The sequence below is a fragment of the Cupressus sempervirens genome, chromosome 2 (assembly GCF_028749045.1).
Source record: "Cupressus sempervirens isolate cs-2001-9-10 chromosome 2, ASM2874904v1, whole genome shotgun sequence".
NCBI classification, from domain to species: Eukaryota; Viridiplantae; Streptophyta; class Pinopsida; order Cupressales; family Cupressaceae; genus Cupressus; species Cupressus sempervirens.
In genome coordinates this window covers 106,534,871-106,679,049 of record NC_143119.1, presented here as the reverse complement: position 1 = coordinate 106,679,049, position 144,179 = coordinate 106,534,871, and positions in this window count along the sequence as shown.

Sequence of the window (144,179 nt, the reverse complement as noted above, 5' to 3'; positions counted from 1 at the left end):
AACCCATGTCTAGCCTAATAGAGCCATCGCTTGATGACTTCCCAGGCCTTCCAAACGCTCTTAGCAATGAAGGTACCCTAGATTTGCGCTGGCTCATAGTGACCATAAGGTTTTAAAAGTCAATCCCCTTCCAAATAGGCTGATTGACTAGGAAGCCTAAAGAAATGCAATTCCATGAAAGAATTTTCCAAGCCTCATTGCCAGTGAGAGCACAAATGACCAACTTGGCACAAAGGAAAATACCCTTCTTTTGGGTAGAAAGAAAGCCTTACCCGCCTGACTACTTAGGAAGAAATTAAAAGTCCCATGCCACCCTATGGAAGCCATAATGAGAGGCATCTAAAACCCAAATAAAGTCACATAACAAATGCTCAAGCTTTAGATAGGAAGCCTTTGAAGGTGCCCAATAGGTGGAATAGTACACATGAGTGGCAACCAACACTTTGGAAAAAATCTTAAATTTGATAGCTAAGGAAAAATATTTGGTAATCCAGTATTCCAACTTCTGCTCAATCTTGGGTAGGATTGCATTCCAAATCTCCACAAGGGAAGCTGGAAAGCAAAGGGTAAGCCAAGAAAGTGAAACACATCTCTATGATGAATCCATTTCCATTAGTATTGGGCAAGCCAAGGTGGGATATTTTTTATCTTTATTTTTTATGTCTTCTTATATTGGATGTGGGTCAAGAGTTTGATTATCAACAAGAATTTTCATAGTTAATGTTTTTGAGTATGTTGTGTGATTTAGCATTTTCCATTTCTTTGAATTCTCTTTCATTCTTGACAAGAAAAAAATTGAGAAAAATCCCTCTATAAAATCATATTAGAAACTTGTATAAAATATTGACATAGACTGTAGAAATATAATAAGAGTGATTTTCTTTAATAGTTTTGACTTACAAACATACACATATTCATAACTAAGATTATCTAAATTAAATTTGAAAATTTATATGTATGTATGTGTGTGTGCATTTATAGCTTAGATCATAAAGTTTTAGTTTGTTGTGGGCATAATGATGATGTTTGAGGTGTTCATAGTTATCAAAATGGATGGATCGTCATTTTAATATTGTCATTGTTGGCAACAATATGTTTTACAATTGATGGATCACCCATACTGGTAGAAGAAGTGATCAGACACTTAACTTTTTGAAGTATACAATATACTGGTAAATAAAGAGTGAGATGCAACATTTTCAATGTTTTTTGACCCAAAAGTCTACACCCCTACTTGAGGTGTGACCCTTGAGTGACCTTGTGTAACATGGAAACAACCTCCAAGTGTGGGACTTGCTCTCTAAGGCTAAATCTCTAGAGAAGGTCAACTTCCTTACTATTAGGGTGCAACTAAACTACAACTTAAGATGAAAAGGGAGAAGGAGAACTAGAATTAAATATGCATAAGGGGAAAGGGAGGTGATGCACCAAGATAGAACATGGTTACAATCTCTTCCTACATATACAAAATACATGGATGAAATGACCAAAATACACTAGTCTTGACTCTACTATATTTCTCAATGAATCACATATAGGTTTGGAATTGATTGAAGTGCTAAATGGGACAATATTTCACTATGCAGCAATTGCTAGTAGACTTAACACAACATCTAAATCAAGAAAAGTAGAAAAGAAACATTCACCACAAGGCACATACATACACTAGATAGAAAAATGGAAAGAGAAGGTAAGGAACAAAGATTTCATTAATGGAAAGGCAAAAGTTATAAATCATAATGCTACTGCAAAAAATACAAGTAGAGAAGAACCTGAAAAATATATTTACAACTGCATTTTAAAAATTTCAGCCATAATTCTGATTTGACTTGAAGTTCAAATCCCAACTAAGATGGAGTTGAGTTGTAGAGGAGGTGATAACTGAGAATCAAAATGAAATATGATCATGAAGTGCAATCTACTCATGAAGTGATAGAAAGAAACCCAAATCAATGCACCCAACAATAAAATAGGTCTAATAACCAAAGATTTGATCATTTCATGCATTAAAGAGGCATGGAGTGTATCGGAATCATGCAAACAAGGCCTGAGAAGTCGCTCAACATTGAAGAATAGGCCATGTTAGTGTGTCATGGTCATAAGAAGATGATTGAACTGCAAAATGTAGGGTTGACCATGGGGGGAGGAATCTGATTTCCCCAAAATTGAATGTTGGTCATCAATATAGATCCTCCATTGAAATGAACAACCCAAATGTGGCAATAATATCCCTGAATGACAGATTAAGTAACCATCGCTGATGTGGATCCTCCCTTTGAGATGGATGACCAAGATGCGAGAGAATCTCCCTTATCAAGAGATTAAAACACAGTTGTCGATCAAGATGAGCTAGATCCAATGGTTGTCACACAATTTCAGGCTATAGAGCCTCGTAGTGACTCTGTAGCATGAAGAAATGCTAGAATAGTGACAATTGGTAGCATCTCGCACTTTCGTGAGATTAGAAGACCATCTCACAAAAACATGCAGGTCATTGATGTGATTTGTTGTTTGATAGAACAAATGATGATCTTTTAATCTTTCATTGAATCTTCATCATCGATCTACACATGTTGGGCTAACTTAAGTGCTGGAGATGGGACCCTCTACCATATGGCATGCCAAACTTTGGAGCCTTGTAGAGACTCCACAATGTGAAGAAATGCTAGAATGGTGACATGTGATAGCATCTTGTCTACATGCATATGAAACTCTGAAGTGGAGATGCATGACAACATAACATTGGAAGCATGTGGACCTATCACAAACAACAAAACTCTACCACCCGTGGACCCACAAAATTTGAGCTAGCTCATGTGGATGAATCAACATTGATAAAACTCTGCTAGGTGTGGACCCACAGAGCCAACTCATTTGGAGCACTTATCATACGTGTTACAATCTCTCATTTTTGTGAGGATGAGCAAGTATATTGTGAAAACACAAGTTATTGATCCTTTGCCATGTGGCACAATTCTAGGTCTCGGAGCCTCAAGAAAGCTTCACAACATGAGGAAATGTCAGAATGATGATGCATGGAAGCATCTCACACTTTCAAGAAGATGAGAAGATAGCTTGCAAAACTACGAGAGCCATTGAATCTCGTCTACATGAGTCAACCTGACTATGAATAAACTAAGCCATCTCAGTCAATGAAGAAACTATAGCTCAATTAAAGAACAAACCGAGTCAACTCGATCAATGAAGGGGTTGAGCTAACATGAATTTTTAGAAGCCAACTTTAGTGTGATGTTAACCCAAAACAAAGAATCTAGCCCATTGAAAGTTTCTTTGATCAGATATTAGTGATGGGTTGAATGGGGGGCAAAAATGACCAACAATATCCAGTAATTAAATTTATGTTTTTAAGGATGTAGTTGATAGGGAACATTCATCATAGGTATACACACACACACACACACACACACACACACACACCTATTTTGAGAGTTTCATATACCAAAGTGATGCATAGATGAAGATGTGATGAGTTAAATCGATCACATTATAGTGAGTAGAGAAACTAGTGAAATGTTTTTGTCTAGGTTCAATAATCTTGTAATGAAAAAGTCAAAGGATGGATTAGTTACCTGGTAAATTGTGTCAAGTCAACATCGTGGCGTAAAATTCTAGACATTGATGCTCGCTCATGAAATTTGGATTGCTCAAGGATTTGACTCATGATAAACCATTTTAGGGTTTTTCCACTACCTTATAGCACATATAAAAGGAGATGAAAGATAAGATGTGTAGTAACTGAACTACTATGATTATTGATGTTGTGGTGATAGTTTAGTACTATAGAGGTGCGAAAGTGTGTTAAAAAGTTTCATAGTAGAGTATTGATCAAAGCTACATTAGATATGTCATGCATTGAGTGAGATTATCATATCACTCTTTACTTTTTGATTTTAAAATATTAGCAAGAAAAGTCCCTAACTAGGTCATTCCTAACATGGTGAGTAGGATCCTACTAGGTCTAAAGCCCAAATCTTCTAAAAGGTGACTCTTAGGCATTTGAAATCCCTTGACCAAGTAGATCCTAACTAGTTTTTCTAATATATCTTAATTAGGCTAAAATACTATTAATTGGGTAGATGTAATTTGTCATAACAAGGAAAACTTATTACTACAATAGTGAGAGTTGTGGGTACTAATTCTCACCATGGATTTTCCCTCTAACTAAGGGTTTCCATGTAAAAGAATATTTGTGTCACTTTGTCACTTGTGTGGATGCTTAATTTACTTTACTTCTATGCATTACTTTTCATTTCATGTTGGATACTATGGAAAATAATAGTAAAAATATTTGAATTTTTGGTTGCACTGATTTTCCTCCACCCCTTGAGTGTCATCTAGCATTAGCAATTGGTATAAGAGCCAAGTTACCTTGAAGAAGCCTAACAACTTGGGGAAGAAGTTGAACATTGGTTGGAATTATTATTATAAGGGATGTTGACATTTAGGTAATGAGCAGGAAATAGGTCTTTTGTAGTAGAGAGGATACATAACATAGACATGGGGAACACTAGTGAGATACATGATTAGTTTGAATTTTGTAACTTTGGGAAAGAAAAAGAAAATGACATTCAAAACTCTATTGTGGAAAAGGAGGTAGCATGTAAACTTATGGAGGATGAAGTAGATATGCCCAAGGATAGTGAGAGAATTGAAGAAGAAAAGAAAATAATATTTGGACTATGTATACATAATGAGTTGATTAATGAACTCATGGCACAATTTTTGTAGGAATTTTTTTATGATGAAGAACGAAAATGGATGAGGTAGAAAAAATTGTGGTAGAATTAAATAATAGAAATAAGGATAAGATAAGATGGTATTCTTGGTATTTCATTAATCAAGGATGGTAAGGAAATGCTAAAATGTGTTAAAGTTGTTAAGAAAAGAGGTAGAAAATGTAATCTTGAACAGAGATCTAAATATGGGGAACTTAAAAGATAGACTAAGTTGATAATTGTATTTCATGTAAGGAATGGTAAGGTCATTCCCAAAGAGCCATGAGGCTCCTACATTGCAATGTTAGAGGAATGAATACCCATAGCAAGTAGTGAATCATCAAATAATGCATATCTACTACTAAATCATATATACTATTGTAGGAAACAAAGTTGAGCACAAAAGAAAATGAAAATTTTGAGAAAAAGTTGGGTATTAATGAAATAGTTGGTCACTTGGTACATGGAGACTCAAGAGGATTAGTACTTATTTAGGATCCTATAATGGTTCTATTTAAAAGAAATAGGTGTCATGATAATCAAATGAGTGAGATAGTAGAAAATGTTAAAAATAACATGCAATTACTCTTGGTAGATACATATGGCCCTATACAAAATAGGGATAAAAAATAAAACATGCATTATGGGTGGGAACTTCAATGCAATTTTGAAAGAAAATGAGTAGAGAATGAATTCAAAGGTTGGGTCCATAAGAGTAATCAAATGGAAATAAAAATAACCAATGATACATTCACATGGAATAATAGAAGGTTGGGATTTAGATATATAACTAAAAACTTGGACAAGTTTCTTAAAGGAAGCATGGAAAACCTACTTAGCACCTTATTAGATGAGATTCTTCCTTTATTAGGCTCAAACCATTATCCAATATAGTTGAACTACATAGATGGCACTAAGCCTAGTAATTGTCCTTTCAAGTTTGAACTACGTGGTCGAAAGATGAAAAAGGTTATGGATCTTATTAAGTGATGGTGGAGACAAACTAAGTTTATAGAGTCCAAGCTATTCAAAATTGTTAGAAAATTAAAGGTAATAAAGAATAACCTTTTAATATGGAACATAAATCACTATAGAAATATCTTTGAGGAAAAGGAAAAAAATAGAAGAGGAGATGGAAGTAATCAATAAAGTGGTTATTAAGGAGGGTATGGATTCAACTCTTTACCATAGAGAGAAAATGTTTCTTACTAAATATGAGGACATCCTAGAAAAGAAAGAGATCTATTGGTAGTAGGAATCAAGAGAAATATGGCATGAAGTAGGTGATAAAAATACACATTCTTCCATAATAGCACTAAGAAGAGAATGATGGTTAATATAATTATAAAAATAAAAATAATGATGCTAGCTATATCCAATGTGTAAGAATTTGGTATAACTCTGATACCATGTAAGAATTTTCCTTAGAGGAAGGAATTCACCCAAGATCAAGGAGCACAAGCACAAGCACATAGTAGGCCAAAGAGTATGATAAATATGATAATGATCACAATTATCAAAAGCATATAAGCATTTACATACACACTAGGAGGGCCTATATATAAAGGCCTCAAAGATGCATCTAGAATGTGTCTAGAAAGAACTAGGAGATAAGCATGACAACTAAGCACATATCCTCCACAATAAGAGGATAAGCACGATGAGGTTTCTAGAATGTTGTAGACACCATGTGCTCAAATAATGTGCTAACTCCTAAGTATAGACAACATGTGTATAATTAGAGTGCAAACTCCTGTGTTGTCAATATGACAACTCACAAGAGTATGCATACTCTTAGGTGACTAATAAATAAATAATAAAATATATGCATTAACCTAAGTAAACTTAAGTAAGTGTAAATAGTAAATACTTATTTACACCAACACCCCCCTTTAAGTGCAATTTAGAGGAATGTCCTTAAGCTTACATAATCTAGGATATAATGCATGATGGGTCTCGGCTACTAGGCCATGTTAGGTACCCATGTACATAATGATATGCAATCTCTCATAAAGTAGAGAAAGAGGGAAAACTTCATGGGAAAAACCCTCCCCCAAAAAGAAAGATGAAAAACACACATGATATATGGATGGATGGATGGAGTAATCAAGACCCCCCCATTACGACATACATCAAATATATTAGGAGAAGAACAAAACCCTAAAGAGGAAAAAATCTCCCCCAAAAAAGGAGAAGGAGGCAAGGTAGTCTCCCCCCTAAAGGTAGTGTGCTGATCAATGAGAAATGCTCTAATGTAGAAGTTGATCCATGACCATTGTATAATTTTCCTCCCCTTTGGAAGAAACAATGGCAAAGGTATAGGTGAGATGCTTCCCCTATGTGTGGAAAGAATCTCGATTATGAAAGGTACCTCTAAAACCTGTTCAAGTGTCCCTTTGTCAATGTTGATGGTTGCTCCCTCTAAGACTACTGAAAATAACATGTGCACATCAAGCAAGGATCCATGTAGAACCTATCTCAAAGAACCAAGTCTCCTGAAATGATAAAGAGACCTCCTACAACTGCTATACATAAGTATCCATAATCATATCAGCCTGTAAAGATTGACCATGTAGAGAATGGACATGAGGGTCAGAGTGGGCCCTTGCAAAAATTGTAGAAGGATCATCCTTATCAAAAAGAAGCTAAATATCATCAAGGAAGTCCTCCAAATCTACTATGTGTCACTCGATGAATAAACCTAAAATGTCAGTCAAGAAGTCATCACCTGCGGCTAGAATTGGAAGACATAGTGTACCCTATTGTGTTGAAGTACATGAATCTATCACTACGGAAATAGATGAAGAATTTGCCTCAAAGAGAAGATGAATATCATCAATAGTGTCTCCCACATCTTCAATGTGAGACTCCACGAACAAGCCTACAAGGGCGAGAATGAAGTCGTCGCATGAATGTAAAGTAGGAAGACATGAAGAGTCCTACTGCACTGGATCCAAAGCATTTGTGGCTGGAACTAAACTAGTAGAATCAAGAGGTGAGATCTCAACTAGAGTTGAAGGTACCATAACTGAAGTGACTGGATGTAGAATGTCCTCTGGAAATGGAGGAACACATGGATCTCCATATGCTTCCCAAAGAGCCATCCAAACATCATGAGGAAAACTTGCCATAAGAAGAGGAGCAAAGGATTCCTTACTCATACTGTCATACATAAAGCCAAGAAGTTTAGAAAGATATTTGAATGAAGGTGGCATCTTCGAGCAAAGAGAAGGAATCACTTCTTGATGTTCTCTTAGATGATCAAGTAAGTGCAATAGCCACATGCCAATTTAGGGCCTATTTCTGAAAGCAATATTTCTGTCCACAGAGCCTATAATCTAGTTACAGATTTGGAAAGTAGACAAAAAAATATGCACTTTAAAAAAAATAGAACCTGTTTTGGAGTCCAGATAAGCTCATACCAAGCATTTGAAGTGGCAAAAATTGGGATTTTCAAGTTGCCAAAAAATTTAGGAACAAAGATCTCAAACCACTTGCACCAATGTGTAGATCACAAAATTCTACCCCAAAACAAAAAAAAATTGCTCGAAAAAGGAGTCTGTATGAGGAAGATATTGTTGTTTGAAAATTGTTGCTATTATTATTTTTCATGAATCATTGTCGTGCCACCAAAAATCAAATGGCTCTGGATGCCTCAAATGTCTGATTTGGATGAAACAAAATCCGATTTGGAGGTTTTTTGACCTTTTGAATGTGATGCAAATATCTAATTTGCACAAGCAAGCTTCAATCTTCACCTGCAAAATATCTCTTCTATAGGCTTGATGGCCAATTTTTCCAGAAAATAATGTAGATCCAAAAAAATTACAGACAGGTAGATGAAAAAAATGCAGATCTAAAAATTAAATGTATAGATCTAAAATGATCATACCAATTTTGTAAATCAGGCCTTTGGGTTGCCGGTTTGCAAAATTTTTTTTGCCTCAATTTTGACTATTGCCCAACATAGGTGAATTTATAGTCAATTCACTGAATTAACACACCAGACATAGTGGTGAGGTTCACTTTGGCTCTAGAAGCTCCCAATTTTTGCAAATTCTCTAGATCATTGGATTAAAGGTGCTAAAGCAACGATGGTCTTGAACAGCTAGTGACGAGAATCTCCCCAAGCTCTAATACCATGTAAGAATTTGGTATAGCTCTAATACCATGTAAGAATTTTCCTTAGAGCAAAATTCACCCAAGATCAAGGAGCACAAGCATAAGCACATAGTAGTGCAAAGAGTATGAACAATATGATAATGCTCACAATTATCAAAGGAATATAAGCATGTACATACACACTAGGAGAGCCTATATATAAAGGCCTCTAAGATGCATCTAGAATGTGTCTAGAAAGAACTAGGAGATAAGCATGACAACTAGGCACATATTCTCCACAATAAGAGGATAAGCATGATGAGGTGTCTAGAATGTTGTAGACATCATGTGCTCAAATAATGTGCTACCTCCTAAGTGTAGACAACATGTGCATAATTAGAGTGCAAAATCCTATGTTGTCAACATGACAACTCACAAGAGTATGCATACTCCTAGGTGACTAATAAATAAATAATAAAATATATGCATTAACCTAAGTAAAATTAAGTAAGTGTAAATAGTAAATACTTATTTACACCAACACAACATCCAAAGTAAATAACATTTGAAATAATAAAATTTTAGGAGAAGATCCTTAACAATTGGGGAGGATCCAATTTATGCAGATGAGACCTGATAGAGTACCAAGCCTTGATGGGTTCCCTACTACATTTTTTCTTATGTGTTTGTATTTATAGGAGATGAGGTAATAGAGGCTTTAGAGAGGGTAAGAAATTATTGAAGTATTCTTAAGGAAATTAACAACACTTTCCTTGCCCTTATTCCAAATAGAGATAAAACTAAAAATTATGATGATTATATATGTATAGTGTTGTGTAATACTGTTTACAAATTGCTCACTAAAAATGTTGAAGTTGATGAAAGGTCAACCCCATAGCTCCCAAGAATCACCTGCATGCAAACACTTGTCACAGAAGAGAGAAGCAAAAAACTTATGGAGGCAAGAATTGCTAGATCCATAGATGAGACATTCTTGATGAGCAAAAAATAGGTTGTTATTATCAACAATGAATTAATATCAGTTCTCAATTGTTTATATGAGAGATCATCCTTATAAAGGTGTTTGAAACCCTAAAAAGGTCTAACCTAGGTTGCATAATAATAATTAATAAAATAAATTAATTATTAGATGCCTAAATTTTAGCTTAAGTATACTCTAGAGTTAATTAGAAAATATCTAATTACTCTAACACCCCCCTAATGCAAACAAGGGTGAGGTGACAGGCAACTGGAAAAGTGGACCAAAAGAACTACAAGTCAAGGAACCATGATCAAGATGCACAAAAGAGTACATATGTGTGTACTAAGGTGATCAATCTCAGACGTGTCATGAGGCTAATGGTATAGAATTGACACGCTTCTTGAGGCAATTTTGTACTATTGGATTCACTTTTCAAGACATTTTGGCACAAATCTCGAGGCACTAAAAAATTTAATAAGTAGTGCATGTACAATAATAAACATTACATAATGAATACCAAGAATACAATAATCCAGTGCATGAGTGTCCTTAGATGACATTGCTCGAATCAAAAGGAAAAATAAGGTAACTAATTGAAATGAAAATACAAATGCAGTATGATAGCATTTGCAGCTTCATGCTTTAGTGGTGTTCTTCATGATAATTTTTTTTCCAATCTTTTGGAATTTTCTTTCCATCTCTTTTTGGAGTAGGGTTTTTCACATGTGGTTTTCTCTATTTCTCCTCTTTTCAAAGATTTGGTTGTGCTTGGGTACCTCATCAGGCCTTGTTGCTGAGACCCAATTTCCTTTTAGTAGTAGTTTCTAAAATTTTAGCTACTCCCTAAGTTTATCTTAAGTGGGGTTGTTAGAGTAATAAGATATTGCCTTATTAATTAAATCATTTTGATTTAATTATTAAGTCACTTATTATCTCTAGTTTACTTAAGCTAAACTGTAGGCATATAATAATTAATTATTATCATGCAATCTAGGTTTTACCCTGTTAGGGTTTTGATCTCCTTTTATAAGGATTGGTCTCTTTGTAATTTATTCATTCAATTTTGATAATAGAAATCTCTTTTTTCGCTCATCAAGAATGTCCCATTTATGGATTTGGGATTTCTAGCCTCCATAGATTTTTGCATCTCTCTTCTGTGACAAGTGTTTGCATGCAGGTGATTCTTGGGAGCTATGGGGTTGATCTTTCATCAACTTCTACATGGTATCAAAACTCTAGATCTTCATGCCCCTATTCTATTCTTGAGAGATTTGGCATCAGTTTTTAGATTTGAGCTTTAAACATTTTTTTTATTGGATCTGGAGGGTCACTAATTTTTGAAGCACTGTGAGCAAAAATGAACATCATTTTTTAGCTCAGAGCTCTCAAAAACCCCCATTTCCATATAAAATATGTCTAGTTTCGATGCTAATGAAATATGTGGCAAATTCTTTTTGCACCCAGACCATATTTACTTGGACACACAAATTGAGGCAATGGTTTTTTGATTTTTTAATCAAAAATTATTTAGAAAAAAAATTTATTTGTTTTTACAAAGGGTTTGCATGTTATTTTTATTAAAACATTCAAAAAGGCATTTTTTGGTTTGGATGTATGCAAGCTTTCTTTTTTGGGTGCTCAAAAATCCTTTTGTACATGAGGACACATGCTCACCTTTCACATCATCTACAGAGTTGGCATGTCTAGGGAGCTTTTTGAAAACTACAAGTACCTACATGCTGAGACTTTGGCTCTCACGTGCCAATGATTTTGGCACCCTTTTTCTTCCTTGCATTCTATATGCAAGAAGTGTTTCAATTGGGTGGCTCAAGTTTTTTGGATATTGGCATTAGTTTAGAAGGTATTAGTGGGGATTTTTATCCTACCCCATGGTAAAACATTCAAAAAGGCATTTTTTGGTTTGGAGGTATGCAAGCTTTCTTTTTTGGGTGCTCAAAACTCTTTTTGTACATGAGGACACATGCTCACCTTTCACATCATCTATAGAGCTAGCATGTCTAGGGAGCTCTTTGAAAACTACAAGTACCTACATGTTGAGACTTTGGCTCTCACGTGCCAATGATTTTGGCACCCTTTTTCTTCCTTGGACTCTATATGCAAGAAGTGTTTCAATTGGGTCGCTCAAGTTTTTTGGATATTGGCATCAGTTTAGAAGGTATTAGTGGGGATATTGGTCCAACTTAGTAGGATTTCATGCATGGCTCAAGCTCCAATTTATATTCAATACGAGCTTGATGCCCCTCTTTGGAATTTTTAAGATGGGAGGTGTCAATTTTGGAAGCTAACTTGCGGTTGGAGGGAGTGGTAGTCTTTCTATAGTCACCTTTATTGGAGTCATTAACGGGCCACATGTTTGGGCCCAATGCTGATGGCATCCCATCTAGGCATGCATGTATTCATTCATGTGCTCCTCTATCCATGCTTTGGGATTGTCCCACATTAGCCAAGTCAAAGTCATCTGTGCACTAGTCTTGGTGTCCTCTTTCTGCACATAGATTCACTTGTTTTGCATTAGATCGATGGTACCATGATTTGTTTGGGTGTTTAGGAAGCAAGATGGAATGATGAGGTATTTAGGAGAATTGAGGAAGCAGAGGACATAAAAGGATTATTCTTTTGGAGAGAACTAGTGTACTTTTGGGGGTTCACTGAAGTAAAAGGCATGTTTTTGCCTTTATCTCAGTCAATATTTGTGCCTAATTCAAAGGATTTCCTCAATGTCTTTGGCCATGTTAGTTAGTCATGGGCTCAATTAGTGATAGATTTTTTGGGAGAGCACACGTTCAACATTTTTTTTTGAGCTATTTTTTTCACTGTGCGGACCCTTCTTCCGCCTCCCCTCCTTTGCCTTTGACTGATGACTTTCTTGTGTGTTAGTAGTTTGCAAACACGTCAACACTCTTTAAAGTGATTTGAGGTGTTTCTTTGAAGATTTTCCACCTCCCCTCAGGCCCCATCCCTTGTTACTGGGGAAGACTTGGTGGTTTCTATTTTTTTTGCATTGGTTTGCCACTACCTTTTATGCTTTTCTCTCCATACGCAGGCAATATTCTCTATGGGTGGTGGATTTTGGTGGAGCTTGTTTTGTTTAGTTGCAACCGAATATTTGTTTGTACAGGATATCACAAGAGATACCACATCTCCAAGGGAATCGACAAATTGTGTTGTCTCATCGCCACTAAAAAGATCCGACCCAACCTTCATATTGACCTTCTCCATTTTGGACGAAAGTCTTTTTTTGTAGGTTGCTTGGAATCCACTTACCACCCATGATTTCCTTTGTGGGCATTTGCTGACTTTGGCAGTGTGTGGGAGAGTTTAGTTTTTTGAAATTCCATGATAATATTTTCCAAGGTTTTGTGGATGATGGTTTTTTGGACTACATGTTGCCATGTCTACTTATTCTACATGGTTTTGTTCATTGCACCATTGGTTTTTTCAACCTCTAAACTTGCATGTTGATCTCGTCTCTTGTGAGCCCCTTTATTTTGGGAATTTTTTGACTATTGTAATGGTGGTCTTTGTGGGCTCTACTCACTGTTTGGTTGTTTGGTCAAGCTCAATGGTTTTTTAAGCTTATATTGGGTGGCTTCAACCATTGTAATGTGGATTGGGGACCCCTATGTGATTTCTTGGGTGTGTTTGCTTTTGCTACATTATTTATTGTATAGTCAATGGGTTCCTACCTCTGATGACCTGTTGCCATGTCTTGGGTGGATTTTCTTGGTTTGAATCATTGCAATCAAATTTCTATTTATTGGCCCCCACTTGTGATTAAAGCACATCTTGATTTGATTTTTTTGGCCACCGATTTTTAATCCAGCGTTGACCCTTTGTTTTCTATGAAATTGTTTTTCCAACATACTGGATGTGCTATTTTTTGACATCAGGGGTCATTTTATGGCATTTCCCCCCCTTGAGATCCATTTGACCATCAAATTTAGGCTCGTCACTTGCTGACATCAGCACTGCATTAGCATATCCTATCACCTCCTCATCCTCTATTTGGACCTACCTTTACATTTTTGCTCATATCTCAAGCATACAAAGTCCATTTTCTGAAATGAGATATCCTTAGAGAGCTAGTTCCAAGCCTGTCATAGTGGTGTAGTTGATTTTTAGTTTTGCTGCATTTTTTATGGCTTTTTCTACTATCAAAGTTAGGAGTTTAGTTTTGCACTCTGGGAGGCATATCTTAAGCGTTAGATCTTTGATTTGAGAATTCTTTATATCATTGGAAAGTTCTTTCCGAGCTCTTTCTAATGATGCTAGTTGTTTTTCCAGATTCTACTCCGATACCATGTTGAAGTTGATGAAAGGTCAGCCCCATAGCTCCCAAGAATCAGTTGCATGCAAACACCTGTCACAGAAGATAGAAGCAAAAAGCTATGGAGGCTGGAAATCGTAGATCCATAGATGATACATTCTTGATGAGAAAAAAAAGAGATTACTATTATCAAAAGTGAATGAACAAATTATAAAGAGACCAATCCTTATAAAAGGAGATCAAAACCCTAATAGGATAAAACCTTGGTTGCATGATAATAATTAACTATTATATGCCTAAAGTTTAGCTTAAGTAAACTATAAAGAATAAGCGACTTGATAATTAAATCGAAATGATTTAATTAATAAGGCAATATCTTAGTAGTCTAACAAAAAATATCAAAAGTAAGACTATAGACACAAGTACCCTTCTTAATAAGTGAGAAAAAATGGGTCAAGGAGGGTGAATCTATGATGGTGCTCCATAGCCGAGGAGGCTGTTTGCTCTATTTAGCACAATAAAGAACCCAATATGCTCATAAATCTTAATATCAAGAAGGCCTATGACAAGGTGGACTCATACTTTCTTTACAAGTGTCTAGAAGCTTTTGGCTTTTCCAAATGGTGGATGAACTTCATTTATGAATGTATATCTTCTCCCAATATTTCCATTTTAGTTAATGGAACCCCTATAAGATTTTGTTTAGTATTTGTAGAGGGCTTAGATAAGTGGGTCTAATATTCCCATTCCTAATTATTATTATGGTAGAATCATTAGGAAGATCCATAACTAAGACAAGAGGAGTCAACACCCTCAAAGCCATTAAAATTACCAATGAACTTGAACCAACAATACACCAATAATTTGTAGATGATGCAATGGTATATGGTCAAGAAAATAAACAAGAAGCCAATGCCTTATGAGCTTATTGGACTCTGATTCTAGTGCCTCGGTACAAGAAATAAATAAATAAAAATCTAAAATCATTTTTTAAACACTAATAAGGATATGTAAAATGCATTATGTAGCATCTTGAAACTTTAGAAAAGGTAAATTATCTCACAAATACCTTGGGAGGCCTTTGGATAAAGGTAGTATATTTTATAAACTTTTAAATTAGATGATATCAAAACCATAAAATAAAACCAAAACATGGAAAGAGAACTCTCTTTAGCTAGTAGAGTAGATATAATTAAATTTGTTCTATTTTCATGCCTATATATCATTTGGAATGCATAGATCTCCTAGTAGTCATTATTAAGCAGTCATTTTTCACGATGATAAAAACAAAAATTCTTACGAAGTTCTCTCTTGAAAATTTGATGAAATTAACCAACTCCAATGTTTCATATGGTTGTCTTTCAACATACAAGGTAGCTTAATTGAAGATAAATGTGTATGCTCATAAGGAGACATCTTCTGGTATCCGTAGATCATGCAAAATTTTGAAAAAGTGTAACCACAAACCATTTTTTTTTTTGTTTTGTTTTCAGATTGTGATGAATGCAAGTTTCCAACAATGTGACTATATGAATTCCTATTCTAACCATGTGTTCAAAAGAAAATTACTGAGATAGGTAACAAGAAATTAGAGAAATTTGCTGAAAATGATATTCCAAATTGACATAGGTCATAGAAATAATGCGTCTACGAATTAATTTTTTAAAAGGATCTAGAGGGAAACCAATGAAATTAGAAGTAGTGTTTCCTCAACTCCACCAATGAAATAATTGAAGGAAATAATGAAAACTGAATGATATTTCATGGTACATCAAAGCGTGTAGTCATAGAAAGTGCATGCACACAAGACAAAATGCTATGCAAAAACTAGAAGGTGATCGTTTCTCCAATTTGTCACAACAGAGGAATTTTTTTTTGTAACAAATGTGAAAAACAATAGAACTAATTGATTGCACATGCATTAAAACATAGTAAGAAAATTATCTCCATCGCTATAAAATTCATAAAGGAAACACACATTCTAGCAAGAAATAGTACACATAGAATGAGAGCGCCAAAAACATACTTTATTGCATCAAAATACTAACCATGAATACATGTTACATTCTTGTATTTATAAGAAAACCAATCTTTCATGCCATTTTCGGGTCTAGGGCTCTATCCTTACAAAAATCATGCTAAAAACACTAATTTTAAGAAAATTATGTACAAATAGACTTCTAACTGGGTGCTAAGTAGGCATGCACTCTTTATTTTATTAATAACATGGTGCATGGACCTTTACATGACTTTAAAACTATCATAGAAGAGATAAGAAGAAAGAAGACTTAAGATGGAACTAGAGCTTCTAAAAATAAGAACATGACCACCTCCATGTGTTTCTACTAGATTAACTACCATCAAAAGTACAAAAATGTGTTTACAGTTCATGAGAATGCCTCAAATCTAGAATTAGCAGTTAACTGTCAATGCAACTAGAAATGTTTGAAAATTGTCACACCTACACACACACCCTTGGAAGCAATATTTACTCTTCCACCATAACTTCAAAATGTGCACCTATGCACCTTCAAGGTTGACAAGACCAAAATTAACAGGATTTTTCTAAGTCCACAATCTTCAATTTATAGCAAGTAGGTCTTGTTCACCCTCCACCAAAATGATATCTGAATGTGTCACTTTGAACTTTTGGATGGTGGAAGCAATCTCTTGAGATGCCAAAAAATCAAAGGCTTGATATTTGCTGCATGCTTCTCTGTGCAAATCATAGACCTAATGTCGCACTTCTACAGACTCATCCAATTTTGATTCCATTTCCTTCACTATCTCCTCGGCCTTGAATATTCACTGAAAATCATCCTTACAGGATATTGCTTCAAAATATTCTCAAAATTTTTGCACCACTATTTCCATCAAGCATAAATGTGTTCTGGAGTCATCTTCAAAAATCTCTAGAAGAGCTTCTCTGTAATAGTTATCAACTTCCAAATATTGGGCTTGAGTTTTGCCCCATATTTCTTGGATATCCTCATATAGAGCTAACATGAACCTATTCCCTAATTGTATCATTTAAATCCAATCTTCAATCTTATCCAACTCCTCTCCAACATAAAATTTTAATAACATCCAATAGCTTTTGCCTTTTATTGTTTGTAGTGCTTCTAGGTCATTAGTCCAGGTGGGCTCTTTGTATTCTTTTATATGTTGTATAATAGATGCATATTGGCCTCTATTATCTCCACTTCTTTCTCTTCAAAATTATGGTTCCATTGCTTGCATGCATCCAAAAATGTATCGATTAGTTATAGGGCCGAAGCTCATTTCTTAAGGGTAGTTGATAGAGCAATCTTAGGGTAGTTAGGGTTAATGAGACCTGCTTTCTCTTTTACAAACTCTTTCAAAATATTATTCTACTTCCTCAAAAAAATTAGCTCTTCTTCTCCTTGGTATAAATGGTTTAATACCTATTTTAGACTCATTTTCATCAAAACTTTGGTTCTATCTTTAGTGGCCTTCCCTAGAATGACCTCTTGCACATAGTAATCTTGTGTGGTGATGGTATATATATTTGCATGTTGAGGAGGAATGACTATTTGGGCCACCAAATATTTTTTTAGGTTCTTTGAAATGGAAGCCAACTATTTTGGATCCTCCCAAATCGACATCATTAACATAATTAATTATGACAAAACTACCATACCCTCCTCAAGAGTCTTTGTGTACCTCCTTTGATGGGTATCTACTGTTGGAAGTTTGGCAAGATTGGAAGATTGGTTTGTTGATGATATGTTACATTCATGACTGATTTTATCATTGATGTGAACATAGCATGTTTGATGTCTTCTATGGTATCTGATAGAAGAAGAACATAAAGATTAAGTTGGTATCGATGGCTAGTTGAGCATGATAACCACCCAAGGTTATAGGAGATACTTTTGAGTATCTGGTATATGTAGTTAACATCATAAGTAGAAAGGACAAGTCTAGAAGAAGTTATGTAAGTTTTGGTGATGTCTATTCAGAGATAGAGTTTACAGAGGCATGTTCTAGTAAAAATGCAATATCTCCTAGCAGAGTTGATATCTTGAGGATTGAGGTTGAGGACATGAAGAAGAAATGTTGAGGATGATGTGGCTAAGCTTTCTCATCATAATATTGCGTGTACAAAAATTTGTTAAAATCTAGAAAGTGGAAGATTAAGGTTATCGTTGAGTGTAATGTGTTCTTAGTGAGGTCATATAATAGTTAATTGTGAAGGACTAACAACTAACTTAGGGAATTGTTTTATGGACTCGGTATAAAGGAAGGACATTTTCCTTTATCATGTGATGTGTTGATATGATTAAATGATCGATGACAAGTAGTAGAGAATGCGAAGTTGAGTAGAGTAGTGTAGAAGTGAAGGAAACTTCATTGCCAAGGTTTTTCTAAGTGATTCGAGGTTTGATATTTGGATCCAAGGTTTGTGGCCTAGTCTACAAGGTTTGCCAGTGATTGGTCTGGTTGGCAGGATAGAGGAAAGAACAGAGAAAAGAAGAAGATATTAGTAAATTTCTTGTTTGAGCAGCAACTCTTCTTGTAGTTGAAATTGCATGTTTGGGCAGTGGGCTCTTCTTGCATACATTGTACCACAACTCCTAATAGGGTTGGAATCTCTTAACATGGATTCATAGTCTCCTAATAGGTACTCATTGTACTAAATGTTGTAACAGATTCCTAATAGGGTCTATCCTTTAACAAGGAATATTTATATTAGTACATCATCTTGTGGGCATCATTCCCACTGGGGTTTTCCCTCTGATCAAGGGTTTCCCTAGTCAACATATATGGTGTAATTATTTATGTGCATCTTTATATGGTTACTGTTTACTTTGGTTAAATGGTTAAGTTTTCTTAAAGAAGATAAGTATTTTAATTATTGGATAACTACTTCAACCCCCCCCCCCCCCCCTAGTTATGTTGGTGGACTATTATTTCTAACAATTGGTATCAGAGCTTTAGGTCTTTGAAGAAAAAGTTTAACAACTTTGGGAGATCCATGGTGAACATGTTCAGGAAAGATATTCTGAAGTTTGATGGAACAAACTATGACAGCTGGAAGGAAAGATGAAGACATATTTGTTGTGTATGGGTCCAGGATATTGGATCTTGACAAAATCAACAAAAACAATCATCGAAGAAAATGAGTTGGAAATTTGCTCTGAAGAAGAAAGAGATCTTTTCATGTGTGACATGAGAGCTAGGGAAGCACTATTTACTGCACTTCCTGAGATTGAGTGCAATTAGATGATGTTGCAATTACAAGGGGAAAGAGTAAACTTCTAGGGGGGGTGGGGGGGTCGGGGGGGAGGGTGAATCTATAATTTAATCTTGGACCCATAAAAATGTCACCATTCATTCATTACATGCTTTAACAAGTAAGCTGAAATAACATGTAAAGCATATGCATCTAAAAGATATAACCATGCAAGAATTCACATACATAACACCATATATGATTACCTAGAAACCCTTCTAGTAAGATCACTACTATAGTAATAAAGTGTATCGAATGAAGGTTACAATGTTTTGACCATGAAACATGATCTACCCTGTGAAAGGTTTACAAAGACTATTAGTTCTCACCTTGTTAGAAGTGTGCCTTGTTAGAGGACTTCAACTTACAACTAAGTAAGCACCCTGTTAAAAGATTTCATACAGCTTGTTAGGACTACTTTGTTAAGAGGTTTAACTAAAATCACTTGTTAAAATGTCTCAGCATAGATCCTTTGATTGACACTTTCTTTCTTGATAATAGATAACCTTTACACAATATCTTATTGATCCTTCACGATCAGATGTATCAATGTTGTATCATTTGATCTATCCTCTTTTCTTCTCTAACTGATTCTGCAATTCACTCTTTCATCATAACTTCTAAGTCATCTTGAATGCTCTACATGCAAACTATCTTGTTCACTCCTTCAATTCCTTCCACATTCACTCTCCTCTATTATAAAGAGTTTAGGGCTTCATCCTCCTTAAGAAGACTTAAGTGGCTTAGGTTTAGGTATGAAACTATGACTGATATTCATCCATTTACCACTTAAACCTTCCCTTTTTCTGATTGGTTGCATGTAACTACATAGGGAATCCAAATATAGATTTATCCTTATTTACATAATATCAAAATATGATCTTAAGTCGGCTCAAAAATGGTTTACATAGTTGTTTGTGCCATTACAAACAAATATGTCAAAATTGTGTTACTCAGCATATGAAGTCTTTGATGCTCAACATGCACTATTTTGTATACTATGACTCAACACCTGCATTACTCGGCATCCACTATTTACTTGGCTCTTGAATCACTTAGCATGGTCTATTTGTTGGGCACTTGAGTGACTCGACACATGAGTGACTAGGTACTCATTGCAACTTAGCATGGACTAAATAAATGGCTTAAGTGTGTTGACACTTACTTGTCAATACCAATCTAAGATCAAAAATACCCCCCTTTGATAAGAGTGTCAAAAAAACTTAAATGTACAATATTATCCTTAATTTCTCAAGCATAACATATCCATGACTTGACTTATATACAAAACTTCAAAATTTCAAAATTATGCACTAGCTTGTATACCTCAAAATTTTATAACTCCCCTTGAGTTAATCTGTTTGATTTGTTTCCAAAATCTATGCTCCCTTTGAATTCAATACGCTATATCTAATACTCTTTCATCTGACATGCTCTCCTTTAGTTGATATCTATATCTATTTGTTTCTTTCTCTCCAAAAATGTATATCACCCTAATGATATAACTATTGCTATGCTCCCCCTTTCTTATTTATCTCTCTTTTATTCATACTCCATCATATTATGTCTTCCCCATTGTATATTTATCCTCCATATTATATCTCCCCCTTTTTTGACACTTATGTCAAATGGGTTATACACATATGGTGTGTTTGTCCAAAAAAGATTTATGGACATTCATTATTACCCTTAGAGCTACATCCCAATTATCACATGAAAAATTCAATGACTTAATTGGGATTTCAAGCTTGATAGCAAGGTGTACTAGACCATCTAAAGTAGAAAGATTGGGGTCTTTCTTCATTAGAGTTTCAACATAGCCTAGCTCCTTGTGCATTATCTCCATATGTGGGGTGAGGGTAGCCTAAATACTTGTCGATTTGGCTCTAATATTAGCCTCATCTATTGTTAAGATAACTAACTAACTTTGTGTCTAAAGTAATGTTTTGAAATGCTTCTCACTCTGAGCTAGATTTCTAGGTAGGCTTGCACTTGATGCATATGTTTTTCTCTCTAGACTTAGAATGTGACTTCTGGTCTCTTGGGTGAAGAGTTGACATAGTGCAAGGCAGGAGAATCCCCAAAGGAGATGTCCTAGCCACCAAAAAATAACCATGCAGTGGAAACACAACAAGAAGCAATAACACAAGATCTGATACCAAATTACAATTTTTGATTCATAGATATATAATTGATTACATGTAATATGCCTAGCTGTAAGGCCTTCTGGGTTATGGCCAAATACAAATAGAAAATTACAAAATCAGTTCTTCAAGATCCAACTTACAACCAATCTTAGCTTGTCCAGATACACAACTAGATAAGAACACCAAGAAGTATCCACACTTGTACTCACAGGTCCATAAAGAGATCCTCTAGTTCCTAAGCCATAGCTCTAGCTCTGCAAATTTGCATCTATACTTCCTTCTATCCTAACTCCATAATGACTAAAAGACTCCACAAGACCCCTAATTATACCAATCTAAGCCACAAGTTGGCCCAAAACACAAATTAAATACAAATACATAAATTAAATGCCACAAGTAGGCCTACAACAACAATTAAATGTCCAAAAATCAATATCTAAGTAAAATGGTTATATCTCCTAGCTCCGATTGAATTAGAACTTGTACTTTGAACCATAGGTAGAAATCTAGGTCCTCTTCAATCTCTAAAGTTTCTATTCTCTAAATCATTTTAGAAAAATAATTATACGGCCTACAACAGGAACCAAAATAATATATCTCCAGAAGCAAGGTAAAACGACTCAAACTTCAACTCAATCCATCCAATCTCTATGCAATCATGAGGAAAGGTTCTCCAATGTGTCTCCAACATATTCATAACCATGAAAAGAATAACTCCACCATAATCCAAGATCAATGCCCCTACATTAGACTCCCTAAGTAAATAGAATAATATGTCCCATACTTTGATGCCCAAAGAAATCTACAATCAACTTCATCTTCACCAAAGGCTTCCACTCCAATAGGGACAAGAAAACCAATCTACTCATCATCTACATTTGCATCGCTCTATCAAATACCAGAATCTCAACCACCCAATTAACATGCTTGCTCTTAGGAAAAAATTGAACATAATGCTTCATCAGTAAACCTTCATCCACATTAGCAACTAATGATGCTATACCAGTAGCAACAAACCCCACACTAGCAGCAACAAATTCCACAAAAAAATATGCCAAGATCTCAACACCAACCATCTCATTGCTCACAAAAAGATGCTCTGCAATGCACAACTCATCAACAACAACAACCACATCATCCATGACCAAGTGCTCTACAATTTCCATGTCAGATCTAACCAATTGATCATGAAAACCAGTCTATGTCCCAACATCAACAAGGTTAGGAATATCTTCAGCAAAAACCTCTAGCTACTTTACAAGTTCTATAGCAGACTTCAAAATTTGATCAACAAAACCAACCTCTTCCACCTCGACCTTGGTATGCCATCTTCTTTCACAAACAAGTCTCTTAACCAGCCAAACAACTCTCTTCCACATCCAAGCTAGCTTCAAACTGAGTAGACATCTCAGAAAAATTCTTCTCCACCACATCATAGAGATTTGCAATCATCTTAGGGTCCAATCCTCTTGGAGTCATCTCCCAAGATCTTCATAAAACCTCTACAACAAATCTTTCACATGCTCCTTGTGACAAAACTAAATTTTTTTCAAGTTAGATCACAACTTGCCACCTAGCATTAACAATTAGGAACTACATCACAAGTCTAGGATCATAGATTCACAATCCACAAACTCTCTATGATCATGCCTCAACAAGATCAAACTTCCATCTTCACATCCATTGATCCATTTGCAAGTCCTCTGTAATTGCAAGTTAGAGGCATGATCTGCCACCTCACAACCAAGAGATATAGGACTCCAGAAAGAAAATCCACCAATAGATCAAGATCAAATTAGATCTACTTCTCCACCCAAGTCCTGGTGTAAACTGCCTCAGCTTTAGTGTTCTGTCAACACACTCAAGAACAACCTTCACTCTAATACCACCTGATATGGTGCAAGGTAGGAGAATCCCCAAAGGAGAAGAGGAGATAGCTAAAGAGTGAGTTTTCCTGAGTTTGTGAATAGAGCATTGAATGTGAGGTAGTGTACAACAGGATTGTGATGGAATTGTGAATGTGTGGACATAGCACCAAATGTGAGGCAGTTTACACTTGGATCTTGGATGAAGTTGGAGCAGAGCTAGTAGCTACCACTTGGAAGGCAAGGAGATTGCTTGGTGGGCTTGTGAGCACAAGTTGAGATCTTCCTTGGAGGTTTCTATCAGAGTGTAAAACTAGACTAGCTAGTGTTTGGATTAGATCTTGAGGGATCTTGTAGAACTATTACTTGCTTTGTATTTGGCCATAACCAAGAAGGCCTTATAGCCCAACACATTGCATGTAATTAGTTATATTTTATGAATATATTATTGTAATTTGGTATCAGATCTTGTGCTATTGCTTCTTGCTATTGTGTTTTTGTTGTGTGGTTATATTATATTATTGGGGGCTAGGACATCTCCTTTAGGGATTCTCCTACCTTGCACTGCATCAAGAGTGTAGGATTACATAGTTTTGTGTACAATGAGAATATATTCTCAAGTACCTTCTCCACATCCTCAACCTTGGTTTCCAGTGCAACTTGTTGTAGTGCTATCTCACTAGATATTTTCTCATTTACTTTTCTTTGAAACTTATTTTTAGACCATTCCAATAGTTTTACATTTGTATCAAGATCTTCATTACTAACCTTCTCCACTATATCTATCAATTGTTCTATTAGTGGCTTGGTCTCATCAGGAGTTGGAAGGCTAAATACATCTAAAAAGATGTCCTTTATATCTTGAAGTGCTTGCTTCTGCCTGTGTTCTCTCCTAAGAATTTCTTGATGATTTTTCCTTTCTAAGGCTTGTTGTAAAATGCCTATTCACTCCAATGTCATAGTATCATAGTCATACTTTGGAATGAAAATGTCTTTGTCAAGGCTTATATCTCCATAATGTATTACCTTTTCCACCTTTGATGAGCTTGGGCTTGGCACTAAGATCTACAATGGGGTAGCATCTATACTTGACCTTTGAAGAATTCGGGTAGGAGTGTCAGATGCTGGTAAAGCTACTAGTTCTTGGATGGCCACTTGTTCCTTCACCTTTGGTTCTATCTCTTTAGGCTTGCCTTGGTCTATTACTATGACTTGGCTAATACCTTGTTCTTATGTTGTAGGTACAGATGAATCTATCTATCATGTTTCCTTTTGTTGTCATGTAGTTGTGTCCTACTCTTCCAATTTCTTCTTAGTTGTATCGACCTTAGTAGATGTATCTATTTTCATTTGGATTAAAGGATGTACAAGTGTAACTTAAGGGATGATGGAAGGTGGTTCTTGTGGATTCACCTTCTCCCTTGTTACACTAGTTACTGCCTTTTGTAATTTTTCTCACCGACCAAAATAGGATTACCACATAATTTGGCTTGTAATGTAGATTGATCCAAAATCTTCTTTAAATCTTCTACGATAAGAGGATTTATCTTTTTAAACTGATGGATTAGAGACATCCTTAATAGTTATAGTTTTAATGGTTTTGGTTGTGTCATGGGGAGGACTGATACTCGACACTTGTGTGTCATGCACCCTCTATTCTTCTTGCTGCTCCTTAGCTATTGCCTTTTCATCATCTTGCTTTTCTATCTCTCCACCAACTGTATTGTCTTCCTTTTCATCATCTTCCTTGTCATTATCTTTATCATCATTTTTACCCTCTAAAGGTTTAGCTTCTCCTTTCTTGACAGTGGTCAACCCATAAACGAGTTTCCATATTTGAGTTGATTTCTTAACAACATCTTCAATATTATTTTGGAGAATGTTGAAAGCTCTGTATCTAGGTGTAAACCTAACCACATATTTCTTGATAGCCTTAGCAATTTTTCCCTTTGTCAACTTTGGCATTACTTGAGCTAATGTTGTTTCCCTAATTTGTCTTTCCATATTCAAGCAATGATGCCATTTTTTGTCAACAATATCATATAGGTTTTTAGGTATTGAGTTGGGAAATTCTAGTGGAGTGTTCTTAAACTTTGACATCATGGCATATAATGCCTCTTCCACTTGGTTTTTCTCTTCTCTTCCCAGTTTATCAAAATTAATATGTCTCAAACCAGATAAATCAGCATTGCTCTTGACATTTTCACATAAGTTCTCAAGATTAGAGAGAGGATTGTGACTTACCACCTTGAATTGACTATTATCATCTGATTCTATCTTCTCTTCATCAGAATCTAGTTGAGCCAAATACTTCCTTCTCTATATTTTCTTTTCTTTTCCTCCTTGCTCAGTTTTCTTTGACTTTTCCTTGGCCTTTTGGGTAGTTTCTCATGTGGTGGCCCTTATAGTAGGTATAGTAGGCTTTGGCTAACTTGGTTTTGTAATTTTCTTTGCCTTTACCACTGGTTGTGCCTTTGCTTTCCTCTTCTTTGACTTGACAATAGTTGGTGCTTCCTCAACTTCTTCTCCCTCAGCACTTATAGTCTCCTCCTCTTCTTTGTCTTCTCCTATGCCTTGAGTTAATAGTAGAGGTCCATGAGCTTGTGCTTGTTCTTCCTCTTTATCCTCTTCTTCTTCTTCCTCTTTCTCCTTAGCTACATCTCCAAATTTTTCTTTTAACTTCTTTACTGACTTGTCCTTTTTCTTGATTGTGGAGGTAGTCTTTAATTCCATGACAATCTTTGATTTCACCATCTCATAATTTCCAAAAACTTGACCAGTCTAATCTACTTCCTCTATAAGTAGGGCTATTATGGCTACTGAGGCTTCATCTACATTTACCTCATAACCTAAGGGTCTTAACCATCTTACCCTTGGTGTGTCAGCTTGCAAAAATGTGTAAACATCATCAACAAGAAAACATACATCATTATAATGTTTCTTGACTAAGGAACTAGTATTCTAAGTCTTTATTTAATTGACTTCTTGAAGTATTCAAAGTAACTAGTCATTATGGATTCAAAGTTTTCTCCCAATTGCTCAATGTATTCACCTATCTATACTACAACTGACCTTGTAATGCCCCACCCAGAGATCCTTGGAAACAAGGATGAAAAACAAGCTAGATTTTTTTTTAAAACAAGTGTAAGTGCACATGACAGCAACATACACGGATCACAAAGATTGCAACGAAAGACTTAACCACCATCCTGGCAACCAACAAATCTCCAAACACCACTACTAACCAAAATGATTGACAATGAAGGACACATAACTGAATTAAAATCGAACACATTTTGAATTCAAAATGTGACACCAAAGGATTGAAGAATGCCTAAGAGGGTACCCCAAATGATTCCCAAAAAGTTTGAATCAAACAAAAAATTGTCCATTGCCCGCTCGTACAGGTTTTTACAAAATTGAGGTGATACTTTAAATCAACACTGGGTGATACTTTTAAGTATCGTGTGACATTTCTCAAGAAGAAGGGTGACACTTTCAAGGACTGGGTGATACTTCTCTCAAGGGCGTGTGATACTTTAAGGGTATCATACAATATTTCTTCAAAGGGGGTGCAATACTTTCCAATATCTCATGATATTTCTCCAAAAGGCATGCGATACAAATAAGGATTGCATGATACAATCTCAATGGGTGTGCGATACTTTACTGTGTTGCACCATGCTGACACATGGTCACCTAGGAAAGCAAGAAAACTACTCTAAGTGTCAAAACAATGAATGAAATGGGAAAGCAAACCTCCACACCAGGGAGTACTAGATCCACATAGATCGAGGAGTGAACACTTGAGTACATATACAACAAGATACCATGAAATAGGAAAGAGGAACATCTATCCATCTAAACCAAAGTAGTAAAGAATGTATTGGAAGCAACATTATAGTGAACATAAATAACATCACAATAGCTAAACAACCAAACTAAGTATGCAGTTCCTCCCAACCGTCAATAGCATCATAATAAAATTGTGGGTCTTAGGCATCCCCCGTGTGTAACATCCCAAGCCACCGATTAGATCGTCGGTACTATTGTAATAGGGACATCACTACTAAAACATTCTACAATAAAAGCACAAGGAAATCTAACGTACTAGTAGTAAAGCATAAGATAATCCTACAAGTAGATAGCATCACCTATCACTTGCTAAACATCAATAAGCAATAGATATACCAACAATGCAATTCACATCATCTAAACATATGCTAAACATCATAATATAGGAATGTGTCAAATAAACTAACATCATCTAAACATGATATCCAAGCATTCCAATGAAAGCATAAATCACAAGAAAGCCTACTCCAGAACCTGAAGTATCAAGTGAAAACATCCAGCAACGGTCGCACTAGGACAAAAGACTATCTTTGTACACTAGTCCCTAGCAGTGGTAGAGGTAGCTACACCTCCCAACCATGTGGCACCCATAGGTCCACACCCACCATGTTGATGGAGATAATGATCCAACCACAAACACACAAAAGAACATCCATGGCTAACACTCACGCTAGACAGTATGATGGTTGTAACCAAGAACCAAAGATAATGCAAGGAGTATAGGTCCTAGTCAGACACTCAATAGGCTAATAAGTAGGGGCTGACATCATGGAGAGTCACTTGGCATCAAAAAGCCCAATCTCAGACTTGTGCAAATTCACCATCTGTCAATGGAAAGGCTTTAGCACCCCAAATTTTTATTATCTTAAGTTTTATTACCACTTACACATTTTATTTAGTTATCACTTATTTAAAACTTCCTTCGCCAACCCTCTAGCCATAATGATCACCAAGTAGTGGGATAGAAGCCCCCTCCATATGCTACCTTACTCTACCCATGCTTATCCTATGATAAGTGCTCGTGGGCATGCATACTCCCATCCCAACCCTAATGATCATAACTTTTGGAATACCACAAAGGATCATGCCTCGCAAGTCACCTGAAAAATGTACATGCACATACTCGTGTGTGGCACACCACCATCACAAAGATCAATACATAAGGACTAGATGAGAACATAATGCAAAACAAAACACCTGATTGAAAGCAACTCGGGAGGACAAATTTTACATGAATCCCAAAGCTAATAAAACCATACATCATGAAATCACTCAACCGACCTCAATCTGGGAGTATGGATTCTGCAGGAATCCCAATGATGCAATAAGACCCAACATCATGAACTCACTCAGCCAGCCTCAATTCGGGAGTATGAATTCTACATAAATCCTAGTGTCCATGAAACAAAAGCAAAGGTCAAAAAGAAACCATAACAACAAGTATAAAATCACTCAACCAAACACAACATCAGGAGTATAGATGTGACACACATCCCAATGCAAACACAAGAGTGCAACAAAGGTCTGACTGATATCCAAATGGATAATCCAAGTCCACAACCCAACTCATGCCAAGAAAACCTAATAAAATAGGGTGGCACATAAAATGAGGTAAAAACTCCCAATTTTGGAATACTTCAAAATTAAAACCCATTTGGCCTTTGGGTGCAAAAACCCAAAAAATCAAAAAATAACTAAGTTCAGATACCGTATGCAAAAACTTCTAGCATAATGGTGTAGAACCCCAAACTCTCATCCCAAAGAGCAGGAAAATGTTTGTACCCACCCAACCGGGTAGAACTAACATACAGAAATGGAGGGGAACACTAGTTCTCATCCTCCAAACAAATGACTACCAAAAATAGAAGTAGAAACACAACCAAAACCATAAAATAGGAAAGCCCTACCTCATACCCAAAAGGGAAAAATAGGAATCTAAACGATAAAATAAATAGTTCACAAAAGCAGCTGAAACTCATGGCAATCCAAGGTTTCCCTGAGTTGGATCCAACAAGATCAACCTCATGACAATCCCATACCCGTAGCTCCTAGAACGAACAAAATAATATTTCCTCATGAAGAGGATTTTGGGTTTTAGTCTCCAACTTTCTAATTCAAAAGTGAGAAGTGAGGAATTAAATTCCTTTTTAGATATTTATTCACTTTTTCAGTGAATAACCGATTAGGGAAAATAACTAGCCAGCCTAGTTAAAACCCGAATCGACCCAAATGAAAATAGGCTATTCCTATAAATAGGAATTCATCTATGGAAAAGCTGCCAGAAACTAAAATAAATCAATTAAAAAGCTCAAAAACCCAAAAACACATAAATCTCCTTAACAACTTTTGCTACAAAGTGAACCTCTAAATGCACAGACACACTTACTGGTCTAATCACATAATGCAAATGAGTTCGGATTTAATAATCACCAAATGTTTGAATTTAAAATTTTAAAAATAAGGATACATCAACCATACAGGGATGACATTGGTAAAATATGAATAACTGAATCATTAACTCCATGTGCCACTGCCAAGGATATAAATCCTACACACTAAACAACAAGATCAAGTGCAATTGCATATAATAACATAGCTGAAGCAATAAATGCATTAAATCACCTAATTTAACCATTTATTTAATTATATCAAAATAATCTATTTACATCACTCACAATTGTATAAAGTATAACAACATAGGAATGAAGCAAATAACAATAGCATTAAATCCATCACCTAACATAATCAGTTATACGTCCAAATATCAGATAACCAGATATCATCATAAAACACACTATCATCTCAAAATGGTATCGTCATGCAAATATGATCAAATGAACAGCATAGTAGTCTAAAATATATGATACTAAAATCAAAGTATAACATCTAACCCTTAGGTCCTCTCAAATGTAAAACATAACATAAGTAACAAATATCTCTTAGATCAAAATAAAACAAGGTAAATGTCTGTTAGTACCCGATATGGCCACAGTTTTAAAGCTTTCAGTTTTAGATGTTGAACCTCTTTAAAACACTTCAAACTGAAGTTCAAAGTAGTTCAAAGTAGTTCAGAATGGTTTAGTGGTCCAAATCACCCATCCTACAGGTTCAATACAATCGAAGTAAAACTTTAAGTTTAGAGTTTTTGAACCACTTCAAACTGAAGTTTGAAGTAGTTCAAAGTAGTTTGATGGTTTAGAAGCACAAGTTGGTTCACTGGTTCATCTTGTAGATTCAAGTCCTGGCTCAAAATTGTCAAGTTCAATGATTCAATATAGTAATTTAGAGATTCGATGATCTGTTTTGAGAAGCTCACATGTATGGTTTAATGGCAGTTTTACTTTCGTTGACAACAGTTCTACATCAGGGTTCACAACTAGGTTCAGTAAATTTCTGTTGTTGACTATATATTCTCCATAGGATTTGAGTTATGGTCATTTGAATAAAACTTCACTGGTGAACTGGATAACTATTTTGTGAGTCCTATTTATATATCATCTGGCCACTCTTTCTTTCTACTGGTCTGGATTATTGACCACCAACTAGAGGATGGAATCAGTGTCAAAAAGCAAAATGTTGAACCACTATGCCAAATTAGTTCTCAAATGAAGGAGGGTGATTTGATTGATTGGCTTATTCCACCTATGAAGAGGCTTGCTATTGGTGAATGATTCATGGATGATGAAGCAGAAGTGCATATTGTGGCTACAAGAAAGGTGACAAAGTTTTGTAGAATTTTAGATCCTCAGCATGCTATTCAACACATTCTTCCCTGTGTGAAGAACTCGATAGCCAATTCTTCTCAATGTGCTAATCAATGGAAATGGTAGAAAACTCTTTGATAGAATGTACAATAGAGCCTATGTCTGCAAGCATTAATAAAGACAAGTTTCGGTGCTCCCATGACAACAAGCCTGAAACACCATGTACACATAAAACATGCAAACACAGATTCTTTGATGACAAAAAAATAGTCATATTTCAGAGGTCATAAATCCCAATCTAACTGTTGGATATGGCTGAATTTTAGATATTTCTTGGAAAACCTAGCTCTCTAAATCTTCTCCAAAGATTTTTATGAGATTAAGTATGGGTCAAGAGTTATGGGTTTCTGTTCACACCTCTATCGGCTCAACAATTAACAATTATAGAATGCAGACAATCAAATTGGGTCTCAGTGTAGGGCCCATAACTTCCAATAAAACTATTGGATTTGGCTCAATTTTAGATATGTTTCTAAGAAACACGTTATGCATGATTTGACCAAAGAATTTTCAAAATCATTCTTGGTTAATGAGTTACGACTGATTGAGTGGGACACTGTCAAAACTGTCAATGGCAGTTATAAAACCATGATAGAACATCATCACCAGCAAGTGCCACTTGTCAACATGAGTATGTCATAGGGGCCATGAATTTGAAAAGATATAAAATTGAATATTATATCCAAGGAAATGTAATCCAAAGATGAAAAATCATTAATTGACACTTGTCAATTAGTTATGTACACTTGTCCAAAGCAAATACAACCACATGAAGATGCTAGAACTTTGGTTAATAATCTTTGGAGACTCTCACATAGGGAAATATTGTAAAACTGAAAGGTCACCAAAATAACTTTGAAAAGGATTATTATTGATGAGAATAAACTTTCATAAAGTTTATGAAAGTAAGCTGATGAGGGAAAATGAAAAACTTCCTGGGAATGTGTAAAGAAACAGGTGGCAAGAAGCAGTTATAGAAACTGAAAGGGGGATTCATGCAAAATTCTATTTAATTGAGAAGGTAAGATATAGAAAGGGTTCCAATTCTTTTTACTAGTTTCTTCCAAGCTGCAGACTTTGGGCTTCAGGCAGGGAGGAGATCTTGCAAAATCATTTTTATTTCCTTGGGAGATAGGGAGAGGCAGAGTAGGAGAGATTTTCTTTCTTTTCAGAACTGTGTGTTTGAAATGAAGATTAAATTTTGGTGTTTAATGTAATATTATAGGGAAAGTTTCTATTTTCTTTGAATAATGATCAGATTGTAATGTGTGAAAGAGGCTTTTTAATCTTTTATAGTCAGGGAAGGGAGGCTGAAGGTTAAACATATTAGACTTTGATGGTAATGTATTTTTCCTTCCACTAAATTTGGAATTTGAGTCATTTCCAGTTTTCTCTGAAATTACAGTCTGTTCTTAGTGTTCCTTTATTACATTGACATTTCAAACTACCCTGCAAGGCTTTGATTTTGATCTTCTTAGGGAGATGAATGATATAGTTTTGTCCTCATTACATAATGCAGTGTTTAGCAAATGAACTTTGTGTCATCTGCTATTCTTTAGTTTCCTTTCATGCTTTAGTATAGATTTTTGCATCTACACTGTATTTATGGGTAGATGTTTGATATCCTTTCGTGCTTTTTGGTAAAAGCACCCACATTTAGTTCATTGAACATCTTGTATGGGGAGTTGTACCCAATAAAAATTCAGAGGAAGGTTATCAACCCCATGATAACCTCTCCAACTGTTGGTGTTAGTTTGTCCTTTCATTTGGGCATTCAGGGTTAGATTTGCACACATTTCCTCGAAGGACAATCTGTTCACTAACAATGTTTGCAACACATAACCAAATAATCCAAAATAGACAATCCATTTCTAATTATTTATGCATTTAATAATGGTTTTTTAAACAACATGAAAAGGCACTTAAAACACATAAGCAAACATAGTCATAAACATGACTAACCATTGCTACAAGAACCTAGTCCAGTGTAGCATGGTAATAGTACACAGTGCAATCTCTGCACACATCTCAAGGTAATCATAGAATAACCTCATGATACCACATCAATCCTGGTAACCACTAGCACAAACCTCATTAAACCATAAATCAAATCATAATCTCATAAATCATTCAAAAGAATAATCAAAGAAACTAATACAGAAACATAAATCCAAACACCTCAACGGTGTAGACCACTCATGATCACAATCATGATCCATCACAACAAAAGATCAACAAGGTTGCATCCATCCAGATGATTTATAGAAGTCAAATGGGAGAGGCACTACATCATCCCCCCCAAAGACTAGGCTTACTCCTAGAAGCCTGCAATCCAAGAATAGAAGCCAAAACACACCAAGAACCAAAAATCAAGCTGAGCAATAGGGATGACTCCACAAACTCACCACAAGTCAAACCCAAATCACTCCAACATTCTCAAACCATTACATCAAACCTAAAATAGGTCAACCACAAGAGAAAGGTGTCACACTGACACATGGTCCTCCAACAAGAAACTTTATATGCATTAGGAAAAACCCATCTAGCCATAAAGTCAATAATACAAAGCAAGGAAAATCCCACTCTACCTCGTCAACAGGTGCCCAACTATGACTTGCACCTACCACATGATCGCAAAACTAGCTCAACACATTATGCACTTCCAAAAAGAGTTGGAATCATGGGGAATAACCATCCCAAAATTTGCAAAAATATTATCATGTCACACATGATCATTCTAGAATCCACATAAACTTACCCTTAGAACAAAGTAGATGATAGTTTACCAAGAAAATTACACACTCCAAAAGACTACTCACCACCAAGCGTAGGAGCACAATGCCTTTCCAAGGTGCAAAAGCTCAACTACCACTGGGAACTAGGGTTCCACAACCCAACTAGACAAGATATCACCACAAGGTTGAAAATAATTCAATAGTGGACACAACCATGTAGTATTTGTATACCAACTCATAAGATGGTAACATGTGTCCAATGATACCATGTCCCTCAAGTCAATGGTCAATGAGAAAACTTGATTGAGACAATCCTCTTGAAGAGACAAGCTTAGGGAGAAAGAAACTATAGAGTATTAGGACTGAGAGGGAGTCTCTCTCAACCTCTACACTAAAACAACCCAAGAAGCATTAGTGACTCTCGCAATTCCACCAACCATCCAAATACTCATATGAAAACACTAACTGAGCTAGTGGCATAACCATGCTAGCCTAATTTCTCAAGAGAGAAAAGGATACAAGGATGCACCAAAGTCAACATCCAAAAAGGAGAATCTAGACTCATCAAAGAATTGAGTCACTCCCAAATAACAAGGCAACATCAACCTCAAGCAAGGTACACTAACAAGCTACACTTCACCTCACAAAGGTGGATCAGTGCAATAGGAAACACACCAACACAAGCATGAACCCCAAAAAGTACCGAGTAGATTATGAAGACTAGATAACTCTTCCATCAAGCATAACATGAAGAGTTAAACTTATCCAATGGCCATAATTATGATATGTCATGATTGAATTGGCCTCAACTCAAAAAAGGTACTTGAAACATCAATCAACAAATCTAGAAGTGCAAAAGAGTTACTTCTTGTTCCGCAGGCAAAATTTTTCATTAACACAGTCTCTCATGAAGTTTCTCACCAAACCAGACAAGAAATTTCAAATCAACACACAAATTGCCTTCACTCCGGAGGTCATAAATTTCATGTCTAGACTCAGATTGAATCCATTCAAAAAGAATCAAAAAGATATTGACAAGGAATAAAACATGATGGAGCTTAGAAAGTCTTAAGCTCAAGAGTTTGAGTCACCACTCAAGACAAAAACACTTAGGCAAAAAGAACAATCTCGGTTACCAAGACAAGCGACAGACAAAATGTCCAAAACCACTGAAGAACACACATGCCCAAAACAACATAAGAGATGGAATGAAAGGTAGATAAAAAATTGAAACCATCATTACTTATCTCTCATAATTTCATTAATTAAACATAACATAAGCACTAATGCACAATGAAATTGAAAGGTTTTCAAAGCAAGGGTTCAAGAGTCACTTTGCATACAACAAGTACATATATTTTTAAATTTCTTTCCAGGACAACACTAAGTTTAATCACCATTTAAACCATCCATTTACATAAGAAAATTTACCTCTATCACCAACACACTAGCATTTTCTCCATGATATTATCCCTTATACATACTACCAGAGGTTCAAAATGAACATGTTAGAGTCACAACACACAACTTAGCAGTAGTTAAAACACATTCAGAATAGTCATCATGAACCAAAACAAAAGGCCCAAATGGGGAATGTAAATTCCAACAATAAATCACAAAAAAGCTCATTTCAACAATAAGTCAAATGTGACAACTGTCACAAAGAGAGCAATAGAGAAAATTTGATGACTACTCCAAGAGAGGAAAATATTGAAAACCAATGCTAGCCCAACAACATGAGGAAAATACCTCCATTCAAATAAAATAAGGAATCAATTAAATCACATTACATGTGATGACTGAGAACAATCACACAAGAGGGATAGATCACCACACAATGCTAAGGAATACATCATCCTAGCAACATTAGAGAACACACTCACACACATCAAGTAGTATACCATTAGTAATCTCATGCGTATATAGACAACAATAATTTCCTTAATTATTTTTCCATGCAATACAATCTTTAAATATTCATCAATTTAATACAATTTACGTAAGCTTATAAAGTAATCAAATTGGGGACTTAAGTCATTAACCTAAGGATATAATGCAAAACCTACTCCTTTGCAATGATTCACAATAAACACTCATTTCTCAATGAAAGGAACTATTTCATTACTATAATGATAAAACACAAAATCACAAATAAGATTCCTTTATTTACTTACAATAAAAGAAAATAGGGAAACAATGCACCTTTCTCCATAAGGAGAAACAAAAGAGGCACTCAAAGCCAACATATGGACAACAATCAGTGGTTCTATCCAATAAGGTCACAGAAGCAACCAACCAAGCAAGGCACATTGATTCTGTCTACAAAATGAGGGAAGACTCACTTCCTTCTCCTCATGCTGATATAGTTGCATCGACTGGACAAGCAAGTCCATCCCAAGTAGATACCAAAGCAACAAAGATAACGAGTTCTCACCAAGACACTCTCATTCAACCAATGCAACAACAAACATATGGGCAACATATACACAGAGATCCCAATGTTTGAACATGGGCTCTAATATTAGATGTAATGCCCCACCTAGAGATCCTTTGAATCAAGGATAGCAACACACACGATAGCAACATACAAGTGTAAGCACACACGATAGCAACATACACAGATCACAAATATTTCAATGGAAGACTTAACCACCATCCCAACAACCAACGAATCTCCAAACACCACTACTAACCAAAACAACCGACAATGAAGGATGCATAACTAAATTTGAATTGAACACAATCTGAATTCAAAATGCAACACCAAAAGATTGAAGAATTCCTAAGAGGGTACCCCAAATGATTCCCACAAAGTTTGGATCAAACCAAAAAGTGCCCACTGCCTGCTGCATAGGTTTTTACAAAACCTAGGCAATACTTTAAATCAAAACTGGGTGATACTTTAAAGTATCATGCGATATTTCTCAAGAAGGAGGGTGACACTTTTAGGGACTGGGCAATACTTCTCTCAAGGGCATGCGATACTTTAAGGGTATTGTACAATATTTCTTCAAAGGGGGTGTGATACTTTCCAGTATCGCACTATATTTCTCCAAGAGGCATGTGATACAAATAGGGATCGCATGATACAATCTCAATGCGCATGCAATACTTTATTGTGTCACACCATGATAACACATGGTTGCCTAGGAAAGCAAGAAAACTACTCTAAGGGTCAAAATGAGGAATGAAATAGGAAAACAAACCTCCACACCGAGGAGTACCGGATCCACATAGATGGAGGAGCGAATACTTGAGTGCATAAACAATAAGATGCCACGAAATAGGAAAGAGGAACATCTATCCATTGAAACCAAAGCAGTAAAGAATTTATTAGAAGCAACATCACAGTGAACAAAAATAACATCACAATAACTGAAGAACCAAACTAAGTATGTGGTTCCTCCCAATCGTCAATAGCATCATAAGACCATCATGGGTCCTAGCCATCCCCTGTGTGTAAGATCCAAAGCCACCAATTAGATCATCGATACTATCATAATAGGGATGTCACTACTAAAACATGCTACATTAAAAGCGCAAGGAAATCTAGCATGCTAGTAGTAAAGCATAAGTTAATCCTACAAGTAGATAACATCACCTATCACTTGCTAAACATCAATAAGTAATCAATATACCAACAAAGAAATTCACATCATCTAAAAAATGCTAAACATCATAATATAGGAATGCGTCAAATAAACTAATATCATCTAAACATGATATCCAAGCATTCTAATGAAAGTATCAAGTGAAAACATCCAACAATGGTCACACTAGGACAAAAGACTATCTCTATACACCAATCCCTAGCAGTGGTAGAGGTAGCTATGCCTTCCAACCATGTGGCACCTATAGGTCCACACCCATTGTGCTAATGGAGATAATGATCCAACCACAAATACACAAAACAACATCCATGGCTAACACTCATGCCAGATAGTATGATGTTTGTAACCAAGAACCAAAGACAATGCAAGGAGTACAGGTCTTGGTTAGACACTCAATAGGATACTAAGTAGGGGTTGACATCATGGAGAGTTGCTTGGCATCAAAAAGCCCAAGCTTAGACTTCTGCAGATTCAACATCCCTCAACAGAAAGGCTCTAGTACCCCACATTTTTATTTTCTTAAGTTTTATTACCACTCACACATTTTATTTAGTTATCACTTATTTAAAACTTCCTCCACCAAAACTCTGAGCACAATAACCACCAGGCTGTGGGATAGAAGCCCCCTCCATATGCTACCCTACCCTACCCTACCCATGCTCATCCTATGACAAGTGCCCATGGGCATGCATACTCCCATCCCAACCCCAATGATCATAACTTCCAAAAGTACCACAGAAGATCGAGCCTCACAAGTCAATGTGCACATACTTGTGTGTGGTGCACCACCATCACGAAGATCAAAACACAAGGATTGGATGAGAACACAATGCAGAACAAAACACTCAACTGAAAGCAACTCAGGAGGACAAATTCTACATGAATCCCAAAGCCAATAAAACCATACATCATAAAATCACTCAACCGGCCTCAATCTAGGAGTATGGATTCTACACAAATCCCAATGATGCAAAAAGACCCAATATCATGAACTTACTCAACCGACCTCAATTTGGGAGCATGAATTCTACGCAAATCCTAGTGTCCATGAAACAAAAGCAAAGGTCCAAAGGAAACCATAACAATAGGTATAAAATCACTCAACCAAACACAACGTCGAGAGTACATATGTGTCACGCATTCTAATGCAAGCACAAGAGTGCAACAAAGGTCTGACTGATATCTAAATGGATAATTTAGGTCCACGACCCAACTCATGCCAAGAAAACTTGATAAAACAGGGTGGCATGAAAAATGAGGTAAAAACCCTAGATTTTGGAAAACTTCAAAATTAAAACTCATTTTGCCTTTGGGTACAAAAACCCAAAAAATCCAAAAATAATTGAGTTTAGACACTGTATCCAAAAATGACCAGCATAATAGTGCAAAACGCCAAACCCTCATCCCTAAAAATAGGAAAATGTTTGTACTCGCCCAACTAGGTAAAACTAACATATAGAAATGGAGGGGAACCCTAGTTCTCAGCCTCTAAACAAATGGCTACCAAAAATAGAAGCAGATATGGAGCTGAAACCATAAAATAGGAAAGCCCTACCTCACAGCCAAAAGGACAAAATGGGAATCTGAACCATAAAATAAATAGCCCACAGAAGTAGCTGAAACTTGTGACAATCCATGGTTTCCCCAAGCTAGATCCAATGAGATCAACCTTGCAACGATCCCACACCCGTAGGTCCCAGAACAAACAAAACAATATTTCCTCATGAAGAAGTTTGGGTTTTACTCTCCAACTTTCTAATTTAGAAGTGAAAAGTGAGGAATTAAATTCCTTTTTGGATATTTATTCACTTTTTGAGTGAATAATCGATTCAAGCAAATAACTATCCAACCTAGTTAAACCCCGAATCAACTCAAACGAAAATAGGCTACTCTTATAAATAGGAATTCATCTATGGAAAAGCTACCAAAAATGAAAATAAATCAATTAAAAAGTCTGAAAATCCAAAAATACATAAATCTCCTTAACAACTTTCATGACAAAGCGAACCTCTAAAGACACAGACACACTCACTGGTCTAATCACATAATGCAAACGAGTTCAAAATTAATAATCATCGAAAGGTTTAATTTAAATATTTAAAAATAAGGATACATCAACCATACAGGGATGCCATTGGTAAAATATGAATAGTTGAATCATTAACTCCATGTGCCACTACCAGGGATATAAATCCTACACACTAAACAACATGATCAAGTGCAATTACATATAATAATATAGCAGAAGTAATAAATGCATTAATTCACCTAATTTAACCATTTATTTAATTATATCAAAATAATCTATTTACATCAATCATGTTTGCATAAAGCATAACAACGTAGGAATGAAGTAAATAACCATAGCATTAAATCCATCACCTAACGTAATTAGTGATATATCCAAATACTGGATAACCAGATATCATCATAAAACACACTGTCATCTCAAAATGGCATTGTCATGCCAATATGATCAAATGAACAACATAGTAGTCTAAAACATAGGATACTAAAATCAAAGTATAACATCTGACCCTCAAGTCCTCTCAAATGTAAAACATAACATAAATAACAAATATCTCTCAGATCAAAATAAAACAAGGTAAATGTCCGTAACACATAACCAAATAATCCAACATGGACAATCCATTTCTAATTATTTATGCATTTAATAATGGTTGTTTAAAAAACATGAAAAGGCACTTAAAACACATAAGCAAACATAGTCATAAACATGACTAACCACTGCTACAGGAACCTAGTCTAGTGTAACATGGTAATAGTACACAATGCAATCTCTGCACACATCTCAAGGTAAACATGGAACAACATCATGATACCACATTGATCCTGGTAACCACTAGCACAAACCTCAGTGAACCATAAATCAAATCATAACCTCATAAATCAATCAAAAGCACAATCAAAGAAATAGATACAAAAACATAAATCCAAACACCCCAATTGTGTAGACCACTCATGGTCACAATCATGATCCATCACAACAAAAGATCAACTAGGTTGCATCCATTAGGATGACTTATAGAAGTCAAATGGGAGAGGCACTAAAAACTTGTTGGTCTTCCATCCTACTATTCCAAATGAGGAAAATGTGTTCTGTACATAAAAGAATTATACAAACTAGTATAGAACCAAACTTGCATTGTGCACTCTTGGTTTTCCTTATTGTTCCAAGATTCTCCATAAGTTGTTGTAGCTAAAGTTTTGCTAGATCATATGTATGATCTTTCTTGAAAATTTTATAACCAACATCCATAGCTATGTAGGGTACACTATTCAATCTACTAGATTGATAGAATTTATATGAGATTACCCTTATAGAAAAATTTAGCAATAGATCGATGATTGTATCCATAGTCATATCTCTCTTATTTCAGACTGCTCTAGTATTCTTCTCAATCACTTCCTTAGAATCACTCATGAGTGTCTTTGGCTGATCTAGGGTTGGATAGCTAGTAACCATATGAATTATTCTCTTGGTTATTTTGATTGGTCCTCCTTCTAGCCACAAGAAACCATGATGAATTCAACTTAGTAGAATTCAGATCCACTCAATTTTAAACACATTTGGAAAATCTACGACTTGTGTTAAACCCTTTTTCTCAACAATTTTGTATTCCTCTTTCAAAACACCACACACAATCTGTTATATGCACCTCTTATCTCCATGTCACCAATGCTTCCTATCTTACAATTGTAGCATTTCCTCACATCTTGCACCATTATCACATTTGGCAGGATCATTGGCAATGTGCCAAAAGGGTATTGTTTGTAGGCAATGTCAGGAATGGCTTTAAATATAGGCTACTTAAGTTTATAACTAACTAGCTAAATATTTAAAACTTCTTTCCCTTTAACATTTTTTGAACTTGATGCCATTGTGATAAGCTAGGGTTTATGAAAATTTAAACTGTGTTCCTCGACTCTTGATAATACCTTTGAAAATCTAACGAGCTGGTGATGAATCACAATACAAATCTTCTTTAATCACCGTTGACAAATTTCTAGGTCACTTCTAGCTCTTCTTGCTCTTTCTTGATTTTGGAATGATGAAAAAATGAGCTCAAATCGATCATATACCCTTTGAAAACCTTGCATTTAATGCTAAGTGCTTACACAACTATAAGCTTGGAAATAACCAATTTTGAGTTCATTTAGCATCCATTGATATTTCAATCACTTGACATCGACTATGAGCTTGACATCAACTATCTAGTCTGACAGCTCGACATCAACTAACATTCCACTCGACACATACAAGAAACTTTTCATAGTCGAGAACAACATGAAAAACTTAAATATTTGTCTTGAGCTTCTAATAACATCTTGCATCTTTATTTATGCTAATGTATTCTTTTTAGTACTATCTCCTTTTGGAATTGATGCATGATATAACCTTTAAATATCAATCCCACATACCTCTTGTTTACCTAGTTTGATGAGGTGTGATCACTTGACCCATTGGGTGAAGTGATCCCTTCTCCATTTAATGTGCTGCAAACACCTTTCTTCTTCCATGTTTTGTTCATCTCATCTCTGATGTGTTCAACATTTGCCTTGTCTTTACTTCTATCAAATTCACAACTTGGTGCCTTTGACCTAGTTGGACAATATTTACTAATGTGACCAGTCTTCAAACAACTAAAACATATAGTTTGACTCAACCATATTTTGTAATTGCCACTGAAGTGTGTCTTTATACAATTTTTAGGAACATGTCCATATTCTTGACAATAGTGACAACTATATGTTGTGTTATAATCCCATTTGTAAGAGTTCCATTGTTTCTTACCTTTGTTGGCTTGTTTGATGACCACATGGATTTGGATTTGCATTCAAAAGCTCTATGTCCATATTTCTAACAATTGTAGCAATATCCTTCAAATCTTCATTTATGCATGGTCCTGGTTTTGTATTCATGTGCCTGATGACCTTTCTTGTTGCATTTATGAAAATGAGTTATGTTTTTAGGCTTGACATTTTGATTTGTAGTCTTGCTCCTACACATATTAGCAGTATGTCCTTTCTTACCAGAATTATGTCAAGTAGGTTTGGAGTTCTCACCTTTGATGTTCCTTTCTTCTACAACTTTGGATGATTCTCCTTCTTCAGTGCTTGTATAGCCCAGTCTTGATGTATCATTTTTAGATCTAGGGGATTTCAATAATTTCTCAAAGTATTTGATGGCTTCATTTGGCTCGTTGAAACTTTCAGCAAATTCCTTTTCTCTCTTTAGGTCACTTTGTAATTGTTCATTCTATAACTTCAATGTGGTTATCTCAATGTCCTTAGCATTTAGTTCATAGTTGGCATTCATTATTTGACTTAGGGTATCCACTTGCATGTTGAAAATCTTGGTTAGCTCTATTGACTTCTCTTCCAATCTATTGGCCATAATTCTTTTGTCTTCTTCAATAGTGGCTTTGTCTTCTATAGCTTTCTTCTTTTGTTTAGTCACCTCACATAGTAGTATAGCTTGTGATTCTTGCTCTAGCTTGAGATTTTTGATTTCCTCAACTTGGATTTTATTCTTTTCTAGTAGATATGCAACTGCTACATCAAATTCATTAGAGTTACCATCTGCAAATAGCTTGTTAGTGTCTATCTCTTTGTATAATGTGTCATTCTCTACAATAGTAATCTCTTTCCTTCTCTTCAAGGATTTCTTTAGTTCCTCTCTTGCCTCATTTAGTTAATGTAGTATGAAATGCATTTCAATCCTAGTTTTCAATAGTATTTCCCAACTTGTAGACTTCCATTTCAAGATCTTTCCTCAAAGCTACAAAGCTTCTCTTTTAGAGAACAAGGGTCTGATACCAATTGCTGGAATTATAAGGGAAAGAGAAAAATTTTGAGAGGAGGGGCTAAATCAATAGTTTAACCTTGGACCCATAAAAATTTCACCATTCATTCATTACATGCATTAACAAGTAAGTTGAAAGAACATGTAAAGCATATGCATCTAAAACATATAATCATGTAAGCATTCACACACATAACACCATATATGATTACCCATAAACCATCCTAGTGAGAAGGTAAAATTGGGGTGGGAATGACACCCACAAATCTTCACTACTACACTAATAAAGTGTATCCAATGAAGGTTACAATGTTATGACTATGAAACATGATCTACCCTGTGAAAGGTGTACCCTATTAATGACTTACAAGGATGGTTAGGTCTCACCTTGTTAGCGGATTTCAACACCTTGTTAGAAGTGTGATTTATTAGAGGACTTCAACTTACAACTAAGTAATCACCCTATTAAAGGATTTCATATAGCCTATTAGGACTACTCTATTAAGAGATTTAACTTAAATCACCTGTTAAAATGCTTTAGCATAGATCCTGCGATTTACACTTGCTTGCCTAATAAAGAATCACATCTACACAATATCTTATTGATCCTTCATGATAAGATGTCTCAATGTTGTATCCTTTTCTCTATCCTCTATTCTTCTCTAACTGATTCTATAATTCACTCTTTCATCATAACTTCTAAGTCACCTTGAATGCTCTACATGCAAACTATATTGTTCACTCTTTCAATTCCTTCCACATTCACTCTCCTCTTTCATAAAGAGTTTAGGGCTTCGTCCTCATTAATAAGACTTAGGTGTCTTAGGATTAGGTATGAATCTATGGCAAAGATTCATTCATTTTGCTGCTTAAGCCTTCCCCTTTTCTAATTGGTTACATGTAATTGCATAGGGAATCCAAATATAAATTCATCATTATCTCCATACTATCAAAATATAATCTTAAGTCAGCTCAAAAATGGTTTACATAGTTGTTTGTTCCATTACAAACAAATATGTCAAAACTATGTTACTTGACATATGAAGTCTCTGATGCTAGACATGCACTATTTTGTATATTGTGACTTGGCACCTACATTACTTAGCATCCACTATTTACTTGGCTCCTGAATCACTTGACATGGTCTATTTGCTCAACATTTGAGTGACTCAGCACATGAGTGAATCAACACTCATTACAACTTAGCATGGACTGAATAAATTACTTAAGTGTGTTGAATCTCACTTGTCAAAACCAATCTGATATCAATAGGTAAAATCACTTCCTACTTCACATTTAATTTGGAAAGCTTTTGAAAATAGTTTTGAAGGTGATGCACACTCTAAGCAGTTGAGGCTACAAAGTTGGATTTGTGTATTTCAAGATGCTAAGATGATGGAAGATGAATCTATAAGAACATATATAGGTAGGATATCATAATTTATTGTAGGTATTAAAGCTCAAGGAGGAAAAAAAAGAAGATGATGAGGTTATATGGAAGATATTGAAGAATTTAATACCACCATTCAAGCTAGCATTTTAGATGATGCAATTATTGATATCTTGTACCAAGAATTTCTCAAAGGAGACATTGCCTAGAAGACTTGAAGTAGTTGGGAATGAATTTAGACCATCTAGAGAATCAATCAAAACAAAGACAACTTGTAGTGCCTTGAATATTTGACCAAACCTATCTAGGAGCACACGCACTAGAGGAGATTTTACTAGTAGTAGTAGATCTGAAGAAGATAGAAAGATTGATGAAGTAGTAGCCCTCCTAGTAAGAAGAGAGAAAGGAGGTAAGAAAATATTTAAGTGTTGGACTTGTGATGAGTATGGTCATCATGCATCTAAGTGTCCTAAAAGGGAGAAAAAGTATAAGGGAAATCATAAGTGTAGAAAAGATATAGATTGTTTATATGCAAATGAAGATAATGATTCTCATGATCAAGCAATAGTGATGATGAAATTGGATTTGTGGCAATTAAAGAGGAAATTTCAAAGAAGGTAGCTTTGGTATCACAGGTTGAGAAAAAATCTAATTGGATAATTAACAGTGGTTGTTCACATCATATGACTAGTGATATGAACAAGTTTGTTGACTTTAAAAGTTAAGATGGAGGAATTGTCAGAGTGGGAAACAATGCAACATGTCAAGTAAAAGGTATTGGATCTATAAATCTTGATGGTAAAACTAATACTAAGGATCTATAATTTGTTGATGGTTTAAAGAACAATATTTTGAGTATTGGAGAACTAGTAGACAAAGGTTATTAGTTGCAGTTCACATAAAATACATGCATAATCAAAGACAAAGATGGAACGGTAATTGGAACAAGAACCATATCTAGAGGTAATGTATTTCAATTGAATCCCATTGAAATGACATCTTTGGTTGCAAAGGTAGAAGATAGTTGGTTATGGCATAAGAGATTCTATCATATAAACTTTGATAGTATTGTGAGGACTAGTAAAATGTTTGCTGTTAGAGATTTGCCAAAGATTGTAAAGTCTACTAACATAATTTGCAAGGAGTGTATTTTGGCAAAGCATAATAGAACTTATTTTCCCAGAAAGAAGTTTACTACTACAACAAAGTTGGAGATTGTACACACAACTCTCAGTGGTCCTACAAAGACTAGAGGATTCTATGGTAAAAGGTATTTTATGATTCTTGTTGATGATTTTTCTAGAATGATGTGGGTTGCATTTCTTAAACAAAAATTTGAGGCATTTGACAAGTTTAAGATACTCAAGAATAGAGTTGAGAATGAATCTGGTGTAAAGATTAAATGTTTAAGATTAGATAGAGGAGGAAAATTTACTTCAAATTAGTAACATGTTTTATGAGGAGAATGGAATTAAGAGATAACTATCAGCTCCGAGAACCCCTAAACAAAATGGCATTGCAAAGAGAAGAAACAAGTTTGTAAATGAAGTAGTTAGATCTATGTTAGTAGAAAATGATATATCCAAGACATTTTGGAGAGAAGTAGTAAATACAATAGTCTACACTATGAATAGAGTTCAAGTTAGGAAGGACACAAACAAGACACCTTATGAACTATGATTTGGTCACTCACCTATAGTTAAGTACTTCAGAATATTTGGAAGTAAGTGTTACATTAAGAGAAATGATGACATTGGTAAGTTTGATGCTAGAAGTGATGAAGGTATGCCTGTGGTTATTCATTGAAAAGAAAGGCTTATAGATATTATAATCAGAGAACAAAGACTATTATGGAAAGTGCTAATGTGAGAATTGATGAGAAATTTAGAGTAAAAGAGAGGATGGTTGATTACAATTTAGATGATGACATTGTTGTTACTAAGCCAAGAAATGATGAGGTATTTGTTGAGACTAACAATGATTTGCAGAATGAAGGAGAGAAAAGGCAAGAACAAAGCTTTGAACCTTTAGTAGAGCCAAGAGTTCAGATAACAACTCCTACTTTGAAAAAGAACATGATAAAGAATCACCCATCCGAATAGATCATCAGAAGCAAAGACAAAGGTGTGATGCCAAGAAGCAGAGTCAATGAAGACCTATGCTTGATATCTCAAGTTGAGCTAAAGAATGTAGATGAAGGATGTAAAAATGACTATTGGAAGCAAGCGACAAAAGAGGAATTAGATAATATAATAAAGAATGAGACATGTGAATTGGTCCCCAAACCAATAGATAATAATATGATAGGAACTAAATGAGTATTTAGGAACAAGATGAATGAGTAAGGAGAAGTTGTAAGAAATAAAGCAAGATTGGTATGTAAAGGTTACTCATAGCAAGAAGGAATAGATCAATATGAGGAGACTTATGATCCAGTGGCTAGAATAGAAGTAGTAAGATTATTCTTAGCCTATGCAACACAAAGAAAATTCAAAGTATATTAGATGGATGTCAAGTCAACATTTTTGAATGGAGAACTTGAAGAAGAGGTATACATTGAGCAGCCTGAAGGATGCCCTTTGACAGACGACAAGGACATAATATGTAGACTAAGGAAATCACTATGTGGATTGAAGCAAGCACCCAAAACCTGGTATGCAAGTTTGGAGAGATGAAATGAAGAAAGAATTTGAAATGAGTATGATAGGAGAGATAAAATATTTCCTAGGATTACAGATAGTACAAAATAAAGAAGGAATGTTTATTTCTCAAACTAAGTACTTGAAGGATTTACTAAAAAGGTTTGGTTTGGAAACATGTAAACCTATTGGAACACTTGTGGTAATTGGACACAAGTTATCTACTAAGAATGAGACACCTACTATTGAGTAGAAGAAGTACAGATCTATGATCAGAGGTTTGTAAAATCTGACTCACACAAGGTTGGATATAGCAAATATAGTTGAAATTGTTTCAAGATTCCACGGTAATCCTAGAGAGGCACATTATGTACCAGTGAAAAGGATATTTAGATATCTGAAAGGAACTTTAGAATTTGGATTATGGTATGACAGATCTAATGATTTTACTCTAAGTGCTTATACTGATGCAGATTGGGTAGGCAATATGGATGATAGAAAGAGCACTACTGAAGGAGCTTTTTTCTTGGAGGAAGATTGGTTTCTTGGTTAAGGAAGAAGTGAGATTGTACATCTCAAAATATAGTAGAAGTAGAGTATGTTGTAGCAACAAATAATTGTAATCAAGTTATCTGGGTGAAGTAGATACTGAAGGATATAAGGATAAAAATCAGTGAACCTGTTGTTATATAATGTGATAACACAAGCATAGTAAATATGTCTAAGAATCCAATATTGCATTCAAGGATGAATCACATTTCTATTAAGTATCATATGTTGAGAGAAAAAGTTGCAGAAAAGGAAATCAAATTGGAGTATGTGAGCATTAAATAGCAAATTGCAGATATATTCACTAAGCCTCTTCCCAAAGAGACTTTTGAGCATTTGTGAGGTATGCTTGGGGTTATGCCCCTTCCTACATCAAAGTAGAAGATGCAAGAGTGCATCAGTCTAGGGTAACAGGGCACCATTATTTGTTTGGGTTGGATGCTAATGCTTCCTGTATGGGGGAGTATCTGTGATCGACATAGTCATTCAAGACTCTTATTGATGTTGTTGAATATTGTCTTTTGACACTCAAGATGAGTATCAATTGTCAATGGGGGAGAAGTGTGGCATGAAAAACATTATACTATGGGGAGAAGTATTGCAAGAAAGTATTATACTAAAGGAGAAGTTTGGTATGAATTTGTGGTAACAATTTGGTACTGAGCACATTGAGGTATATCAATGGGGGAGTATGATTGATGTAGAGGATTTGAAGACTATCTATCTTTTGTTGGTATTCTTGGAACTAGATTTTTTTCATCTATGTTGCTATCAATGCCAAAGGGGGAGATTGTTGGAAGATTGGCAAGATTGGAAGATTGTTTTGTTGATGATATGTTACATTCATGACTGAGTTTGTCATTAATGTCAACATATGATGTTTGATGTCTTCTGTGGTATTTGACAGAAGAATAGTGGAAATATTAAGTTGGTATAGAGAGTTAGTTGAGCATGATAACCACCTGAGGTTATGGGAAATACTTTTGAGTATCTAGTATATGTAGTTAAAATTAGAAGTAGAAAGGACAAATCAAGAAGAAGTTATGTAAGTTTTGGTGATGTCTATTCTGAGATAGATTTTACAAAGACATGTTCTAATGAACTTTTTATATCTCCTAGTAGAGTTGATATCTTGAGGATCAAGGTTGAGGACATGAAAAAGATATGTTGAGGATGACGTAGCTAAGCTTGCTTGTCATAATATTGCATGTATGGAAAGTTATTCAAGCTGGAAAGTGGAAGATTAAGGTTATCGCTAAGTGTAACATGTTCTTAGTGAGGTCCTAGAGTAATTAATTGAGAAGGACTAAAAACCAACTTAGAGAACTATTTTATGGACTCAATATAATGGAAGGAAATTTTTCTCTATCATGTGATGTGTTGATATGATTAAATGATTGATGATAAGTAGTAGAGAATGTGAAGTTGAGTAGAGCACTATCGAACTGAAGGAAACTTCATTGCCAAGGTTTTTCTGAGTGATCTACGGTTTGATATTTGGATCCAAGGCATGTGACCTAGTCTATAAGGTCTGACAGTGATTGGTCTAGTTGACAGGACAAAAGAAAGAAAAGAGAAAAGACGAAGATACTAGTAAATTACTTGTTTGAGTAGTGAGCTCTTCTTGTAGTTGAAATTGCATGTTTGGTTAGTGAGCTCTTCTTGCATACATTGTACCACCAAGGTTTTCTTTTTGATCAAGGGTTTCCCTAGTCAATATATTTGGTGTAATTGTCTATGTGTATCTTTGTATGGTTGTTGTTTACTTTGGTTAAATGGTTAAGTTTGTTTAAAGAAGATAAGTGTTTTAATTATTGGATAATTGATTCAACCCCCCTTGCTCAATTATCTTGGTGGACTATTGTTTCTAACATCTACCTCTCATTCTAGCCAAGAAGGAGTAGTGCCTATCAGAAACATATATTGACTGGATGACAAAGTCATCATGGATGCTAGTACATTTCCTTTATCTATCCTCTCTACTCTTAGTTGTTCTATCACTAGAGTAGCCATTATAGTTGTAGGAGGGGAGGAAAGTGGTTTCACTATTGGTGGATCTTGCTCTCCATACGTGATAACATGTCCTTCTTCTAAAGCTCCCTCTATATGGTTTGCCACATATATCTCCTCTTTTGTGACTTGGCTTTGTTTCTCTATAACTAGAGGAGGAAGAAATGAGAATCTTGTTCTAGTGGCAATGGAGGTGGTGTTTCTAGCTCTCCAAGAGGTGGAGGAGGCATGCTAACTATACCTTGTAGAAGTGCAGGTAGTGTATTTTAGTCATCACCTAATTATTCTTTGCATAGTGTGTGCCTTATTTCTCCAAGTCCTCCAAATGAGTCCCCATGGGCATCCAATCAAAATTTGAGAGATTAAACACATCCAACCCTTCTCCTAGTGTGGACTCATTCCACCCTTCATGTTCTTTTTCTATAGACTCCTCCTCAATTTGGATAGAATGATCATGGGTAGTCGGGGGTATTTTTGTTGCACTTCTCCTTCTTTACTCTTTAGCAGCCCTAGTTGAATGTTTCCTCTTATTAAAAGGTAGATTGTTAATATTGTCCTCTTGTTGTTTTTCTTTTTCCACTTCTAGGATGGTCTCAGGAATGTGAGGTGAAGAGGTTCTTTTCTTCTTCAGTTTCCTCCTCTTTACCCCAACTATCACCATCTCTATTCTACTCTATTTAGGGACTGAAGCTTCTATTTGAATGAGAGGCTCTTTGGGTTGCCATTTTTACTCTTCCATAGTCCTCTGCTTCTTTTTACAATTGGTCTTTCCTTCTCTATGGATGTTTACTACATCTCTCTTATGACTGTGTATTGTCTCAAACCTGATCGGGTACTTCTCCTTGTAGGTGGGGACAGTGACCTTAGTCCCTTTTCCCTTTTGCAGTCTATTTGACAACTTCAAATTTGGGATATTAGGCACAAAATCTAAGTGGAAAGGCATCTTAACCAATTTTTTGTCAAATCCACAACATGTGTAGCCCGATGTTGGATATCATTATTTTCTTCTCTGCTCACTTTTGCTTTCCTGATGGGGCATTTGAAGATCTTATCCCTATCATAGATTGGATCCATAATACTAGTAATATCTTTGTTCCATTCTTTAAGAGGTATTAATAGGTTCAAGACTTTCTCTTCTAGTGATAGACTCATCCTACAAGAGTCCTTATCCAGACTTCTTATTCATGTACACAATTTAGCCTATAATATTCAATGGTAGAATTTGGAATGAACTCTTTCCCTATAACCTGTTGGAACATTCATATGTTATCAAAGTATGGATAGGCCACTAGGTAGTTTTCAAGAGGATACTTCTTCCATTCTATCTCATAGGTAGAGATGTCTTATTCATGTTTACCTTATGAGGCATGATAATGATAAGCCATACCCATGTCTTCTTGTGCATTTTGTGAACTCTTTCATATGTAGAAGCAAGCTTTCTAAAAATTTCTAGGATTACAAGAATATCTAATGGATAGTGTGGTAGCTTCTTTGGATAGAGGAGTGCTCCTGCTACTCGAATGTATGTGAAGGTCTTGTACTAGATGAAGTATTACCCTTGCTACAATCTCCACCGATAGCCTATTCATGTAATCTCCTTCTATGAAATAGATTATGAATAAGATGAAAGCATCATTTGCTACTATATAATTTGGGCTTTCATCTAGGAGCTTCTTCTACACCAACTACTGATACACAATGTGTAGCCATGCATTGGGATCTTGTAGGCTTCCTTTCCTTACCAGACTAATGTAGTTTGTAGCTCTATCTCCTAGAAAATATACTACATAAGAAGTCATGTAGAACCATGCATCATTCTAAACAAAGATGATATTCTCATCCAATGTGCTACTTATAATGGTTTTTCGATCAATTTTGCAACATTTGGCTCTGATAGTTTCAATGAAGTGCACCATCCATATTTCCAAATGAATTGCAGCAGGAAGTCCCATCGCTCTTCTCAAAAGGACAATGTAGTAGCCAATGTTAGCAATAATGTATCCTTGTGTCATGTCCACCTTTATAGGCCTCTTATTATGTGGGCTCCTGGTGATCAAAAATTTAGAAATCTATCCTGCACAATATCCTTAGTCACTTGAGGGTTTTCCCTATACCAATAGTTTTCACTCTCATAGGTGATCTCCTCGTATTCATCAACTTGTATTATAATATATTAAGTTTTTCTTATATTATTATTGTAAATTTGGAAAGCCTCAAGGAAAACTAAATAATTTATTCTCGGAAGTGGTATAAAGGAAAGGCGATTTCCTTAGATGTATAGTATGATATGCATTTATATCTATTTGATGTATTGTATGAGCTTAAATGTGAATATCTTTTGGATAGAGCATATATTGGTATAGTTGAGGCACTGTAAGCCTACAAGGATTTGTATTTGGCAAGAGAAGTTGTTGTTGGACAGTTACTAATGTACACTTATATTTTTTTAATGAGGATAGTACTAAAGCTATTTGGACAATGGGTCCAACTGTCTTCCTTTCAACTCCTAAATAGGTTGGAATCTCCTAATAGGGACTCAAAGTTTCCTAACAAGAACCCATATGTACAAATTGTACTGCATTGAATCCTAACATGGTTCATCCTTGTATAAGGAACTTTTATATTAGTACATCATCTTGTGGGTACCATACCCATCATCTAGTGTTATTGTGTATGATTATTTTGTTGGAAATGTAATATAGAATAGGTGATTGAGAGGGGGAGTGAATCAAGAACCAATAAAACTTGTACTCTAATTTACCAATTAAACCTTCACAATATAATCTGATCTAATTGCATGCATGAAAGACTAAAAGCAATAAAACATTCATAGCACTTGACACAATATTGGTAACCCAGAAACCTTCCAAATAGAAATTAAAACTAGGGTGGGGATGATATCCACAAGCTTTATTACTGTAGTATAAATTTAGCCTTTTAAAGCTTACAAATGATCACTTCTGGTGATCTATGCTATTAGGAGCAATAAGGACTATTAGGTCTACCTTGTGAAAGTATTTATAACATACAATAAAGTATGCACTCTATTAGAAAATTTGGAAAAGATTATTAAGTCCACCTTGTTAAAGGATTTGACTGATGCACCTGTTAGAATGAATCAGTTCCTAATCTTTGATATGTAACTCAATTTGCTCAACGAGATTCCTTTGAAATATAATGATCACCTGACTGTGCTAGATGAGAGTTTTCTTTTCCTTATACTTATTGTAGCCTTCTTAATTCAAACTCATGCTACTTGCTTGATTTACTTCAATGCTTTGGATATAATAAAATGTATTACATATATACCAATCTAATAAATTACCTTATGGAGTCTTCTACAACACTTGATTCAAACAATCTTCACTAAGCCAACTTACTACTATTACTCAGGTTTTGAAGACCACTTGGGTGATATTCTGACACTCAAAAACATTGTCAACTTGGCAAACTCTGGAATTTGTTTGAAATGGATGCTTGGTCTTTATTGATCACTCAAAGTAGTAAGAAATCAGTTAGCATTGGATGACTTGCTGAATACTGAAGAACTCGATAGACTTGGTTAACACTGCATGGTTTGGTCAACACTACCTTCATTCACTTCATTAACACACTATAGCTTAGTAGACATTGATTAGATTGGGTAACACTACAAAGCTCGGTTAACACTATATCATATATGGTTTGCACTGATGAACTCGGTAGACTCTACAAAGCTCAACAAACATTGCAATCTAAATGACTAGCTTAGTAGCAACTATGAAGCACAACTTACATTGCATTCTATCTAAAATTTTTGGTAGTCACTATGAAGCTCAGGAGACTCTTCTTTCTATATATGGAGCTCAGTAGCAATGTAAACAACTAACTAAGTGTTAAGTCACTAATAGACAAATGATTTGACCACAAGGTCAACAATCTCTGCCTTTGGCATTAGTGACAAAAACACTTATCATACCAAAAATCTGAATGCTCAAAATACAAGTCAAAACTACCCCTATCAACATGTCAAGGTCTATAAATTAGTTTTGACTATTGTATGCTACTCAGTAATCTCTGACTCTATTTTATTTTTATTTTTTAAAATTATTTTTGTAAACATGTTTTTTTCGTTGTGTATACTTCTTTCTTACTATACATATATTTCCTTGTCTACATATATCTTGTGTATGATAATATTGTTCTCTCCCTTTTTGACACAAATTCCAAAAAAATGCATAACTACAAGGTAATGCCAAAATGTGAAAGGAAATAACTACGTACCTTCAAAAGTATGGGCATTGTCCTACCCAATTCTCTTGTAAAACTTTTGAACTATGCAAAGTTATCTGCACCTTTGCTAATAGTTCCATCATGTGATCAACTATTGAGAAATTGTTGTCATGGACCAATGTTTTTGTATATGCAATATGTTTTTTCATTGAATCCATGTTAGGAAGTATCATGCTCTATATTTCTACTAGTGTGGACCTAATTATAGCTTCTTCTTTCAATAATTATGCCTGCAGATCTATTAGATATCTGATTTTTACAAAATATGCATAATTACTGCTAGGATCAAGTGAAAAATAATGCACACTTGCCTTCATATCAACCTATATCTTAGATAAATTATCTTTTATTTCCTTAGTAAAATTTGATGTATCACTTAACTTCACAAATAGATTAACAACAATATTTACATAATTTTCAAAATTTGAAAGAATAGTGGACAACTCCACTTGGTCAATAGCAATCTTCTGAGCTACTTTCTCCAAAAAATTATCTTCAAATTTCCTCTCTGGCCTCTGCAAAAGTTTTTCTTTTCCACATAATGCCTCATTAAACTTATGTACAATTTCAACAAGATGATTTAAAATTGTTTTTTTTTCTTCAAGCTCAATATTCAATGAATCAATAAATATGCTCTTAATATTTTCAAGAACTTAATTTTTCATTTTCTTCTCCTCTCTAAGCTTTTGTTATCTTTCTTTTTTCTTTCATAGCTCACCAAGGGTATCCAATTGATCAAGGGTCAAATTGGAAAGATCCCAATCTAGTATTACAATGTCTTCCTCTAGATTAATTTCCTCAATAGAGGCTTCTACCTCTTTGCCCTTTTCTTTATGCATAACAAAAGAAATAATTTCCTTTTCTTTCTTCAAAACTTTAGTACTCAGTTAAGGTTTAACCTCAACTATCATTACACTTTCCATAGTAGAAATAATATCAATAGTAGTTATAATAGGAAAACTTACTGATGTTGGTTGTGACTTAGTTTGATCTACTACTATAACAACTAGAATCTATTGCTCAGCTAGCATAGCACTTAGTGGGATGGTTCCAACACTTAATTGGGTTCTTGATGGAATAGTGCTTACAATAATTAACTTGGTAGGGGCCATCTCTGAGCTAGGTGGCACTATGGATTTTCTCAAAGAGAGTGGAAGGGAGGCCATTACCTTTGTTGCTATCTTTCCTAGGTCTGAGTCTTGAATACTCAAAATTTTAGGAAGATCTCGTCTTGCAGTCTAATCTTCTTTATCATTGACCTCTTCATCCACATTTTCAATTTCATCGTTCATTTATCTCTACATCATCTTTCTCAACATCATCTATTTGCACAACCTCCTCACTAGGTTTATGCAAACCATAGATGTTCTTCCATGTAGTTGTGTTACACTTCACAACTAATTCAATGTCTTTTAATAGGATCAGGAATGCATTGAACTTAGGGGTCAAATTTTTTTCAATCTAGTTCAATGATTCATTCACTTCCTTATTAGATAGACTAGGCATAAGTTGTCTCAGGGTTTGTTCTCTCATGTCCTTGGCAATGTTTAATGTATTTTTCCATTGTGGTGCAACTGCCTTCAGAAAGACATCAGGAACTTTCTTGGTCAGTTCCTCTAGAGATTACTTCCACTTAGCCATCTTAGCCACTAAGGCTTCTTCAATTTGATTATGTCCTTCTTTGGTTCTTGTTTCACACTTGATGGATTTGAGATCTATCATGCCTCCTCCATTGTTCAGTCTTTATAATTTATCTTGGAAGGTAGGGGTAGACCTCTTGAATACTGCTTCCTCTTCTTCATCTTCATCATCACCCAATTTGAGCTTCTTTCTAGATTTTGCAAATCTCTTGGTGACTACAATAGGGGAGGACTTTGTAGGTTTGGTTATGATAACCTTCCCTTTCTTCTTTGGTGGCTCCTCCGTTTTAGATTCTTCTTCCTTTGTAGGTTCCTCTACTTCTTCCTCTTCCTCAATGTCATTTCTTTTTCCTTCCATCAACAGAAGAGGAGAGGTGGACTTCTTGGTTTCCTTCAAAATCTTTTCCACTTGTTTTCTTCCTCTCTTCATGGCCTAAGGAAGCTTGATTTCCAATGAAATCGTAGCCTTGGCTTCCTCATAGCTACCAAAGTATTGTGCCTTGGGGTCCATTGGCTCATTCACAAGAGCCTCAATTATATCCCTTGTATCATCAATGTTAACCTTATAACCAAGAGGCTTAACCTATGCCACTCTTGGCCTTACTATTTGGATATGAACTTCATCACAATCCACTAGAAAATAGATGTCTTTCTCATAGTCCTCAACTAGTTTCTTTGGAATCTTGTATCTACTCTACATTTTCTCCTTAAAAGTTTCAAAATATGCATCCATGATGCCTTCAAAATTCTCTCTCATTTCTACTATGAACTCATTGATCTGATAAACTATGGGTGTGTCCTTCCATCTTACATTACATTTGGAAGGGGAAAAGAATAAGCAAGTCAAAAGAGATCCAAACTTACATGGATTATTCTTTAATGACTAGATGTTCTCCATGTTTTTGGTAAGCTAGTTGAGTTGTAGCTTGACAAGGTTGAAAGACATGTTGTTCTTCACAACTTTGTAAGCTAGGTCAAAAAATTTGCACATAGTTGTAGATCTTGTGCATAATTACATGAATATTGAATTTAATCTCCATGTCTATCACACCATTCAATTTCATGCCTCTACCATCCCATTCAACAAGAGTCTTGTTCGTAAGTTTGACTCGACCTAAGGTTTTGGTGGTTTTTTCCTTGTTAAGCATAAGCAACCCAATAATTCTATGAATCATCTTCTTAGTGATCTAAGTAGGTTGATCTAGGCACAAGCACATGTCACGAACATGGCTAAGACACATAACTCATTATATGCCTAGTTCATTTCTATGATTCCTAATTTGTGGATAGAATAGTGATAATATGATAGAATATCATGAATGAGGAGTACCTTAGGAGGAATTTTTGATTGAGCTCCAACTGGGTCAAGTTCCTCTACAATCACAAGACTCAGTTTGAATGTTGGGGCTCTACAATCAACACCCTAGAAAAACATTTCCAAACCTTTTTTCATTTTGCTGCTGGAAGATTCTGTAACATTTAGTAATGCTTCAAATGTAGGAATAAACTTTGATCAAATTTATTGGAATCACTTGGGGGCTCTGAAATACTCTTTACTCTTAGCTCTAAAAATTTGTAGTGAAATAAAATCCTTTGATTTCTTATTTTTAACAAAATTTTGTCTTTAAGATCACCATTAATGCATCATACAATAGTTGGCTTGGTGACAGACTATCTAACTTGACTAAGTCTTCAATGCTCAGAAGATACCTTTGACTTGATAAAGTCTCTAAACTTGACAAAGTCTTCAACTCGATAGAGTCTTTAACTCAACAAAGTCTTCAACTCAACATCTACATCCAAGCTTAGTTAGGTCTAATAACCTAACCATGCTTGGTAAGGTCTAAGATTTTACTTTAGTTGTCATCTCACTCAGTGATTCTTGTACATCTAAAATGCTAATTTGGATCTTTAGCATGCTAATTGGAACTGATGTGAGATACCTCATTCTGAATCATAGTTCCAATAATCTCCATGAATAACTAGTTTGGAATGGTTGAGTTACCCAACTCATTGACTTGGGTGTCAATGCTTTCATTAGTTTGGCTTGCATTCTTAGGAAATTTCCTTACCCATTGTTGCCTCATTTGACTTATGTTATTGTAATCCTTTATTTTCTTTTCATCTTAAAATCTTCCTCGGTTCATATAGTTCTTGACAAGATGTCCCAGTAATGTACATACAAATTTTTTCTTTATAGTCTCTCTCTTCCTTGTGTGATGTTTTATGCAATTTTCTCCAATGTTCCCATACTCACCACAATATTGGCATCTGAACCATGTGTTGTAATCCCAACCAAATATAGCTTTGAAATTATTTTTTGTTGGGTTCCATTTCTTGGTCTTGCACTCTGAAGATTTGTGCTCAAACTTAGATTTCTCTACGCATTCACTTTCTCTAGGTCCAGGTTTTTTGCAACTATAACACTTTCTACTAAAATTTTATTTACCATTGCTCCAACACTTGTTTGATGCATGACCCATCTTTCCACAATGATTACATGTAGGCCTTTTTTTCTTTTAAGCTCCTTGCTAAGATGATTCACCTTTTTCTGTATATCCTAATCTAGCTTTGCATTTGTATCTAAATTGATTTTTCTCATTCAATTGATTCATGCTTTCTTGATATTTCATCATCCTTTGATTGTCTTGCTTCTCTATGCTGAGAACATTCTGCAATCTTTCATTCTTTGTCCTCAAGTTGATAACCTCTTAATTTGCATCATTGATTTGATCAATCATATCTATTTGCTGAACAAATAGTTGATGAATTTCATTGTCCTTTTCTTCTATTTCTTCTTTAGCTTTGTCTTTTTGTTCCTTGACTTCAAACATTCTGAATAATTGAATTTATTGGTCTCTTTTCAACTTTCTAACTTCTTCACGAAGAGTAAGATTCTTTTCAAGTAGATCTTTGATTACTACATCAACTTTATCTCAACTTTTGTCTTCAATTCTTTCTTCAATGTAGAGATTTTCATTCATCTTTTCTACAAGGTCTTTTCTTCTTTTTAGGGATTGAGAGAGCTGCTTCTTCATTTTCTTGAATTATTCCATAGCCAATTAAAGATTCAAATTTTCATTTTCTATAGCTTTCTCCAGTCTATATACTTCCATTGCCTATAATCTATTCTCAAGTTGCTAAACTTTTGATGTGAGAACCAATACTCTGATATCAATGGATGGAAATGTAATATATATTGGGTGATTGAGATGGGGGGTGGGGAGGTGAATTAGGATCCAATAAAACTTTTACTTTAATTCACCAATTAAACCTTCATAATATAATCTCATCTAATTGTATGCATGAAATACTAAAAGCAATAAAACATTCATTACACTTGACACAATATTGGTAATCCATAAACCTTCCAAATAGAAAGTAAAACTAGGGTGCAAATGATACCCACAAGCTTTATTACTACTGTATAAAGTTATCCTTTTAAAGCTTACAAATGATCACTTCTGGCGATCTTCCCTATTAGGAGCAATAAGGATTGTTATGTCCACCTTGTGAAGTATACACTCTGTTAGGAGATTTGGAAAGATTGTTAACTCCACCTTGTTAGAGGATCTGACTGATGCACCTATTAGGACAAATTAGTTTCTGATCTTTGATTTGCCACTCAGTTTTTTGAATGAGATTTTTTTGAAATACAATGATCACTTGACTATGATAGATAAGACTCTACTTTTCCTTATACTTCTTGTAGCCTTCTAAATTTGCACTCATACTACTTCTTGCTTGATTCACTTTGATGCTTTGGATATGATGAAATGTATTACATATATAGCAATCTAATAAATTACCATATAGAGTCAGCTACAATACCTAATTCAAACAATCTTCTCTGAGTCAGCTTACTATTGTAACTTGATTTCTAAAGACCACTTGGTGATTTTCTAACACTTGGCAACACTGTCAACTTGGAAAACTCTAGCATTGATTTGACACTGATGCTTGGTCCATATTGATCACTCAGAGTAGGAGGAACATGGTTAGCATTGGGTGACTCAGTGAATACTGAAGAAATTGGTAGACTCGGTTGACACTAAATGGCTTAGTCAACACTACCTTCATTCACTTTGTTATCATATTGCAGTTCGATAGACACTCATTATCTTGGGTAACACTATAGAGATTAGTTAATACTATATCCTTTATGGTTTGCATTAATGAACTTGGTAGACTCTACGAAGCTTTGTAAACACTGCAATCTGAATTATTAGCTCAGTAGCAAAGTATGACTTATGCTAAATTCCATCTCATATGTTTGATAGTCATTGTGAAGCTCAAGAGACTCTTCTTTTTGTATATGGAGATTGGTAGAAATTTAAAAAACTAAGTGCTAAGTCACTAATAGACAAACGATTCAACCATAAGGTCAACATATCTTTCAATAGTTATCGCATCTAATATTTATATAATTTAGAATTAAAGAAGATATTAGAATTTTTTTAATTACATAACTGATTCAACCCCCTCCCCCCTCTTAGTTATCTTGATGGGCTTTACATGCCTTTTCTATATTGTCTAGTTGAATGTCTAGGACAATTTATCTTGTTATACATTTGATTACCTTCTCCTCAGGTACATATAACTTTGTGAGTGTCATGATCAATTTCAAGGGTTGCATCTATTAGCATGAATGCTAATGGTATGCTTTGGGGGAGTATTCTAAGAATTGGAGAGTATTGACATGTTGCATTCATGACTATGTTTGTCATTGATGTCAACATAGCAATAAGTTTGTAAAGACTGGAAGAGTAGAAGACATAGATTGTACTTGCACAGATAGATTTTTGATGTACAAGTGAAGTGCATTTAAGGACATGTTGTACCTTTTTTATTGATAATGAGGTTAAATGCATAGAGTCTAGGTCAAAGATATACGTAAGCTATAAGTGATTTACAGAGAGTAGTGTAGAGACAGGGTGCATGGAATACAATTTCTGATGATCCTGTTATATCTTCTAGCAAAGATATAATTTGGTGATGCTTTGTCAACCAATGATAGAGGATAGTCTGATGGTGATGTTAGTGAGTGTGCAAGACCTAGTATTGCATGTGTGAAGTTTTGTATATACTGTGAGCCAATAGTGCTATTGTAATGGCAAAATAATTAATTATCTTATTATAATCAATTGGGAAAGCCTCAAGACCGACTCAAAAAATTACTTTGAAGATATGGTATAAAGGAAAGATATTTTCCTTGTTTGTAAAATGCAATTTGAATTTTTTTTTTAATGTGAAGTCTTAAAAGGAGCAGAGTGTTTGGTGAATGTGAGTAAGCGATCCAAGGGATTATTGAATATGAGATTTGTGATTTGGTTACAAGATCAAAAGGAGTAGAAGTTTGGTTGACAAGATAGAGAAAGAGGAAGGAAGTACAATTCAATTTTATTATTCTACAAGGAATAATACAAATATCATTTGGAAAGTGGATTCATTGGTCTTGCCTTTGAAGTTGTTTGGATAGTGGGTGCATTTTCCTTGCACAACTCTTAATAGGGTTGGAATCTTCTAACATGGATTCAAAGTCTTCTGATAGGGACTAATATATACTAAATGTTGTTTTAGGTCCATCCTCTAAAAAGGAATATTTATATTAGTACATCATCTTGTGGGTACCATCCCCACTAGGGTTTTCCCTACAATCAAGGGTTTCCCTAGTTAAAATATCTAGTGTTATTGTGCATGAGTATCTTCTTGTGGTTTTTGGTTATATTGCTCACATGGTTAAGTTTGATTAAGGTTGATAATTATAATAATATTTGGATAACTGATTCACTTGTTTTCTTCCTCTCTTCATGCCCTAAGGAAGCTTGATTTCCAATGAAATCATAGCCTTGGCTTCCTCATAGCTACCAAAGTATAGTGCCTTGGGGTCCATTGGCTCATTCACAAGAGCCTCAATTATATTCCCTTGTATCATCAATGTTAACCTTATAACCAAGAGGCTTAACCCATGCCACTCTTGGCCTTACTGTTTGGATATGAACATTATCACAATCCACCAGAAAATAGATGTCTTTCTCATAGTCCTCAAGTAGTTTCTTTGGAATCTTGTATCTACTCTGCATTTTCTCCTTAAAAGTTTCAAAATATGCATCATGATGCCTTCAAAATCCTCTCTCATTTCTACTATGAACTCATTGATTCGATAAACTATGGGTGTGTCCTTCTTCCATCTCACATTACATTTGGAAGCAAAAAAAATTTGTACATAAAAGAATAAGCAAGTCAAAAGAGATCCAAACTTACATGGATTACTCTTTGATGACTAGATGTTCTCCATGTTTTTTCTAAGTTGGTTGAGTTATAGCTCGACAAGGTTGAAAGACAAGTTGTTCTTCACAGCTTTGTAAGCTAGGTCAACAAATTTGCACATAGTTTTAGATCTTGTGCACAATTACATGAATATTGAATTTGATCTCCATGTCTATCACACCATTCAATTTCATGGCTCTACCATCCCATTCGACAAGAGTCTTGTTTGTAAGTTTGATGTTTTTTACTTTTTAAGCATAAGCAACCTTGTAACTCTATGAATAATCTTCTTAGTGGTCTAAATAGGTTGATCTATTCACAAGCACATGTCATGAACATGGCTAAGAATAAACTTAATCCACTTCCCTTGAAAATCTATTGGCATAAATAGGATATGCATCAAACTTTTTTGTTTCCAAATTCTTGTGCTTGGGTTTCAAACTCCCATCCACACATAGCTCATTATATGCATAGTTCATTTCTATGGTTCCTAATTCTTGGATAGAATAGTGATAATATGATAGAATATCATGAATTAGGAGTACCTTAGGAGGAATTTTTGATTGAGCTCCAACTGGGTCAAGTTCCTCTACAATCGCTAGACTCTATTTGAATTTTGGGGCTCTACAATCAGCACCTCAAAACAATATTTCCAAACCTTTTTTCACTTTGCTGCTAGAAGATTCCATAATATTTAGTAATGCTTCAAATGTAGGAATAAACTTTGATGAAATTTCTTGGAATTGCTTAGGGGCTCTAAAATACTCTTTACTCTTAGCTCTAAAAATTTGTAGTGAAATAAAATCCTTTGATTTCTTCCTTTTAACAAAATTTTGTCTTTAAGATCACCATTATGCATCATCCTATAGTTGGCTCAGTAATAGACTATCTAACTTGACTAAGTCTTCAATGCTTAGAAGATACCTTTGATTTGATAAAGTCTCTAAACTCGACAAAGTCTTCAACTTGATAGAGTCTTTAACTCGACAAAGTCTTCAACTTGACATCTACATCCAAGCTCAGTTAGGTCTAATAACCTAACCATGCTTAGTAAGGTCTAAGATATTACTTCAGTTGTCATCTAACTCAGTGATCCTTGTGCATCTAAAATTCTGATTTGGATCGCCTGCATGCTAACTCGAACTAATGTGAGATATCTCCTTCTGAATCATAGTTTGAGTAATCTCCATGACTAACTAGTTTGGAATGGCTGAGTTACCCAACTCATTGACTTGGGTATCAATGCTTTCATTACTTTGGCTTTCATTCTTAGGAGATTTCCTTACCCATTGTTGCCTCATTTGACTTCTATTATTGTAATCCTTTGTTTTCTTTTCATCTTAAAATCTTCCTTAGTTCATATAGTTCTTGGCAAGATGTCCTAGTTTTTTACATACAAAATATTTCTTTATAGTATCTCTCTTCCTTGTGTGATGTTTTATGCAATTTTCTCCAATGTGTTGATACTCACCACAATATTGACATCTGAACCATGTGTTGTAATCCCAACCATATATAGCTTTGAAAATTTGTTTTGTTGGGTTCCATTTCTTGATCTTGCACTTTGAAGATTTGTTTCCTGGTTCGTTGCAATTGAAATACCTTCCTTCAAACTTAGATTTCTCTTTGCATTCACTTTTTCTATGTCCTGGTTTGTTGCAACTATAACACGTTCCACTAAACTTTTATTTACCATTGCTCCAACACTTTTTTGATGTATGTCCTATCTTTCCACAATGATTACATGTAGGTCTTTGTTTCTTTTAAGCTCCTTGCTAAGATTATTCACCTCTTTCTATATATCTTGATCTAGCTTTGACGTTGTATCTAAATTTATTTTTCTTATTCAATTGATTCATGCTTTCTTTATATTTCATCATCCTTTCATTGGTTTTCTTCTCTATGCTAAGATCATTCTACAATATTTCATTCTTTGTCCTCAAGTTGATGAGCTCTTAATTTGTATCATTGATTTGATCAATTAGATCTATTTGCTAAAGAAAGAGTTGATGAATTTCATTGTCTTTTTCTTCTATTTCTTCTTTAGCTTTTTCCCTTTGTTCCATGACTTCACACATTATAATTAATTGAATTTCTTGGTCTCTTTTCAACTTTCTGACTTCTTCACGAAGAGTAAGATTCTTTTCAAGTAGATCTTTGATTGTTGCATCAACTTCATGTCAACTTTTGTCTTGACAAATGTCTTCAATTCTTTATTCAATGCAAAGATTGTCATTCATCTTTGCTGCAAGGCCTTTTCTTCTTTTCAGGGATTGAGAGAGCTACTCCTTCATTTTCTTGAATTGTTCCATGGCCAATTACAAATCCAAATTTTTATTTTCTATAGCTTTCTCCATTCTATATACTTCCATTGCCTCTGATCTTTTCTCAAGTTGCTAAACTTTTGATGTAAGAACCAATACTCTAATACCAATGGTTAGAAATGTAATATATATTGGGTGACTGAGATAGGGGGGGCGGGGGGTGTGAATTAGGATCCAATAAAACTTGTACTTTAATTCACCAATTAAACCTTCATAATATAATCTCATCTAATTGTATGCATGAAATACTAAAAGCTATAAAACATTCATAATGTTGGCTCTTGATTTAACAATTTTGAAAATGATCAAGAAACCAGACAAATGCATCTAAGGCTAGAAAATTCCTATGATGGATACACCTAACTACAGTCTTGGGCCAACTTTAAGGCTAGACCCTTCTTCACTTCAGGCTTTGCAAGACCTAGGTGGGTGGACCTATAGATTCAATCGATATGGTACCAATGCAAAACATATTCCTGAACCTATTTACTGTAGATGAAAACCCCTTATATCTCCTAATAAGTCATGAAATGACATAGATCTTCGATAGCTAAATGCAAATCTATGAATCTCATAAGTTGAGTGAGGGTTAAACTATTCTAGCTCTTCAAAATAAAATGTGAAGATGATTTGAATTTGATTTTTATTTTATGTTGGTGGGAAAGCAAAAGAAAACTAGGTATGAACAACAAACTTATGATCCTATAATAGATCAGTGCCTCATCCATTGGGCAATTCATTAATCTCACTCATGCATTTTGGGTATTTGATACTTATTTATATATTTAGATATCTAATCTATCCATTCACCTTGTAAATAGACACCAATGTTCAATTTAAATCTCATTCTTACCTAATATCCTCTTCAATAAACCTATAACCCTGTTGAATGTCCGAAGCATTTACATAATTCCTTGAATTACAAGCAACAATGAAGCAACATACAACCTTAAGGGACTACACTTATGACCTAAGCTCTTTGTTCCAAGATCATAAAACATTACAACTCACTGAGAATGGAGACAAGATTGAAACTGAAACTAAACACTTGTTGTTCCTTGTATTGATTTCCTTGAAATAATACATAAAAATGCATGAAATTAACTCACAAAGAACGTAATAAACCAGACTATACAATAACATATGCTTTCATACAAGGGAGAAAATGGTAGGAATGAGAAACTGATGGGATGGGAAGGGGGTATCATAGCCAAAGAAAAGCTTCATGGTCTGGAACCAACACATCCTAGGTCTTCCATTATTCATCAATTCCAGGGGTAGTTCTACTAACTATCTTCATACCAGAGAAACTTTCCAAATTTTCCAACCCTTACAAAAGAGAAGAAGAAAACATAAATAGAGAAGAAGCAATTCCCAAATTCATTATGCAACTGACATGTGTTCCTTCAGAATTCTTCCTCAAGAAGCTGAAAAGAATCTCTCTACCTTCTCTCTGTCACTATAAATCAAATCCCCATGATTACGACTCTTAATGCATAAAGAATATCAGAAAATTGATTCATCATCATAACTAATTTTTGATGTTATAATGAACACAAGGTAATAAGTGAAAATCAGTTAACTAGCCTTCAGAAGCTAGGAAAATATATCAGAATTGATTTTCTTCACATCGTGAATTCAAAAAGCCTTCATATTTGCCTTTGACTATGAGTTTTCCTTTGTTTACATGTGGTCTTTTCTTAAATGCAATGGCTACTCTTTTGACTCCCCTATTCCTCTTTGCATTTCACATGTCTATCTTGCATAGAGTGGGCCTACCTTCTGCATTTAAATTTGTGCCATCAATCTTTAAAAAATCCTATGATCTAGGAATGAAAACTAGGCTGACTCACTTTTCTTCTTAGCATGCTAGTAGTCAAACCAATAAACTACTCCCATCTGTACCTTTCATTTAATGCTAGAATTTCAAATTGGACCCACTGAGTTTTGAAGACACATGTCATTTAATCGCTGTCTTGCTATACATAAAAAGTGAGCATCTTGCTATAATGAGATAGCAACCATCGTTAATTCTGCATTGATCGTGTGGAAGACATTTTATGCATTATTGAAGAGAAATATGGTGGGACCCTTGTTGCTATGTCATTGTTCATAACCTTCGTGCAACTCACCATAGTGAGATAGTGACGATCGTAGATTTGAGATCGATCTGACGATCATGATCTTTCATATGTCTTATGAATAGGGCATGGGTCTAGTTATTGATGATGTAAGAAAAACCTTGCACCGCTAGTATATAAATTCATATTTTAAAATCCTAGTCACATTACCACACTGCTTGGGTCCCAACATTTGTTTACTTCCTGGCTGGGCACTATGTCACTAACGGTGAGAAGTACAAGTTTCTTGATAGCGATATAGCGACGTTCAGTGCCGTCACTTTTCTTGGTGTATATGTGTATCCCACTAGATGCCACCATGTGCCAAAAATTTATAATTGATATCTGACAGAGCATTGTCTGGGACCCACTTTCTCTAAAATGTTGCTGCAACATTACTTTCCATCTGGGCGTTATGTCGCTAACGATGAGAAACACAAATTTTTCGATAGCGACATAGCGACCTTCAGGGACTTATCAAAATTTGAGGTCAGAAAGATAAAGGAAAGTGAAGTCATAACCACCCTCATTAATTGTTTTGACATAACAATAAAACCACACATCCATCACGCAGGTTAGAAAACTTATGGTCACCAAAAAACTGAAAAGTGACTGCCGGCCATTACTTTTGGTGAAGGTTCCATGTCACTAATGATGAAGTGCTCAATTTTTTTGACAGCGAGAAAGCGACTAATTAGAAAAGTTGAGATTTCTATTGATGCCTTTTGTACTTTAATTTTCTAACCCCTTTTCAGGTTCTGACAGGTTTGTCATAAAAATGTGATCAAATATTTTTGAAGCAATACAATCTCCAATCACTGTACCTCCATTTGATGGCACTGTTCTTCAACTTAATGACAGTCGCTATGTCATTAAGGGTAAAACACTTGCATCTTGTCATAGTGAGATAGTGATCATCGTAGATCTTTTAGGGATCAAGCGATGAGAAACAGAAAAGAAAAGGGGGGACTTAAGGTGTGGAAAGTTTGAAAAGGACGGAGAATATTTGCATATTTTTAAAAGGTTTTTGCACCATCAGTGGATCCAGTCTGATTTTTTACCTAGACAAGGGAAAAATTATATTGCAAAAATTCAGACCAACACATAACACTTAACAACTTATTGGTAAACCATAAACCTTCCAAATAGAAAGTAAAACTAGGGTGGGGATGATACCCACAAGCTTTATTACTATAGTATAAAGTTATCCTTTTAAAGCTTACAAATGATCACTTCTGGTGATCTTCCCTATTAGGAGCAATAAGGATTGTTATGTCCACCTTGTGAAAGGATTTATAACATACAACGAAGTGTGCACTCTGTTAGGAGATTTGAAAAAGATTTTTACTCCACCTTTTTAGAGGATTTGACTGATGTAACTATTAGGATAAATCAATTGCTGATCTTTGATTTGCCACTTAGTTTGCCGAATGAGATTTAAAAAAAATATAATGATCACTTGACTATGATAGATAAGACTCTACTTTTCCTTATACTTCTTGTAGCTTTCTTAATTTACACTCATACTACTTCTTTCTTGATTCACTTTGATGCTTTGGATATGATGAAATGTATTACATATATAGAAATCTAATAAATTACCATCTGGAGTCAGCTATAATACCTAATTCAAACAATCTTCACTGAGTCAGCTTACTATTGTAACCTGAGTTCTGAAGACCACTCAGTGATTTTCTAACACTTGGAAACACTTTCAACTTGGTAGACTCTAGCATTCATTTGACACTAATTCTTGGTCCACATTGATCACTCAGAGTAGTAGGAACTCAGTTAGCATTAGGTGACTCAGTGAATACTAAAGAAATTGGTAGACTCAATTGACACTAAATGGCTTGGTCAACACTACCTTCATTCACTTTTTTATCACATTGTAGCTCTGTAGACACTAATTATCTTGGGTAACACTATAGAGATTAGTTAATACTATATTCTTTATGGTTTACATTGATGAACTTGGACTCTATGAAACTTGGGAAACACTGCAATCTGAATGACTAGCTCAGTAGGAACTGTGAAGTATGACTTATGCTACATTCCATCTCAGATGTTTGGTAGTCATTGTGGAGCTCAAGAGACTCTTCTTTTTGTATATGGATATTGGTAGCAATTTAAACAACTAAGCGCTAAGTCACTAATAGACAAACGATTTGACCATAAGGCCAACATTTCTTTCAATAGTTATTGCATCTACTATTTATATAATTTACAATTAAAGAAGATATTAGAATTTTTAAAATTACATAATTGATTCAACCCCCTCCCTGCTCTTAGTTATCTTGATGGACTTTACTTTCTAACAGGAATGGCTTTTCTATATTGTCTTGTTGAATGTCCAAGAAAATTTATCTTTTTATGCGTTTGACTATCTTCTCCTCAGGTACATAGAACTTTGCGAGTGTCATGATCAATTTCAAGGGTTGCATCCATTTAGCATGAATGCTAATGGTATTCCTTTGGGGGGGGGGGGGGGGGGGTATCCTAAGAATTGGAGAGTATTGACATGTTGCATTCATGACTATGTTTGTCATTGATGTCAACATAGCAGTAAGTTTGTAAAGACTGGCAGAGTAGAAGACAAATATTGTACTTTTACAGATAGATTTTTGATGTACAAGAAAAGTGCATTTAAGGAAATGTTTTACGTTGTGTCTTGATAATGAGGTTAAATGCATAGAGTCTAAGTTAATGATGTACAAAAGCTATAAGTGATTTATAGAGAGTAGTGTAGAGACAGGGTGCATGGAATACAATTTTTGATGATCCTATTATATCTTCTAGCAGAGATATAATTTGGTGATGCATTGTCAGCCAGTGATAGAGGATAGTCTGATGGTGATGTCAGTGAGTGTGCAAGACCTAGTATCACACGTGTGAATTTTTGTATATACTATGAGCCAATAGTGCTATTGTAATGTCAAATTAATTAATTATCTTATTATAATCAATTGGGATAGCCTGAAGGTTGAATCAAAAAATTACTTTGAAGATATGGTATAAAGGAAAGATATTTTCCTTGTTTGTAAAATTTAATTTGAATATTTCTTTTATGTGAAGTGTGAAAAGGAGCAGAGTGTTTGGTGAATACGAGTAAGCGATCCAAGGGATTATTGGATATGAGATTTGTGATTTGGTTATAAGATCAAAAGGAGCAGAAATTGGGTTGATAGGATAGAGAAAGAGGAAGGAAGTACAATTCTATTCTATTATTCTACAAGGAATAATATAGATATCATTTGGAAAGTGGATTCATTGGTCTTGCCTTTGAAGTTGTTTGGATAGTTGGTCCATTTGCCTTACACAACTCTTAATAAGGTTGGAATCTCCTAACAGGGATTCAAAGTCTCTTAAGAGGGACTGATATATACTAAATGTTGTTATAGACTCCTAATAGGGTCCATCCTCTAAAAAGGAATAAATATATTAGTACATCATCTTGTGGATACCATTCCCACTAGGATTTTCCCTCTAATAAAGGGTTTCGCTAGTTACCCCCCCGCCCCCCCAAGTTATATTAGTGGACTATATATTCTAACAATGGGTATCATAGCATCAGGTCCTTGAAGAGAAAGATTAACATCTTTGGGAGATCTATGATGAATATTTTTAGAAAGGATAGTCCCAAATTTGATGGGGTCAACTATGATAGTTGGAAGGATAAGATGAAGACTCATCTGTTGTGTATGGGTCCAGGTTATTGGATTTTAACAAAAAGAAGCAATACAATTGTGAAAGAAGAAAAGCTTGAAGAATGCAATGAAGCAAAAATATATCTGTTTATGTGTAATATGTGAGCCAGAGAAGCCTTACTATTGGCCCTTCCAAAAAAATAAATACAATCAGGTAAAATATCTATTAACATCTTATGAGATATACAAAGTATTAAAATCTTTTTTTGAGGGTGATACACATACAAAGAGAATAAGATTCTAGAATTAGATTTGTGCATTTCAAGATGCTAAAATGATGGAAGATGAATATATAAGAAGTTATGTTGGTAAAATATATGAGATTTTTGTAGGAATTAAATCATATAGTGGATCCAAAGAAGAAGATGAGGTAGTATGGAAGATCTTTAAAACCTTAACACTACCATTCAAGCAAGTAGCCCAGATGATTGAACTTCTAATACCCTATACTGAGAAGTTTTCTATAGAAACTTCTCTTGGAAGATTAGAATCAACAAAAGAAAGTCTAAGACAGTCTAGAGAATTGATAAGAGTTGAAACAACATTCAATGCTTTAAGTGTTTGATCCAATTTGACTAGAAGTGTGAGCACACATGGAGATTTTGCTAACAGTAGCATAACGAGATATGATGAGGATAATAAGATTGAAGAAGGTATAGTCCTTATTATAAGAAGAGAACTAGATGGTAATAATATTTTTGAGTGTTGGACTTGTAATGAATTTGGTCATTATGCATCTAAATGTCCTAAAAGAGAGAAACAGTATAAATGAAAATTTAATCCTAGAAGACCTAGAAATTGTTTATATGCAAATGAAGATGAGGAATTTGATGAAAAAGTTCAGAGCAAAAGTGATGATGAGCTAGGATTCATAGCCATTAAGGAAGATGATATTGATATAGAAATTAGAGAAGAACAATCTCTAGTTTCCCAAGTTAAAAAGAAGTCTGATTGGATAATAGATAGTGGATGTTCACATCAAATGACTAGTGATATGAATAAGTTTGTTAAATTCAAGAATCAAGATGAAGGTATTGCTAGAGTTGGTAATAAAGTAGCTTATCACATCACATGGATAGAATCTATCATTTTAGATGGAAAGACTTGTTGACAATTGGATAATAGTGATATGTAATTGTTGTGATTAATGGCAACACATGATGTACATGTTGACAAGAAACCTTAGAAATAAAGATACTTAGTTTTTGGCTATCAGAAAATTGTTTAAGTATATAATTTGGTTTACAACAGTGTATTGTTTTATTTATAACATGTTGCAGATGTCATATTATGTCAAGTGAAGTTACATGGGGATAGTATACATGTTGGTGATGACATGTATAAAGTTAGAAGTTTGTACAAACTATACAGAACAAAGTTAATCATGTTTTGATGAAATAGGACAATAGAATTGAAGGAAATAATTGTTTTGATTGTAAAACAATTACTTGTCCAATTAAGGTCGACATGCTATATGTTTACTCTAACTTGGAAAAGTGAATTGTGGTCTTAGCCGAACAACAATATTTTATGTAAAGACATGGTATTTATACAAAGGACTTATTGCGATAAGAAGTGTGTAATCTTGGTGTATTAGTGCTATCTTGTAATATTGCAAAGTAAGGAAAATTTTGTGAAAGTGATATATGTGACATTTTATCCACTAATTTGAGATTGAGCTGAAGATCAAAGATCAGAAAAGGAAGGCAAATAAAAATAAATTACTTGTTTGAGTAGTGAGCTCTTCTTGTATTTCAAATTGCATGTTTGGGCAGTGAGATCTTCTTTCATACATTATACTACAACTCCTAATAGGGTTGGAATCTCCTAACAGGGATTCAAAGTCTCCTAACATTGACTAGTTATACTAAATTTTCTCATTGACTCCTAACATGGTCCATCCTCTAACAAGGAACATATATATATCAGTATATTATCTAGTGGATATCATCTCCACCGAGGTTTTCACTTGGCTAGGGTTTCCCTAGTTAACAAATATGGTGTCATGAGTTATCTTTTTGTATTTTTATTGTTACTATTCAGCATTACTTTATTGCTTTGTTATTCATGGTTTAAAGTAAGTAATAATATCTAGTTGGTGACCAAAATTTGTAGATGACTAATTCATAGATCAAAGATCAAAGTCTGCTAACATGGACTGGTTATACTAAATTTTCTCATTGACTCCTAATAAGGTCCATCCTCTAATAAGAAACATATATATCAGTATATTATCTCGTGGGTATCATCCCCACCAGGGTTTCCCTTGGCTAGGTTTTTCCTAGTTAACAAAATATGGCGTCATGAGTTATCTTTGTGTATTGTTACTATTACTATTCATCATTACTTTAATGCTTTTTTATGCATGGTTCAAAGTAAGTAATAATATCTAGTTGGCAACTAAATTTTGTAGATTATTGATTCACACCCCCCCCCCGCTTAGTAATCCCTATTTCTAACAAGACTAACATTGATGATGTCTACTTTATTGATGGATTATAGAATAACTTGTTGAGTGTTGGATAGTTGGTAGATAAAGTTTATCTATTTCAATTCATAGAGAAGACTTACATTATTAAAGGCAAAGATGGCAAGCTGACTAGAACTAGAACAAGATCTAGAGATAATGCATTTCAGTTGAATCCTACTGAAATAACATATTTGGTTGCTAAAGTGGATGACAGTTGGTTATGGAATAGGATGTTTTGTCATAAATTTTGATAACATTGTGAAGGTTAGTAGCACATTTTTAGTTAGAGATCTACCTAAGATAATAAAGCCTACTAATATTGTTTGCAAAGAATGTATCTTGGCTAAGTAGAAGAAGGTATCTTTTCCTAGCAAGAAGTTCACTACTACAGAGAAGCTAAAGATTATTTGCATTGATTTGAGTGGTCCCTCAAGTACAAGAGGATTATATAGAGAAAGGTATCTCATGATTTTTGTTGATGATTTCACTAGAATGATGTGGGTATCATTCCTTAAAGAAAAGTTTGAAACATTTGAAAAGTTTAAGATATTTAAGAATAGAATTGAGAATGAATTTGGTTTTAAGATAAAATGTTTGAGATCTGATAGAGGAGGAGAGTTTACCTCTAGGGAGTTTAACATGTTTTGTGAAGAGAATGGAATCAAGAGATAGTTGTCCTCACCCAAGACACTTGAGCAAGAGGGGATTGCTAAAAGAAGAAACAGATCAATAGCAAAGGCAACAAGAGCAATGATGTTTGAGAATAATGTATCAAAGACATTTTGAAGAGAAGCGATCAATACAATAGTGTACACTATGAACATAGTAAAAATTAGAAAAGATATGGATAAGAATCCTTATGAATTATGGTTTGGTCATTCTGTTGGGACTCAAAATTGAAGCCTTGAGTTTGAGTACCATTCAAAAAATTTAGCTCTTTAAGTGCTTTTTAATGCACGTGTACCCGACTGTCCATTTGAGGCCTAAGAGGTGTTTACTATTCCTAACACCTTGCATTTGCTATCTCCACTCATCCCATAAAGATAAATTTCCATTCTAAGTCATTCTATGAAGTTCCATTTTGAGCAATGTCCAAATCTGCATTTTTGCCTAAGTATTACACAATGATAGGATGTCGTGTTTGCAATTGAATATTTTGCACCCAGTAATGTTTCATGACTCACCACTTTGGGAATGTTTACTGTCCATATCAAAGAATGTATGTTTCATATTTTGAGTCATTTCAATATGTTTTGACTAGGTTTGGAATCCCTCAAAGTTGGTCATTTATTGTTGTCATGCTGATGCAGATTGTTTAGAATTTTGGGAGGCCCTATTTGACTCGTTATAACTTTGATCCAGTTGACCAAAATGATAAAATTCCTTTTGAATTATACTTTAAAGGTTAGAGACATTTTACATTTCAATTTTGAGCTTATGATGAATCTATTTGATTAGTTTTTGAATGTGATTCTAAATGCAATTTGTGAAGTTTTATTGGTGTCAAGAAATGCAGATTGGTCAATACCCCTGTTCGGGATGTTGTAACTATGAATCCATGATACGTGAGATTGAGTGGATGGTACCATTACATTTTATTCTAAAAATTCTTTAAGTGTTACAATTTACAAATCTTGACGAATCTGTCTACACACTTTCCCAGGTTCATTTTGTTTGTAAAAACTGCTTTTATGCCATTGTTTCTAATCTGCAATTGAGTAACCCACTTTGACCGCTCACCAAATGTGCCCAGTTATTTGTCATAAGCCCAAATCCCAAGTTTATATTCTCCTCATGAAATTGAACCAATGCCCCAATTTTCATGCACCCAAGTATCTATTTACGCAGTTTTCAAAGCCAAAATAGAATGCATTTTATGGTTTTCTAACTTGTTTTCTTGTAGGTTGTTTTAATTGAGAAACTTCGATGGTCAATATCTTTTGACTGAAAATTATTCATGATATGAGATTCAATAGGGTGCAAGAATGTCCAACAAAGAATCAAAGTGTCTATTTTCAAAGCTTAGCCAAGTGTTTTGGTTAATTTTTAAGGCCAATCAAAGGACCCTTTGGCATAAAACTGGCGGTTTGCAAGAAAGGTTGAAAATCAGTTTTAAATGATGCAACCATGATCGAATTTTGATCAAATAATTATCAGATGATTAATGGATAAATTTGATATTTCACATGTTTAAAAATGATTTTTTTTTAATCGAACCCATTTTGGACTCCGACTGACTGCTTCAGATTGATGGAATGTCTCAAGATCCTAAAGATGCCTTGAGTTTTTAAGTGATAATGATTTATAAAAATAAATATGGGGATCAAGTGTAAGTGGGTAAATGATGGTTTTGAGGGTGATTAAATATGTAGAGATTGTACATATGGTTTTAACGAGAAGATAAAGCTCCATTGGCATAGTGGTAGGGATCACTTTGATGCATGGAGATGACACGTCACTAAGAGCTTTAATATTGTCAAATTGTGAATATAAAAGGTCTTTATATTGTATTTAATATAAAGAAGAAGATATTACAATATATCCTTACACTTATGAAGATATGCCCATGCATTTATCATAAACGGTTCTCCAAAGCAGTATTAGTCTTCACAAGCTCAGCATCAATGTCAATGCATTAGTAGATTATGCTTGATACCAAGGTCTAGATCCTCTACTGGAAAAAGTTGGAGCATATGCTAAAGGTGTCAATGAAAAAAGGGAGAAATGCCAAGTAAAAGAAGTCAATGCCAAAGAAGATGTGAAAGAAGCTCACCCAAAAAAAGGAAGACATATTGAAAGCTCCAATTTGGTAGACATGAAAATGGTAGCATAGAAAAAGAAGATTTGGAGTTCCATTCTCTAATGTATGACTCAATCTTTACCTTTGAGTTGAGATTGGAACTACTTCCTTCATTGATCAACCTCCACTTCTCCCACTGGTGAAGCTACTATCAAAGAGAGAAGGGAGAGGGATCAAAGACTCAATTGGGTGAAGGTGCAACTAGGACTACAAATGGGAGCCCCTTAAACAAACTATCCAAATCCCCAACCAATATATAGGGTGGAACCTCCATCTTCCCCCCCATGAATTGGCCAAATAGGAAGCTCTATAGTTTCTTAGGCAAATTTTAGTTGAAAAGGGCCTCTATAGCCTCATCTAGCCAACCTAATCACTAATGGAAGATTCAATGATGCATGAATGTTGGAGAAAATAAAAGGCTGGTGCCACCAAAGGCAAAGAAAGGAGTCTCATATGGCACCACCCATGTATAGCTGGTCTACTAGAAGTCACAGGTGGATGATAAATCAATGCTCCTTTTGCCTAAAGAATTGATTCATTCTCAATATAGAATAAAATTGATTAGCAAAATGGTCTGTAGTTTTCAAATATTTAAAAAATTGGGGGGGAGGGAGTAGATGGCCAATGCCAAGGCACAACATGAAGAAGACTAGTAAGAAGATTTACAACAAGGACAAAGGGCAACATAGAAGATGTAAATATGGGAGATCATAATTGGGGATGTTTCCTAGAGAAAGCACAAAGTGTGACCACAAATTGAATGTCAAAATGAGGGGCGTCAAAGCTAGTTTGAAGAGAAGTTCTCTCAAGTTTAGATTGCATTATGTTGGATTGTAAAGTATAAGTGAAAAATCCCACATGGCTTGTGTTGTGAGTTTTCTAGCACTTTTTATATACTATCACACAATTTTAATTTGTCTTAAGGACAAAGCATTTTGTAAACCATAAAATCATGTGCATTGGGAGTGGACCCCACCTTGGAGACTTAAGTCAAATTTTGAACATATGCAGTGATGTCATCCGATGATGTGGAATCAATGAACGAACTAGTGAATGACATGTGGCATCAAATGCACGAATCAAATCATGACTTGTGGCAATAGAATAATGAATCAAGCAATGATGTGGTAGTCTAAGGTCTAAGGCATAGGATGGAAACATGTGGTAGATTGGATGGTTGTCAACATGTTGCCAAGGAAAGATGCAAGGAGGATGACCATGCGACATGGCAACCAATGACGTGGTGATGACATGGACCAATAACATGTTGCAAGGTCACTATGTCACAATGATGTAGCAAATTGTTGACTGGGATAGTGACATAGCAACCAATGATGTGGAAATGACATAGCACAATGATGTGGTGCCCACATGGCAGATGTCAAATGATGAAGTAGAAGTCAGCCAATCAGAGCATGACACATGATAGGGTCAGTCAAACAGGTTTGACCCAATGAAAAATTGGAGGGAAAATCAAATACGCTTGAAATTTATTATTATAATAATTATTTCCCCTTTTCTAACATACCTAAGGAGTTTTAAATAAAATTTTAATTTATCCTATAGTTTTAAATTTGGAAAAAGTTAAATATATGCCCAAATGTAGTTTTGAAGCCTTGACGGGAGCCCAATTTTCAAATTAAGATTTTGGGCATTTTTGATAAGAAAATATGACACTATTATTTATTGCTAGAGTTGGGAGACAAAAGATTTTCCATTTCTAGAGTTTTTTTTTGCACAAGAGGCCATTGGTTCAATTTATGCAAGGATTTGTCTCAGGTACCCAATTTTTAGTTTCATTCAATTGGAACAATTTAGGTTTGATTTCCAGTGAAATGGTGAACTAAGTGAATGTAAAAGATAATAAAATATAATTATGAGAAAGTTTCCTCACCTCCAAGTTAGTTCAATCAAGGTTTTATCACCATTTCATGATGCATTTTAGGTATTTTAGTAACAAAAGGGTTTTCATCATTAAGGAAGAGATATTTCGAGTTTGTTACAAAACAATGATGAAAACCAAGTCAGATCTCATGGGTAGAAAGATGAGAGAAGTTTTACAACAACAAGGACTGGATATTCAAGTGGACACATGTCATTTTGAGATCAGATTCAAGATTCCATTCTTCTTCTATAACTTGTTGGAATGTTCAAAATGGGAAGAGTCCTTCTAAGGCGGGGTGAATCAGAAGTAACAAACTTGTACCTTTTCTAAATCCTTTTAAAACAAATAATTGAAAGTAAATTGCATGCATGTAAACATATCAAATGAACATAAAGTAAACACATGCAAGTAAACATATTACACCTGATTTGGTAACCCATAAACCCTCGAGGAATAAGAAGGTAAAATTGGGGTCGGGATGATACGAAAAAATCACTGCAATAATAATTGTTTGACCACTTTTGATGGTCTACCTTGTGAAAGGCCTACCCTATTAAAGGCTTTACACTATGTCAATGGTGACCTGGTTAGAGGATTTACAAACACTTTACATGAAGTGTCACCCTGTTAAAGGATTTAGTCACCTCTTCAAAGGATCTACAAAATAGTTGTTAAGCTAACCTATCAACATAGGATTTTCTCTATATAATACAATGGCTAGAAAGTATTAGGAATCTTTGACCTAATTACTTACAATCTTCAATTGCTGATTTTAGGCACTTGATCTACTCCTTCTAATCTTGATCCTCTAAGATTTGATATCTGATCGTGTCCCTTGTACTATTCTAATCAACTGAATATGTAATTGCTACTCTATTCCTCTAAGTCTTTCACACTTCACACTAAATTTCACTATAGTTTCCCCATACACTATTCCTTCCACACACACAATGGGGTTTTTGTCCTCCTTTTAAAGATTGTGAAGACTTAGGGTTAGGTATGGATCTACGATCCATATTGAATCTTAATTTCTCACTCATTCCTTGTATTTTTATCATTGGTTGCATGCCTTCTCTATATTTCTGATTGGCTACATGCTAATTGCATAGGAAATGTAAAAGATTCATCCTTATCCTTTTTCTCCTTCAAAATACTTCTCTGTAATCTCCAAAAATAGTTTACATCTAAGTTTGTGAGGGCACAAAATCATATGCTAATTTTGTGTTACTTAGCACATATTGGACTATTGATGCTCGACACATGTTTGATCCTAGATTGCTTGACACCTATTATATTCTATCTTGCTTGATACATGTATAGTTCTGGCTCACTTGGCATATGAATCATTCTGACTTGCTCAACATCAACTGTGACTCAACACCTACATATCACTCAGGACTTATATAATGCTTGACACCTAAAGTCACTCAACACCTATTGGAAATTTGACTCAACACACACTGTGAATCAACATACATAGTGTACTTAGCTTCAATGTAGAAAGTGATTAAGTGCGTTGACACTCAAATGTCAAAACTATCTAAGACCAACAATCTCCCCCTTTGACATGAGTGCTAAAAACACTTAACTAGATATTTATTCATCTGTTTTTATGAGTACCTTATCCACAAAATTTCAAAATTTGTTCAAAATTTATTCAAAATACCTTGTTACCCCCCCTGAGTTGATTGTGCCTTGACATTCTTTGCAACCAAAATTTTGTGTGCCTGATACTCTTTTTCTTTTGCCTTGCTCCTATATTATGTACTTGTGATCTATATCTTCCATATGATTGCCAAAATAAAATTTTGTATCTCCCCCTTTTTGCTATCAAAAATTTATAGTATACTCCCCCTTAGTTATATCAAACTATTATATCTCCCTTATATCTCCCCTAAAACATATATCTCCCTCTTTTTGAAACTAATGTCAAAGGTTCTAAGGAGTAATACCATACTTAGCCAAAAAGTTACTATTTACCTCCATTATTATTTTTAGAGTTGCATCTCAATTCTCCTAAGCAATCTCAAGTGACTTGTGCTAGATGGTAGTCTCTGTAGCAAGTTGTTCAAGTCCATCCAATGTAGAAAGATTTGGATCTTTCTTTAAAATAGTTTTAGCATAAACTTGTTCCTTGTGGAGGAATCCCAAATGTGGGGTGATAGAGGATTGAATTTGCATCAATTTAGCCTTTATATTGGCTTCCTCTGCTATGAGTACAACTAACTCCCTTTGAGTGTGAAGTGAATGTGCAAAATGCTTCTCACTTTGAGCTGGATCCTTTGGTAGTTGCATGCTAGAAATTTTCAAATTTCTTTCCAAGCTCATTATTCTCTAACTTGTTTCATGTGTGAAGTTGGAAAAATCACACAACTTTCTGTACAATGAGAAAATGTTCTCAAGTACAACTTTGACCTTGTCTATTTTCTTGGCCAACTCAACCTATTCAAGTGCTATACCACTTGATATCTTTTCATTTACTTTCCCTTGAAATTTTCTTTCTGACCATTCCATGAGTTTAGCATTAGTATCCTGGTCTTTATTGGTCACTTGGTCAACTATATCTGATAGTTGCTCTATTATGGGCTTTACTTCATCTGGCGACAGAAACCTAAAGGAATCCATAAAGATGTCCTTAATCTCATTTAGTGCTTGCTTGTGTTTGAATTCTTTCCTGAGTATTTCCTACCTCATCCTTCTGTCTAATGCATCTTGCATTTTGTTGATTTGTGCCTTTGTGATGGTCTCAGAGTCATATGAGGGTATTACAATATATTCATCTAATTCAGGGTCTCCATAGTGAAGTACCCTTGCCACTCTAGTTGAGCTTGAGCCTAGAGTTGATATTTGCAAAGGTGTGACTTTAGTGCTTAGCTGGTGAAGGGTCCTAGTAGGAGTGCCTAACTTTGGTAGTTCTACCAATGTTTATATGGTGGCCTGCTCCTTTTCTTTTGATGTATCCTCCTTCTCATCTAATTTCCCTTCTTCTGTGCTTGGCTTTTGTATGGTGTCACTTGCTAGTATAGGTGGTGGAAGCATCAAAATTTTAGTATAAGTAGCTATATAAGTGAAAGGTGGTTCTTGTGGTTTCACCTTTTCTCTTTCTGGTTTTGCTACTACCTTTTGTAGTTCATCTACACTCACAAATATAGGGCTTGTGCATAAATGTGCCTATAGAGTGGATTGGTGAAGGATCTTGGAGAGATCCTCTGCAATTAGGGGATTGATGTTTTGAGCTGACTTGTTAGGAACATCCTTAATGATTATTGTGTTTATAGCTGTAATGGTTGTATGAGGTGGACTAGGAGGTGGCATTTGTGTGTCTTGCACACTCTATTCTTCTTCTTGCTGTTGTTCAATTGTTGCCATATCTTTTTTTTGTATTCCTTCCTCCTTACCTTTTTCTTTATCCTTCTCATCTTTCTTATCTTCCTCCTCTTTCTTCTTTCCTTCATCTACTCTAGCTGTTGCTTCCTCTTGCTTCTCTTCCTGTCCTTTGTTCTCTTTTTTTTTCTTTTCCTCTATCTTTTTCTTGGCACTGGTCTCTGCCCTATTTTTTTCTTCTTCCTTATCATCATTATCTTATAAATTGTTTTCCACAATTGTGTGGATTTATTCACTACATCCTCTATCTTGTTTTGAAGGATGTTAAAGGCTCTATACTTACATGCAAAACTACCACCATGTTTCTTATTTGTCTTTGTTATTTGACCCTTTGTTATGTCAAGCTTTACTTGGGCTAAGGTAGATTTTCTAATCTCCTTTTCCATTTTCAGACAATAATGCCATTTATATTCAACTATCTCATATAGCTCCTTGGGCATGGTATTGTCAAGTTCTAGAGGTGTGTTTTTGAATTCTTCCATCATGGCATACATAGATTCCTCTACTTTATTTTTCTCTTCTCTACTAAGCTTATTAAAATCAAGAGTCTTTAAATCATTTAAATTTGCATTCCTTATCTTTTCACAAAGTTTTTCAATTGCAAACTTAGGAGGATGACTTACCACTCTGAATTGGCTGTGGTCCTTTGATTTTGTTCTTTCTTCATCATCTGTATTTGGCTATGCCACATATTTTATTATCTTCTTTGGCTCTTCAGTAGGCTATTCACTGGCTTTCTTCTTCTCTTTTGTTGCCTCTTTGGCCTTTTGTGTGGATGCCCTTGTAGTATCCTTTGTTGCTGGAGTTGGCTTAGCTTGAGCTGGCTTAGTGACCTTCTTGGGTTTGGGCTAAGCTGGAGATTGAGTTTTAGCCTTTCTCTTCTTTTGCTTGATATGTTTAGGTGCTTACTTGGCTTCTTCTTCTTTGGCACCTTCCTCCTTGTCTTCTCTTAAACCCTAGGTCAACTCTATTAGATCTTGCCCTTGCTCTTCTTCTTCACTTTCTCCTTCTACTTCTTCTTCTTCTTCCTCACCAACTGCTTCTTCTTCAATACTTGCTCCAAATTTCTTCTTTATCTTCTTTACTAGTTTATCTTTCTTCTTGATAATAGTGACCATCTTTAATTCAGTTTCAACCTTTGATTTGACAACATCATATGTTCCAAAGTGAGGATCCTTCTTGTCTATCTCTTCTGCAAGCAATGCTATGATTACTGTTGAGGCTTCATCTATATCAAATTCATATCCAAATGGCCTTAGCCATCTTACTCTTGGTATTGCTACCTGGATGTAGGTGTTGTCAATGTCAACCAAGAAGCATATGTCATTGACATGTTGTTCTACCAATGAAACTGGTATTCTCATTCTCTGCTTCATGGATTTCTTAAAATCTTCAAAGTAACTAGTCATTTGTGCCTCAAAATTGTCACCCATTTGATCAATGAACTCATTGATTTGTGTAATTGCAATTTTATTAGGGTTCTAATTCACCTTTCCAATAGAAGGAAACTCTTCCATAACATAAAAGAATATACACATAAGAACTAAACCAAATTTACATTGAGCACCTTTTAATCTCCTTATTGCTCCTAGGTTTTCATTAATTTTCTACAACATAAGTTCTGACAGATCATATGTGTGATCTTTCTTCACCAATTTGTAGGCTACATCAACTGCTATTCATGACACACTATTCAATTTTTTGGATTGATAAAATATGTGGGATATTATTCTCATGGCAAAATCTAGAAGAGGATCAGTGACAATGTCAATAGTCATACTCCTTTTATTCCATTTGGCACCTATATTCCTTTCAATGATTTCTTTGGAATCACTGCGCAGGGTCTTAGGCTAATCTAGGGTTGGGAAACCTGTAACCCTATGCACTATCCTTTTTGTGATCTTCACTGGTCTAGTTTCCAACCATAAACATCCATTGTGAATTCTACTCAAAACAATTCGTATCCATTCAGTTTTGAATCCTGTAGGGTAAACTAGGGCATTGGTGAAACCCTTCTTCTCAATAATATGGAACTTGTCTTTCAGAATCTTGTCCTTACACAGTTTATCATAGGCTTGGAATATCTCTAGATCACCCACTACACCAATTTTGCAGTTATAACACTTTCTCACATCTTGCACTATGACTACTTTGGATGGGATAACAGATAAAGCACCAGCTGGATCATTTTTATACACAACCTCAGGAATGGGTTTGAACTCGAGTTGCTTGACCTCATTGCTAACTAATTGAACCTCATGACATTCCTTTTCTTTGGGGTTTCTTGAACTGGAAGCCATTTTACTGAACTAGGGTTTAAATATGTAATAAACTTTTAACATTGCGTAGCTTGGCACCTGATAAATACCTTCAAATTGATGAATTTGTGCTAAATTATCATTGAAATCCATGCAAATGGCTATTAGGTTGCTTCTTGATCACTATTCACTCTTCTTGTCTTTGTTTTTTGTTTGAATGGCGTGAAAATGATCAAAATTTGATCTTATACCTGTCAAAACCTAGCATTAAATGCTTCATGCATACAACTATAAACTCAACACTTGAAGGTTTCATCATGACTCGACTCCCATTGTATTTCATTTACTCAACTCCCACTATTTCTACACTTCACTCAAGTCCAATTATCAACTTGACATCCATTAGAGTTTTACTCGGCATCCAAGCATAACTCGACAGCTTCTTCAAAATTTTACTTCGCATCTTTTTTCATGCTGATTTCTTCTTTGTAGTATTCCTTTGTTCTTTGGGACTGATGTATGATATAACATTGTATATCTATCCCATACATCTTTCTTTTACTTAGTTGGATGAAGTGTGATCACTTGACCTATTGGGTGAAGTGATCTCTCCATTTGATGTCCTGCACTCATCTTTCTTTTTCCAAGTCTTATTCATTTGCCCTTTTATTTTCTCAACATCAACCTTCTCTTTTCCTTTTTTGAACTTTGTCTTGGGTGCTTTTGACTTTGTTGGGCAATTTCTGTTGATATGACCAATTTTCAAGCAACTGAAACATGTAGTTTGACTTAACCATCTACTATAATTCCCTCTAAAATGTGTCCTTATGCAATTTTTAGGAATGTGTCCATACTCTTGACAATAGTGGTAGTTATACTTGGTGTTATAATCCCAATTGTAGTAATGACCATGGTTGTTTCCTCTTGTAGGCTGATTAGGTGTCTACATAGGCTTTGATTTGCATTCAAATTCTTTATATCCATTTTTTTTCAATTGTTGCAGTGACCTTCAAATCTTGGTGTCCTCATGGTCTTGGTTCTACATTCATCTGTTTGATGTCCTTGATTTTTACACTTGTGACAAAAGCTTGCATTGGTAGGCTTATCATGTTGATGATTGTTCTTGCTCCTACATACATTAGAGGTATGTCCCTTTTTACCATAGAAATGACAACTAGGTTTAGTATTCTTACCTTTGTTGCTCCTTTCTTCTGCAGTCTTCGATGATTCTCCTTGTTCATTGTTGGTGTAACCAAGTCCTAAAGTATCATTACTAGCCCTTGGTGATTTTAGTAGTTGTTCAAAGTACTTGATAGCCTCATTGGGTTTGTTGAAGCTTTCTACTATGTCCTTCTATCTTTTCAATTCATTATGCAATTGCTCATTTTGCATTCTCAAGGTGGAAATCTCAATGTCCTTCATTTTTAGCTCATGATGAGCATTCATCATCTAGCTCAAGGTATCTAGCTGCATGTTTGAGATTCTTTCAAACTCAATTGTCTTCTCCTCTAGTCTATTGGTAAGATTTCTCTTGTCATCTTCTATCATGGCCTTTTCTTCAATGGCTCTCTTCTTTTGTTCAATCACTTCATAAAGCATTATGGCTTGTGATTCTTGTTCAAGCTTGAGTATTCTAATTTCTTCAACTTGTGCTCTATTTTTCTCCATTTGTTTTTCTATTGCTACATCAAATTCCTTGGAATCTCCATTGGAAAATACCCGTGTGGTATCAATTTCCTTGTAGTGTATATCATTTTCAGCTATGGCTATATCCGTCCTTCTTTTTAAGGACTTTCTCAATTCTTCTCTATCTTCTTCCAATTTGTGTAGAGCGAAGTGTACATCAATCACCTAATTGTCTATGATCTTCCCAAGTTTGAAGATTTCCATCTTTAGACCTTTTCTCTAAGATGATATGCTTCTCCTTGTAAGAACCAGAGCTTTGATACCAATTGTTAGAATGTTCAAAACATGAAGAGTACTTCTAAGAAGGGGGGGGGGGGGGGGTGAATCAAAAGTAACACACTTGTACCTTTTCTAAATCCTTTTAAATAAAATAATTGAGAGTAAACTGCATGCATGTAAACATATCAAATGAACATAAAGTAAACACATGCAAGTAAACACATGACACTAGATTTGGTAACCTAGAAATCCTCTAAGAATAAGAAGGTAAAATTGGGATGGGGATGATACCCACAAAATCACAACAGTAATAATTGTTTAACCACATCTGATGGTCTACCTATGAAAGGCCTGCCCTATTAAAGGCTTCACACTATGTTAATAGTGACCTAGTTAGAGGATTTGCAAACACTTTACATGAAGTGTCACCCTATTAAAGGATTTAGCCACCTCTTCAAATGATCTACAAAATAGTTGTTAAGCTAACCTATCAACATAGGATTTTCACTATCTAATACAAATGGCTAGAAAGTATTAGGAATCTTTGACATGATTGCTTACAATATTTAATTGCTAATTTTAGGCACTTGATCTACTCCTTCTAATCTTGATCCTCTAAGATCTGATATCTGATCATGTCCCTTGTATTGTTCTAATCAATTGAATATGTAATTGTTGCTTTGTTCCTCTAAGTCTTTCACACTTCACACTAAATTTTGCTATAGTTTCCCCATACACTATTCCTTCCACACACACAATGGGGTTTTCATCCTCATTTTAAAGATTGTAAAGACTTAGGGTTAGGTACAGATATACAATCTATATTGAATCTTAAGTTCCCGCTCATTCCTTGCATTTTTCTCATTGGTTGCATGCCTTCTCCATTTTTTTGATTAGCTGCATGCTAATTGCATAGGAAATGTAAAAGATTCATCCTTATCCTTTTTCTCCTTTGAAATCCTTCTATGTCAGCTCCAAAAATAGTTTACATCTAAGTTTGTGAGGGCAAAAACTCATATGTTGATTCTTTGTTACTTGGCACATATTGGACTACTGGCCCTTGACACATGTTTGATCCTAGATTGCTCGACACCTATTACATTCTATCTTGCTTGGCACATGTATAGTTCTAGCTCACTCGGCATATGAAGCATTCTAACTTGCTTGACATCAATTGTGACTCAACACTTACATATCACTTTGCACTTATATAATGCTCGGCACCTAAAGTCACTTGTCACCTGTTGGAAATCTGACTCGGTACACACTATGGCTTGACATACATAGTGTACTTGGCTTCAATGTAGAAAGTGATTAAGTGTGTTAACACTCAAATTTCAAAACTATCTAAGAACAACATAAATTTCTCTTTCTCATCCATTATAAGGTTTGGTTCCAATTTTGGAAAAAATTTCTCACTGCTGTGATACAATATGTGTTCCAATCTTGAGTTTTCTCAGATCTGTGAAACCAATGGTTCTAGTTTTGATGTGTTTTAATCACTGTGATACCACATTCTTCAACATATTTTCTCTTGTATGAGCAATATTAGTGAAGATAATATAGCCAATTTTGATTTATTTAGTGGTTCTGTGAGTTGTTTTACATGCATCTGAATGTATAGTTTCAAAGAAATGAATACAAATGAGCAAGAATCTCCTTAGTTTCATTTTGATTCTCATCTTGTATCTTTGTAATTTACAATCTTATGTGGTTTAGGGATAAAGAATTGAGACCCATTTGCATCCCCTTAATGTTGTATGTCTAATATATTTTGTTGTTGGAAAAAAGGGCCAAGTAAATGCTTGATGTATTTGAGAGGGTTTGTAGTTATTTTGAAAAGGATACTTCATAAGAATGAGGTCTTTATGAACACCGATGTTTGATTCACAAAGTGATAAGATAGATCTAATATCTAGATATATGGAATATGTCATTTGTATCATAGATGTATGTATTTAATTTGTGGAATTTCCCAATAGATAAGGCACTGATTAGCTACAAGATTAACTTGTTCTTGCTACTAGATATTTGGGGTCTTGCTGAAATCAACATCATTAATCAAATATTTTTTCCTTTAATGTTGAAGAACTAAAAGGATGCCCTCACTCAGCTTATCAATTTCTTTTGCCATGTTATTAGCTATTCCATGTCTGAGATCTTTGCATAAGTGTTAGAAGATTAAGGGTTTTATCTGGTTTGTTTAGATCTAGTGTATGATTTTGACAATTGATACCATATGAAGAGTCTATAGGTCCACCCACCTAGGTTTAGTAGAGCCTGAAGTAGAAGAAGGGTCTAGCCTTATAGTTGGCCTAGTGTCTGAAAGGGTATTTTGAGGATGGGAAGTAGCTACTCCTAGATTTATCCTATTCTCATCAGGGTAATTTGAAACTGGAAAATTTCAAAATACCAACACATTTACCCTTAGTAAAGTATTTCAGAATCTTTGGAAGCAAATGTTATATAAAGAGAGATGATGATATTGGTAAGTTTGATCCAAGAAGTGATAAAGGTAGGTTTCTTGGTTATTCATTGAAAAGTAAAGCTTACAAATGTTTTAACCATAGAAATAAGACTATAGGTGAATGCACAAATGTAAAAGTTAATGAGAATTTTGGAATTAAGGAAAAGATGATGAATTACAACTCTAATGAAGAAGAAGATAATACTAGAATTATTAGACATAATGTAGATTTTTTTTTGAGACTAACAATAATCTATAGAATGATGTGAAAATTGTTGAACAAAGAGAAGAAATATCTAAACCAAGAGAAGTGATAAGAGTTGAGTTAGAAACTCCTACCTCTAATAAGAATGTGACAAAGAATCTCCCTCTAGAGTAGATAATTAGAAGAAAAGACAAAGGAGTGATGACAAGAAACAAAGCTAATGAAGAGATGTGTTTGATTTCTCAAGTTGAACCTAAGAGTGCAGATGAAGCCTGTAAAGATAAATCATTGGATTCAACCAATGAAGGAAGAATTAGATCAGATTTTGAAGAATGAAACATGGTAATTAGTACCAAGACCTAAAGACAAGAGTGTTAGTGGAACCAAATGGATATTCAGAAACAAGATGAATGAGCAAGGCAAAGTTGTAAGGAACAATGATAGACTTGTGTGCAAGGGATATTCACAACAAGAAGGAATAGACTATGAGGAGACTTATGCTCCTATATATAAAATGGAAGCAGTAAGAATTTTCTTGGCATACGCACTGAACAAGAAATTTAAAGTGTATTAGATGGATGTAAAATCAGCCTTCCTAAATGGAGAACTTAAAGAAGAGGTATACATTGAGAAGCCCAAGGGTTTCCCTCTGATAGAATAAAAAGGCATGGTATGCAGATTGAAGAAAGGTCTATATAGTCTAAAGCAAGAACCTAGAACTTGGTATGCAAGGTTGGATGGTTATTTGGAAAAACTTGGATTTGTTAAAGGTACAACATATAGTAACTTGTATTTAAAAGAAATAGAGAATGGTTTGTTGATAATAGTAATATTTTTGATATTACTATCAAGATTTAACTATGTGATTTTTGAGTCAAACTCATTGACCCATGTTTCATGAGTAGTGATTCAACACGAATCATCTCTCATGAGAACAAATAGAACACTTAACACTCATTGGATCTAGGTGATGCGCACAAGGGTGAAGCATTGAGACTTCTCGAGAGGTCACACATCCTAGTACTACTTTGGCCTAAATGTGCTTAACTAAAAAGTTTCCTCCATGGTTAAACCAAAAGATTGCAACCCCATTTGAAAAATTTTCACCAAGTGTTGTGCCTTATGAACCATTTATTAGCAAGTCAAATTGTGATATTACTATCAAGATTTAATTGTGTGATTTTTGAGTCAAACTCATTGACCCATGTTTCATGAGTAGTGATTCAACATGAATCCATCTCTCATGAGAATAAATATAACACTTAGCACTCATTGGATCTAGGTAATGCTCACAGGGGTGAAGCACCAAGACTTCCTAGGAGGTCACCCATCCCAGTACTACTCCTGCCTGAGCACACTTAACTATAGAGTTGTAAGTACTTGGTTAGATTAAGGGTATTTCTAATGAATAGTTCATAAGGAACAACACTTGGTGAAGGTTTTTCAAATGGGGTTGCAAGATTAGGGTTTAATTACCATGGAGGAAACTCCGTAGTTAAGTGTTCTCAAGATAGAGTAGTACTGAGATGGAATACCTCCCAAGAAGTCCCAATGCTTCACCCCTGTGAGCATCACCTAGATCCAATGAGTTCTAAGGGTTCCATTTATTCTCATGAGAGATGGATTCATGTTGAATCACTACTCATGAAACATGGGTAAATGAGTTTGACTCAAAAATCACACATTTAAATCATGATAACAATATCACAATTTGACTTGCTATGGACATTATCTCCTACTTATCAATAGTAATATTGGTTGATGACATAACATTTGGAAGTAATGATAAAGCAAGTGATAAGTTTACTGAAAAAATGAAGAATGGGTTTGAGATGAGCATGATAGGAACAATGACATTTTTCCTTGTCGCAATACAAGGTGGGGTCAAGGGGAAATGCCCCCGTAGGGGTTTTGCGAGAAGTTCTGCCAAAGCTAAAAATGACCTTATTATTGTAAAAGGAATTGTATACTATTTTTCTATTGGACAACTTATTCTAGCCCTAATTTTGTAAGTGGTAAAAGCTTGTAAAAAATGGCTTAGGGTTGGAGATTTCATAATGTATGATGATATTGTAGCTTCTTGCGGTGGTATTGAGTTGTAAGGGATTATAGATTGTAATCACTAGATAATAACAATATTAGATTCATTGTTGGTAGACATAGCCCAGGGATTGGGTGAACCACATTAAATATTTGTGTCTTGTGATCTCTTCTGTGTAATTTATTATTTTCTAATATTGGTTATATTTGCACATAATTGTTATTTCTGTCTATGGTTAATCCTAACAATTACACCTTCAATTTTTATATTTTATCTATGGAAGGATTGTAACAAACACATTTTTAAGAAATAGATCATGGGATGAGAGCAATTAACAAATAAAATAGAAGTTTTCATTATTGAAATTATGAATAATAGAATCATGAATAAAAAAAGAGTTAATGCTAGGATGACTTATTGGATGAGAAGATTAGAAGAAGATAAATAGGCTTAAACATTCTACCGTATTTAGGACTTGGGGTAGGGAGACTAAGTGCAAAAGGACAAAATGTAAGTGGCAACAACATAAGGATGGTGTTGCATAATAAAATCTAGGTTAAGCTAGTATTGGATGTTGTCTTCACAATTGTGATGTTAATAAGGTGGAGAGACTTGTTGGAAATGTACTCAAACTTGGTGACTGAGATTGAATCATGTCATATATTCATTTAGGGAGAGATTGATCAGAGGAAGTGATCTACATATTAGAAAGAGGGAGAACTTGAGGGTGGAAGTGTCAAATTTGGGAACAATGAACCATGTTATGTGAAGGGAAAATGATGCATTGCATTAACTGATGAAATCAAATGTGATAATGCCTATTAGGTTGAAGTATTGAGACACAATCTTCCAGGTGTGGCACAACTGAACAACATTGGATTCAAGTTAGAATTCATGAATGAGAAGGCCAAGCTTCTGGATTGTAAAGGAAACCTAGATGGAATAGGCAATGAGACAAAAGGTAATCTATTCTATCTTGATCTCTCTAATAGTTTATTCTTATTGGTACATGTAGAGGAAATTTGGTTATGGAATAAAAGGATGTGTCATGTAAACTTTGATAATCTGGTTACTATAAGAAAAATTAGAAGAGTAAGAGGTATTCTAAATTTGAAGAAACCTAAAGAAGCCATATGCAAACAAAGTTAGATTGGAAAGATGGGTAAAACTAGCTTCAAGAGTGAGAATTACAATACTAAAGAAGTCTTGGAATTAGTTCATATAGATCTTTGTGGACCTATAGGTATAGAGAGCTACACTGGAGAAAAAATTTTCATTTTGTTTGTTGATGACTATCCTAGGATGATGATAATAATATACTTCAAATGATAAATCTAAAGCTTTTAAAAAATTCAAGTGGTATCTGGCTAGAGTTGAGAAATAAATAGAAAAGAAGTTAAAATTCTTATGATCAAATAAAGGAGGATAATTTATCTCCAATGAATTCAATGAATTTTGCAATGAAAGAGTAATCAAAAGATAGGTTTATGCACCTGGTACACCTGAACAAAATGGCATAGAAAATAGAATAAATAGATATATCATGGATTGTGCAAGGACACTGATGATAGAGAAAAATGTTGTAGCCAAATATTAGAAGGAGGCAATCAACACTACAATTTTGACATTTAAGTCAAGTTTTTTTATTAGTGACACACACTTATTTAGGCAGCCAACAATTATCGAGCTTATTGTATAGTTAACAATGTTAACCAAGTGATTCAAGCTCTACCGAGTTCTGCAATTGCTACCAAGTACTAGGAACAAAATTCAATTTGCATCAAGTAGTTACTACCAAGTTAGTAATCATTAGTGTAGAATGAGCTTCATAATGCTTACCAAGTTTCTCAGTGCAAACTGAGTTCTACTGTGGTTATTGAGTTTACAGTTTTAGTGATGTGAATCGAGTGTTGACTGAGCTATGTAGTGTCAACCAAGTGATTCAGTTTATACCAAGCTCATAGTGATAGTGTTGACCAAACTATGCAATGTCAACCAAGTGATTTAGTTTATATGCTGAATTTCGCAGTGTTCACCGAGTCACCAGTACAGACCGAGTTCAGATTACTTGGAAGTGATCAGTAGGAGTGGAGCTTCTATGTCTACTGAGTCCATGATAATGTTGAGTGTTGACAATGGTTGTTGAGTATCAGAACCTCACCAAGTTTGTCTTTAGAACCTAAGTACCTACAATCGGGCTGACTTTGTGTATTTTGGTGAAACTTGTATTGTAGTCAACTTTGTTGATTTGTAAATTGGATTAGTATATATGTAATGCATTGTATCACATCCAAAGAGATAGAATTATGAAATAATATGTATTAAAAAGTAGAAGTGTGAAGTAAAAGGCTACAATGATATAAGGAGAAACAAATATTTATTTATCATAGCAAGGTGATCATTACACTCAAAGGAATCTCATTCAACAAATCAAGTTGCAGATCAGAGATCATCCACTAGCTCATCCTAACAGGTGGAATAGTTAAATCCTTTCACAAGGTAGACTTAATAGTCTTTTTAAAATCTCTTTACCAAGTGCATACTTCATTGTATGTTTGTAAATCCTTTTACAAGGTGGACCTAGCAGCTTTTATTTCTCCTAACATAGTAGATCATTAGAAGTGATCATTCTAAGCCTTAATAGGCCAACTTTATATTGCACTACTAAAGCTTGTGAATATCATCCCCACCTTAGTTTTACTTTCTATTTGGAAGGTTTCTGGGTCACCATATTATGTGTCAAAGTGTTATGAATGTTTTAATGCTTTTGCTTTTTCATGCATGCAATTAGATCAAAATAATAATTAAGGATTAATTGGTATATAAAGATTACTTTTTATTGGTTACTAATTCACCGCTCCCCTCTTAGTAACTTAGCCTATCATATATTTCTAGCAATTGGTATCAGAGCATTGTGGTTCTTAGAGAAAATTTTTAACAAGTAGAGCAAAGATCAAAGGCAATGGAGGTATTCAGACTTGATAAGGCTATTGACAATGAAAAACTAGATTTGGAATTGGCTATTGGGAAACTTAAGAAAGAAGAGGAGAAAATCTCTCCATCCTTGAAAAGAAGAAAAGATCTTGCATTATAGATGAATGAAAAACTCTACATTTCAAAAATAATTGAAGACATCCATTCAGAAAGTAATTTAGATGAAGTAAATAAAGCAATCAAAGAACTATTATAAAAAATGGTACACTTCTAGAAGAAGTAAGGAAACTAAAAAGAGAGCAAAAAATTTAGTTAGTAAGATTATGTGAAGTCATGGAAGAGAAAAACAAGATAAAAGAAGAGTTAGAAGGAAAGAACAATGAAATTCAACATCTATCCCTTCAACATGCAAACTTCATTGATTAGCTTACTAATGCAAATGAAGAAATCATGATTCTAAGATTAGATAATGAAAGATTGCAGAATGATCTAAACACTCAAAGGCAAACCAATGAGAGGATAATGAAATCTCAAGTAGACATGGATCAATTGAATGAGAAAATACAATACAGAAAAAATGGCAAAGCAAGAATCAAATATACAGAAGAAGGTGAATCATCCAAGCAAGAAGCTCAAAAGAATCAAAGACCTACTTGTAGTCACCATGGTAAGTTAGGCCATACATCAAAAAAATGTTGGAGAAATGGTAAAGCTAAATTCAATGGAAAATGTTACAATTTCAATCATCATGGTCATAAAGCTAATGAATGCAAAGAGAAACCTAAATTTGAGGGAAAATGACACAAATGAAAGAAGCATGGAAACAAATCTTCAGAATGTAAAACTAAGATATTAAATCTAGTAGAATAGATTGTAAAAGCTATATTTGGTTGGGACTACAACACTTGGTGTAGATGTCATTACTATGGAGAATTTGGACACATTGGAATAAATTGTGTAAAACATCAATTTGTTGACATATCAGTCAAGTTTGTTATTAGTGACATACACTTATTCAGATTGTATATAGCTATCAAGATCATTGTATAGTTCTTAGTGTTTACCATGTAATTCAATTGTTATCGAGTTTATCAGTGGTTACCAAGTAGTATAGTATTCACCAAGTTTCTAGTGTATTTGATGAGAATCCAATGTTAACTAAGTCATATAGTGTAAATCAAGAGACTCAGTTTATATAACGAGTTTCAAAATGTCTACCAAGTCACTAGTGTAGACTAAGTTTAGGACTACTTAAAAGTGATTAGTATGGACCTAGCTTCTATGTCTACTGAGTGCATGACAATGCTAAGTATTTACAGTGGATGTCAAGTATCAGAACTTCACCGAGTCAATCTTTAGAACCCAAATGTCTTCATGTGGGATGACTTTGTTACATTTTTGGTAACTTGTATGATGGCTTACTTTGTAATTTATATAATTGGATTGATATATATGAGTAATGCATTGTATCATATCCTAGGAATGCACATATGGATGTAATAAAAAAGATGTGAATGTGAATTACATCAGCAAAAAGTAGGAGTGAATTGAAAAAGCCATAACAACATAAGGAGTAGCAAAGACATATTTATCACAAAAAGGTGATCAGTACACAAAGGAATCTCATTCAACAAACTAAGTTGTAGATCAGAGATCTACTACTACTTCATCCTAACAATTAGATCAGTCAAATCCTTTCACAAGGTAGATCTAATAGTCTTTTGTAAATATCTTTACCGTGTGCATTCTTAATTGTATGTTTATAAATCCTTTCATAAGGTGGACCTAGTAGTCCTTATTGCTCCTAAAAAGGAAAATCATCAGAAGTGGTCAATGTAAGCTTTAACAAGTTAACTTTATACTGTAGTACAAAAATTGTGGGTATCATCCCCACCATAGTTTTACTTTCTATTTGAAAGGTTTCTGGGTCACCAAATCTTTGTGTCTCAGTGTTATGAATGCTTTTAGTTTCTTATGCATATAATTAGATCATAATTTATATGATGGATAAATGATAATCGAATGATTGGATTAAAAGTTGAAATTGCTGAAAGTTTTAGCAGTTGCTGATTCACCCCTCCCCTCTCAGTAACTTCACTTAGTGTTGAATATTTCCAAAAAATAGCTCTTTTTTGATTCTCAGGAGAAAGCTTAACAACTTGAGAAAAGAACAAGGCCATGGAGATATTCAAACTCAAAAAAGCCATTACCAATGAAAAGTTGGATTTAGAAATTTCCATTGCCCAACTCAAGAAAGCAAAGAAGCAACTCTCTCAATCCTTGAAAAGAAGAAAAGAACTAGCAATTCAAATGAATGATCAAATCTACATTGAAGAAAGAATTGAAGACCTGCATTCAAGCAATTCAGATGAAGCTAATGAAGCAATCAAAGAACTCCTAGAAAAGAATGGTTCCCTGCAAGAAGAAATAAGAAAGCTAAGAAGAGAGAAAGAGATTCAGTTAGTAAGGTTATATGAAGTCTTGGAGTAGAGAAACAAGATAAAAGAAGAGATGGATAGAAGGAACAATGAAATAAAAAACCAATCCCTTCAACAAGTAGACCTTATTGATCAACTCTCCAATGCAAATGAAGAAATCATGAGCCTAAGATTTGAAAATGAAAGAATGAGGAATGATCTAAATTATTAAAGGTAAATCAATGAAAGAATGAAAAATGATCTAAAATTTGAAAGGAAAATCAATGAAAGATTGAGGAATGATCTAAACTCTAAGAAGTGGATCAATGAAAGAATGATGAAATCTCAAGCTGACATGAATCAATTAAATGAGAAAAACCTCTATAGGAAAAAAGGAAAAGCAAGAATTGGATATATAGAAGAAGGAGGATCATCTAAGCAAGGAGCTCAAAAGAAAAAAAGATCTGCTTGGAATCATTGTGGTAATATAGGCCATACATCAAAAAAATGTAGGAGTAATGAAAAAGTAAAAAATTCAATGGAAAATGCTACAATCACAATCAACATGGTCATAGAGCTAATGAATGCAAAAGGAAACCAAGATTTGAAAGCATATGTCACAAATGAAAGAAACATGGAAACAAGTCATTAGAATGCAAAACCAAGGTATTGAATCTAGTAGAGAAAATTGTGAAGGAAATATTTGGATGAGACTACAATACCTGGTGTAGATGTCATTATTGTGGGGAATTCAAACACATTGGTATGAATTGTGTAAAACATCATTTGAGGAAAAGAGATACTACCAAAAGATGTTTCATTTGTACCAAACTTGGTCATATTTCCAAGAACTATGTGAATACTTGTAAAATTGAAGATGAGACAACAATAGGTTCCTAAGTCTACCGAGCATACAAGTCCTAGCAATAATGGACAAGTCACTCAAGAATTGGGTGACTCTACCATTTCTAATTAAGTTATCATAGGAGAATTGGAACTAGCTATCAGAGATGACATCTAAAACCATTCCAGATTGAAAGGTGACACATATCCAAATCTATATTCAAGATACAAAGAGATCACTAAGTGAGATCGGTATCAATTACTACTGAGTTACTTCGCTATCGAGTAAGGTCAGTTCATAGACTCTACTGAGCAAGGTCAGGAATAATGAAGATTAATAATGAAGATTGATGCATACGAACTTCTCAAATGAGAAAGTCCTTAAGGCCTTGGATGAAATGATGACCTAAGAGCAAGTCATCATTATTGTAACATGAATACTTCCTAAGTTCAAAGAATCAGATCTTGTACTGATCCACAGTCATGTTTCCTTCCCAAATTACATGGAACTCATTAGCATAGGCCTCTCTAAATTGGGGAGATAAGAATCTCTCTCAGAATCTCTCCTCAAAGATCTCCTAGGTGAGATCTGCAATGCTAACTTGCAACTTCTAACTCTCAATATTCCACCAAATGGAACTGTGGTCCTTCAACTGCATAATTGCACAACAGGCCTTCATGTTGGTTGAGTATGGATACATGGTGAAGTAGTGCTCCATGTACAACAACCAAGTCTCATCTTTGAGGTTACTTCCCTTGCCATCATATGGTGGTGGTCTAGAACTCTGAAGGGACTTCATGATATCCAATCTAATGGAATCCTCATTGTCATGGTCCCTAGCACCCCGATGGTGCCTTTTGCCCTCTGGTAGAGTAAGAGAATGCTCACATTCACGTTCCTCCTCTCTATGCTCTTAATGATGGGAATCCCCATGATGAGATCCCTCTTCTTGATTATGATCCTGTTGGCGCTCCTCAACACGAGGGAACAACTGAGCAAGAATCTCTTGGAGTACTTGCATCAATACCCCCACGCCATCCTAATTAGCATTATTACCTCATTCTCCCTCTCCAACCTTATGTTCCTCTTCACAGCATTCTTCCTGTTAAACAACCCATCGGTTACCACCCTGATCGGACCTATGCGCAGGAGGCATCTCTATGGAAGCAACAAGATAATGTCAGAACAGTCAGATCATAAGCATAAGAGTCAAAACCATGAACGAACAAAATATCAAATAATCAAACATAATATAATAGTACATAACAAAAATCAAAACCATAGTGGAAGCATAACACAGAGATCCCAATGTTGCAACATGGGCTCTGATACCAGATGTAATGCCTCGCCCAGAGATCCTTGAAAACAAGGATGAAATACAAGCAAGATAAAAAAAAAATTGTGCAAGTGTACATGATAACAACATACACGGATCCCAAAGATCACAACAGAAGATTGAAAAAAAACCAAGCACCAACGGATCTCCAAATGCTACTACCAACCAAAACACAACCAAGAAAACATCAGAGACCTAGCAAGCTAAAAGACATAAGTTGACTCTTGAAAATTGGCTAATCTAGATTTTTGAAGCCCTGATATGTCCTAAATCAATATCTTAGCCCGTAGAGGTCTGAAACCCATCTCAAATGAATCATCGCATATATTAAAATATATCTTAAGTATAAGTTGATGTAAATATACATCAACTTATACTTAAATGATATATTTTAAACCTTGAAGGACTACAACAAAAATACACAAATTGGATTTGAAAGAAAACAACTTGAAAACCAAAATGCGGCACCAAAGGGTTGAAGAACACCAAAAAGGGTATCCAAAAAAACTCTCAAAAAGTTTGGACCAAGTCGAAAAGTGCCCGCTTTCGACCCACATAGGTTTTTACAAAAACCGTGCAATACTTTAATACAAAATTAAAAAGTATTGCATGACATTTCTCAAGAAGGAGGGCAACATTTTTAGGGATTGGGCGATACTTTTCTCAAGGGCATGCAATACTTTCAGGGTATCGTACGACATTTCTCCAAAGGAGGTGCGACACTTTCCAGTGTTGCACAACATTTCTCCAAGAGGCGTGTGATACTTTCTAGTATCGTATGCCATAGTTTCTATGGGCGTGCGATACATTATTATGTCACACCATGATGATAAAATATCGCCCATAGAAACACAAAAAGGGGAAAATAAAGAACAAAATCTCCACACTGAAGAGTAATGGATCCACAATTCGAGGCATGAACACTTGAACACACTACTAAAAGAGTCAATCTACATCTTACCATCTAACAAGTAGTGAAGAGAAAAATACTAAAGTAAACATTGCATTGCATGAAAACAACATCGCAAAAACTAAATTAACATCGCAATGTATAGAATAACTAACTAAGTATGTGGTTCCTCCCAACTGTCAATGGCATCATCACACCATCGTGGGCCTTAGCCATCCCCCGTGCATAACATCCCAAGCCATCGATCAGATCGTTGGTACTGTTGTAATAGGGATGTCACTATTAAAACATGCTACAAAAGCAAAGGAAATCTAACATGCTAGTAGTAAAGCATAAGATAAACCTACTAAGTAGATAACAACACCTACCACATGCTAATCATCATAATATGGAATGCATTAAAACTAACATAATCTAAACATAGTAACAACATCCCAATGAAAGCATAAATCACAAGAAGCATACTCCATGAACTAAAGTACCAAGTGAAACATCTAGCCACGGTCACACTAGAACAATGGACCGTCTCTATACACTGGTCCCTATTAGTGGTGAAGGTAGCTATGCCGCCCAACCATGTGGCACCCATAGGTCCACACTTGTCATGCTGATGGAGATAATGATCCAACCACAAACACACAAAACAACATCCATGGCTAACACACATGCCAAGTAGTATGATGACTGAACCCAAGACAAAGACAATGCATCACTATAGGTCCTGGTCAAACATCTCAATGGGTTACTATGTAGGGACTGACATCATGGAGAGTCACTTGGCATCGACAAGCCCAAGCTAGTATTGGCAGCATCAACTTCCTAATAGAAGGCACACAATTATAGGCAGCATCAACTTCCCAACAGAAGATGCAAAATTCCTTTTTAATTATCTTATATGTATTACCACCCAAATGTTTTACTTTAGTTATCACTTACTTAAAAATTCTTCACACCAACCCTATGTGACAAGGTCACCAAGCTGCGAGATAGAAGCCCCCTCCATATGCTACCCTACCCTACCCATGCTCATCCAGCGATGAGTGCCCATAGGCATGCAAACTCCCAACCCAACCCCAATGATCACAACTTTTGGAAGTACCACAAAAGATCGGGCCCTGTAGGTTACTCGAAGATGTACATGTGTGTGGTGCACCACCATCATGAAGATCATACAGAAGGATGGGAAGAGAATACAAACAAAAGTCAATCAACCAAAACATAATTGGGATGAGGGATGCCACACACATCCTAATGCAACATAAAGTGTAAAACATGATCTAACGGATATCCAAGCAGATCATCTAAGTCCATGAACCACATTATGCCAAGAAAACCTGAGAAAACAAAGTAACATGCAAAATGAGGTAAAAACCCCAATTTTGGAAAAATATCAAAATTAAAACCCATTTGGCCTTTGGGTTCAAAAACCCCAAAAATCCAAAAATGAAAGGAATTAGACACCGTATGCAAAAATGACCAACATAATGACTCAAAAACCCAAACCCCGATTTCAAAAATAGGGGAAAACCTTCATACTTGACCAACCAGGCAGAACCAACATACAAAAATGGAGGGGAACACTAGTTCTCAACCTCCTAACATACTGCTACAAGAAATGGAAGTTGAAACAGAGTAAAATCAATAAAATGGGAAGGCCCTACCTGATAGCAAAATGGGAAAAATCTAAAACCCACACGATAAAATAAATATCCTACCAAATCTACTAAAAGTGATGGCAAAGCATAAACTTCCTGAGCTGAATCCAACGAGACCAACCTCATGAAGATCCCATGCTCATAGCTCCTAGAAGGAACAAAAGAAGAATCCTTCAAAAGAGGATTTCCAAATTGCTCTCAAAAATTCAATTTCTAAAAAGTGAGAAGTGAATAATGAATTCACTTTTCCAACACTTATTCACTTTTTGAGTGAATACTCGATTAGGGCAAATAGTCAACTATAGTAGCTAAAATTTGAATAGATCAAAATGAAAACATGTTATTATCCATAATAGAATTTCAACTAAGGCAAAGCTACCAGAAATTAAATCCGAAAAGATTTAAAACCCAAAAACCCAAAATCATAGAAAATCACTTAATACTTTCGCAACAAATGTGAACTTCTAAATGCATAGACACACTCACTAGTCTATTCACCTAATGCAGATGAGTTCAAATTTACTAATCACCAAAAGGTTTTAATTAACATAAATAAAATAAGGATACATCAACCATACAAGGATGACATTAGTAAACATGAACAACTAAATCACTAACTCCATGTGCCACTGCCAGGGATATAATTCTTGCACACTAAAATACATGATCAAGTGCAATTGCATATAATATCATAACTAAAGAAACATGTATTAAAATAACTATTTAATCCCTTTACACCACTCATGTTCGTAGAAAGTGTAAAGATACAAGAATGAAGTAAATAACCATAGCATAAAATTCATCTCATAACATGATCAATGAATATGTCCAATAAACCATAAAATTAGATATCCTCATAGATCTACTGTCATCTCAAAATAGCATCAACATGCAAATATGATAATCTAAACAATATAGAAGTAAAGCATCTATGGTACTGAATCTAAGTATAATATCTAACCCTGAGGTCATCATAAGGTACAAAATAAGAGTATCAAGAATCTCTCGAATCAAAATAAACAAGGTATAGACTGCAAAACATGAGAGGCACTACAGACCGCCATCCACATTCCAAGAGAAACTAAAAGCAATTGATTTTGGAGTTGGCATGGAAAACTTTAAATCATTGAGGTATGAGATAAGAGCTGCAGAAGAGAAAAAGAAAATTGAAGACATGGTTATGTCTAAGATGGGTAAATGGAAATATTCTCCTAACCACCTTGCAGAATAGATTCCTAATAAATTGATGGAGAAAATTAAACCAAAATGGAAATAGACCAATAAAACTACTCAGGACATATATGAGCAGACCTTGAGGCAACTCATGTAGATCTTGAGTGACAAAGAAGTGAAAGAATCCATCAAGTAGAATGAAGAGAATTACCTTGAAGTTTAACACTTGTCTGATCTTGATAAAAGAGATTGAACATATAGTGAAGAATACTACCAACACATGGAAGAATATATATAATCTTCATAAGAAAAGTGTTTTTTTTGTTAATGTTAGTGATAAGGATGATGATGGTGAAGATGAAAAGGAAGAAGAAGACAATGATGATGAAGAAGAAACAAATGATGAGAATATAGATGACGAGGAACAAGAATAGGAAGCTATTGAGGAGAATCTCCCTCAAATTCAAAGCATTGAAAAGACCGACCCTGAGAAGATTACAACAACAATTATAACCTCACTTCCTCACTCTCTAAGCAAAGCTTCAAAGACATCTAGCTTAGAGAAAGCTACTTCCAATTTGGTTGTGTCAAACACTGCAAATCCAAGCAGTTGACCAATCTTTGCACATGTTCAACTTAGTACTTCATTGACAAAAGTGACCAGCACTTCATCTACCAAGCAGTCAGTGATTCCTCCTTCATCAATTTTGGTCACTCAACATCTAGGTTTTTCTTCAATAAGTGCCATATCTACTTTTACTACCAGTCCTTCAATTTCCACTATTATTTCTATTTTGATCATGTAAATAATAAGTACTAAGATAGTTGAGAGCAAGCCTCAACCAAGTACAAAAGTTTCTAGCAAAATCAAAGAAAAGGAAGAAGACGTTGATATTGATGAGGATTTAGTTATCCCAAATTGAGATATCTCTAATCTAAATCCATATCAAATGCACATAGTAGGAGAGCTTCTACAAAAGAAAACTAAGCAACAAAGGCTTGGAGAAGAAAGGAACAAAGAATTTCAAGTGCTTGAAGATGCAAAGAACACTCTTGCAGAGGCACTCAACACCGAGGTTGACACTTCTCAACCTATTTTGGCACAACTAGTAGAAGTGGTCTAGAAATTCAACAAAGATTTGAATGAACAAGAGAAATTGTTACAAACAATAGAGAATAAATTTGAAAATAAAGTATTGGAGCTAGTAGCACAAAATATTTCCATACAAGTATAATTGTCTACTATTCTAAGCTCACTATAAACCTCCATCAACAATGTGACTTCTCTATTCAGAAAACTCTGTGATACATCTATCTTCACATAGGAGATCAAAGATAAACTCTCCAAGACAGATGAAGATCTAAAGGCAAGTGCACACCAATTGTCATTTGACCTAAGCTACAATTTTGTTCACTATACAAAGATCAGATTTCTAATTGATATGCAGGCATAATTACTAAGGGAAGAAGCTAGGAAAAGAGCTACACTTATACATATAAAAGGTATGGTTCTCCCAAACATGGATGCATTGTAGAAACACATTGCACATGCTAAAAATCTCATCCATGATAACAACTTCTCTATTGCTGATCATATGATGGAATTATCAGTAGAAGTGCAGATTGCATTGAATGAAAGCAAGGTGTTACAAGAAAATTGGGACAGGACATTGTGATTGATTCTAAAGGTACATTCTAACTTCTTGTCACATTTTTGAATAACATTGTAGCATACACCTTTGGCATCTATGTTAAAAAGGGGGAGAAGATGGATATAATATGTAAAGCATATTGTGAAAAGGGAAAAGATGCAATATATAGTAATACAATAAAAGGAGAAGATGAGAAGATGTATATAATATATATTTTTGGGGGAGCATTATTTGATAAACATCTCTTACAAAAACAATTTTTAAAAATCTCAAAAATAGAGTATGTCACCAAGTTGAAGATACAAGATGGAGACTAAAGATTTTTTTTTTGAACTTTTTGTGAATTCAGTTTTGATTGATAAGTGTTTTTGTCACTAATTCCAAAGGGGGAGATTGTTAACATTTCATTCAAGTTTGTTTATTAGTGACACAAACTTATTTAGATAACTAGCAGTTGCTGAGCCTATTGTATAGTTAATAATATTAACCAATTAATTGATGCTCTACTAAGGTCTACAATTGCTATTGAGTACCAGGAACATCATTCAGTTTGTGTTGAGAAGTTACTACCAAGTTGGTGATTATTAGTGTAGATTGAGCTTCCTAATACTTACTGAGTTTCTTAGTGCAAACCAAGTTCTACTATGGTTACCGAGTTTACAATTTCAGTGATGTGAATCCAATGTTGACTAAGCTATACAATATAACCCAAGTGATTCAATTTATACCAAGCTCACAGTGATAGTGTTGACCAAGCTATGTAGTGTGCACCAAGTGATTTAGTTTATATGCCAAGTTTCATAGTATTCACCAAGTCACCAGTATAGACCAAGTTTAGACTACTTGGAAGTCATTAGTATGATCCAAGCTTCTACATCTATTGAGTCCATGACAATGCCGAGTGCTAACAATGGTTGTTGAGTATTAGAACCTCACCAAGTTTTTCTTCAAAACTTGAATACCTACAATTGGGCCCACTTTGTGTATTTTGGTGAAGCTTGTATTGTATCTAACATTATTGATTTGTAAATTATATTGGCATATATGTAATGCATTATATCACATCCAAAGAGATATAGAATTATGAAAGAATATGTATTGAAGAGTAGAAGTGTGAAGTAAAAGGCTACAACAATATAAGGAGCATCACATATTTATCTATTACAACAAAGTGATGATTACACTCAAAGGAATCTCATTCAACAAATCAAGTTGCAGATTAGAGATCATCCATTGGTTCATCCTAATATGCGCAATAGTTAAATCATCTCACAAGGTAGACTTAATAATCTTTTGTAAATCTCTTTACCGAGTGCATATTTTATTGTATGTTTGTAAATCCTTTTACAAGGTGGACCTAGCAATCCTTATTGGTCCTAACAGGGTAGATCATCATAAGTGATCATTGTAAGCCTTAATAGCCCAACTTTATACTATAGTACTAAAGCTTATGGGTATCATCTCCACCCCAACTTTAGTTTCTATTCGAAATGTTTCAGGGTCACCATTTTGTGTGTCAAAGTGTTATGAATGTTTTAATGCTTTTAGTTTTTCATGCATGCAATTAGATTAGAATACTCATGAAGGATTAAATGGTATATAAAGATTAACTTTTATTTGTTACTGATTCACCCCTCCCCTCTAAGTAACATAGCCTATCATATATTTCCAACAAATAGTTCATACCTTGAACCAAGTTCAACTGAAGAAAGGTACAGATCAAATACCCCATGAATTATGATATGACTATAAAATTAATGTTTGTTATTTTAAAGCATTTGGAAGTAAATCTTATATCCTAAAAGATTCAAGGAAAGGAAAGTTTGATGTGAAAAGTGATGAAGGCATTTTCCTAGAATACTCCAACAAGAACAAAGCATACAAATGTTTTAATCTTGCTACTCATAAGGTTATAGAAAGTACACATGTAAAAATTGAGTTTGTAGAAAAGAATGAAGAAAAAAGTAGTAAATAGCCTAAAGATTATAGAAATTTTATCTACTTTGAACCTAATACATTACCCAACATTCAACAGATTACCCAACCAAGCTACCTAAGTTTCGAGTGTCAACCAAGTTGCATCTAGTAGCAACTGAGTTGCTGTCATGTCCCCAATTTTTGGTGACAGTTCAATTTAATTAATTTAATTAATGGTTGTCCAAGGATGACTAATTAATTATTTTAATTAAATAAATAATATTAAAAGATAACTTTATATTTAATAAAGTGACTTGGAAAATATTTAATAAAGTCACTTGAGGGATAAGATCAAAAATGTTCTAGAAGTCTCTGGAGAAGGTGGAGAGAAAAGAATAAATAGGCACCCCGGGGCTCCATTCGAATGAAGGCAGTTGTGTTATCTCTCTTGTTTTCAGATTGTGATTCAATCACAGGTGCATTGTGGAACCTAGGGTTTCGGCAATTGACACAGTTGGCCATTGAGAACGATAACTCTCAATTGGTACGCAATTTTGAGGGTGTGAAATATCATCTGAATTATTGTAGATTGGAGGTGACATTCAGTCATTTCATCAGGGTGAATATTTGTGGCTTAAAGCCAAAGTTGTGGTTCTTGCAAGGATCAGTGAGGATTGGAATCAATTAACTCATAATAGAATGATGATCTCTTATTTCAAATTGGCCATCAAGAGTAATTTATTGCAGCCCGATTCATTTAATCTCAGTATTCAGCATATCAGTTGTGGTTTGCCTATTTGCATTTAACATTGCTCAAAACTATAAAACAACAAACTTGCACAAAGTAGTACTTTCTTCGGGTTGAGTTTGTTTGCCAAGTAATAGGTGTTTGTCAAAGTTTAACGGGTGGTCAGAGCTCGATTGCTAACTGTTTGACAAAATTCCTAATCATTGAAGTTTTAGTATTTTGGTGTTTAAGAGGCAAATATCCTGTCGGGGATATTTCAGTGGTATCAGAGCGGTTTTCTTGCCATCCTGTGGGGTGAGAACCGACTTACATGAGTGATCAGCACTATACTTCAACCAAGATGGACAGGTACATCACAAAGTCTCCAAGGACACAATCTCGGACAAGTAATAGACACAGTATTCAGAGTCGGAATTGTGGAAAGGAGGACTATTCAGGCATTCAAGATGAGCTCAGAAAGATCAAACATAACATGTCTGAACTGTTGGTTAAACACCACCGTATGCTTGACAGGCTGTCCGTCCCAGCTAAGGTGAGTAAATCAACTGGATTTCGTTTTGGCAAATCTTCTCACGAAGCGTTGACAGATACAATGAGAAATGTTACGAGGAACCTTAATGAGGAGTTTGAGAAACAGGTGTGCAATCAGCTAGAGGTTTCAGTTCAGCCTTAGGAAGAAGCGGTGAAGGACATTATGCTGATGGATAGTAACTGTCAACTTGACACTCAAGTTGAGACAGCTGAATACGAGCTTTCCAAGGGTGATGTCTCATGTACTCAAGGTAGTTTGGTTCCGACAAGCAATGATTACAGTGAAGTGAGTTCAGATGATGATGAAGATGTAATTGTTCATGATAATGAGATATCTGGTGAAAATGAGCAGACATCAAGCATTTATGATTTTGCTGACAGAGAGTACCAGGCTCAGTTAGATGCTTCATCACATGAGGATGAGAATGGCAGTACTTCACATGATTTGTCCAGCCAGCTGAAGGTAAGAAAAGATAGTATTGTGGCTTCTTTATCTCATCATGACAGGATGCGGGAGATGTTAGAAGAGCACATCTAGATGATTCAGTTACAAGGAAGACATAAGGGAGTTCAGGCGAATTCTTCTTGCTTTGACTTACATGCAATTGGTGAAGGAATGGGAACGACGAAGTTGAGCTATTTGCATCTTCTATCAGACCGTGATCATCTTCTAAACCTTACCAAAGATTATTCAGATGCCTTGAGGAGGAAGGAGGAGGAAGTTGTCAAGCTTTCTTGCGAGCTTGAGGACACTCGAGCAACTTTGGCATTACAGGACTGGGAGAGACATGAGAATGAGCATGGCATGGAGCTAAGTTTAATTTCATCTGGTATGTCTAACACTCAGCTTTCTACATTTGACGGATCATATATGGTAGCTGATAATGGTACGAGTTCATCTTGCATTCACATCCAGGATACAAGGACAATGTCAAACAAATATGAGGAGTTAGTGGGTATTGGTCACATTACTCAGGTAAGTAGTTTGCTTGAGTTACCAGTTGTTCCTTGTTTACGGATATGGATTCGAGAATGTTTCAGGGGCATTTGGGATTTAGATGACTGGAAAGCACTTTATGGTAGCCGTGATTATTTGGATGCTATCATGGATTTGATCAGCAGAGTATACGGTGTTGTCTTTCCTTGTGCCAGCAGAACATCCGAAGTTGGTATTAGTTTTTATACACCGGTATTGGGTCTGGTTTATATATGTAGACAACCATTCTTGCTAAAGGGTGTTGAAGATTTTTCATATTTGGAAGCATGTACAGATGAGTCCTAGGATCGTTTTGACCTTGATGACATCCAGGAGGATGAAATGGACAGTTTTGAAGATACAGCTTCTTTGACAGTTTCTTTAGGTACAGAAGAGCTTGACAGCAGAACTATAGATTTTGACACTCTGGATGTTGATATGAGTTTTGAAGTTGATTCGAAAAATATAGATGGTAATAATCCAGAGACCAGTATCTTTGGAGACATTCCTCCAGACAATGTGCCAGAGGGAGTTTTTAGAAGACAGTCTAGCCAAAGCCATCATGTGGTTAGCCAGTTGAAAGTTAGTAAGTGAGACATTGCTATCGCTTGTGAGCATTTTGATACTGCTCGTCAGTTGTTGGCTATTACTGGTTGGGGTTCTTCTATGACAGATGAGTCCAGCGGTGGTTACTTTTCTTTGGCAGAGATTCATGCCTTGCATGAAGCTGTTCGGATTTTGAAGCAGGATTACTTACGATTGGTAGCCGACCGTGATCACTTGGTTGAGTGGGGGAGTACAGCATATGAGGCACTCTTGGATCGTGAAGAGGAGGTGAGTGAGCTTTCCCAAGAGCTCATAGCGACTACTGAGGCGTTAGAGGACACACGGCGGGATCTACAAAAGTCGCAGTTTCACTTGAAGGAGGTGACCGTGGAGTTGGAGCATTTGCAGTCAAAATCGGCCCCAACACCAGTTCATTTGACTACTGAGGTGGATGATGGTAAGTACACTTTCGCAGTTACTACTAAGGAGCATATTTTTGAGGCTGACACACATATTCAGGATTTGGTAGTAGCTGGTCCTAATGAGTTTGGGATACCAGTAGAGTCAAGTCTCCAGATTGATTCTACTCAGATAGTTGATAGTGTGGTACAGTTGAGTACGCCACCCTTACAGGAGGACCCAATGTGGTGTAAAGGGGAGTATGTAAATGTTTCCTCATATAATTTTTACTGCACTGAACCGTTCATGGAGTATTTGCTGGATAGTGCATGTGTTCATTTAGACTTGCATAAAGTAACAGAAGGTGTTCTCATCCAAGATACTAGTGTTATTTGCAGATTGGTTGAGAAGATTATAAGGGTCCTTTCTACTATGCTACCTCACAGGGATCTTGAGGAGGGGTTTGTTGAGCAGAATGCCCGGGATCCTAGCCAGCCTATAGTCACTCGGAGTCAGAAAATGGTGCCATCTGTTGATTCCCAGTTCAGTGATGATGAGCCAGCAGCAGAGTTTGGAGGTTCTTACCGGCATTATATGGTAGGGTACGCTCATCATTTTTCTTTTGACATAGAGATAGAAGATTTTATTTCACGCAGATGTAGATTGGCTCCAATTTCTTATCATCCATTAGGGGATAGATTGGCACCATCTTTTGAAGATAAAACTGGTAGTAGCAAGTTACTCGGCTTGCCGCATCGACACACCTGGAGTAGTTTTCCAGAGATTGGATTTGATGGCAATGATTCAGGTACCTATAGCTGTTGTCATATCTACAGTGCAGTTGGGTGCAAGTGTCATTCTGACGGGGGCTTGAGTTTTGATAGAGTTGATGTTTCAGTTGGCTTGAGTTCCGCAGAATGGTTTCTTCTACTGACATCTACAGTTGGTTTTCAGATGATTTCATCAGAGTTGTCAAGTTGTTTGGTATTGAGTACAGTTTCTCAGTTGTTGATATTGATGATTTCTCCACAGGAGTATGGTGAGGATTGGGATGATACACAGATTTACATTTGGGATCCAGGGAGACTGATTGGTTCATGGTTCAGCCATTGCTTGGGGACAAGCAATTTCAGGAAGGGCAGACTGTCATGTCCCCAATTTTTGGTGACAGTTCAATTTAATTAATTTAATTAATGGTTGTCCAAGGACGACTAATTAATTATTTTAATTAAATAAATAATATTAAAAGATAACTTTATATTTAATAAAGTGACTTGGAAAATATTTAATAAAGTCACTTGAGGGATAAGATCAAAAATGTTCTAGAAGTCTCTGGAGAAGGTGGAGAGAAAAGAATAAATAGGCACCCCGGGGCTCCATTCGAATGAAGGCAGTTGTGTTATCTCTCTTGTTTTCAGATTGTGATTCAATCACAGGTGTATTGTGGAACCTAGGGTTTCGGCAATTGACACAGTTGGCCATTGAGAACGATAACTCTCAATTGGTACGCAATTTTGAGGGTGTGAAATATCATCTGAATTATTGCAGATTGGAGGTGACATTCAATCATTTCATCAGGGTGAATATTTGTGGCTTAAAGCCAAAGTTGTGGTTCTTGCAAGGATCAGTGAGGGTGGATTCAATTAACGTCAAGCAAGGATTTGATCATCAGGGCAGAGGGTTCGAATTTTGAAAGGGATTACAAGCAGCGATACATCTCCAGCAAGCAAGTTTCGGGCCATCTGGTTTAGGCGACTCTTCTATTCCATCATTGTTTGGTAGCAAGAGAATATCGCAAGGGTGTTCCATGTAGCAATTTTGAAGCATTCATTCTAGGGACATGATTCTGCAAATTCGATTATTTCAAGAGGTTGGGGGCACTGTTTTGGAAATCTGAAAGTATTTAAATCACACCGATCCGTACGACGGGTTAAGAGGAGCACTTAAGGATGTGAACTATCTTGAAGTTGATAGACTTCGTAATAGCAAGCGAGATGAACCTGCGCCATAGTTTGGCACATGCGCCGGCTAAGAATGGGAGATATTTGAGTGTGATAATGCAGTGACGACTCATTTAGAGTGGTGTGGTGGCAAAAAGCAGGTCAATGTATAGAAGAAAGGCGAAGAAGAAGAACCTTTATCATGTATGTGTAGATAATCTTCTTCCACTGCTTCCCGCCTGAATTTCTTAACGAAGCAATGGCGAAAGAGGGCCATCTCAACTTTAGCAAATTGATATCGGCCAGGGCAAAACTTCGCACCTCCCCCAAAACAGAGGAACCACGGGTCCTTGGAAATCTCCTTTCGTTTTGATGTCCTGGGCCATCTCTCTGAAAACAGCGGGCGCAACGTTGCCCAATCGAAGAGTTTCTTTGATCACGCAATGAAGTGAAGCGGGATAGACATTAATCCCACATATTTGTCCCATTTCCCATACCGAGCCAAGAAGAAGACACCATTGCAAGCTGGAGTAAATATCAGTAAGAACGCACCAAGGACGGTAGCCCGTAAGCGAAACCAACATTCAAATCTCGGTTAGCTACAGCACGATTCCGACCATTTTCCTGTCAGATCAGTCTTGATGCTCGGAAATGAAGGTGATAAAAAGATAATAGATTATTTGCAGTGGACGCCGGAATTGGATAAGAATCCATCACGAGACAACAGCACTGATTAGAGATTGTGGTGACGGTCGACAAAGATCCCATGCGGCAAAGGATTGATAGAGACGTGGTCTGCTGCAAACTTGGAATCAGGTTCTTGTATTTGAAATTGTAATTTGTGGTGCATTTAATAAAGGAATTAGAGTTGTCGATTGAAGTTTCATTGTAGATAACTCATAATAGAATGATGATCTCTTATTTCAAATTGGCCATCAAGAGTAATTTATTGCAGCCCGATTCATTTAATCTCAGTATTCAGCATATCAGTTGTGGTTTGCCTATTTGCATTTAACATTGCTCAAAACTATAAAACAACAAACTTGCACAAAGTAGTACTTTCTTCGGGTTGAGTTTGTTTGCCAAGTAATAGGTGTTTGTCAAAGTTTAACGGGTGGTCAGAGCTCGATTGCTAACTGTTTGACAAAATGCCTAATCATTGAAGTTTTAGTATTTTGGTGTTTAAGAGGCAAATATCCTGTCGGGGATATTTCAGTTGCAGCCAGTGCAACTCAAGTTGGAGATAGTTCAAATCAATTCTCAGATAAAGGAACTTGAGTCACAGTCTACAAGAACCGAGTCTTAGAAAACAAAAAAAAATTTGGAACTTCATCGAACCTTTGAGTATGGTGAACCAAGTGAATCCAGTGCAAAATCTAGAAGTAAGATACCTTTACTTGCTAGACATGTTAGAAGGCATCATGCACTTGAGAAAATAATTGGAGATCAGAAAAAAGACACAAGGAAAAAGAAAAAACTAAAAGGTACATGTTTTCTTATTGAATTTGAACCTAGAACTGTTAATGATGCATTGAACAATGAAAGTTTGATAGAGATAATGAATGAAGAGATTGAACAAATTGAAAGAAATAATAATTGGACTTTTGTTCCTAGACCCAAGGATAAAAATGTAATTGGTACAAAGTGGATATTTAGAAATAAATTGAATGAAAATGGAGAAGTCTCAAGGAATAAGGCAAGACTAGTGTGCAAGGGATATGTTCAATAAGAAGACATAGACTATGGAGAAACATTTTCTATTGTTGCTAGACTTGAAGGTGTAAAGACACTAATTGCATATGTTGCATTTAAATGATTCAAATTGTATCAAATGGATGTGAAATCAAATTTTTTGAATGAAATTCTAGATGAATAAATCTACATTGATCAGCGTGAAGGTTTCATTGATCCAAATAAAAGAGACATGGTCTATAAGGTACACAAAGTTTTATATGGTCCGAAGCAAGCTCCTAGAGCATGGCATGAGAGACTTCACAAATATCTTCTAAATATTTGTTTTCAAAGAACTAATAATAACAATATTCTATATATTAAAGAGGGACCACATAACACAATTTTGCTAGCAAAAATATTTGTGGATGATATCTTATTTAGAGATCATGATGAATTATAGAAGTCATTCTCTAAATAAATGAGGAAAGAGTTTGAAATGTCAATGTTTGGACAAATAAAATTCTTTGTTGGTTTACAAGTTCATAAAATGAAGGATGGATTTATATTACTCAATTAAAATATATCAAGGAGATATAGAAGACCTTTGGAATGGAAGATTCCAAACGAATTGGAATACTTGTGTCTACTAGACACAAGTTATCGAAGGATGATGATTCAAAAGAGGTAAATTAGACTACCTATAGATCTATGATTGGAAAACTTTAGTATATTATTCAAACAAGACCTAATATTGCATTAGTAGTTGGTATAGTTGCAAGGTTCTTTGAGGATCCCAGAGAAAATCATATGGTGGCAATCAAAATAATTATGAGATATCTAAAAGGTACTCAAGACTATGGCCTGTGGTACAAGAAAGGAGGGAATTTCAAGTTGAAATCCTTTACTGATGTTGATTGGGCTAGAATCATTGGTGACAGAAAGAGCACCAGTGGAGGATAAATCTTTCTTGGAAAGAGGTTAGTATCTTGGACAAGTAAGAAGAAGAAATGCATCTCTTAGTCTACAATAAAGGCTAAATATGTTGCAACAATAGTTAATTATTCTAACATAATGTAGTTCAAGAAACTATTATTAGGAATGAAGGAAGAAATCAAGGATCTAGTGGTTATCTGTTGCAATAACACAAGTGTAATCAACATTTCTTAAAATCTAGTGATGCACACCAAGAAAAAACACATTGCAATCAAGTATCATTTTATGAGATAATTAGTTCATGATAAAGAGGTTAGATAGGAATATGTTAACACAAAGGAGTAGGTTTCTGACATATTTACCAAACCTTTATCTAAGGATGCATTTTTTGTATCTAAGAGGAAAGCTAGGGGTCATTCCCCTATATGATGCTCACTAGAGTACAGATTAGTGATGCATCAATTGAGCTTAATTGAAGAACTATCAAATTGATGCAAAGAAGTCATAGGTCATTGTATATGAATTAGTATATCAGGTACATTTTAAAAGTACTATATCAAGTCTTTGGCATGTGGTGTCAAAGAGGGAGAGATTGAATCATGTCATATATGAATTGGGGGAGATATTGATTAGAGGAAGTGATCTATATATTAGAAAGAGGGAGAACTTTATCCGATGGAGTCTGAAGATAAGATGGAAGAGAGAGAATACTAGAGGGAGTTCTTGTAGATGGATAGAGAATCAAAATGAAACTAAGGTTATTATAAAATGTTTCAATGTGCCAAGAATCATGAACTATAAGAGAGATCAAGATATAATAGATTACCTTTTGTCTGCTTGCCAGTTCCAACTAGGTTTCCTTTATGATCCAAAAGCCTGGCCTTCCCATTCATGATTTCTATATTGAATCCAATGTTGTTTAGATGTGCCATACTTAGAAGATTGTGTCTTAGTCCTTTGACCTAGTAGGAATTATCACATCTAATTCCATTATTCAATGCAATGCAACCTTTTCTTTTCACATAAATAGTTCATTATTTCCAAATTTGACACTTCCACCATCATAGTGCTCTAAGTGTTCAAAATTTGTTTTATCACCAGTCATCTGATGAGAATAACCACTATGTATTATCCATGTGTCATTATTTTTTACATGATAAATAAGTGTCACATTTTCATTATCCTCATCATCTAATTCATCCTTAATAGAAATATACACCATTTAATCTTCATTATCACTCTTAGATTCTTTAGCAATATAACAAAATTTCTTACCTTTGTCTTTGCAGTCTTTGTAGATTTTGAAATCTTTCTTACCTTTGAACTTTTTGGATTTTTTGTCATCTTTTCTTTCCTTGGTTGGACAACTTGTAGCAATGTGACCAACTTCTTCACAAGAAAAATAAATCAGTTGAATTTTTCCTTTATATTAACCTTTTCTTCTTGGTAACCTCCTTGCATGTAGGGATTCAATGGCTTTAAGATCATCATCATATTCTTCTTCTTCTTCACTATTAGATTATTTTCCTTTAGAGTTTCCTCCCTTTCTACCAAGGTTTATTTTGGCTTTGAAATCTAATTCCATGTTTCAAGATCCAGGATGAAAGCTATCAAAGTTATCCAACTCAAATGTTGTCAACCTTCCCACTAGTGCATCCAAATTTATATCATTTTTGGGATCACATCTCATCTCTTGAATAGATGAAACTCTAATTGCATAAATAGAAAGAAGAGTTCTTAATACCTTGCTAACTATAGTTTCATCTTCAATTTTCCCTCCCGAGGCTCTAATTGCACTCACACTTGCTTTGATTTTGTTACCATATTTTGCAATTTTTTCATCTTCTCTCATCTTCATATGATCAAATTAACCTCTTAAACTTTCTTCTTTGTCTCTACTTGCATTGTCATCTCCTTCATAGATCTTTTTGTAGTTTGGTGCATGGTTCACACTGATCACTCAGTAGATGATTCTGACCTGGCTTTCACTGTCCTAGTATCTTGATTATTACCTTGGTACAAGACTACTTTGCTAACTTGGTTCATTTTGGAGTCTATTGTGAATTGTCAACTCATTTGCCACTACAAATTGGTTGACACTGCAACTTTCTACAAGGTTAACTTTCTTATCTGGATATGTTGTGAGCTTGATTAACATTGTATACTAGTAACTAAGTTGTAACTATCTTTTCATTATGACTAAGTGTTTTGACACTAATTGATAATATATCTTGCATGAGATTAACAATCTCCCCCTTTGGAATTGGTGATAGAAAACACTTATTATACACAACATCTAAAAAAACTTCTTCAGTCAAACTCCACCTTGGAATATGCTTGATCTAGTAGCTTATTTTGGACTAAAGACTTTTAAACTTAGTTTAAACTAAAAAACTTTGTTTTTGGTTTCTGAAAACTATTTTTGTTTTTCTACTTTATACATATCTTGGTGTTGTACATATTTTCTTTTACTTATATGTACATATACATTCTCTATATGTTTTCCCCCTTTGTATACTTTCTTTCCCCTTGTTTTTGTTACGAATGCAAAAGTATTTACAAGGTTATCTTAAAATGAGAAATAAAATCATAGTGTACCTTCAAAATTATGGACAAATTCTTATCCCAGTTATATTGTAGAACCTTCAAAATATGTAGATCAATCTGAATCTCTACTAAAACCTCATACGTGTGATCTTCAACTGACCAATTTGTGTCTTTGACTAATGTCCTTGAATGATCCATCCTTTTCTACATAATGTCCATATGGGGAAGTAGAGTACCTTGAATATCATTCAATGTTCTTCTTATTTTGGCCTCTTCCCTTATCAATTCTTCCTATAGATCTATCAAGAATCTAGATTTTGCAAAGTGATTGGAACTGAAGCTTGGATGAAGTGCCAATTAATTTGCACTATCTTGCAAATCCTTCTCAGTCTTGGCTAGTTTTTCATTTATTTCCTTGGTAAAGTTAGTAGAATCACTCAACTTTACAAATAAAGATACAACATTATTTACAACATTTTCTAATAAAGATATCAAAGTAGATAGTTCTACTTGATCAATTGCTATCTATTGTACTACATTATCTAGCACTTTATTCTCAAACTTTCTCTCAGCTTTCATGAGAAGTTTTTCCTGCCCATTAATATCCTCATTGAACTTGTGTACAATATCAATTAATTGATCAATGATGGGAGATTTTTAATTTACCTCTATAGATAGAGCATCTATGAATATTTCTTGGATTTCTTCCAAGACTTGGCTCTTATCTCTTTCAACTCTTAGCATTCTTTTCTTTTCCATTTTCTTCCATAGCTCTCTCAAAACATCCATTTCCTCAACTGATAGATTTGATCGGCCCCAATTTGAGATTAAAATCTCCTCATCAAGATCAATGCCATCAACTATGTTCTTTTTGCTCTTGCTTTTGGTTGCTAAAGAAGGAATGATAGTTTTTCCCTTATCAATGTAATCCTTATGATGTTCTTGCTATTGTTGCTTAGTTGAGATGGAGAGAGCCTAATGCTCAGTTGAGACTAATGGATCATGTTGCTCGATCAAGATTGTTGGATCCTATTGCTCGATCAAGACTATTGGGACCTATTGCTCATTCGAGACTACTAGGACCTGTTGCTCTATTTCCTTTGTGATAGAACTTGGTGAAAGTGTGACAATATTTACTTCACTACTAGGTTGAACTGGGTTCAACTCAATTCATTGTTGAATAATTGTTGCCTTATGTGGAGTGAAGGGAAATGATGTCATGAATTTTATTGCAATCTTCTCATAATCAAAGTTCTTAATTGTCTAAATCTCTAGAAGATCTCTTTCTTCCTTGATATCAAAAATGTTTTTCCATGTCTTTATTGTGGACTGCACAACATCTTCTATATTATTTGACAAATTTTGGAAATCATTAAATCTAGGAGTATGTTTTTCTACATGTTTAGACATTGCCTCCTTTATTTCTTTGTCAGAGAGATTAGGCATGAGATTTCTTAAATTCTTCTCTATAATATCCTTCATTGTTTTTACTACATTATCTTAATTGTATGAAACAATATTCAATAGAGTTTTAGGAGCATGGCTCTTAAGCTCAGAAGGGTCATATTTCCACTTTTCTATTTTCACAACTAATGCCTCTTCAATCTGTTTCTTCCCCTCTTGGCTTCTGGAGTCATACTTGAAGTATTTAAAACTTACCATACCCCTTCCTTCTCTTATACTTTCCAAATTTTTTTCAAAGGTAGGGGGTGAATTCTTCAAGGATATGATTGGGGTATCACCCTCATCTTCATCATATTCATCATCATCCTAAAGTTTGAGCTTCTTTCTTTCCTTCCTTAGCTTGGTAGCTATCATAAAAGGTGTTGATCTTGTTGCTCTCTTGAGTGGCTTGGATGGGGCCTTTGCCTTCTTCTTGGCAGGTTCCCCTTCTTCCTCTTCTTCATCATTTTCCTCTATGTCTACATCTTCTTCTTCATTTTCTACATCAGGGCCCTTCCCTTTAGTGATCATAAGAGATGTGTTTTATTTGGAAATTTTCTATTCAATGGTTTCCAATCTCTTCTTCCCTCTCTTCAAAATTTGAGGAATCTAAATCTCAAGAGAAATTCTTATCTTTGTTTCTTCATAAGTTCCAAAATAAGTGGCTTTGGGGTCCACTGGCTCATTGATTAGAGCCTCAATAATATTCCTTTTTTCATCAATATTAACCTCATATGCCAAAGGTTTAACCCATGTTATCCTAGGCCTGACTACCTAAATGTGGACTTTGTCATAGTCAACTAGGAAGCATATATCTTATTCATTGTATTTGACAAGCTACTCAAGAATCCTAAGCCTTCTTTGCATCCTTTCTTTGAAATTTTCAAAGTAAGCATCCATGATACCATCAAATTTCTCACCCATTTCACTTATGAATTCATTGATTTGATATAGAATAGGGGTGTCTTTCCTCGAAACAATATTTACTTTGGAAGGAAAGAATTTCTGAACATAAAAGAATAAACATACTAAGACTAAACCAAACTTACATGGATTGTTCTTTGAGTTCCAAATACTCTCCATATTCTTTCTTAGCTGGGAGTACTAAAGCTCGGCAAGGTCAAACAATAGATTCTTCTTTACAATGTTGTATGCCAGGTCCACTACCTCACATGACACGTTGTTGGCACAACTTGAACTATAAAATTTATGAGCAATGACATGGATGCCAAACTTGATTTCTATGTTTATTACATTGTGCAAATTCATGCCTTTGTTGTCCCATTTGGCTAGGGTTAGCTTCATCAGTTCTTCTTAACCTAGGGTTTTAGTAATCTTGGTTTTCTTTGTCATAGGATACCTTGTTATCCTATGAATCATCTTCTTAGTGATAGGGTGGGTCTATTCCAATGAAAATGGCATATCATGAACTTGGATTAGTATAAGCTTGATCCACTTTATTTGAAAGTTCCTAGAATTTGGATGATGTGGGTCAACCCCTTGACCTCTAGATTTTTGTGATCTAGCTTAAGCACATCATTTTCACACAGTGTTGCATAGGCCTAATCTAGCTCAATATTGCCTATGTCTTGGATAGAACAATGAAAAAATAATCTGATATCATGGATGAGTAATACCTTTGGAGGAATGGAAGAGTGAGCACCTTGAGGATCCTTTTCCTCTGCAATTGCTAGATAGAGCTGGAATGTCAAAGGAGTGCAATCTGAACTCTTTACCAACACCTTTAAACCTTTCTTGACTTTTGAACTAGAAGACACTGTCATATTGCTTGGTAAAGGAAGAATTTCATGGTGATAAATTCACCAAAGAATATCCTTCAATAGTTTGCACTAACATTGCTTTGGGGGGCTTTAAGAAATGCTAAGCTCAAAGAGAGTTTTGAAAATGTGGTGGAAATAAAGCTTCAATCTTTACCTTTTATCAGATTTCTAAATTTAGGGCTTCACTTAATGCTTCATACCTAGGTAGATAAAAGATACTTATTTTTTTCTTGAAGCATGGTTAGTACAATATTTCTCACACTTGGTTAAGTCCATGACTCATTTGAGTCTACCATACTTAGTTAGGTCTAACAACTTAGTTAGAACTAAAAGCTTGGTTAGGTTTTTATGCAGGAGCACCCTTTCAAGGCTCCCACCATATCAAATTTTGGTGTGATGAACTTCTTATAAGAAGTATGTAGATAGAATAAGATTTTCTAACTCATTTGGTGTGTTTTTCTCTAGTTTAGGCTCTTGGTCTAGGTGATTGGCAATGCATTGTCATGTTGTGATTTTTTGCTTTCTATGTGCATAGGGTGTTCCTAAAATGTTGGAATGGTGTATCGGGGGAAGTTTGAAGCCCAAGAATTCCTTGGGAAGACCCAAAAATGGTCTTGGTGAAGGAATTGCAAAAAGAGCAAAAAAGAAAAGAAATAAAAATCGCTAAGTTGCTGGTCACTTGTGTAAAAGTGCTGAACAACTTTTGTTAGAAAGAAAGTTAACTTGTATAAGTGGCTAAAAATTCCCTAAATCAACCCATACACCATGGGATAGCCTATTTAAATTTGGAAGAACTTTAACCAAGGTTTGGAAGTCATTGTTTTGTATAGCATCATACTGCTACAACAAACTGTGACTAATATTTATACATTTTTACTGGTTTTTGGTGTTGTTTGGCAGAAAATAACATTTTTACTATCATTTTTTTTCATGTTATAGTTTTTATCTTGTATATTATCCATTTTACATGCATTATTTTAGATCTGTAGTCATGTTTTGGAAGGTTTTAGTAAATTTCTTTAAAAGTAACAGTTTGTTGTTCGGTTTTGAGTTCTCAGCAATGAACAGGCTCTAGCTCTTGTTTCTACCATGGGATTTTCATGGAAATTTGGATTCCAAGAATAAAGACCCAAATGTGTAATATATTTTAAGAAAGGGTTCAGAAAATGTGTGCATGCATTTGTTTGACAAAGCCCTAGGCGAGCTAGGCAATGCCCAACTAGGAGCAAGCAACAAAGAATTTGTTCTCATGAGCAATGGGAGTAAGATAAAGACTTGAAATTTGGAGGGGATGAAGGGGAGTATGTAAAGGTACTATTTATAAGAGGAAAAGTTTGTGTGAGTTGTGGAAGGCATTCAAAAGAAGAGGACAACATGCAGTCCTTCAAACCCTCCTAAATCCTCATTTTTACAAAATCTACTGTACAATGTTCTTGGAGCCCAAGACCCTAATAATCTTGTAGAAGGTCTCTAGGGGAGAAAATTCCCTTATTACCATATATTTTTAATCCTTAAGGGTAAAGAGTTATAAACCCTAGAAATTTAGGTGGAGGCCTAATTTGGGATTCTTTTAGTAGCCTTTTTGTGAAGAAATCTTGAAATCAAGTACAAACCCATTGTTTTTATCCATTCAAGCATAGTAAAAATGTTCCAATAAAATATTAAGACATGATGGAAACCTTGGTTGGATTGGGGAGTGTTGTGGTGCATTAGTAGACCTATAAAACCTTTGGAGGGATAATGTTCCTAGAAGAGTAAGGGAATGACGTTGCAAGTTTGGATCAGTTAACCTAGTGAGGAGGTTGGGAAAGTTCAAGATATTTTCTAAGTAGAAAGAGATCTTATAGATCACATAGGTGTAGAGAAAATACCAAGATCCTATTGTTGGATGAGAAGCATAGACTATCTAGTCTATCCTAGTCTTACCCATTAGATTGGTATAAAAGCTTGTAAAGGTTTGGGACAAAGCAAGTACAAAGCAAGGTGAATGCTGTTACCTAGTGAATCTAGTGATTCTAACACAATGGTAACCAATACTGAATTGGATAAGAAGGTCTAAGAAAAAGAAAGAAAGGTAGAAGCGTAAGAAGAGGACAACAAGTCTTTGAGAGAAAGATTGGCACAACTTGAATAGTTGTTGAGTGAGGTCTAAGACACAACTGATAAAGTCAAGGACAAGATAGAGAAAAAAGAAGAGAAGGAGGCTAAAGAGAAAGAAATTGAGTTGGAATAAGAAACTCCAATACTAGATCATATTTTACTAGAAGAGCCTTTCTTGAAGGCAATCAAGGCAATAAACAACAAAGTCTTGGAAGGCATTCCTCTATTCAGTGGCAAGATGGATCCTGATCTCATCATGGAATGGATTGAAGGAATGGGAACCATTTTTAATGTGATGGTGTCTTTGATGCTCTAAAGGTCAAGGTGGCAAAGTCGAGGTTGAGTGGTACTACTCTAACCTGGTGGAAATTTGTACAAATAGAGAGGGAAAAAGAAGGAAAAGGTCCTATTACTACCTAGGATGGAATGGTGGCTAAAATCAAACAAGCCTACATTCCTAAAGACTATGAAATATAGTTGTATAGGAGGAGACAAAATCTGAGGCAAAAAGACATGGATGTGCATTCTTATACTAAAGAATTCCAGAAGTTATGCCTGAGGTCTAAAGTTGTGGAAGATGAAAGTATCAAGTTGGAAAGATATCTAAATGGACTCAACTGGTCTATTCAAGAAGATATGAGCCTTATCACTCCTAAAATAGTTCACCAATCTTATCAAATGGACCTAAAGGTGGAAGAAAAAGGAAAAAGAAAGCAGGACCTTACTCCCAAGAACATAGGAAGAGGTAGAGATTCTAAAGGGGGTTAAAGAGGTGGTTCTAGTAGAGGTGGTGAACCAAGAAACCTAGGGGAGAGCAAACTCTTTGAACAAAGTTCTGAAACCAGAAAAAGGGGATCTTTTGGTAGAGGAATAGGATCTCAAAGTAATAGAGGGAGATGAATAGGAAGAAGCAACTCCTACTTTTCCACCATGAAATGTTATCAATGTGGACAACTTGGACACCTAGCCTACCAGTGTCCCAATAAGCCATCAATCTCACATAGTGAGAGTGGGTAGTTTATGCCCAAGAAGATAGTAGTAGATCATGTACTAATGAAGCTAGCAAACTAGAATCATAAATGGGTGAGAATACGATGATTAGAAAGGTACTCATAAGGCAACCCAATTAGAGTGAACCCAAGCAGAGAAGGGCTCTTTTTAGAGTCAAATGCAGGATTCAAGGTAAAGTTTGCAAGATTATAGTGGATTTAGGATCTACAGATAACATTATATTAGAGGAGGTAGCAAAGAAGCTAAACATTTAAAAAGGTGACTTGGTTGAATCAAGAGCAAAGTGTACTTGTTAATGAGAAAACATGGGTTGAGTTTTCTATTGGAGCCTATAAAGACAAAGTACTTTGTGATGTTTTACCCATGGATGCATGCCATCTTCTATTGGGAAGCCCATGGAAATTTGATAGGAAGTTGATCTATTCTGGAGAAGAAAATGCCATCTCTTTCAAGAAAGATGGAAGGACTTTCAAAATTTAGTCCTTAATAGAGAATGAAGGGGAAGCCTCTAAGACACCTAGTGTGTTACTTAGTAGTGGTAAAGAGTTCTTGCAAGCTTTACAGGATGAGGAAACCATAGGATGTGCAATTATGATGAAACCAAAGGAAGAAGATACAAAGTTGCAACTAATACCTCTTGAAGTGCTAAAAATTCTTGATGATTTCAAAGATATTATTTTAGATGGTACACCAGTAGTACTACCACCTAAAAGAGCAATCAACTATCAAATTGATTTTATACCTAGTGCTTCTTTACTAATAAAGTAGCTTATAAGCTTACTCTGGATCAAAATAAGGAAGTGGCAAGACAAGTGAAATAATTATTGGATCAAGGGCTAATTAAGAAGAACATTATTCAATGTGCAGTCCTAGTGGTGTTAGCAGCAAAGAAAGGAGGAAAATGGAGGCTTTGTATAGATTTAATGGCTATTATCCAGATCACTATCAAGTATAGATTCCCTATTCCAAGAATAGAGGAATTTATTGATTGTTTAGGAGGTGCTATGTACTTTACTAAGTTGGATTTAAAGAGTGGTTATCACCAAATTAGAATCAAGGATGGTGATGAATGGAAGACCACTTTTAAAACCATTGATGGGTTGTATGAATGGCTTGTAATGCCATTTGGGCTCAGAAATGCCCCAAGAATTTTCATGAGATTAATGAATGAGGTCTTGAAGGACTTCATAGGTAGATTTGTGGTAGTAAATCTAGATGATATACTTATCTATAGCAAGACAAAAGAGAAGCACCTAGAACATGTAAGGTTGGTCCTAAAGAGACTCTAGGAAGAGCAACTAGCCATTAATATAGAAAAGTGTGTATTTATGTAGAAAGTATTGGTTTATTTGGGCTCTTTAGTGTCCAAGGGTAATCTAACAATAGACCCAAGCAAAGTGGAGGCAACCTTGGATTGGTCTACTCCTAGAATAGGGACTGAAGTGAGAAGTTTTCATGGCCTAGCACAATTTTATAGAAAGTTTGTGAGGAACTTAAATGGGATTTGTGCACCAATATTAGACACCATCAAAGGAGGGCTGACAACAAAGTTCAAATGGATTGAGGTAGCAAAAAAAAAATTTCAAACATTGAAACAAGAGGTAGCTACAAAACCCATTTTAATATTACCTACTTTTGATAAATTATTCACTCTTGAATGTAATGCAAGTAATATAGTAGTAGGGGGTGTCTTGAGTCAAGAAGGAAAACTTGTGGAATTATTTAGTGAGAAAATCAATGAGATAAAGAAGACATATTCAGCTTATGACTTGGAGTTGTATGCATTAGTACAATCTCTCAAGAAGTGGAGACATTATGTCCTACCCAAAGAATTTATTGTCTTTACAAATAATTAGGCTTTTAGTTATATAAACACCCAAGAGAAGCTTAGTAATAGGAATTTGAAGTGGATGGAGTACCTAAAATCTTTTACATTCACAATCAAACACAAGAAGGGGCAGCTCAACAAGGTAGTAGATGCCTTGAGTAGGAAACTTTTGACTGTCCAAGAAGTGTAGCTGAAAAGCATTGGAATAGAAGGCTTTAAAGACTTGTATGAAGAGGATGAAGACTTCTCCCAAGCCTATAAGTATGCCTAGAGTTTGAGAATCATTTTCATAGTGATTTTGCAGATTATACCCTTCAAAATGGATTGCTATATAAAGGTAATCAGCTATGCGTACCTAAGGGATCCATGAGGGAAAATCTAATTCAAGAGAAGCATAATGGCAGCTTGAGTGGACATTTTGGCATAAAAAAGACATTGGAGTTGGTACAGAGATACTACTTTTGGCCTAAGTTAGAAAGGGATGTACGAAGATATGTTGAGCAATGTGGAATACATCAAAGAGCTAAAGGAGGTTCAAACAATGTAGGACTCTATCAACCCTTTCCAATTCCAAATAGGCCTTGGGAATGTGTAAGTAATAACTTTCTGATTGGACTTCCCAAAACCAAATCAGGTATGGACAATATTTATGTTGTAGTAGACAAGTTCTCTAAAATGAGTCATTTTATTCCATGTAAGACTACTCATGATGCAAGTTATGTAGCACATCTCTTCTTCAAGGAGATAGTTTGGATTCATGGACTCCCTTTGAGTATTGTGCTTAATAGGGACAACAAGGTCATATGTCATTTTTTAACAAACCTTATGGAAAAGACTGGGAACTAATCTTTCTTTCAGTTTAACATACCATCCTCAAACTAATGGTAAAATTGAGGTCATCAACAGGGTGCTTGGTAACTTGCTAAGGTGCTTAACAAAGGAATATGGGAAAACTTGGGATCTTGTCATATCTCAGGCTAAATATACTTATAATGATAGTGTTAATAGAACCACAGGAAGGAGTCCTTTTGAGATAGTGTATGGAAGACACCCTAGAGGAGTGAATGAGTTGAGAGATTTAGGTCCTATGGAGCTAAAAAGTGGACAAGGTAAAGATTTTACCCAAACTATCAAAGAGGTTCAAGAACGGGTGAAGAAAACTATGTTGGAGTTTACTCAAAGACTCAAGTCCAAAATGGATGAGAAGAGGAAATAAGTGCAATTTTAGATTGGGGACTATGTTATGGTCCACCTTAACAAAGCCAGAATGCAGTAAGGTATGCCCACTAAGCTCCAAATGCAAAGAGTTGGCCCATGCAAGGTTCTAGTTAAGTATGGAGAGAATGCCTACAAAGTGGACTTGCCATTAGACCTAGCTATCTCACCAATGTTTAATGTTTTAGACTTGATTAGATTTAAGGGAGAAATTAGTCAGCAAAGTGCAGGTCCACCAAGGGTCCTACAAGACCTTGACACTAATGTAATGCCCAAGAAATAGCTATCCAAAGTAGAGAAAGTATTGGAATCAAGGGTGAAAAAAAATACATGACATCAAGTGTATATGGAACACCTAATCAAATGGAGGATCAACCTAAATATAAAGCTACCTGGGTTGAGGAAGGACATTTCAAAAAGTTTGGCATTGATCTAGCTCTTCTTGACCCCAAAGTGCCTTAGTTTGTGTTGAGGGGGGAGTATGGTGTAGGAGCACCCTTTTAAGGCTCCCACCATATAAATTTTGGCGTGATTAACTTCATCTAAGAAGAATGTAGATAGAATAAGATTTTCTAACTCATTTGGTGTGTTTTGCCCTAGTTTAGGCTCTTGGTCTAGGGGATTGCCAATGTATTGTCATGTTTTGATTTTTTGCTTTCTAGGTGCATAGGGTGTTCCTAAAATGTTGGAATGGTGTATTGGGGGAAGTTTGAAGCCCAAGAATGCCTTGGGAAAACCCAACATTGGTCGTGGTGAAGGAATTGCAAAAAGAGCAAAAAAAATAAAAATAAAAAAATTGCTAAGTTGCTGGTCACTTGTGTAAAAGTGATGAGCAACTTTTGTTAGAAAGCAAGTTAACTTGTTTAAGTGGCTAAAAACACCCTAAATCAACCCATACACCATGGGATAGCCTATTTAAGGTTGGAAGAACCTAAACCAAGGGATTGAAGTCATTGTTTTGTATAGCATTGTACTGCTACAAAAAATTGTGACTAATTTTTATACATTTTCACTGGTTTTTGGTGTTGTTTGGCACAAAATCACATTTTTAATGTCATTTTTTTGCATTTTATAGTTTTTATCTTGTATATTCTCCATTTTACATGCATTATATTATATTTGTAATCACATTTTGGAAGGTTTTAATAAATTTCTTTAAAAGTAACAGTTTGTTGTCTGGTTTGGAGTTCTCAGCAATGAACGGGTTGTAGTTCTTGTTTCCACCATCGGTGATGCAGGAGCATCTACAGGTATAAGGGCAATCTTGTGTCACCCAAAAAAATGTACTTAGACTTAGTTTTTGTTTCATGTGTTTTCATTTTTGGATACCCATTTGGGTCAAATAAAAGTTTCAACTCTCACAGTTCCACTATTAGTATTTTGGGTTATAGTTTTTAATCACCTTGGGATACGTGTAAATGCCAAAAAAATAGGAGTATGTAATTGAGCCTTCATTTTGGTGAACTAGAAGGTGTAAATTGGCCGGATGAATGTAATTGTAATTTAGAGCATTCCATAAATAGAATCAGGTCAAAAGGCCCCACGGTTTGAAAGTTATCACAGTTTTTTAGTTTTTGGAGACATCCTAAGAATACTTCAAAGTCAGGTTAGAGGCATTAAATGACCTCAAATGGGGCCAAAAAATGGGGGACCAAAAAAGCTGGTCCATATAACTATAGAGTGCTTCGAGATCTTTTTGAAAATGTAAATGGTTCATCAATCGGAGCTACGGTTCAAAAGTTATGCCTCCCGAAAGTTTGATTACCATTTCTGGATTCTTTTAATTTTGTGCTGACTTCTAATGCAACTTCTAGAGCCTTCTATTTGGTTGATGGATGCCTACTAGCACTTTCTAGAATGTATTCCTAATCCTTAACCCTTCAAGGTCTATTTAAGAACATTTTTGGCATTGTAAAAGGCAGTTCGGAGTGGAGTTTGAGAGAAGGTACTGGAAGAAGAATTTATCCCCAGATTTATGATATTGTAAGCCATTAGGGCATGTTTTGAAGTATATTTTCTCTATATTGACTATATTAGCATATTCACACAGTGAATAAAGTTTTCCCTTTCCTATTGTGTCCATTCTATGCTTGGGTTGTGTCCCCATCAAGTGGTATCAGAGTTGGTTTTCCTGACTATGTAGACAGAGTGTCGATTGTGAGGCAGTTTGCACCAAGACTGTGTGGTTATGGGTTTGAATTAAGAAGATGCTTCCATGAAGAGAGCGTGGTGGAAGGGCTGGAGCTATTAATCATGAGGAGGTTAGAGACCTCCAAAGGCAAGTACAAGTGTTGCAAGAGGAGCTCTGTAGAGGAACAAATGTTATTACAGGTGACAAAAGTGAGGATGACAATGAAGAAGAAGAAATTGGACCAGAATGGGAATTTGATAGGGAAGTTCTGAATCAAGTAGAGGAAAGGCTTTTTAGGGCCATTACTAAGTTTTGGAAAAGACCTACAATTAATGTGGGTGTATTTTTAGGAAATTTGAAACCAGATGAGTTGATCGATTGGATCAATGAACTGGAAGAATACTTTGAGCATGAGGATATGAGGGATCTAGATAGGGTCAAGTTTGCAAAGGAAAAACTGAAACTCCATGCCAAAATCTGGTGGCAGGAGGTTTAATTGGAAAGAAACAGAAGAGGAAAGGAGAAGATCACAAGGTGGGATCGCATGGTGGACAAACTAAAGAAGCAGTTCATTCCTGTTGACTATGAGCTTGATTTGTTTAAGAAGATGCATGGGTTAAAGCAAGTAGGAAAATCAGTCCAAGAATATACAGAGGAGTTTTACCAACTTCTGACTAGAGCAGGGCATGCAGAAGTAAATAAGGAGAAAGTTGCTTGTTATATCAGTGGGTTGTAACCTAGCATCCAGGAGGAATTAATTCTGGTAAGAATGACAAACATTGAAGAGGCATACTAGTTTACCCTATGAGTTGAAAAGAAGCTAAATAAGAGGTTTGAGGGGAGACAAAGAGGGCATGGTCAAGGAGGAAGGGGTAGCGGTAGGTCATTTGGAGGCCAAAATGAAACACCAAATGAAAGATGAAGATGTAGGTACTAGTAGGAACCAGAGGAATGAGGGTTTCAACCACTCCCATGATCAAGAGTTTGGAAATCAGAGAGGAAGAGGTAGAGGACGTGGACAAGGAAGAGGAGGCTTTCATGGTACCTATTTCCATTGCAATGAAGAACGTCATCGTGCCTTTGAATGCCCTCAATGACAAGGAAGGATAGATAAGAGAGCTGAGGGTCAAGCTAGGGTTTCTCATGCGGATGAGGATGCACAATCATCACATTCAGTGGATGCAGAAAGAGGAGAGAATTTAGTAAATGAAAGGGTCCTACTAAGTGGTGAGATTGAACTAGGACAAAGGAGGAGTTTATTTTGTACCAGGTGCAAGTGTGAGGATAAATGTTGTGATGTGATCATTGATGGTGGTAGTATTGATAACTTGGCATCAGAAGAGATGGTCTCTAAGCTGAAGCTCAAGAGGGAGAAATGCCCCCAGCCCTATCAGATTGCTTGGGTGAAAGATGATCATAAGGTCCTAGTAAGTGAACAATGTTTAGTGAAATTCAAAATTGGGAGTTACCATGATGAAGTTCTCTATGATATTATTCTAATGGATGTCTACCATCTATTGTTGGGTAGACTATGGTAGTTTGATAGGCATGCAATACATGATGGTCATGCAAACATATACTCTCTAACAAAGGATGGAGTTCACCACAAACTGAAGCCCATGAAAAAGGAAGGCAAAAAGTTATGTAGCAATGCTAGGATTTGTCTTGTTTATGGAAGGAAGTTTTTAGATGGCATGAAACATCAGCATATGTGTTATGCTTTGATCCCTAGGAAAGATAAAGAAGGTAGTAGTGAAATATCACTTGAAGTTTTAGATTTACTAGGTGAGTTTGGAGATATCATCTCTGATAATGTTCCAGAAGGATTGCCACTGGTAAGGAAAATTAGTCATCAGATAGATTTAATCCTAGGATCTAGTTTTCCTAACAAGGCTGCTCATAGGATGATTCCTACTAAAATTGAGGAGCTAAACAGACAGGTTCAGGAGCTATTAAGGAAGGGCTTGATTCGGGAGAGCCTAAGTCCATGTACAGTACCTGTAGTATTGGCACCAAAGAAGGATGGAGAGTGGAGGATGTGTACAAACTCTTGAGCTATAAATAGGATAACCATCAACTATTGATTTCCTTTGCCAAGGATGGATGATCTTATGGACTACTTGAGTGGAGCTCAGTACTTCACAAAAATAGATCTCAAGAGTGGCTATTATCAGATACAGATACGAGATGGAGATGAGTGGAAAAAAACCTTCAAAACCAAGGAGGGTCTTTATGAGTGGTTAGTAATGCCCTTTGGATTGACGAATGCCCGAAGCACCTTCATGTGGCTCATGAATGAGGTACTTAAGAAGTTCTTGGGAAAATTTGTTATTATTTATTTGGATGATATTTTAATTTTCAGCAAGACTTTGGAAGAACATTTATTGCATATTCGTAGTGTTCTTGAGAGGTTGAGGGAAGAGAAACTGTTAATTAATCTGAAGAAGTGTACCTTTGCTAAAAAGGAATTAGTCTACTTGGGGTTTGTTATATCACCTGAAGGTCTCAAAATGGATCCAGAGAAGGTGAAAGCCATCTTGGAATGGCCTACTCCAAGGTCTGCTACTAAGGTAAGATCATTTCATGGTCTGGTTAGTTTTTACACGAATTTTATTAAGAATTTCAGTGGCCTATGTGCACCTCTGACTGACACAATAAGAGGGGATAGAAAAGAGTTTAAATGGACTGTAGCAGCTATGAGAAGTTTTGAAATGTTGAAGAAGAAGGTGACAGAACAACCTATGTTGGCACTTCCAGATTTTAGAAAGGTGTTCTAGGTGGATTGTGGTGCTAGTGGCAGTGCTATTGTGGCTGTATTAAGCCAAGAAGTAATGCAGGTTGAAGTAGTTGGGTTTGATGAACTCATCAATCTGTACCCTGAGGATCCTAATTTTGCTGAAGTGTGGAAAGCTTGTAAAGAGCCTGTTGCTATAGAGAGAAATAAGTGGTTAAACTATCTAATTTAGGATGGTATGTTATTCAAGGGCAGTCAATTATGCATTCCAAGGAGTTCCATGAGGGAAAATTTGATTAAGGAGAAGCACAGTGGAGTGATGGCAAGACATTTTGGTCGAGATAAGACCATTGCCATTCTCAAAAAACATTATTTTTGGCCTCAAATGTCATAGGATGTGAATAAGTTTTTACAAAATTGTCAGGTTTGTCAAGTGGCCAAGGGATTTAGTCACAATACTAGACTATATCAGCCATTGCCTGTTCCATCAAAGCTATGGGAGGATATAAGTATGGATTTTGTTCTTGGATTGCCGAGGACACAAAGGGGTAATGACTTAGTATTTGTGGTGGTTCATAGGTTCTCCAAAATGGCACATTTCATTCCATGCCACAAAAATCATGATGCTGTCCATATTGCAGACTTGTTTTTTAGAGAGGTGGTAAGACTACATGGCCTCCCAAGGAGTATAGTTTCTAACAGAGATACTAAATTTGTGGGGTATTTCTGGAGAACATTGTGGAAGAAGTTGAAAACAGACTTGAAATTTAGTTCCACACATCACCTGCAGACTAACGGCCAAACAAAAGTGGTAAACAGAAGTTTGGGCCATTAGTCTGGTAGAATCAAATCCCACCCTTTCCTATTGTGTCCATTCTGTGCTTGGGTTGTGTCCCCATCAATCAAATTTCCATAGTCATTTGGATTCCAAGACTAAATACCCTAATGTGTAAAATATTGAAAGCAAGGGCTCAGAAAATGTGTGCAAGCATTTGTTTGACAAAGCCCTAGGTGAGCTAGGTAATGCCCGAGTAGGAGGAAGTAGTAAAGAATTTATTCTCATGAGCAATCGAAGTAAGATCAAGACTTTCCATTTGGAGAGGATGAAGGGGAGTATGAAAAGGTTCTCTACAAAATAGTATAAATTTATTTTCTTTTTGGAAGGCATTCAAACAAGAGGACAACAAACAATCCTTTAAACTCTCCTAAATCCTCATTTTTACAAAATCTATTGTATGGCCTTTTTGGAGCCCAAGATCCTAATTATCTTGTAGAAGGTGTCTAGGGGAGAAAATTTCCTTATTACTAGATATTTTGAATCCTTAAGGCTAAAGAGTTATAAGCCCTACAAATTTAGGTGGAGGCCTAATTTGGGGCTTTTTTAGTAGCCTTTTTGTGAAGAAATCTTCAAATCGGGTACAACCATTGTTGTTATCCATTCAAGCATAGTAAAAATGTTACAATAACATCTTAAGACATCATGGTAAACTTGGTTGGACTGGGGAGTGCTGTGGTACCCTAATAGACCTATAAAACCTTTGGAGGGATAATGCTCCTAGAAGAGTAAGGGAATGGCACTGCAAGTTTGGATCGGTTAACCTGGTGAGGAGGTTGGGCAAGGTTAGGGGATGTTTCAAGTAGAAAGAGATCATATAGACCACATAGTTGTAGAGGAAACACCAAGATCCTATTGTTGGATGAGAAGCATAGACTAGCTACTCTATCGTAGCCTACCCTATCAGGTCTAAATCTATTATTTTTCCAAGTGCATCTGATATGCTGATTTGGACTATTTTTCTTGGATGACTGGAGCTTATGTGGAATATTAATTTTGTACCAACTCTAGTGATCTCCTTGCATATTTATGTAGAGATTATTGAATCACCCAATCCATTTTATTGGGTGTCAATGACTTCAGTGATTTGATTTTAATTCTCTAGAGACTTTACCCATTGTTGCTTCATTTGTTTAGTTCTTTGCATACATAACATCTTTTTGTAGGATATATTTTTCTAAGGTGAGTCTTCATGTAGTTTGGTCAAATGTGCCCAAAATCTCCTCATTAATAACATTTGTACCAAGTGTTATAATCCCAACCAAAGATAACTTTAGCAAGTTGTTTAGTAGGATTCCAATTCTTGGTTATACACTCTAAAGATTTATGGCCCTATTTGTTGCATGAGAAACATTTCCTTCAAATTTGGTCTTCTCTATGCATTCATTTTCTCTATGCCCATGCTTGTTACAAGTGTAACATTTTCCATTAAAATTTGACTTTCCATTGCTCCAACACTTGTTTGAAGTATGCCCTATTTTTTCACAATGATAACATGTAGGTCTTTTATTGCTTTGAGCTCCTTGTTGGGACGACTCTCCTTGTTCAATGCAACCCAATCTTGCTTTACCTTTCTATCTTTCCTTAGATATCTTAGCTAACTGATTCATGCTTTCTTGTGAATTCATCATTCTTTCATTAGTTTCTTTTTTTGGTCTAAGATCATTCATGAGTCTTTCTTTTTACATCCTCAGATGGACAACTTCTTGATTTGAGTTGTTCAACTGATTTACCAAGTCTACCTGATCTAGTGAAAGTTGGTGGATTTCATTGTCTTTTTCTTCTATCATGGTGCTAAGTAATCTTCCATTTTTTTCTATTATATTTTTGTCATCTTTAGCTTGATTATTTTGTTCCATGAATTCACATATTCTAACTGAGTGGATCTCTTGTTCCCTTTTCAATTTCTTGACTTCTTGAAGAATAAGGTTCCTTCCAAGTAGATCTTCTATAGCTGCATCTACTTCATCTAAATTTCTTTCCTTGCAAATATCTTCAATTTTCTCTTATATGTATAGATTGTCATTTGTCTTTGTTGCCAATTATTTTCTTTTTCTTAGGGATTGAGAGAGTTGCTTCGTTAGTTTCTTTATTTTCTCCATGGCTACATGTAGATCCAAATTCTCATTCTCAATGGCCTTCTCTAGCTTGTACACCTCCATTGTGTCTAATCTTTAGTCTCAAGCTACTAAACTTTCTGATAAGAGTACCACACTCTGATACCAATTGTTGGAAATGTAATACAAACTAGGTGATTGGGGGGTTGAATCAAGAACCATGTTAACTTCTATATTGCATAAAAATGTAATAAGAGGAATAAACACTAATCAACTAATGCATACTCCTACATGATTATGCAAACCTCAAAATATGAAAGATAAACATGTAACTAAGCATAACATGAAATCAAAATTGCACTATGCAAACCTCACAAAATCATCAAGTGGTTGATGATTTCTTTTCTTATGGGATGTGGTTTCTCACAATTCTTGCAACATAACAATGGGGTAGATAGTGCTTCATGGAAATGAGGAGAGACCTCTCCTTTTATAGGAAAAGAGGTGCAATGGATGACTGAGATTGAATGCAAGATGAATGGCTAGGATCTCTCAGGATCAATGAGGTGTCCATGAGGTGGAGGCCAAGTAGACTCCATGTGGATTAGGGTTTTTGACCATTCAAAGGGGGCAAGATGCTCACACATGTGTGAGCAACATTTGATGTGACAAGTCAATGACAGGTGTAAGAGGGTTGGAGGCTCAAGGTTTCTCACACATGTGTGAGACACTTTTGAAAGTGATGGGTCAATGACATGTGTAAGAGGGTTGGAGGCTCAAGGTTTCTCACACATGTGTGAGACACCTTGGTTCACATGTGAAGGGGGACAAAGGTGTAAGTGTGTAAGAGTCACATGTCACATGTGACTAGGGTTTGCTAATCCTTTGATTAGGATTGTGAAAATGATTAGGGATTTGATTAGATGAGAAACTAGGATTAATTAGTGGATAAGTGGATTGACCTAGGTTAGAAGGATGGGTTAGGTTAGGGAAGTGAGGTTAGGTGAGGGTTAAAGTTAGGAGCCATTTGCTCAAATAGGATTAAATTTAATATTTAATTCCAAGTGGGATTAGGAAAGGGATTAATTAAGTAAACAAAGTACTTAATTAAAGTGAATGGGTTAGCATGCAAGGGGAATAGGTTAGGATTTAAAATAAACCTTAGTTTATATAAATCAAGAAAGGGTGAATATAATTAAACAAATGTAAATTTATTTAATTAATGGTAGAGTAATTAAATAAATAATAAGTGTTTATTTAATTAGCTAGGAATGGGTTTTGGACAATTTTAGGTGTCTACAACTTCTTTACTTGGACCACTTTCTTATATTTGTCTAATCTACTTAATTACGTGAAACATGAAAGCATTAACATAACAACACCATAGCACAATATTTGGTAACCCAAAAACCTCCAAGTGAAGGTAAAAATAGGGTGGGGATGACACCCATAATGCTGCACTATTGCAATAATAAAGTTTGTCAGTTAAGGGTTACAAACGATCACTTCTGGTGATCTTACCCTATTAGGAGTAATAAGGACTATTGGGTCCACCTTGTGAAATGATTTATACAATACAATTAAGTATGTTCTCTATTAGGAGTTTCTGCAAAGGACTGTTAGGTCCACCTAGTTAAAGGATTTGGTACTAATGCACCTGTTAGGATGCATTAGTGGATAATATTTGCAATGCAACTATGATTTTTGATGAAGATCCTTTGAATTAAGTTGATCACTTGACTAAGATAGATGAGTCTCTTCATTTCCTTATGATGCTTGTAGCCTTCTAGACAATTTTTCCTTCCATATTCACTAATGATGATATAATAAATAATGTTACTACCACACTTTGGATAAACAAAATATCTCATACTTATATCCATCCAAATAGTTGTTACATAGGTTGCCTACAATAAGAATAGTTCCAAAACAATCACCAAGTTAGCTCGGTACAATAACTTGGGTCAATGTCATACTTGGGTGATACTGGAAACACTCAATCACCATTGTCTCCTTGGCTAGCTCTAACACTTAGTAAATGTTGGGTGCATGGTTCACACTAATCACTTCGTAGACACTTCTAACTCGGCTTGTATTGTTATGCCATCTTGATTATTACCTTGAAACAAGACTATTCTAACTTGGTTCACATTAGAGCTCGGTGTGAACTATCAACTTGGTTGCCACTACAACTCTATTGACACTGCAACTTTCTACAAGGTTAACTTTTTTGCTTGGATCTATTGTGAGCTCAGTTAACACTACATACTAGTGACTCAGTGGTAACTATCTTTTCATTATGACTATGTGTTTTGAAACTAATTGATAATATATCTTGCATGAGATTAACAAGACTTGCACAACTTATTAGAGTTGAAATTAATAATAAATAAAATATATTACCTTTGATTGAAGGTCTATTAATGTGTCAAATAATGAGTATCAATAAAGTCAAAATCGAAGGAGACTCAATGATTATGATTAATACCCTTACAAAGGGATCAATGCCCTACTAGAAGTTGGGGGCTTTACTACCAAGATCTATCTACATCACTCAAGCCTTCAAAATATTTACACTCAACCATATATTTAAGGAGGGTAATTCACAAATAGAAAAATTGGAAAATTTTGGGGAAGATGGTATTAATATCATAGAAACAAAGGATTTAATAGTATCTAATTATTGCCAAGACCCAAGTTTAGAATCTCATTAATCTACATGTCAAGTAGTAAGTACATATTCTATCTAGCTCTATAAACATAATCTATAATGGATAACCTAATCCTTCAAACTAATGGTAAGATATATGTTTATACTGATAGGTATATAGTTTTTTTATATAATATTGACTTATACAATTATGTCTTATGTACTTCATGTATTCCTTGGGATAGGAGAACATTGAAAATACCCCACCCATTTGAATTCCTCATGTATATAAGCACATGGTCATAGACCCTTTAAATTATGTAACTTGCTAATGAACCCACTAATATGAAGGAGGATAGCTTAAATAAAAAAATTTAAAAAGGACTAATAACACCAATTAAAATAGTTTAAAAAAAACTCTAAACAATAAATATTTCTCCTTATTATATATTTCTTCAGTTTTATTCATTTTATTATTCTTATCCATCTATAAAAGGGACACAAATTTAGAGGTATTTGTGGTTAAGGATTACACTAGCTTCCTGATATTTAGACAATAAGATGACCTAGTCACTAACAATTATCTCTTTCCTATCTTACCAATATTAATGTGATTAGTTTTGTTTGCTTGTTCTGTCTTTTAGATTGGGTAGGCTCATTCTTCTATACATATATATACATATACATATACATATACATATACATATACATATACATATACATATACATATACATATACACACACATATATGTATATATATGTATATATGGGTAAGTGCAAGAAGTTGGGTCTCACTTTTGGCCAAAAAGTTGAAGTGTTTTTCCTATTTTTGAAATTTTTTGTCAATTGATGTCAAAATTTGAGGTATTTAGAGATTGAATATTAAAAAACTCCAGAAATAAAAATTTTAGTGTTTGGAATCTAGTTTTTGAATATGTAATTTATTTGTGCACCCATATGATAGATTTTTTTTTTTGGTATGGATCTTTAAAAACCACTTTTTCAAAATGCCTGTTTCAGGACCATACCATGCTCGTGTACGGACACCATAATTTGACACAAATAAATGAATTTTTGCAAATCCTTTTAAAGGGAGTTACCTAATACACCTAAGATTGATGACAATATTTTTTCTTAATTTTTTATTGAATAATTTTTTTTTTATTAATTATTAATTGGCTATAAAGGTAAATTTTAAAACCTCTCGTGTACAGACCACATAATTTGATCAAAATCTCACTTTTTTCAATTTTTTTTTTAAAACATCAAAAGAATTGTATGTAGATTGATGACATATAAATTAATTTAAGAAAAATTATAAAATAAAAAAGTTATTAAAGTTTTAGTGAATGTCACTTTTTAATGTTTAGGAGATGGTTTTGATTAATAAATAATGGAAAAATAGAAAATAAACTAATAACACTATAAAATTTACACTTTTGAAATTAGAACAGCAAGACCTATAATGGGTTTTTGTCTCGTCAAAAAATTCAATAGGAATGAATATAAAAAAATTATGACAATACGAGAAATTGTCGATTAAATGCCTTAGAAAAAAAAAGGAGCACAAAGGCATGGCTTGGTGGGACCAAGCCTATGCCATGCCTTTCCCCAAGGCAAAACCCCATGCAAAAGTCGGGAGCCATACCAAATTCCCACTCGTGTCTCACGAATCGGGCACCTGATTTGTAATTGACAAATTGGGTGCCCGATTGCTTTGAACCATTATACTGACTTTTTGAAAATTGGGTGCCCGATTCTTTTAAAAATTGGGTACTCGATTTATAAATGGGTACTCAATTTTTAAAGAATCGGGTGCCCGATTTTTAAGAAATTGGGTACCCATTTTTGATGTACACGTTGGGTCCCAAAAGTTGCCCCACCAACCTAATTTCAATGATTGAACAACAGTTTCAACCTGCAACACTGAATTTTGTCACACTTATTCTATTTTCTTGTCCTCTTATACAATTTGCAGGCTACTAATTCAAATTCAAAATTGGTGCAAACATGGGATCAAAACAATGAAGAAAGAATAAAGCAAGAGTTCTGACAGATGAGGAGATTCTAGCAAATAAAGAGAATGAAGCACAACGTCAATGAGAGAGAAGATAGAGAATTAGAGACTTGAACAATGTTTCAAAGGAGAAAGACATTGAGGATACCACGATGGATGAAGAAGTCAAAGAAGAGAACCCAATACAAGAAAATTCAGGTGCACATTCTAATCATGTGTTCAATACAGGCGTGTCTCCAAACCCTCAAATTTTCTCTCGTGATGAAATTAGTGATTTTTTAGAAGCAAGTTACGATTTAAACGATTTAGATTTTCTTCATGAGAAGCAATTGTTAAAAGATCATGCACAAAACACTCCAATTGAAATGCCTGCCCCAAAAGAAATGCCAAGAAAATTTGAAAATGATATTCAAATCCCAAATAATAGTGAAAATAGTAAAGTGTTTGAAAATAAAAATTGCATGAATGTAGACATAGAAACACCAACTACTAAAAAAACATGTTAGGATGATAGTAAATTGTCTAAACATAATTTTCATATTCCTAATGATGTGTTAGATAATCTTGAGGGATTGGGTTCATGGAGACAAATTAGGACACATGCTAATAGATTGTATAGGCATTTTTTTTATAATAAGAAATTTGGGTTTCAATGTCAGCTAATGTTGCAACTAATTAAAATGTCTAAAATGCAAAAAGTAATGAGAAGGTTGGGAATGTATGCAAAACCCAAGAATAAAATTGAGTCTTTAAAAAAAGTTGTATCCACTGCTGCTAGTGCCTTTGATGTTATCAGAAAGAGAAGTTAGTCTAAAGATAAGAATGCAACACGACAAGCAATAACAACAGCTTTAGTTAACAAATCAACATCTGACAAAAGATTGATGACCAACATAAGTGGATATCTTAATGTGAATCGTAAGACTTTAGAAAGAGCTGTAAAGAGAAGGGTTAACTTTGAATGTGATCCAACAAATATTTTATGGACTTCTAGTGGTAGACTCCTGAGATGTGATATGAAACTTACTAGTGAAATCAAAAGTTTGATTGAAATTTTTTGGCATGATAATACAAGAGTATCAGCTAATTCAAGAGATGTTCTTAAATTGAGAATTGGGTCAAAAATATGTGATCCACATCCTAAATGTAATGTCCCCTTTCCAGCATTCATAGCATGATGTTGTCATTAGCCTATTTCCCCACAGTCCCGTAGGCTAACTAGGACATTAAAGGGGCTTAGAGGCCATTTGGCCTAGACAGTTTCAGTTGCAGGTCTTTATGAGGGGTTCTGAGGAAACTTTGGGCATACTTACTATTTATAGTAAGTCATCTTGGACATGGCCGGACATTCAGTCACAGTGGTATGTCGATGGCAATTGTTTAAAATCGACAGGAAGACTTATTTATCATTGATAAGATTTGTTATGCATTGATAAAGCCATTTTATAAAGTTAAATTTAAATATTTAACTTTATTAATGCATAGACTATAGTTTGTGGGAAATATTTAAATTAAAAGAGTTCCCTTTATTTTTATAACACATTGGAGACATAAGGTACATAAAGGGAGTTATGTTTTATCCCACATTGAGAAAACGAAGGATTGAGCTCTTGTGAGAACACTATAAAAGAAATGGAAGACCTTTTTTTTATATGCTTGGATGAAGATTAATGTTATGTTGCTGGATATCTGATTATCGGGCTTGGAGGACGGAATCCCTCTTTGCTAGCATTCTCTTCACTGTTGGAAGACACAGTCAGGAGGATCAAGGGTGTTTTCACTTCAAGAAACACACTGGGTTTCATTTGGGGCATTTGCATAAAGAAATTTACAAGGGTTTGAGGTGCAGATCTAAAGTTAGTTATTGCTATAGTGCCGCATGAACAATATTTTGCTATAGTTGGCATGAACAGTATTTTGCTATAGTATGACGTGAACAATGTTGGTATCAAGTTTACTTGTTTTTTCAGCTGATTAGAAGTTTAGAGGGCTGGGCGACTACATCTACAAAATACTACGGCAACTAATTCCAGGTTTCTTCTATCAAATTTTGATATTTTGCATAATAATTGTTGAATACAAGTCTGAATAGTTGTTGCAGCCTTTAAGGCAGCTGTAAGTGCACATCTAAATTTAAAAATCACCCTTATATAGTAGATTGAAAGAGTTTTTGGATTTTTCATATACTATTGAATGCGTGCCAAGTGTTTGTGAAAATTTTATGATGTGTATTATGAATTTTAATGTCACTTCATAGTTGTTCATAAATCTACTCATTGGAAAGCAATTTATTGAGGAAATCAGCTTTATGAGTTTGCATACAAAGTGTTTGACAATATTCCTTAAGTTAAATTTTTGCAAGTCAAAGTTCAAATAAGGGGAGGATATTACAGTGGTATCAGAGCTATAAGTCCTGCCATCCTGTGGAGGTCTTATAGGAAATTTGGAACTAGCGGATAGAGGGGAGAGTGTTTGATGAAAAGTCAAAACACTAAAATCAGAGCATTTATGTTTGAGCATGCAACAGGGGCCTTATAATTTCTGCAATACCAGAGCAAGACAAAGTAGGAGTTCAGACCTGCAAAGCAAACAGTCTAGTTCATCCATACAAGGGGGTATAGAATTCAATCATACAGACACAACAGAAGTATTCTTTGATCAAGACAGCAATATGGGAGAACGAGATGACAGAAATACAAGATTAGGTGGAGGTGAGAATGCCAGTCCAGAGCTTGGAGAGGAAAGATTCTTACAGTTATTAGAGACCTTGGTACAGGGTCAATGAGTAGCAGAACAAAGGGCACAGGAACAGAATCAGAGATTGGATCTTATGATGCAGATGATGGCTCGTCAAATGGGGTTGAATGCTAACATGGGTGGAGGAAATAATTAGAATGGTAACAATCAGAATGGAAATGATCAGGATGGGACACATAATGGAGATGAACAAGTTGGGAACAATTTCGGTCATGCACCCCAGCAAGCTAGGATAGTGAGTTCAAGGCCTATGATTCCTACATTTCCTCCTAGAGCTCCAGAGTAGCTCGTACTAGAGCCCTAGATTACTGATATACAGGACCAGTTGAGGAGAGATTGGGAAGCTGGAGGGCTAGATTTTACTGCTGCAATTACCTTTAGGGAGTATATGGATGTGCGGATGAAACATATGCCACGTGGACATGATAGGAACTAGAGCTATGAGCTACGGAAGAAAGAAGGGAGACTTGAGTTACCATATTATGATGGCTCAGGAAATTCTACAACAAGAGCCTGGGTTCAAAAGCTTGACACATACTTTCAATTGAACCCTATGCCCGAGGAAGAAGCTATTAAGTATGCAATAATTCATCTGGATGGGTTAGCACACGAGTGGTGGCATCATGGTATGGTCACTATGGGAAATGCACACATTACCTCATATGTGGAGTTTACAGAGAGGCTGATTGAACGTTTTGATAGGAAGGATCCAGAACTCCATTTCAAGGAGTTAGCTCAGCTTAAACAGTGGGGGTCATTGGAAACATACATTTCAGATTTTCAGAAACTTGCAGTGTTAGTAACATATGTATTTGAACGGAGGATACTAGTTCTATTTATGGATGGGTTAGCTGATCTGTTGAGAGGGTGGATTAAAGCTCTCAACCCTCCCACTTTGCAGGAAGCCATTAAGAAAGCTCATGGCATGGATTCCTCTTCATCTTATAAAAATAAATTCTAGGCAAAGAGTTTCCCTTCAAGGAAAGATAAGGACAGGAAACCTTTTCATAAAGAGGTTCAACCGACTAAGGAGGAAAGTAAGAGGTTGGAAAATGAGACACTTAATGATCTCAGGAAGAAGAAGCTTTTTTTTCATTGCAGGGAGCCTTGGGATTTGTCACATAAGTGTCCATTGAAAGCAAAAGCTAAGCATATGGAGTACTTTTCAGCCGAAGAGTTAGTAGATGGAGATTCAGAGCAGTCATCTGAATCAGATGGAGATGATGATAGTTCTTCACAGGAGGAAGCACGCGGTGATAGCATGATAGCTCAGTTGTCAAGTATATAGGAGGCTGTCACTTTCAGAGTTAGGGGAACCTTAGATGGACAGAGAGTTGTGGCACTCATTGATACAGGGGCGACACATAACTTAATTGATGAGAAGTTTGTGACACGCAGAGGGCTACATATAGAGGAGCATAGGGGATTTAAGGTGATGGTTGCCGATGGCTTCAAAATTGAATGTACCAAGAAAATCTCCAACTTGCAGCTTCATTTGGGAGATTATGACATGACATGAGATTTCTTTGTGGTCAACATTGGTGATCAGGATATGGTGCTTGGGATGAACTGGATGAAGTCTCTAGTAGAGTTTACATTTAACCTTAAGAAAATGGAAATGAGGTTTGAGGCAAATGGTAAGAAGATAGTGCTCAAAGGTTTTTCAGATGGGAGACTTCGAGTGGTGTCACTCAAGCGGATGCAGAGTTTCTTTAGACTTGATCAGGTGTAGTGGGTAGCAGAGTTTAGAGTAATGCCTGAGATGACAGAGCAGCATAAACTAGAGTATCCACCTAATGTACAAAAAATAATAACCAAACATACTAAGGTGTTTGGTGAGATACCTCCAGGGAGACCCCCGGATAGGGGAATCGAGCATGTTATTGAATTAGAGGAAGGGGCTAAGCTAGTTATCATCACACCTTACCACCATCCGAAGAGATATAAGGATGAAATAGAAAAGGAAATTAAAGAGTTGATTGACATGGGGCACATACGGCCAAGCAAAAGTCCTTTCACTTCTTCAGTAGTATTGGTGAAGAAGAAGGATGGTACAATGAGGATGTGCATTGATTATAGGGAGCTAAACAAGAAGACAATCAAGAACCAATACCCTATCCCGTGCATCGATGAGCTTATTGATGAATTAGATGGTGCATGCTACTTCTCCAAGATTGATTTGAGATCTGGCTACCATCAGATACGGGTTAGAGACATGGATGTGGAGAAGACAACTTTTAGATGCCACTATGGACATTTTGAGTTCTTAGTCATGCCCTTTGGGTTGACAAATGCCCCTACCACTTTCCAGTCCTGTATGAATAGAGTGTTCAGAGATCAGCTGAGGAAGTTTGTGTTGATATTTTTTGATGATATACTGATATACAGTCGTACTTGGGAGGAACATTTGAAGCATATTGATACAATGCTCAGTATTCTAGAGAGGGAGTCATTATATGCCAAGATGAGTAAATGTGATTTTGGGATGATAGAGTTGCTCTATCTAGGGCATATTATTAGTGCAAGAAGTGTTTGGGTTGACCCAGACAAGATCAGGGCCATTTTGGATTGGCCACCACCGAGGAACACTTCACAACTCAAGGGATTTCTTGGGCTTTGTGGGTTCTACTGCAGATTTGTGAAGGGATTTTCATAGATAGCAGCACCACTTATAGATTTGACACGGAAAGATAGTTTCAAGTGGTCAGAGAGGGCTCAGGATTGTTTTGACAGGTTTAAGGAGCTGATGAGTACATGTTCTATTTTAGCCATTCCAGATTTCACCCGGCCTTTTGAGCTGCAGTGTGATGCCTCGGGAGAGGGCATAGGAGCTGTTCTCATGCAAGACAAACATTCCATCGCATATGAGAGTAGAAAATTATGAGGTGTGGAGAGAACCTACAACATCTATGACAAAGAGATGCTAGCAATCATGCACGCACTAGCTAAGTTCAGGTAGTACTTAGTGGGAAGCCGATTCACAGTAAAAATAGATCATAATAGCTTGAAACATTTCCTTGGACAGAAAGACCTTAATGACAGGCAATAGAAATGGGTGAGTAAATTATAGGCCTATGATTTCGACATAGCCTATGTCAAAGGGAAGAAAAATATTGTTGCAAATGCTTTATCTAGAAGGCCTCATTTGCTTGCTATTGGGATAGTCATGGATGATTGGAGAGAGATGATCTTGGCAGAATATGCTAAAGATAGTTGGGCATCTAGCATTATTGAAGGAGCTATTCAAGATAGTCGATACACTGTCGTAAATGATCTGATCATCTACAAGGAAAGGATTTATTTAGTACCTGGGTCTGCTATGAAGTAGAAGATTTTGAGGGCATTTCATGATTCACCAATGGTAGGACATCCCAGATTCTTTAAGACATATCAGCAGGTGAGAGAGCACTTCACTTGGAAAGGACTCAAATCAGAGGTGCTTCAATTTGTTAGGGAATGCCCTGTGTGTTAGCAGAACAAACAGGAACATTCTTTTCCGGGTGGTTTACTACAACCCCTACCCATACTAGAGAAGAAGTGGGATAACATTCCATGGATTTTATCACAGGCCTCCCCAAGGCACAGGGTCGGGATTGTATCTTTGTTGTGGTAGACAGATTGACAAAATTTGCACATTTCTTTGCAATTTTGTCTACATATTCAGCAACACAAACAACAGAACTATTTTGCAAGAGGTATTCAGACTACATGGGATACCACAAAGCATAGTTAGTGACAGAGACAACAGATTTATGAGCCACTTTTGGCAGGAGTTGTTTAGGTTATGTGGAACAGAGCTCACTTCGAGTACCAGCTACCACCCCCAAACTGATGGGCAGATAGAGATAGTGAACAAATGTGTTGAGGGGTACCTTCGAAACTACATTGCAGGAGAGCAGAAGGCTTGGGTGAAGTGGCTACATCTAGGGGAGTACTGCTATAATACCTCTTTCCATATGTCTATTCAAATGTCCCCTTTTATGGCACTGTACAGGTATGATGCTCCTAATTTTTTGGATTTGTTATTTGGGGACAGCAGGGTGGCTAAGGCCAAGGATACTTTGCACGAGTGTCAGGACATTATGCGATCCTTGAAGGAAAATTTGCAAAAGGCACAAAATCAGTAGAAGCAATATGCTGATCAACATAGGGTTGAGAGGTCTTTTGAGGTGGGAGATATGGTGTACCTCATGTTACAGTCGTATAGACAGTCCTCTCTCAAGAAGAGTGGAGCAGAGAAATTGAAACCACGCTACTATGGACCGTTCAAAGTAATCAAGAGAGTGGGCAAAGTAGCTTATGTGTTGGAGTTGCCTGCAAACAGTAAAGTGCATAATGTGTTCCATGTGTCACGCCTTAAGAAGGCATTGGGTCACAATGTGGTGCCTTCAGTAGTATTGCCACCTCTTGATGATGATGGAAAGCTTATCTTGGTTCCCAAGGCCATACTTGACTCCAGGGAGAGGGTGCTTCATAGGAGGACTATTAGGGAGTATCTAGTGAAGTGGAGGAACCTACCTATCGAGGATGCTACTTGGGAAAATGAGAAGATATTGCAGCATCCAGAGCTAAAATTGCTTGAGGACAAGCAATTTTGGGAAGGGCGGACTGTAATGTCCCCTTTCCAGCATTCACAGCATGATGTTGTCGTTAGCCTATTTCCCTGCAGTCTTGTAGGCTAACTAGGACATTAAAGTGGCTTAGAGGCCATTTGGCCTAGACAGTTTCAGTTGCAGGTCTTTCTGAGGGGTTCTGAGGCAACTTTGGGCATACTTACTATTTATAGTAAGTCATCTTGGACATGGCTAGACATTCAGTCACAGTGGTATGTCGATGGTAATTGTTTAAAATCGACAAGAAGACTTATTTATCATTGATAAGATTTATTATGCATTGATAAAGCCATTTTATAAAGTTAAATTTAAATATTTAACTTTATTAATGCATAGACTATAGTTTTTGGGAAATATTTAAATTAAAAGA